Raw genomic sequence first — 144179 nt, 5'->3', positions numbered from 1 at the left:
TTTGATCATAGCTGGTTTGGACAGTAATCTCATCCATTGGGAAAAAGAAAAAAAAAAAAAAGGAATGCCTTCCTATGGGAAACCAGGTTTAACTCTTCAAAGAAGCTATGTTCCATCAGTGTGCTCACTTACCTTTTCACAATAGAAGAGGTAATAGTACCTCTGAAACTGTAATGTTTTTAATGTTTACCATTATTAGGTATAAAAGTGTAGTCATCTGCTAATAACTCTTGTGATAGAACTGAGAAGCAAATATATTCTTCTTATGCAGAAAGGCTGTGTTAAAAATGGGAATGGACTATTACAGGAACTTAATAGAAAAAAATCTTTTCCACCACCATATGGTTGCGATATAACACAAAACATTTTCCTGCCAAGATATCGCATTACAATGGCAGGCTGCCAGTAGCTTCTCTCTTCCCCGTTTAAACAACAAAAATATCCAAAAAGAATTCTTTGGCTGAATCAGGCTGTTGCTTATAAACAGATACTATTGGCTGGTACTCAATCTACATGCTTAGTTTCTCTAGACAGCCAGTCTATTTAATTATATTTTATTCAGAAGAGTCCTAGAAAATGGCTTATCCAGCTCAGATGCTCTAGGACATTTCTTTCTGTTCCTGGCCTTAGACAGAAGAGGTCTTGCATAGCTGCAGTCATCTGTCCTGATTGCTAGTTCCTGCTTGAAAAAATTTTGATGTTGGTACAAAACTCAACCCATCTTAGTCATGTTTCTTTGCACCTACACTTAGGAACATGCAGCTTGAGGAGGTGTGAGGTCTCTATTCTCCAGACACTTTGGCAAGGTCCACTTGTTCAACACAGCTCAGACTAGGAAAAGCCTGCTGAACTATGCCTTGTCTCTGGCATAACAAAGATTTGTCATGGGATCTGTGATTGCTTCCTAAGGCTACTTTACGTGATTAATATATGTGGCATCAAATTATACTTTCTGTGTGTTATAATGAGGAGACTGGGAACCTTCTTTCTCGCTTAATCCCTGTGAGTAGAAAAAGCATAATTGTTTAATCACAGAGCCTAAGTTAGTCATTAATACCCCCAGCATCAAAGTGCCTGACTAGCTAGGAATACTGATTCCATGTACGCCAATGTTCCACACCGATGCTGATGTGTGTTCAGGAAGATCAGGCATTTATAACCTGTCTGTTCCTGTGCCTGAACTACCTACTTCTAGGAAATACATCTGGTAGCCTTTTCCTGAAGTCTTTAATGAAGATATGGTTGTATATTGGGCCACACCCTCAGATGGTATCAACTATTAAAGCTTTTTTGGCCTTTGCACCGACATCTCTGATTTTCTACTTCTGAACTGTATATATCTCTACTAAGTAAAGTGCCACAAGATGTAGTTATTTTGTGACCTGAAAGCACATTATCAGTACCCCAGGACATCTGACTTCATTATTATTCTGTCTTTATCTGTACCTTTGTTTCTGTGTAGTTCCCTGGAGATCATGAGAATATATCAAAAAAAATAACTGTCCTTCAGGGGGCAAACCAATATTTGCAAAATATTGAACAATTTGTCTTTTGGCAAAATAATTTATCCTTACTGTGTGTGCAAAGCTTGCTGAGCTTTCAGCCTTGCGGAGCATAAGAAAGGGTCCTATTTTCCTTGTTGTCCTTGCTTCCTAACCAGCTAGAACTGAGTGCAGCCTGAATAGTTTTCCTCAGTTTGATCTGTGTTAGCATTAGTCACAGATCATTTCATTTGGTGTGGACAGAAAAATGTGATTAGCCACTATCAGATTTATGTGTGTGCTGAATTGAGCCGCATTATTTTGCATTGTTTTCAGGTGCAAATGGTATGGTGGTTGATGTAATCTCATGTTGTAAATGAGATAAGTGTTTTATCATGACACTTTGCTTCTTTTACTAATAACTACATAGCTTTTTATTTCAGTTCACTTAGGTGAAGATTGTTCCCAGGTTCTTTTTCTCAGACAACTAATGTTGGAAACCTTTGGAAAACAATTAATGAGTCTTCTTAGATATTGCATGAATCTTTGACAGCTTCATCCAATATCATGTATCACAGGAGTGATACATGGAACAACAGAAGGAGATCCCCATGGCGGTTGGTTAACCTGAGGGGTTGCTGTTTTCTTGCTGTAAAAAATCTGAGGAAGGTGTAACCAATATGATTGTGTGAAAGCTGTAACAGGGCTGTCATCCTCCAGTACCAGCACTCTGGAAACCTCTGAAGTTGTTTCATCTCTGCAAACAGGCCACTCCTCATCTGGAGACTGCACAATCTTTACTCAACTTCTTTGTGCATGTGACTTTCAGAAAATGGATCTGTCACATACTTAATCTAACAAAATCTCCTTGTCTTGCAATACATTGAACCAAGATTTAGCACTTGGTCTAACACTCCCAGTCTACAGTGTGACAACTGGTGCTATTATCATAGTGGCCCAAGTCTAGAGCAAGGCCCCCAGTGTTAAGTAAACTACAAGTGGGGGGGAAACAAAAAAAAAAAAAAAAAGCAGCTGTTGTTCCTTCTCCTGATAATTATGGAAGCAACCTACCAATCTGTTACAAGCATGTCAGCATAAATGTTTGTCGAAGTGCTGTACACAATGATAACAGCATCTTCTTCATACAGGAGGATAGAACTTCATCTGCAGACACAGGTGACAAAAGGGAGGGAGCCTGGCAGCCAAACACATGGGTCTCGTGGATCCCCTGGTTCATGGTTAGAAGGCTGCAAGATCCAGTGCGGAGCACAGCAGTGATGCTAAATAGAAAGATAATTATAAGATCAAACTATCAAAACCAGAGAATTGAATGCTGAGAGGTCAGAAAAGATTGTCTATCTTCAGGGAGACTCATGTTTACCTGAATGTAAAGGGCTACTCGATATGCTGTTGCAGCTGTAGGGCAGCATGAATAGGAAACTGGCTGCTATTGACTACTCAGGAGCTATGGCCTGGCGGACTGGAATGTTTCGAGAAGAGTCTGACTCACAGCTGTGTTTGTACTCTTCGTATCTGACCTCTATCGCCTTCCTCTCACTGTGGCTGAAAATACCAATATAGATAAGTGGAAAACTTGATGAATCACTTGGTATTCAGGCAAGATATGGAGCACTAAAGTTTATATCTTGTAAAAATTGCCAAAGGAAAATGGAGGCCTTAAGTCACTTTTTAAGTCACTTTAGAAAAATTCTCCCAAGTCTCAGACCTGTCTCTAAAACAGTGATTTAATGCAATTCTTTTCTTCTTCCCACAAGCCAACCTGACAGCACTAGCTAATCATCTTTTCCCCCAGCTATTTTTGAATGCAGTCAGAGCCCAAAGTGGATGAGGCCAGAGAGGTCTGGATCACCATTATCATCTGGGATCCCAATCCTCTTCCTTATTAAGAGAATACAGAGAAGTGGGGAAAGCAATGGAAAACTGGCAGAGCTGTTCTCTTCTGTTTCCTACTTGGAGAAAGGGTCCATCTCACTTGGGTCAGTCCTCCACTCTGGATTCTCATCAGTGTCTCAGTCTCTTGTTCCAGTTGCAAGCAGCTACTTTGGATAGACTTGTTCCACTTGAAACAGAAAGGGATCCTGCTGCTGCAGTTTGTCCTTCCTGGGAAATCTTCCAAGTGCAGGCAAATCTGAAGAGCTTTCTGCTGTTTTGTTCTATGTTGTGCACTGGACAGAAATATCCTCGGATAATCCTCCTGTCATATTCTGGGAGTCAGCAACAGAGGAAAGAGAGCTTCAAGTCAGTAATGATCCACTAAATGCAAGCCTAATTGTTCAACAATTAAGTATAGAAAGTTTTCTGATCTGGCTCTTTCCAATTAGGTGGTGACTTGTCATTCATCAAGCAGTTAGGCAACAGAGCTGAGTTAATGCAACAACACAGTGAGCCTTTCTTTCCCCTGTTTCTGTTGCTTAGTTTTCTGCTGAATTAGTAAATTGAATCAAGGACCTGCTAAATGCCATCAGGTGAGCCCCAGGAGAAGCAAGAAGGGAAGGGAAGGACTTAGTGAAGAGGCAGCTGGGAGGGTGAAAACTCTCCCTGTTGTAAGCAGGGGATTAAATTAGTTCAAACCCTTATATGTCTGCATTCTTGTTCTCTCAGGTGTGAAGTGGAATATCCTAATGCGGTAAGAATGTTTTTTTTGTTCTCCTGTTTTGATGACGAAGTTGTGAATTCAGAAGCTGGTTATTTGTTAAAGTTTTTTTCTATGTCTTTGGTCAGGGCAGACACAGAAACAAAAGAGATGGAGACGTTAATCATATATAGTCCAGTAGTGAGGAAAAAGGGAAGGAAAGTAGTTCACCACCTGCTAAGCTGGCTGCTTCAAGAGGGTTAGTTTGTGTCTTGAATGTAGTAGAGAGGAAGGTAACTGCTTCCAAGGGGACTTTGTCCTGCATGAGTCTGTCCTGAAGGATTATCTGCGGATTTCCCATTTACAGGACAACTGAAAGCAAGGGTATGATAAGTAGAGCTGGTGAATCTGACCTGTCTTTTGCACTGTTGAAGATGAGTGGTATGAAGAGGTGTATGCTACCCCATGGTTGTGCAAGATTGTGCTGAAGTCAGTATAGAAAGTATTTGGTTATGGTCACTATAACTTTGTAAGGGACTATTTTTTAATATATATATATATTTAAAACAAATTCTCTTCTTTTTTAGACCTTGTAGAGGGTAAGATCCTACTTTTCATTAAACTGTGAACAGCGGCTCATTGTAGAGTAAATCCTTTCATGCTCCAATTTGAGTGTAATGTTTAGTACAGTCTTTGCTGCTGCTTAGACGTATGATCTTGCAAGGTGTTTGATAGCTGTTCTGCTAAACCCTCCACCACACTGTCGAAGTGTGGGTTATGTGCTATTGTGGTTAGGTTGTTTTGTTTGTTGTTTTTTCTGTTATTTTTTTTCTTGAGAATGTTAAGGGTGATGTAAATCTGAGGTAAGGAAGTAGTGCAAGCAACAAACAATTGTGATGACCATAAAATAACCAGCAAAGAGCCTGAAGTCTGCAAATAAGACATTACACAATAGAAATTAGATAATGAGAGGCTGGAGAGCTAAAATACTGACAGTAGAGACCTCATGGTGTTTTATAACTCACAGGATGTGTTTTATGCTCTGTCTTGGGTACATTATCTTGGAGATCCGAGAATGGCTGACATGCTTTAGACCTTTTTTTTTTTTTTTTTTTTTTTTTTAGACCTAACCATTGTATGGGGAAAGTAGTAGTTTTTCTACTTCCAGGGTAATTTCTAGTTCCTATTAGACACCAGTTCTCTAGGTGCAGCACAGTGAAGTATGTTGCCCTTCTAAAAAGGTTTGGGGTTTGTGTGATGTGAATAGTTGGTGCTATTGCCTATCTGTTGAGACCATAGTGACAGGCTCTTTAAATTGAAAAATGGAAATTTACTGAAGTTCATTATTGGAAACACTTCCATAGAAAAGCTACTCTGAGAACTAGCTTAGATGCACAGTTAGTTCCTGTTGTGTTTCCTTACAGGCCACACTTACCTTATTTCCTTCGGTTTTCATTGCTTTAAAGAGAATGCTGGCTGCAGAGCTAGCTAAAAGGACAACTTGCTATAAGAAAGTTCTGCCCGGGCTGAGTTGTATGGATGTAGACACAGCCACATTTGGTGCACATTAAAATGTGATCAGCTGAAGATTTCTTTAAGGAGGTATCATATTTGCTCACTTCATTTGATTCAAACTGAGAGGCTTGATGTAAGCTATCTCATCTACAGAAACAGACCTTTAAAACACAAGTGTACTGCCTTAAAGCTTTTCTGGAAGAAATGGTTGTGTTAAAGAAACAATTCCGTAAAAATCTTCCCTTCTCTGCTTTTGCTCATTTTAAAAGGATAATATTTCTTATACCCAGCTGATGAAGGGAAATATTGTAGATTCTGAACTGTGTTATTGGTAACTGCGTTACATGGTATTATCTGAGGAATTGCTCTGGGACTTTAAGGACCCCAGTAAACCTCCAAGAGGTGAGAATAAAGCCTTTTCCAAGTCAAGTTTTATGATGTTGACTGTCTCTGAGCCAGTCCACTTCTTGTGTTTCATTCCCTGTTTCTGCAGTGGAAAAACTGATGTAGCTGGTCTTTTGTAATAAAGAAATGGACTTGAAATCATCTGATGGGAGTGTTGTTGAGGTAACACAGTTGGAGTTAAATAAAAAGTGTGTTTAAACACCCTTCCTGTCCGATTGTGAGCCCTTTCAAGGGTCCTAGACAACTGTATCTGGACAGACTCAGGCTTAATTTCAATGGCTAAAGGCTGGCTACTGTGGTACAGAGGCCACGGGCAGAGTGTGAAGGTTGAGTGTCTTCTCCAGGACCAACCAAGCCTCTTAGTATGCTCCTTCATAATGGTGTGTGTAGAGTAAGCTTGCTAGGCAGCCCTTCTATTTTGAGAGTTTCTCCTTTGTGCAATATTAGTTTACACATTACCTCAGCGTGTGCTTGAACTGTGATATGCAACTATCATTTAACTTTCCAGCCTTCAAAAGATTTGCCTAAGTGTATCATTTTTTGATAAGAAGTCTCTCTTCCTTTCATTCTTCTCAGATTTCAAAGGGATTGTCCCACTTAAAAGATCTTTTTTGAACCTGCATAATTATTGTGGGTTATATGTGTTGTTTCTTACAATTATTTTCTGCCTGTGAGGTTTCTGGGGCCATGTCTTTGCCACTACAGTGAGACCTAGAGACTTTCTATGCAGGAGTTAGTGTTTCTTTATAACATAACCTTAGAGTCAATATTTTATGAGTAAAAATACAATTGCATCTGAATACTGCAGAAAAGAAGCCAGTAACTTTAGTCATATTAGCTGTCATTTCTCAGCACTGATCATTTGAAAAAAGGCATCAAACCCTGAACCTGTTAGGTGCATATAGCTGTCAGAAGTGGACACACTTGCAACTTTGCCAGGTGTTATTTGTATATGGATTCTAGGAGATGTTAATGGAGCTTTTAAAGTGTCCCTAGGCCCCCACATTTGTGCATGCCTGTTTTTTCTCACCTAAAGTTGCCTAAATGCTAATTTATCTAGGCTTCTCTCTTGACTGTCTTTTTGACAAGCTTGTGCTACAACCATTGGTCCATCTTCAGCAGTTGTGGTGAGTCTTAATTTGTCTCTGTATGCAGTGATGATATCTGTCGTGTCAGACCTCTCTAAGGAAACTGCCTGCTTCTGTAGTATTTAGACTTTTCCTCAGCATTTGCCCCTTCCCATTTGTTCTAATACCTGAAAAATGAGAATATTTTGAAAAGAGGTGTGTGCGTGGGGGGAATAAATACTGAAAAACATAATGTGATGGAATGGGGATAAAGATTTTTATAGGAGGCATATGTACCTTCTCTGTGTTTGCATAAAGATGACGATGATCAATTATTTTCAAACCTTTAAAAGAACCTTGTACTTTTATTGTAGCATTCTGTATCTTGAGAGTGAAGTTTTATCCTTGTTCTCTATATATGTAAGTATCGGCAGTCCCTACAGGGTTATGCAGTATTGTGCTGTAAGAGAATACATCCATTGTAATCAGCACTGGCTACTGTAGAGTGTATCACTCTCCTTTGAAATCAGTACAAATTGATGGTTGTATAAGAGAGATGAGTCTCTAGCCCCATCAGTTTAAACTTTGAGGAAGATAATCAAAGGGAAATACAGTTAAAAAATCTTAGTTTTGTTGTATCTGATTTCATGCTAAAATTCTGCAAAATCACTGCTTGATTTGTTTGAATGTGTGTGGATTGCTCTAACCTGGTATCTATTAGTCACTTAGGAATTTGCAAGTCATCCTTTATAACTACCACTGTCTTTTGACTCTGTTTATTCTTCTCACCTTTCTCAAGCCTACACGGTGCACTGCAACACTGTACAAGGTGCAAAAATTTACATAACACTGGTAACTGTATTTGTCCTTCTAGAACATACTACTGCAGCACAAGTACCTTGTAGTGTAGAAATTGCCATAGTAACTACTCATTTCTTATTGATTAGATGGATAAAAATTCTCATAATATAGAAGCAGAGTAACTTACTGGCATATGGCTTCAGGCTACCCCTGTGGCAACTCTTATTTATGCATTCTCTTTTTTTTTTTTTCTGCATGTAAGAGGGTTTTTTTAATGAATTAGTATTCCTTGGATTAGACCACAAAATAGTCTTTTCTTTTCTGCCGCAATGGAGCTTAAAGTTTAACTTGAACTTGATATGCAGTTCACAAAGCAGAATATTAACTAATATTGGTTTGTTACTGGATCAGGACACCAGATTTCACCTCAACATGCAATCTGGAAGGAGAAAAGAAAGGGAAGGAAAGAAGAAAGAGTTCTCCCCTTCCCCTCACTTGGGGAGATGGCGAACCACTTCACAGAGCTGACCTGTAATGAGTAAAAGAGAATGCTCTAGTTTGGCATTATAATAAACTTCTTTGGAAGGTACTTCTTAAAACATTTGAAGTGGTTGCCTGAGAAAAGTATTCCTGTTTTGATGTTTCTCTGGTAATGCTGTAGAGATAGTAACGATCTTCAGCAGTGGCATTGCGAATGCTTACCAAAAGCAGGATTAGGCCTACAATGAGTTATAGTGTCTGACAGCTGTCTTGGTTCATGTACTGCAGCTGCTGAACGTACTACTGTCTCTTGCAATCCTGAAAGATGCTCCAACAAGGCTTCTACCAAGTGTGTTGTGAAAGACAAGCTTCTTATGAATTCTATCAGGGGACTGAAACTGTGAAGCACTCAGGATGCCGGGTAGAATTAAGCCAAACATATTCTTCAAATATGAAGCATCAGTTTATTCAGAATAATATAAAATGAAGTAACAGCAATATTCAACACGGTTTTTTACACTGTAAATCTGTTCTAACACTAGAGTCTTCTATGAGGCCTAGGTGTTAGCTGTGATTATATCTGTTCTCTATGATTATTTCAGGATACTGTTAGTTAGATATATAGGCGATGGAAGATTTTAGAACAATTTTTAGTTCAGGTCTTCCAAGCTGGTTTTACAGATGATACCCATGCAGGCCTGCTTTACTTGGCTTGGAGGCCTTTCCCATCTCCCAAAATTAAAAATGCTGGATTAGTGCATCACATTTACATTGTACCACCATTCAGCTCCCTTATCTTTACCTACAGTCTGATAGCCTGGTTTCAAACTTTGTATGACCTTAAGATTGTTTGAAGGAGATATTAATCCATTGGGCTACAGGAAATGCTGCTGCTGTTTCAATAAGCTAGTCCTTCGCAGACAGACTACTCAGGAAAACATTCTCCTCTCTGTAGTAGGCTACAAACAAATGGAGGAAACTCTTGGGCAGCTGTAGATACCTTATGTCTTTAACAGGAAGAAATAAGTTTGTGTCGTCTTAATCTTTGATATAGCCTCAATTCTTGTGTGCTTTTGTGAAGGCTTTCACAGGCAGCATTGGGAAGTTCAGTGTTCAGCATCTTTTGTCTGTGTGCTGGCATCTGGCAGGTGGGCCCAGAAAGCAGCCAGAAACATAGCTGAGGAAAGAACAGCAGTATATAGCGGATAAGGTAAGAGTTTAGGTTGATCAAGTAGCGAGATGTGTGTGTATATTTTTACATGACTTTCCCTGCTGCTCCTTTAACCCAATCTAAAGGGAAAAGAGACCCAAATTAGGAAAAGTTTGCATAGAGCTTTTTAAGGTCACCTGCAAGACAAACTCAGGGTCACTGGAACTCCCCTATTAGTAGCTTGTCAGAGATCATTGGAATGGAGCTGGCTGACAAGAGCTCTTTCCATGCTGATTCCAAAGAGCCAAGGAAGTTTTTCAGAACACAGCTCATGTGTGCCTTTCTCAGTCATTAGTATCTTTTTTGTTCGAGGTCTGTATTGCTGTATTTCCCTGTTGGTGCAATGATCAATGTTGGGTAAACATACTTCTGCCATTATGACCCCTCTTTATTGCCTTAACAGTCTATTCCTAATTTATAATGGTTTCTTTTCACTCATAAGGGAGGAAAAAACTTCCTTCCTCATAGAACAGCGTGGGAAAAGATAGAGAATTGAATACAAAGACTGGAGGGCCAAGAACTCTCCAACTTGCTGATTTCAAGACTTGTCTATTTTCTATTGACACTGAACCACAGAAACAGCCTTGTACAGTTTTAGATGCTAGTGTTCTGTTTTAATGCTCATTTCATAAACCTCATTTTTGAGAAGAAAATAACGATTGGGTAGGTTTCATTCAACTAAGGAAACCTGCATGGAAAGACTATATTCCAGGGAACTTACAGAAAAAAAAATTTAGATCAGTATACTGTTCAGGGAGTTTTGTATGTTTAGTATTTGAAGCCATAAGCTTTAAGATGTTTAATGTTTAGGTATTTCTGTAAGTGCTTTACAGACATCTGCAGAGTGTTTTCATCGGTAATCTCGCACACCGCAACAGAAATAAAAGCTGTATATGTTAGGCGTTGCCAGGTGTGTATGGGTATCTAAATGCATATATGTATTTGTGTGCATCTGTAAAATGCATCCTGCATGCAGATAATTAAATACATCCTCTCTGGGGTTATGCTGTGACTTGCATACTTGGAGGCAAAGGTTCTGTATAAAGAACAACCTATCCAGAATACAGTGGAATTTACTGCAGCTGCTGTGGGCTTTCAAAGCAATGGCTGCAGTCAGAATCTGGCCTAAGCAATTAACTTACGAAGGACGGAAAGGAAAAGCAGCATGTGGAAGACGTAATTAATGGGAACATGTAACAGTCAGCTCTCACATAATAAATTGGCAGCTATGCCTGAGGTAACTGCCTTTTATTTGCAAAATACAGTTGGAGTTTTTTAAAAGTAATTGCACATTTTCTTCCATTCCCACATGATCCCAGAGAACACTGTACAGTACAAATAACAACAGGAATGCAATATAACCATGGTTGTTGGTGTTCTTGGGGGGGCTTGTAGGTTTTTTTCAGATTCAGGGCTATTATCTTGTTTGAGCCAATGTCTGTAGGAAAGGGGGAATACACTTTAGCTCAGGAAAAGACAGGTGGTAAAACATTTTAGAGAGGCTTAATATGGAATAATCTAAAAGGACAAGGCAGAAACAACCAGAATAAATAACAGTAAATGGTTAGATATCTATTTGCAGAACAGATTTAGTAATGTAATTCTCTTGACTCAAATACTGGTTAAGATAAATGTTCTGAAATCTTTGTTTCAAAGGCTTGAATTTTCCCTGTCTGAAAGTTTACTGCAGCTTTTCCTGAATAGCAAGCATGACATCAGTTGTTCTTTAGATACACCACGGATGCTGGCAGATCTTCAAGAAAACGCACTCTACCACTTGTCTGGTGTAAAGCTCTGGAAGGCTTCAGGATGACACACTGGCTCTCCACATTCAGCTGCTGATTCAGCTGACTCAAACAGCCTGCTGGAAAAAAACAGTGCCATAGCCCTTCCTCTCAAAAATTTTGCAAGAGGAAGGTGAGGAGGGCTTACAACTGGGGTTTGCTACTGTGACCAAGCATACAAGCTACTAGACTTCTTAACTGCCATTTCCAGGCTTCTCGATGAAGTAGAATGAACTGCATGTTGTTCCTGCTGCTACCTGGCACACATGATTCCTCTCTGCACGCAGATGAGGAGACAGGCTACCCACCATTTAAGTGCCTTGTTTGTCTGCTTGGGTTTTCTTTTATTTTTAAGTGCAATCTGTTTGTTGTCACCCCTGACAGTGGGGAGGAAAAGGGAAGTCCAAATCTATTGTAAGCGTGAGGGAGGATCTAGCCTATTTTGTCTGTGAGTGAATGGGGACGGGATCTAGTTGTAACAACCTAGCATTGGAGTGAATTCTTCTCACCGTAAATCTGATTAGAAGCTCTACTGTTTAAAATGGAACAGCCTGAAGACCAGAAAATAATAGTTCTCTGTAAAATATTCCTGCTGTAACTAGTCTCTGTATCGCTGACCCCAGGGGATCTTGCATTTGCTGCAGGCTGAGCCTCGTAGGCAGTTTGTTGCTGAACTAAGCCTTTAAATAGACAGCAAGTTTAAACAAGTACATCCTGCAATTTTTGTACTGATGAATTTAGAATGTTGTTCTAGCAAGCTTAGTATACTCAATTAATTAGTAAGGATCCTTTTAACGGGATAATTACTGTATCAGCAAGTGGTAAACTCGAAATGAATGTGAGTAGTCCTGGCTTGCATCAGGAAGAGATGTGTTGCAGTTCTAGCAAACGATTCTAAAATCATCCTTGTGTGAAAGGTTTTAGACAGCAAAGCTTGTCAGCAGCAGCGCTCTAGCTTTCTTACCTCTAGACTTGAATTAAAATCCCAAATGAAGTTGTATTCCACTCTCCATATGTCTACTTCACAATGCTATGGCAAATGATGACTGGATTTTTAAAATTTATCTTGGAAAAAGGCCTAAAATAAGAAGAGTAGGATGTGCTGCACATTATTACTAGAATATGAATGGTAGAAAGGGCTATGAAGTATATGAGACTTCCTTCTTTATGGCTGTGCATTTTTATCCTTTTGTAATGTAAGGGCCTGATCCTGCACAGAACAGTAACAGCTCATAAGTATAAACATCGGTTCACATGCTTGGGGGTTGGAATTTTTAAACAGGCTCATCTTCCAAAGAATAAACGTGTCATTGCTTATGAGGGTATGGATAAATAAGCACATGACTGCTGCAGTGGTGGCAGAAACACTCTTACTCATTCACAAAACCACATTCTGTATTTAGATAGCTGAGGCTTTAGAAAATAAGGTTTAATTAGGTATTTTTCATAAGGGAAATGACCTTAGGGTCACTTTGCTATTTTTTATAGGTTTTTCTGCTCTCTTTTAAAATGGATGCAGAAATTTGTAAAAGCACCTGCCATTTTCTGTGAAATAGAATTTTTAGGCACACTTTCAAAAACCCCTCGATTTTACTTTTAGCTTCTATAAGCTAAGCCTCACAAAGTCAATGGTCTTACTAAAGTGTGTTTTGGGGAGAAATTAATTGGGCCCTGTTCTTCACTCCAAATGTGAATATAGTAAAAATTATTGATAACTTTGACACACAACAGACCAGACAATTGCTCAAGTTACTTCATGGGATCTTGTCCTGCTTTATGAAATGTGAAACACAAGCCTGAATCCTTTGTCTAGATTGTCTTGTCTAACTTGAGTAGGCCATTTTCCTTGTAGTTAGATTGTATGCCTGAGTTGGGCCACTTTTAGAAATAATATAAAATGGAGACATTTTCAAAACCTGTCTCAACTGCAAGCACAGTAAAACTTGGGATGGGCGGACTGACAGACTTTACAAGTATTTTGGGGACATTTCTTTTTTGTGTTCTAACTGGTAGAAATAGAAAGGCAAGCACATCTGTAGAATACAACTGCATTTATCACAGGCATTTTCTAATGATCTATGGGGCTGGGATTTTTTATTATTGTTACTTTTATTTGTAAGCTTAAGGTTATTCAGACCATGCAGGTCCTAAGAGACAGTCTTGTGTATGCAGTTTCATGTTGTTGCATAGTTTTTAACTGAATCTAGCCAAGGAGGTAACATCTGAAAATTTTCTTAATTTCTTGAATGAACAATGTTTAGATGTTGCAGTAACAGCAGAAATCTGTCATTCCCCTTCACTTGCATGCCTACACAGTTGTTACTGCTGAAGTTGTTCCCATACACAGTGAATATATTGTTCATCACGCTCTTGTTATGGCCCAACCATTCAATTAGAGCTAAATGCTTCTGTACTTCCCATAATGGAGAGGCTTGTCCTTCTATTTGAATACATGCAAGTACATACGTTAGCACAGTGCCACCAAAGATAATAACCAACTTTGTTAGTGTGCCAAACCTTTGTGGCTACTACAAACTATGGCTACAAAATCCCTGTGGATAATATAATAGGGAACTAGTCAAAACCCACCATACAAATGGATAAAAAAAAAGTCCCATTTCTATGAATTTGCCTCAGAAATTTCCCCTACGATTAGAAGAAATTATTGATCTCTTGATGGAAGAGGTGGCTTTGGCACTCAGGGTGTGTTTGATCATAAAAACAGGCTAAGCTCTTCTGAAGAAACTGTGGGAAACACAGCTTTTCAAGTCAGTAGCTGTGCTCGCTGATCTTATGCTAGAGCTTGGGATTCCTCTTTTGGAGGAAAGGCAACAAATTCTTTCATTTCAGTATCTTGGTCAGCAGCAGCATGAGTACTAGCTTCGTAAGGCTTGCACGGGCAACAGGTGACTTCTCCTTTCCGGCTCTTCTGCAGAATGGTAGCACGGAAGTCTAACGTTATCACTGCCAGACGATACAATTGTAGAGTCACAACTAAAATATTCTTAGCTGTAAAAAACACCAGCATCTGGTTGAATATTCTGAAATGTCCCATCAGGATTGAACGCACGATGAAGAAGGGGCCGTCCTGTATGAAAAGGCTGACTCCGATGTTCCACAGTTCCGCACTGTATCTGCACAGCAGCAGGCTGGGGATCCGCTTAGTTGATGCAGTTGGTTTGCAGCCAATATGCTGTACTGGAAACAAAATAACAGTTGTGGTAAAATGACTTTCTAAAATTAAGCCAGGGTTGGCCTAAAGGGCAGGGTACCCTGGATTATAAATGCATTCAACTGTTAACAATTCAACATAAAGAGTATCAGGTTTCTGGGATCTGTTTCAACAAAACACACCAAGCTCATGTTAAGCAGGCACTTACATGGTTCGCTGAACAGGACAAAAAAAACCCCTTTTCCATCCTACAAAGCTATCGGTATTTATACACTTCTAAAACAAGAAGCAGAACACCTAACCTTTCAGGTCTCTTTCCCAGATGTTTTTCTGTTAAATCAACATGCATGGCTAATAGGTATCTTTAAGAAAAAAAGCTACCCTATTGAACGGGAACAGCCTGAGCTGTAGCACTTCAGTTTGTTCCAGGCTAAGCCCTTGCATTTAATAGATTCACCAGATAGCCGTTGTCTTTTTCATGTGTCATAGTAAGGGTAAGTCACGTCAGTGCAGGGCAGTATCAGGCATTACAGATTGGAAGAAACTGTGGTTGCTGCTTGCCATGGAAGGCTTGAGCACAGTTACTCGTTCTTAGCCTTCTGGGTATGACATTGCATGCAACTGCGGGAACTTGCATGGATGTGTTCCACTTGGTTATAATAGTGGCGGTGAGCTAACTTAAATGCCTTTTTGTGGGGTGGCGTCTCAAGAATCATCAGGAGGGTTTGTGTGTGGTAAATGTGACTGCTTCTTATGAAAATACATGTAGCTTAGCTAACTTGTCTCTCGGGCAGTGGCATTTCATTAGTTTAAAAAACATAGCTGCTTGTGATGCAGTAACAACTGCCAAACATTTCAGCTCACCAAAAGAATTCTATTGTTTGAGTCAACTCGGGAGGGGGGGGAAGGGGGGGAACCTGGACTTAAGTGGAAAATGAGTTGTAGACCATAGAAATTTGCTGAATCCACTAGGCAAAACTTCAGCAGCAGCTAATTTTTTAATATGTTTTGTGCCATTGCTGTTTAATTGCCCTAACTGCATTGCTGTAGTCCAATAATGTGTCTACAATTTTCTAGTTTACATGATGTTTGAGGTAGGAGTAAAAATTCTGATCCTTAAATGAAATATCTGTGCAACTGAATAGAACTACCAAGAATAAACTGTACCCATAGTAAGTTTAAGGGAAATGTGTGTTCAATAATTTAATTTTTAACTGGTAAATGTAATTAAATTGGCAGAAAAGCAATATCCAGAGGAAAAAATGCCCAGTACAAAAGTTACTTCATTTAAATTAAGTGAATACAACTATTTAAGTGCCATTTTAATTTCAGTGGTGGTTTTGTGTATGTGTGTTGGTGATGGTTCTTCGTGTGGGTTTGGTTTTGGTTTGTTTATTTTTTTCTAGATCTGAGTGGTGTGCATCTTTAACAGAAAAAAATTCTGATACTGGTAAAATACAGCTGTGATAAATCTGAAATGTAGTTGCATTAGTTTTTTTCAGGAAGTGAGCTTCTTGAGGTGAAATAGTGAAATATTTTCCTAATTTCAGTGTTGAAAATGAAGCCTAGTGTTGTCCATGAAGAAAAGGCTAATGAAAAAATCCTGGAATAATATGTGTGTAATTATTTTATTCATTTATTATTTTAGTCAGATGCTAATGAGGATAACTTATCTTTGGACTGGTATAGTTGAATTGCAAAGTTTTAGCGGCTGGAGGCCAAAATGGTTGGAACAGATGATGATTGGGCAGCTTTCATTCTTCTTGAACACAGAGGGGCCCTTTCTGCCTGACTTGGCTGCCTGTTGGGCCTTTAAGATACTGGTGTATAGTCCCAACATTGTATGGTCCTTCAGGTTCCTTGTGAATAGGTTAATTTCTCCTGTGATAATATCTTCTGTGCTCTTGGCTGTGCTGTTCCCTGTGATTAAGAATCACCTGTCTCTCCATAAGGTCTAGCAACCTTCCCAGGTTTCAGCCGTAATATAATCTGAGACCAAATCTAGCTCAAGAGTTTACATAGTGAAGTTTAAGGCAGTAACAGGCAGCTAGAGCAGATACTCCAATATAATATTACACTTTCCTCTTTTTCTGGAAGTAGTTTTATCAGGGAGATCAGAGGTTAGCCAGAAACAAGTGTTTCTTCCAAAGAAACCACAATGAACTTTCTTCAGAAATCATCATTGTCGTATATATTGCTTTCCACCAGAAATCCTTGGTATGCCCTGTAGTGTGTGCACAGCCACAACACATGCCAGTAAAAACATTTGTTCTCTTGTCTATGGGCAACTACTAACCTGCAAGATCAAGTGGAAACTGTAACATACTCCAGGTCCATACAGCAAGAATTGCATTTATGAGAGCATAATTCTTCCTATAGGAGGGGAAAAAAGTGGTAACAGTGAAGATGCAGTTTCCTTATGTGTTAACAAGAATGTTTCCTGCAGTATTTGGAATGTCATTTAAAAGGGTGGCTGAGCGAAACAATGATTGATTAATTGCACGCTCTGAGATGTAAAACTAAGGAAAATAGAGGAAACTTTTGGTATGGAGTTTCTGCTGTTCAGGCTACGAGTTCCAGCTGTGTAATTACATTAAATATCTGATGCTAATGTTACAATGATAAGCATATGGAAATAGACTCTGTGGCTCGAAGGGGAGATATCTTTACCCTTGTAGCGATTACACATTCCTTACAAGCCTGAAGCTTCCCTGCCAAGTGGGAAGGACCTCTTTTCCTGTTGTAAAACCTTTTATTTGATATTTTAAAAAAATAGTATGTCTGTAAGAGACCTCTTCTGTGATTCCTCTTCTTTATGAGGGATGTTCACAGCTCATCTCTCAGTGCTGAGAGGGGGAGATGAGCTTACTTTCTCTGGGAGAGATCACAATGTTGAAAATGCACACCAGACTATGCTATTCCCTTTCTTCTTATCTTTGAACACTTTGTCATTCTATCATGAAGAAAGTACATATGAGATAACCAAAGAAGCAACTTGGATAATGAATCACTAAAGCAAACTCTAGTTGCTTCCTCGCCAGTCTGAAACAATTCATTAACCTGAGAGAGGCTTACTGTGTATCCAGTGTTTCAACTCTTGCAGCTATAAGAACTGACACTGCGTGGCAGTTATGCTAGTTGTTTGGCTCTTTGTACACTTTTATTGTGATGGATGTGACATGCTTCTCCACTGGCAACAGATGAGTAATCCCTAAAAAAGCTCATAGGACTGTTAGGTCTTTTAGAGAGGGAAAGGTGAGAGTAGGAAAACAGAGCCCTTGAACGTAGCCTTCTGTTACCTGTGGGAAATGCAGTTCCACCAGTCTGAACGCCACAGATTGCACAAACAAATCTTCAAACAAAACAAATATATTGCATTATGGCAATTATTTCTGTCAGCAAATAGTTCTTACCGAACATCTTCGATGTCCAAGGTTTCACTAGCAAATTCAAGTATATCTGCTGCTGTTCCCACAAACATGAGAAGCAGCTGAGACAATTGATCCCGGGTGATTTCCATTCCAATGGGGAGAAGCCATCTCCCAACTACGAGTAGCAGCAGAAAAGTCTGGTGGAGGGCCAGTGTCCATACAGTCTCACAGATTGTGGAAAGCTGATTCACAAGGACTTTAGCCTGTTTAAAAGGCAACCACAATAACGTACTGTAAGTTCAGGAGACTGATATTAATAGGTACCTTCAGAGACTGTATTCACCCTTGAGCCTGTTTTTGTTCTCCTTCACCTTGTATTAGAGCAAATCATTCCTATGTGGCAGGCATAATTTGAAAAAGGCACATTAATACAAACTTTGGGTAATGAATAACAAGTCTTTCTCTATGTACTACTACTCCTGTTGTAATTTTTCAGCTGAGCATTATCTTTTGCAGAACCATCACCCAGACACTTTCCAAATGTGGTTGCTGAGATTTGGAAGAGGATGGTGGGAGAGTCTCCTCTTCACCCAGAGACTTGTACTACCAACAGTAGTATGCAGCACACCATAGACCATTTTCACAATATGTTTTTTTGAAACTTTTCTTCTTTTTTTTTTTTTTTTTTTTAGTTTTACTCACTGTGTGAGGACCTTGCCCAAATAGACACAACAGTCCCCTCTAATTGCTCTAATATCACAAGAACTTTACTAGGATTAGGAAAAGGTGTCCTACCGTTTGAATGATGTGGTGATCTGTTCCCTCACTTCCATGACTGCTGTCTCTGGATTCATTGAAGTCTTGGTTGCTGACATTCACCTGAACTGCTCCAGGCTCATTACCACAGTACTGTTGTGAACAAAAACATCACATATGCATAAACATCCCACACAGGGAGCAGATGTGCTCTGTGGTTGAAAGAGCCCTGTTTCACTGAATTGCAGAGAGTTCATTTGTGAAAGTCGATGTTTACGAAGGTACATGCTTACTCTGAATGTAATTCCCCCCCTTGTTCAGAAGGGAGAAATTCATCTCATGAAGACAGGAGTGATGTGTTGGTAGGTTCCTGAGAAAGTGTAGGGTTGTACTGTGCAAGAGGATGTAAGTACAAAGGTTGACCGAGTAGCTGACACCTTTGTGCTGTTAAGACCGCATTCTTTCTATTTGATCTGCCTGCAGCTCTCCAGAACAGGCTACTGGGTTTCCTACATAATCTCTCTTTGCCTAAAACAGTAAAACAGGGTAAAAAATTATCATGGTCAATCTACTGTTTTATGTTCATGGTCAGTCTCTATGTTCAACTTGTTCTCAAAATATCTGCTTCTCATCTTTACGGTACAGAAGAAGTTCTCTAAAAATGCCATTGTTTCAATCTTCTGTATGATTTCCCTCAAGGCTGGAATAATAGAGTTGGGGAAGGATGCTTGGGTTGTATTCTCTGCCCCCTCCCAGCTGTGCCTTATTCTGCAAGGCAATTCATAATGTGAGAGGTGAGATTCAGGAATAATTAAGAAAAATGGGCCTGTGTTGTTGCTCAGCCCTGCAGAGTAGAAAAAAAAACCAGGTGTTTTTACTTTCTCCAAGTACCCAGTGCTCTAGGAAATCAAATATTGGCTAAAACATATGGTTATTTAAACTGCAATAAACCAGTGGTGGGACTGTGTCCTGTCTGAGGTCTGCAGCACTGCCCCTGCCCTTCTACCTCCCCTCCCAAGGCTGCCCCTGGAGCAACTGGGGTATGGTGCTAAATTCTATCTTCATAACAATCCCTTAATATCCCTTTTCTTTGTAATAAAAAAGGGATAATTAGAAAATCAAACCATGCTGTTATTAAAGACTTTTATCCTGTCCTATTTGTGCCAGAGAACACCAGATGATTTGCATTTCTCCATTGGGCCCCCCACCATTTTATTGCACAGGGAGTGATTTTTCTGCAACAATCAGAGTGTGTTCTAGTGCATACTGAGTAGCTGTGTTCAGCATCATGCCTGCCAATATAAAGGCAACATTTTCCAGCAAATGTCACATTCTAGCAAATTTCAGATTCTACTTTGATACTTTACTTGGTCTCTGATAATGTTGCTAAGTATCTGGGTAAATGCTGCCTCTCGCCTGACCTTGTCATAGATAAATGGAGCACATTCCTGCGGTCTGAAAAATCTGGGGAAAAAGGTCAGTGCTTGTTGCTTTTATATTTGGTGGTAAAGGCTCTTAACTGAGTGCTTCCCTAATTTGGACAGTAGGTGTGAGAGCGTTGAAAGATTGAGTCACAGATAGGGGCAAGATGATATTTCCATGTGGAAGAGGGAAGTCTAAAGATCTGGACATGGAAAGAGTGAGATGGAGGGGCTGGTCCTCTGTCTGGCTGCAGCCTTGTGGGGCTAATCTCGCTGTGTTAGCCCTTCAAACAAAGAGAAACGGAACACCTTGTTTAGAGGATGTTTTGGAAACGAAATTTAACTGGTGCTCTGGAGAAGCCTTTTTATCTGTTGCCTGTAGAAAAAGTCTAAAGTGTGGGGAGAGCAGCCCCCAAGGTCAAATCAGCCCAAATCAGAATAACCCCTGCAACAGGCAGTGTGACACAGTCGGCTGAGGAGACCATGACCTAAAAATATTGTGTAACTGGTGTAACCACCCTAGAATATTAAGTGAATATCTACCTTGTAACAAATAGCTTGGGTAGACAAAGGGATTACTAACTTGTGCTGGAGGAGGAAGGCTAATTCACCCTGACGGCCTTTGGATTGTCATTGTCTGCATTTCAGCTTACTCCTCTGCCCCTTACCTGACCCAGCAGGGGTAAGAGGAAGGGAGCTGTGAACTTGCATTAAACTTCACATCGGTGTTTGTGGTTTTTTTGTTTGTTTTTTTAAAGCCCTGCTGCTCAGGGATGAATTTGCCAGATTTGAGGGAGGACCCACGTAGGGTAGCCTGCCACATCTGCCGCATGTGCAAGGATAGCGGAAATCCCTTCCCAAACACTGTGAGAACTCCCAGCAAGTAAATCAGGTGGCTGAAGGACAGGAGTGAAATAAGAGCCTGTAGCAGTTGTACTGTGTGGGCAGCAAGGCGTGGGGCGCCGCGCTCTCCCCATGCCAACGGCAGAGAGCAGGTAACTCTTGTGGCTGCTCCCCACAATCCACGCGCAGGGCAGAGGAGCTACAGGAGTCAGCAACTCACACCGCTGGAGGGAAGCGGAGGGAAGCATGCCACAGCTTACATGTGGCTTGCAAGGAGGCTCTTTTTTTTTTTTTTCAAACTTTAGTGGCACAAAGGTGCAGAGAACACTTCTTTAAGAAAATTAATTCACTTTATCAGTGTCTTTTGTAGGTTCCCTATGTGTAATTTTTGTAAGTACTCCCAGCTGAGTCAGGGGTTACTACTTCAGTGCAAAGCTCCACGAACTCTGACTGAATGGCACTCCTCAGGGCTGGGTCCACATCTCTCCTCAACTGCATGCAGGCAGCAAATGGAAAACTGCATCTGCAAAGCCGGTTGTTGAAGCAGGCTCCTGTTTTTTAATTTAAGTACGTTCATATCTTGTTCTGGTTTGTTTCTCTCTGAATATTTATTGAATACTGATTGTGGTGGTGATTCACTTGAAAGTTTGCAGAAGACCCTCTATTTTCATCATGTATATGCATGTAAATAGGACTAGTGGTGCCAGGCGTATTTGCCTAGCCAATTATGTATGTGCAGTGACTTAATGGGAATGTGACAAGGAAAAAGTGAATACTAAGTTTCACAGGCAGTTGACAAACGTGGTTTACCTCTTTACTGCTAGAGCCCAGTTACTCCTAGGTTCCTAGGTATGGAGACTTTGTGTATAGCTAAACAAATACACCTTTTTTTTTTTCTTTTTTTACTGTGCTGAAATAAAACAGGAAGAAATTGTACACATTTTGCATAAATTCTAGCTCAGTTTACTTCCTTTGTTTCTTCTGGTATGAAGCTTTCATCCCTCTGATTTATAAAACATCTAATCAAAACAGAAACTCTGTTGCCTGACACAGTGTTGTGCTAGTGTGTAGCCTGCAGAGAGCTCACTGTCAGTGCATGGGGAACTCCTGAAGCATCGAACTAATTCAGCAAATTTATCTCTGCATGTTATTGTGATCCATTATTCCCAAATAAAAATGAGGTTAGCTAAAACTTTTCACAGTGGGTCCAGCACTGAGATGGTAAAATTGGCACTTGAATACCAGGGCAAAGCATCCTCTATCTTGTTAAGATGCACGGAGGCTGGCAGCCTGGGCACATTGTGGAAGATGCTAGCACTTCCCTGGAGCCGGCCCTCTGCCAAGCAACAGGTACCCTGCTTGCTCCCTGCCATTTGCTGGAAACAGTGTCACCGTTGCTATGGCAACGCGTGTGATGTCAGAAATTCAAAGCAACCGTGACTGCTTCATTTTGCTTATGCTGGAAAGCTGAAATGTAAAACAGGGAGAAAGATTGCATAAACTGTTTTTACAAATTGAGGAAAATAACAGATATGGGAGGGAAGAAATGGTAAAAGATGTAAGATCGCTTTTAGGACAGAGAGGTTCTAGAATTTTAGCTGGTAAGAGAATCCCACCTCCCAATGAGGCTGAGGGAATGGGCGCTAATATTCACTATTTCCTTAAAATGTCCAAGTAAAGGTTGTTAAGAATAGTTATAAGGTTTACTAAGTGTCTACCTTTTACTGACTGGGAAGCCTACATCAACTGCAGTGCTGGTAGTCAGGTAAACCCGGCAAAAAGTGGTCAGTTATTGCTTTTTGTGCAGTGATGCACCAGGCATTTGAAAAGGTAATGGAGGTATTTGTTTATCTGAGATCTTATATGATATTAAGAAATAATGTTTGGGAGTTTTAATTAAATAGTTTTAACCTTCTTGCCACTCTGTTTTGCAGACAGCAATTTTTTCACTCAGTATAGCTCAATTTACTTTATAGCCTCTCCCAAACATGTATTTCATCCCTAAATACTTTACTGCAAAGCAGTAGTTCCTATGTAGTCAGTATTTCACTGTTGGTATATGAGTAGTATTACTTATGTCCAGTTCTGCGTTACTTGGAGAGGCAGATTTGCCTCTGTCTTCAGGAAAAGAGACTGCATATCAGCACGTGCCTTAAATAACAGCACCAACACAAGCAGTTAAGGTTTCCTGTGAAAGATTCGACATGAGATCAAAGTTCTACTGCCTTAAAAGACCACAAACCATTTTCACGGTGTATACGTTAAATGTGTGGATCTAGTAACTGCATAATTACCCCTTCCGTTAGTATTTTAATAAGGAAAATCTTAGCAATATTTTAGTATCGGGAGTAGTACTAGCCTGGGTGCTGTGCTTGAGATTAATTGTTAGGAGGGCTGCTGCCCTTCTGGAGGTATTGTTTTTGATTCTATTAGGTTGTGTGTTTCGAGAACTCTCTATCCTATCTCTCCAGGTATAAACTAAGCTGTTAACTTGATATACTCCCTCTTTAATTCAGAGTAGCAGTATATCAATAAGAACAAAGTATGCCATGTTCTAACATCATTTTGGGAAATAAACTGCTGCCTTTGACTACAGAATTAGCCTGTGTCTTGGACCAGATCTAACTATGACAAATGTTCTCAATATCCACATTACCTGTCTGTGACTGTTTAAGGAGATTTGGCAAAACAAGAAGACAATAAATTCCTGCTGCTGTATTTAGAAAAAGCCTCAGGCATTTTCAGTGTAAACACAATTTTGAATATTTGATTATGCTTCTGTGGGCTCTAACAATGTTTCAAAGGAGAAAATGAGGCACTATGTCTTCTTAGTCTAATTTATGTATTTTCTTCTGTTACTTTTTGCTCTTGTTCCTATTGGGCCCTTTTCTGCTGTGGATGTAAGGTAGTACATATGTACAAAAGCTGGGGCAGACAAAATTCCCTTTTCACTACGTGGAAGTGCTATAGGGACTTGAAAGGAGCCTGCATGAGGAGGTGGTTCACTCAACACCAGCTGCTGGGCTCATTTGCTCTGTCCTGGCCCTAAGTGACCCCATCCACCAAAAGACCGATTGCCTTTAAAATTTTTACCATGTGTTTTAATCTGGCAGACACTCCCCTGCCAGATTACTATACAGCACAAACAAAGCAAGAACGCTGGCAGACAAATTACCATGTCGGCTACCTGTGGTAGCAATCTCTGAGTATTCTTCTAGGTTGCAGCAAGCATGAAGTAATTTGAGGCCTCTTCTACGGACACCTGTCTCAATTTTGGCTTGCTTGGAGCTGTGATATCTCCCTGTAAGTGCTGTGAAACTCATACTTTCATTTACAAAGACCTCTAAAGCAATTAAGTTCCCTCACCATCCTGAGCAAAATTCAAGCTGGTAATGTGGGGGTGAAATGCTGGTTTTCGAACTTCTAGTCCTCTGTTCCCCAGACAAATACAAATAAATGGTCTAATTTTTAGCTAGGAATGAGGCTCATTATTTGATATTTAGGAAATGCATGGTAGTCATAGTATAGCTGTAGCTGGGTTGGGAGACCCACCACTATAAAACAGAAAATTGGAACAGGACCTGGCAGGCTTCTGTCCACATGCCAAAATCCAACCCATCAAATAATGCATCAATTTCAAACTAGTCCATCTTGCCTCATAATAAATACCTGAGTCCCATGATGAATTTCTAGTAGCCATAGTGATGGTACTGTGCAAATCAGATATAAAAATATTGCTGGTGAAAACCTGTAAAGGAAAAGAAAATATAGCTTGGTGTTATATCACATCATAAATACCATATATCCTATGATTATCTGCATTAAAAAGTATCTTGTGCCCTCCTACCAGGTGGGATACTAAGAAATAGGGTAACTGCAAATAAGAGTTGCTATTCTTGCCAAATTCCTCATACTGTCAGTATTATGAATCATAGGTTTATTTGTACATCATCAAAGATCATATAAGGAAGGTTATTTAAAATCTATTTTTAAGAACTAACCAAAGGACTTTGCTGTTTTTATTCCATCAGTGTTCTCTGTAGTTAAAATAAAAAAATAAAAAGCCTCCAGCTTACATGCTCTTTCTGATTTCATGAAGGGTGAATTAATACATTTAGTCATTTCATTGAATGATGCTGGGATAAAGGTTGTTGATCAGAATCCTGTGCATTGACATAGGAAAGGTAGAAATGGCATTAGTTTGCCTAAAACCAGCATTTCTTCAGTAGGAGGTCTTTCAGTGGCAAGCTGAAATGGTTTATGAAACTGGGTCTTAGCCTTGTTCCCCCATTTGTGCTAACAATTGTATAATTCTCTAGGATTTCTGTCTCTAGTTATTCTTTCCCTGAAAGTCTTATATGAAACTTATGACAGCGAAGTTTTATTATCTTCAGCTTCTTGAGATGAGTTTATTCAGAAGTACCAGAGAGTTTCATTACTCCTCCTGCAAGCACTGATTCTTGTGAGGGTTGCCAATGTTTCCTTATCAAACGTGTGACAATTTTCTTTGGGGTGGGTGTTTGGGGGGGTTTTTTGGGTTTTTTTGGCAATTCCAATCCTTTTGGACTAGGAATGAGGTCTGATGCCACTAATGTTTCATCTAGCTCTGCTGTAGCATGGAGTAAGCATCACTGCAATGCTGCTGAGCTCACAGCAGCCTTTGCACCATCACGTATGTACTGGCCCAGGACAGGACAGTGGAGTCAAACTCAGAATACTTCCTTGATTCCTTCTACCTTGTCACTGTCACATTCTGCAGTGAGTTTAAATTGCTCGTATGTATGTAACTGCAGCAACATTTTGGTCAAATATTGTTGCATTTATTGTTTGTTCCTATCCTGAATGAACGTTTATTTTGTAATCATGATGTTTCCAGTGGAGACTAAGTATCGAGGAAAAGAAAAAAACCTTGCTGCTCAGCAGGGATGACTGGTTTGCTGAACTGCTATGATATGTTTCAAACAATCCCCTCTAAATAAGACAGTCCTGGTTTGTGTTTGGGGGTTTGGTGGGGTTTGGTTTGGGTTTTTTGTTTTTTGTTTGGGTTTTTTTGCAGTTGGTTGGTTTGATTTTTTTGCAGAAGTGAGGGGGTGGTGTTTGTTTTGGTAGTGGGTTTTTTTGTTGTTGTTTGCTTTTTTTTAAAAAAAAAAAGTTAATTATTCTGTAGGGTTTTACCCTGGTTATTTTGGAAGAGAACACACCTCTCATTTGAATGGGAGAAGTAACGTATTTCACAGTATTTCCTGTAGGACTTGAGCACATGAAAAATCCATCCAGCTGGCAGGTTAGCAATACTGAGCTAATGATACCATGTCAGGCCAGGAGACTTCAGGGGCTTTAACCCTGCCTTTCTTTCAGAAGGAGCAATCTAAAGGAAATATGTGGCCAGGCCCACAATAATACTTTTTCTCTGCATGTCCCGTTTAATTTTTTGTGCTGGTGTACTAAGCAACACTCTTCTGCCAATAATGAATGGAGAGTGTATGAAGCTCTTGGAGTCAGGAGAGTCCTGTGGCACAGTCTGCCCTTTGCTTGTATCAGTGATTGTCTATGGTGGCGTTTCTATAAATGCAGATGATATACTGCCTGTTCTGAATGTGTTTTCTGCCAGAGCAGAAAGTTATCCTGATGCAAACAGATGCTGATCACTTGTCTACAGTACTTACATAGAAGCATACTTTACTGTATTGCTTAAAGTGCTGGACCACATCCATTTTCAAAATTTCCTTCTACCTAAATTTAGCCCAGTTTTCTAGTACATGGTTTTGTCTAAAATGGATCTGCTTTCTCTGTCTGTTTTTCTTTGGATTTTCCAAAAGCTGCCATACTAAGTGTTCCTTCATGAAGATTCTGCTGCTGCCTCCTCTCCCCGTTGAATCTGGTCTGCTCACTCTGCCTCTGTCTCATAACTGTGCATTTGGAGCTCTGTTGTTAAATTTTCCTGTGTCTCGGACTTCATCACTAGTTTTATTACATTCAGATTTAGAGCATGGAATGCTTGTGTGAACTGTCACACAGCACTGCTGCTGTTATAATGAGTTTCACAGTTGCAATGGGCAGGACTTTAAGATCATTGAAATATTATAGGGCTTTTTCTGTCCTGGATTTGTCTCATGGCCTGCCTGCAGTTTGAGTTTTTAAAAATAAAAGGTGCTAGTGAAATCCTGACAATTAGTTACATGACCACTTCCTTTTTACAGAGCGTTTGTTTTGGCTGACTGAGTGCTGATGAGCTGTAGATGACTGTAGCAATTCTTTTGATGCATGTAGAAACCCATGTACTTGGGCAAACTCTGCTATGACTAACTTTTTTACCCGTTTCTCAGTCAGCCTTTCATGTGTGAAAGTTCCCCTCTGGAATAGCCTCTCAAATCTAAATATATAAGCCGTTCTTGCTGTATTGCAAAAGAGGTTGCTGCTCATCATTTATTTGTTCACTGAGGTTTTGTTCATGCCCTAGCATGGCATTAGCACTATTGCAAGTAGCAGGGATGGGGAATGCAGTCCCAGGGAAGAGGTGCAAACCAGGGCATGGCAGGATGGGGTAAGAGGTGCAGGGCATCTGTATGGAATAGCCTGTGTGGGCCCCTCAGCACTCTTGTGCGCCTCATAGGTGTAGTCCCTAACACCTTGCTGTTCAGGAGTGCCAAGTGATATGGTGAGGGAGTGCATGCCCCCTGCTTCCCCAGCCCTCGGGACAGGCAGCTCCAGAGCATGCATCTCTTGCCTGCAGCTACATTTCCCGTATTTTTCAGCTGTTAATATGGATACACATACAGAACTATACAGACGGCGGCTCCCAAGCAGTCTGCTGCAAAACTGCCCCTCCTGAAAGCCTTCTGAACTTGGCAATGGACTAGCCAGGGCTTTATCAGTTTTCTACCCCCACCCTCCACCCCCAGGTGCAGCAGAGGGGAAAACGCAATCCCCTGAAAGCTTGGCAAAAACAAAGCCAGGACTGCAGTGCTCTCGGGCAGCAGCCGTAGAAGGCAGCCTTACGTCTCCAGCAAAGTGCATGCAAAGAAGCAAGAGGGGCTCCATCGGAGCCGGCAGGATATGCTCACCATTTGTAGCCTCTGCCTTGCTTAAACTTGAGGGTGAGCCCTGTTTCCAGGCACAGGAGAAGATTGAGCAGTGCCAGTAGCCAGTACTTGGGTTCTTTCTTCACTGCAGTCACTCTCCAGACCCCGATGAGAGAGTGCAACACAAAGAGCAGGCGAGTAACCAGAGCATTGAGCAGCACCATCAGCTCCATGCTGGACCAGCCCCCCGCCCCTCTTCCCGCACCGCAGGGGCCCTGTGCTGTTCAGGAGCCCTGGGAAGTTACCCTGGGAATCACTGGGAAGCGTGCTCACCACAGGCAGGCAGATCTCTTCTCCTCTTCCATCCCCACAAAGAGGCCCATTATAACAAAAAAGAACCGGCTTTGCCCCTCCCCCAGACTTCCTGAAAACTTTTTAAAGGATAGGGGAAAAAAAACCAAACCCACAAACCAGAAAGCTCCCGATTCCAGGCTGCAGGGGGTTGTAGCGCTCAGTACAGCTCCAAGCACACTAAGGCAGGGGTGCAAAGGGTTTCCTTCCGTCCCTTCTCCATCCTCCGTTCAAGGACTAAACGCCAGGAAGGTTTCTGTCTCACACTCTGCTAAGCCCCCCTTGCTGCTCTCAACACGTAGGCTTCTAGCAAAGAGACAAAATCTAAGAAGCATCGTTAACTTGCATCTTCTTTGCTAAAAGCTTCATTACATTACTCAGACTGCAAAACTTTCTTTCCTCCTGCCTCCCCGTGAAATATATAATTCATATTTGGGAGCTTTTAAAATTGTTTGCTTAACATTGCAATACAGAAAGCAGAAACCGTGTACTTAATTCAATGCTGGGATACCCATGTGCAACAGAAGTTAGAAAATCTAAACTGTACTGAAATCTAGTCAAACTACTATACTGTATAAACTACACCCTGCTTCAGGACTAAGTAGCAGCTCCAGAAATCAGGCTGAAATCTTGGCTAACAACAATGTTACTGATTAGGCCAGTAGGGACATAGTCAAACCTCTGCCTATTTTTGTGTGTTAGGTCAGCTACCTCTAGCCTGACCTTCAGTATCTTCTGTGGGAACAGTTTAAGAAGTACAGAGTATGTTTAAAAATTGCTTTGATGTTTCTCACAGTGATTACAAATGTTGTTTGAATTTACACTTGGGTAACCAAAGAGAAATATCTTCTTGATCAAAATTGTCACTGTCTTGCTCCAATTTTGTGTTAATTTGCTGCCAAAGCGCTTAAAACTGAGATACACCTTTTTAAAATACACATGGGGAAACAGGAATGGGTGAGTCAGGTCCATGTAGCATACTGTGGCACTCCAAAGGTCCTAACTTCCTAGCTGATTTAATTTTAAATATCCTGTTCTACTTTAAACACAAGGAGATACTCTTCTAAGAGTTGTGACCTTTGTAAGAAGTTGTTTTTCCTCAATTGCTAAGAGCCACGTTTTCCTCGCTGAAAACCCAAGCCTCTTTCTCTGTGAAGCGCTGAGGCTGGTGCTGCCAGCTGATATCCTTGCGGGTGGGGGCACATGGAGAAGACTACTTAAAAATAACCCTGCCCAGAAAAAAAGAAAAACCAAAGCCGCTCCACAGCACAGATCACTCGCTCGGGAAATGCCTGAATAAATAAATGGACTGTGCAGCTTTTTGAAGCAACAAAATCAAGTTCCTCACACTCTGAGGAAAATTAATTCAAGTCAAGGGCCTACTCCTGATAATCCCCTGCCAGCGGCTACCCTGTCATATTGTGCCTTCAGTGCTGTTGGTTCACAGCCCTTCCGCTGGTGTTAAGGTCAAACCTAGTTGAAGAGGAAACGGGGAACAGACGGAATTGAGAGACTGTTTAAACAAGATACTCCTTCGTGGGAGTGGTATGTGGAACTGGGTATGTCTAATTCATGGAGATCCCAACAGTGCAGATGTCATAAACTTGGAAAGATGACGATCACTGGGACATTCACATGATATCATGTATTCGGGAAGTGTGTGGTAAGCTTTGCTGATAGCTAGTACCTCTGCATATTAAAGACACTTCGGAGCTGAACTGCTTAAGGTAGTTTCATGAATGAACAACCCAGATTTCACATTGGTGGAAGTCCCAAACTTAAGTAGGAAGAATATATAATATTGACTCTGCCTAGCTGACCAGTGGACCACGATGGCAACACAACAGGCTGAGTGAAGGAAGAAGTCGGTAGGTATGGATGACTTCAATTACTCAGTCTAGAAGAGGCAAAAATTGTATCCAGACTTGACAGAGTACGTTTTTACATGTCTCAATGGCTGTTTTGTGGAGCAGCTGGTTCAGGAGCCCATGTGGGCAATGCTTGACTTTAATCCTGAGTGGTTTACAGGATATGATGTAGAGAGTAACCGCTGAAGAGCTGCCCTGAAATGAGGCTCTTGATGTGCTTGGACTCTGTATCCTCGCAGGAATAAGACAAGCCAGAGTGTTCTACTATTGGCGTGCTCAGCTTCAAAAAAGGAGAACTAGACACAGATCAGGAAATTTGTTGAAAGAAAGACAGATGGAAGACCTAACTCTTTGCAGGGAGTATGGATATTGCTTCCATAAATCACATGGGAAGTGCGGAGAAAATAACTATGTATCAAGAAAAACTTGAGGGAAGAGTGAAAAGAAGCCAGTTTTGGCAGACTAAGTGAGATTGCAGGAGCAAGAAGGTATCCTATCAAAAGCTGAAGTGGTGTCCAGATGAAGAAAACTGAGAAGATGATAAACTCTGGCAAGTTAAATATACAAACATGATAAGGTTGGCTGAAGGAGTGTGAGGGACAATTGGCAAGAAGCATAACAACTAAAATGTCTGTTATCTGTTCAAACACATCATGAAAAGGAAGTCTGCCAGGGAATTGTTGGGTCAGTGGATGGTCAGGGGGCACGGAAGCCCTCAGGGGGTGATAAGGCTGTGCAGGAGGAGCTGATGAACTCTGGAGTCCCAGTATGAGTACAGATGTACACTGTAGCATGGGACAGCACTAACTCCTGCACAAAAGCTTATAGAATTAGTGGGTTTTTTTCTTTATGACATTATATCTACTGGTATTCCATTATTTCTGCTCTTTTCATAGTTTCTACTGATTTGCAGCTTACAGTTGTCAGGCTAATTGGTCATGGACTAGGGAGTACTTGGGGGAGAAACTGTCTTTACCTTGTTCTTGTACTCTTTCCCTGCACATGGAGTTCGGTCTGCTGTTGGAGGCAGACAGTAGAATAGACGGACCTTTGCTCTGACCTGAAATGGCTACGCAAATAGAGACTGTCTAGTCTCTCAAGAAGTTGACCTGGAGTGAGAGCAGGCCAGTTTATGCATATGGTAGCTTGGCTGGATCCAAGCTCAAAGCGAGACTTGTATTTGTATGAAGTGCTCTCCTAATGATACACCCTCTCCTTTTTCCTGTCTGGAAACTTTGTCCATGTGGATGCTGAGAATTGTCTGTGTCTGGGAACTTTGGCGAGTTAGGTGCTTCCATTTGAGCTGCCATACTCTGGCAAATCCTGGACACAATGGTGTGAACATGTCATGGTCTGTGGGATCTTCATCCAAGATACCTTGGCAAGACCTACTGCATGCCTTTTTCTTATAATAGCCAATTACAGCATGCCTGATGCATCTGGGGAACGTTAAACCTTACTGTGCCCTCAACAGCATTGAAAACCTGTAGGAATAGGAAACCTGGCACTTCAAAAAGCTGTGCCACAGAATCTTTACATGTGTGTTTGTCTAACTTCTGCTTTTAGGCTGATTTTGCTACCCCATAACGATCAGAAATTTGAAACTGCATCAGTTCCCAAGAAGAAACTAGGATTGAAGATGGATCGCAGGCTGAATGCAAGTCAGCAGTACCATGCCACTGTGAAACGGGCGGTCACATTAGCACACAGATACAGAATTGAAACCTGCAAAGTGCCTGCTCTCTTCCACTTGGCAAGGCCTTAGCTGAAGTGCTGCCCTACTTTTGGACAATAAAGGAGAATCCAGTGGAGAAGCACATGGTGGGTGGTGTTTCTATAGTAGGGAATTAATAAATTGCATAAACAAATGTTTCCTTTTTAAATAGCAGAATTGACATCTTTATTAGGTTGCAGTGCTTATAGAATCAAAAGACCCTTGTTCAAGTACCAAAGAATCCAGTTGGACAGGAGTGCAGGGTTTGGAAATCCTATTGAGGATGAATTCCAGCATGGAAGTTCTGGGGGGTTTGATGATCATGTGCAGTGGGGGTTTTTTTGAGGGGGAGCTCTGAACAAAGGAGATTGTAAGCAAGCAGTAGAAGTAAATTCTGAGACAAACTGGAATGTTTCGGTAGTGAAATTTGGGGGTAGTGGCTATTTGCCATCTTCAGTTCAAGAGACTTTGAAGATTTCATTTACAATATTCATAAATAATTATAGAGTATTAAGCAAGTAGCTGAAAGAGACTGGTTGTAGGAATGAGTCGTAAATTCGATGTGAGTCAGCAATGTTGCTGGGCTATGAAGGAGGCACACTGGGATGTGTGAACACACTTGTAACATGCCAGATTTAAATTATTACTTCGGCCTTCCTTGATGCTACGAAAGACCTCAGCTAAACTACCCTAATTCAGGTGATGCATTCCCAAGAGAGAACTGGTGGGATAGAGTGTTCAGAGAAGAACAAGGCTGCTGAGGAAAGAAAAAGTGGGTGCTATGACTCAGTCTAGAAAAGCGAAAACTGAGGTGAGATGGAAGGGGCCAAGTGTTCAGGAAGGGAGGCCAGGAACAGCCCATTCTCCAGTCCCAAATCATAGGGAAGGAAGTAAAAGGCTCAAACAGCAGGAAAGATTGCAATTAGGTGTCTGGAGACATATCTTGCTAGGAAGGACAGTGAAGCACTGAAATAGATTGCACAGAGACATGTTGAAACTCCGTTGTCCCGGGTTTTTAAGCACAGATTAGGGAAACATCTGTCAGAAATGACAGCAGTTTAGTTGATCACACTGTGGGGCAGAGGGCTGACTAGAAGACCTCTGGAGGTTTCTCCAAGCCTTACCTCCTAGGGCTGTAAGGTTTATTTCTTTATTATCTGATCATGGTATTGAGTCTCTGAGGAAGTTTCTTGAGTAAATTAAATCTGCTTAATTTTACTTCCAATAGGGTTCTTAAAGAGGAGGAAATTGTTCTGTTTTCACAGCGCTTGACTGCAAACTGTGAATAATTATGGCAGCCTCATAGAGAGATCACAACACGTGGCAATTAACATATATGTCGAAACAAAGGGGAATGATTCAGTTTCACATGTGAAACAAAAAAAAAAATCTATCCGATTCTGGCATAAGTGAAAGCCTGGCTCTTGCAGATCAAATGCAAGAGGGAAAAGACAAATCTTTCAAAACATGATATGTGATAGAAAGTACTAGCTATAGCTCAGTAAGGGTGTGAAGGAAATGGATAAAGGAGTGAAAAAACAGAGTATAAAAAGATTAGCTCTCCAGTAAAGAGCCAATATGATTGCAGAAGCATTAAAGTCCCTGCAGGAGATTTACTGAAGACTCTGCCCTGGATTAGAATTTGATATAAAATAACTTAACTGAAGTCATACAATTTCTGTGCCATTTGTAGCTGAGTTAATAGCATATGTTCCTGGAGGATTACAGTCAATGATTAAGGAAATTAGGTTTTGTTTGAATTTAATTTAGTTGTATAAAGCTGCTACAATAATTTACAGCTTTGATATTTAATATTTAATAACCCAGATCTTAAAAGAATCCAAGATATAGCAATGTCATTATATATTGAAATATTATCCCCATAAGTCATTTATATTTGCTAGTAGATAAGAATGTTCATCAACTAGATGGGCTCAACAGGAGCTACTTGATAAAAAACAATGCAGCTTTACAGGTGGTGGTGGGGAAATCTTTCTGTATCTGTTCTCCAGTAAATCATAATTCACTTGAAGAACTTTGTAGTCTCAGTAACCACAAGAATATACCTCTTGATAGTCTTCTTTTATCTAATTTCCTAGCTTTTGGCTCCATGAACGTTACAAACCCTGACTCTTCTTTCTTACAAGCCTGCTTTTGCTCCTCCCCCATTCCTTTTTTTTTTTTTTTTTTTTCCCAATGCTTTCCTCAGTCTCCCATCTAGCAAGCCATCCTGCCTCTGTTCAGAAGAAAGGAGGCATGTAAAAGAACTCTCCTATCTGAAAATCCAGCCCCTGGTATTTTGGGGCACCCTTTCTCTTTGTCACTAAATTGATAATAGCCGTAAGACGTGGTCTAAGTCCCACCCTATACCCATGCCCCCAGCTGCAGAATCCACTCTCAGAAAATACTTGTAGTCTTACCATCCAAAGTGCAAAGCTGCACCATACAAAGGAAGAGAGCAAGAAGATTCCAGTGACCAGCCTGTCCTCATTTTCTCTCTTTCTCCCCTATAACCTGGACATAATTTTCACTCCGTGCTTCTCTTTTTGTGCTCGTAGTTATTTCTCTCCCTCTCTATACGTTTTTTTGTTTGTTTGTTTGTTTTTTTAGGATGGGGCCCATCAAATGCTTGGCTGCTTTGGATAGCTACTGCCTATTGTGGACCACTGACTTCCAAGACATAGATCTGATTCGGAAAACTGAGCTTGGCACAAACTTCAGTTTGTATTTATTGCACTATGAGCACAGCCTTTTAGAAAGGAAGGTGAAAGCGATTACTGTGTGGTGCTGTCAGTTATTAGGGGCCACGGGTCTGCAATGAGCCTTCGGCCCCTGGCCAGTGTCAGGAGGTGTGAGCTGGCGGAGCTCCACTGACATCAAAGCTTCTAGAGCCCCAAAATACGGCACCGAGGGGTATGTTTTCCCCTCTGTTTTAAGGCTGGGGGAAAGCATATGAGCAGTTTATAGCTCTCTGTAGGTATACATATTTTCTGTTGGTTTTATAGTTCAGAAAAAAAGCCTTCTGGAAGGACCATTTCTTCTTAAAGAACTAAGGGCCGGGGGGGAGGGGGGGAATGAGTTTCAAGTATTTTATTAGTATTTGTAATTCCTTCTCCAGTCTGGGCTTTCTTTCTAAGGACACGCGGGAGTTCTGCAGCACTGCATCTTTCAGAGAATAGAAGCAACCTTGTTCTGCAGGTGCTATTTCAACCATGGTTGAAGTGGGACAGCTAAAGCATTTGTCCTCAGCAAAGAGGAAAAATTCTCATTTTTGGACAGGAATCCTTTGAATGGTCTTTCTAGTCATTGCCCTGTTTTCTAGTGTAAGAATCATGTGATTGCCCCACAGGAAAAATGTTTTTTCAGGTATGGTGGCTGGACGCAGATTCCTGGTGCAGCTATTGCTCGTAAAAAGGTCAGCTCCTTTCACAGATGCTACACCAGGCATAGAGGCAAAGTACTTCAGGCTTTGTAAGACAGTTGTCAAGATAAGTTTGTAAGCTAAAAGCTAATAGCACTGCTGTTGTTTACACTGTGGGTACCTTTGCATAGTATCTTACAATTAAGTTCTTCCTCCTTGATCTGAACTTACTGGAATTTCTATGAAAGTAATTATTATGGCAGCAAGTGTGAGCAAACGGGTCTGAGGCCAAGCTCATACAACCGGTGTCTCACTACAGTTGATAACTTTGGGGACAGTGTCTTGGTAATTATAATCATATACCTCTGATAAACTCAAAGCATAATTAAGAGTTTGATCAGTTGACAAAATGTTGACTATATTTTAAAAAGCCCTGTAATGTTGGTACTGGATACGCAAGTCCAGTCTCTCACGAAGCCAGGTTGTGTCTCATCAGGGGAGTCATGGAAGGACACTGGCTTCTCTGCACACCTGTGCCTGATAAATTGTGTGTGTGTGGATATATTTTTTAAAATTTTATTTTCCATGATACAAAGGTTGTGTGTAAGCCTTTGCCATCATCACTCAGAACAGTTCAACAATGGTACTTGGCTATGGTCTTAATAAGCCACTTTCCTTCTTGAGAATATTGGGGTCCAGTGATGATCTGCATATATGTGTATATTTGTATGTATGCATTTTCTGTCCCCTGACATGTATTCAGCATTTAATGAAGAAAATAATACTGAAGCTCTGTACAAAACTCCTTAGTATTTCTACAAGCTAATTTGTTAAGCTGGCTTTTTAGTCTCTGTGTTGGAAAGGACTGAAAGACTGGACTGTACCACAAAATACAGGTTGGCAGATGGGGAAATTTTTGCATGAATCCAGACAAGGGGAGGGGGAGCATGTAAAGGAAACAACTTTCCCCTGCACAAAAAAAACCAACCCTCAGTCACAATCTGCTAATCATATTCATCATCACTGTAATAGAAATATAATGACATGGGTCTTTGAGAGCAAGGCTTCCATAAAGCTGTCAAGATGCTTAATTATGTTCTTCTGTCGCATTTGACTGCCACAGACCTGCAAAGTTGTGTTTTTTTGTGGTTTTGGTTGTTTTTTTTTTAATAAAGTAGTATGATTAGCAATACCCTTTTTGAACTGGAATACTGTACTGACTTTCCTGTCCTCTTGTTATCAGGGAAAACTTCCTAAGGACAAAAATTTCCACATCTTTGTTGCTTGCAAAATATATTCAGTTTTACAAACAAGCTTCTTCCCGAAGGCTGCAGTTTCTGAACAAACCATCTGCTCAATCATTTTCTTTCCTGGCAAAAAGAGAGGCTGAGTGCCAGAATTTTTTTTTTTTTTTGTGTGTCTGTGATGTTTACCCATAAGTTATTAATACCTATCTGACACCCATAGAGATTTTTACCTTTTTTCTTTTGAGTAAAACAGTATTATTGAGTTGTCTGACAAAAAATGACTGAGCATTGTTTCTGATCACGCCTGCTATTCAGCTAACAATGCCAGCTTGTTTATGAATCATGTCATCTGTTGCCTCCTCTTGAGTGCTTTATCCTGTTGACTATACCTCCCTTGTCCTTTGAGACATCTGTCTGTGCAGGTCCGGGTATACATAATGACTTGAGAGACTTGAATAAAGAGAGCTTATGTGGTGTAATAGTCACATACAGATACCTTCTGGAGTTTAGACTCAGCAATGTCACAGTATGTTCCTAATAGTCTTTAGACTGCCTTGAAGTCAAATGTCAATTCTGAGTTTGCTGATGGGAAAAATCACACATGGAAAAGCCATTCAAAAAAAACACCCCAAAACGTACAGACACAAAAAAACCAACTAATGATCTCAATGAATGGCTGCTAGTTCTCATGAATTTGCTGTGTCTGATAAAACTGTGTTTGAAATAGTAAAATCTTACTTGACAGGAGAATCTTCAGCATCTGACAAGAAATAATAAGGAAAGGTTTTAGACTGAATTTTGTAATTATCTGCTGACTTTTCTGTGTTTAGTGTATACTAGTAACAGCACTCCAGGATTCAAATGAGAAGACAAAAGGAACAGTTTGTTGCGGTAAGTCTGGCATGTGTTCAGGGCAGCTTTACCCTCAAAATCCCTCAGAAAAGAAAATAGGAGTACATCAGAGTATTTACTGTACTAAAGGACAGTCAGACAAAACCCAATAAATCTCATCAGGCTATATTTTATTTTTTAAGAGTAAAAATTAACTACTTGATCCAACAGTTTCCACTGGAGTATTTCAGTTATGCCAGCTTCCATTAACGGTTTCAGTGGGGGAAGATAGTCCTGTGGTTCTTCGCAACACCTTGGCTAACTAGTATCTACATTGACTAGCAGCTGTGGAGTGCCTGTTCTGGAAGTTTGATTGGGTTCTACTAATTTAGTGGTTTAACATTAACTTTGTAGAAATCAAAGTTTATCCAAATATGGCATATTTTTAGAAATCCTACTAATTTATTCTTGTTGTTGGTAATTGAATTCGGAAAACAGGGACTCTTCTAGAACAAGATACATAAGATTATGTCAGTTCTCTACTTGAAAGTCCCTTTCAGTATCTCAAAGATACAGTTTTGACATTGTTGGAGGATTTGAGGCAAGAGGTAACTTGTTCTCAGAAGGAGATTTTGTTGGTTTTATTGCACCAAGTAAACCAACAATCTTTTAGAATCAGCCCATTAAAATGTAGAGCTCAGAATCTCAGCCCAAAGGGAGTGCTGCCGTATTCAGATGTTCTATGAAAATAGGCCACAATTATAGTTCCATCGGAAGGACCTTGCTTTACTAACTACAGCTAGTCTGTGTGGTTTGAATTTTGCATGTGTGTTTTGGGTATGTGGGAGGGGTTTTTTGAGTGTGTGTTTGCTTGGTGGGGTAGCAACCAGAGAAAGAGAGGCGAGAAGGACAATGGAGGCCTGACCAAGCTGTCCAAAACTGCTTTTATTGCACAGAGGTAGTATACATCATATGGTAAGGTACATTATTTTGAAATGCAGCCCTAAATGCCCAGAAGCTCAGGATCCTGATTTATAGTACTCTATAAGCTGAAGACACTTTGCCAATTCTTTCATTCCTGTGGTGAGTCAAGAAATATTTAATACTTTTCTTGAGAATATTGTGAAATCTCAGACTTTTCTTAAAGTATGTCTAACTCTGGCAGGAAAGAACTTTGCAACTGAGACGCAGAAAAACCTTTATTCTTTAAATTCACAGAATGTGTGGGGAGGATCTAGGTCCTGATCTTTGTAGCAAGGAATGTTGCCTTCTGTAGCCCTGAGTTGCCACAACTGTTGAAGAAGTCAGATAGGTAAAACACTTATTCCGCTGGGGTAGACATAAAGGACTACTGACCAAAGTGAACCACTGGTGCTACGGAACTGGAAATTGAAATTAGTATGCCAAAACTGAAGCACTAGGACGACACAGGGAATGACACACGAGCATATAATTTATAAACTGTAATTTGGCATATTTTGAGGAAACATAATACATGTAAATGATGTCCACGTTCTGAGATACTGATATAGATGCAATATAGATGGAAGGTGCAGCAGTTTTGGACTGCTCCAGTTTCTTCATAAACTATTTAACTTAATTCATCTCTATGGCTTGAGGGGTGGTGGTTTTGGTTTTGTTTTTTTTTCTTAACTGTCTTACGCATGTTTGACAGCAATAATTAGCTACAAGTCTGTGAACTGTCATGCACAAATGAAATTGATAGTTTCCCAAATATAATACATTTCTAGAATGGAGAAGGTTCTACAAAAAAAACCCAGACAGTTGGAGTTTTCTATTACTCATTGTCGTAATTAGTATTATGTTGTTTATTAAATTGATAGGACAGTATGAGGAGGACTATACTGGTACTTCTCACTTACGATTCTCGTATTTTGTCATCTATGCAAACAGCTTTCTTGTGACACCATTTTATTCTGCACAGTATTAATGAAACTATCCCTAACTGTTTTACTGCATATCACCCATTCAAAGGCTTAAAGGGTAGTGGAACTGTGATACGAAATAAGATGTAATGTCGAACAAACTTTCTGGCTGTTGCTACAGGCTCTAAGAGGTCAGAGAAGAAAGTTGTACCAGATGTAGAAATTAGGTGGTGGTAGTTTGTAACAAGAGGTCAGACATAGCTAGATTAGGAGCACCAAAACAGGCCCAACTTGAGATACGCTGAAAGAGGCATCTGTAAAGGAAGTGAGCCTGGACAATGAGAGATGGACTCTGAAATGGCTCATGTGCTGACTGTTGCTACAAGTTCAGGAATCTTCCAGTGTGGTGGTTGGACAGACATTCTTGAACTTGTAATAGGTCAATTCACAAGCCTGATGAGGAACCAGAATGGCAAGTTGTGGCTGGGCTTTCAGATAAGGCAGAATTGAAACTGTATTGGAGATACTGAAGAGCAGACTTACAAACGTAGCGGGGGGTGAAAGAGGGAAGCATTGTTTAGCATGATGTCAGTAGTGAAGCATGAGTTAATATCTTTAGCAATAAATGCAGTAAACTGTGCAGTATCCTAAAGGGACATGCTACATGATCTGGAGGATGTGGATGAACTGTCCACCCATTCTTGGCAAGTTCTGCAGTTTTGAAGTCCTACATAGCAAGGCTAAAAAACAACATTTAAAGAATGAGGTATTGAAACCAGAGCTGCATTATGCTGCAGAAAAATACATTGCAAACAAAGTGTCGAGTGAAATAAAATAGGGTAGGCGCAGTTGGTTTCTCATAATCTGGAGTCCCTGGCTCATCTTTTTTGTATTTCAAGGCAGTTACCCAAAGGAAATGGAGAAATCGTAGGATTACTGATGCAGAGATGTTTTGCAAACTCAGCTGGGGCATGGAGAGGGGTGTGCGTGTGGTGTTTTGCAGGTTTGGGGGTGGGGGTAAGGGAGTTGGTATTGGGGTTTTTTTGTTTGGTTTAAGGGGGTTTTGCTACCAGCCGTACTGCAGGTTCCACACAGGCCCTCAAACTCATCCCTTTCCCTCTTTCTTCTCAGTAATATTAATAGCTTTTCAGTACCAGCTTTTAAAAATGTTGCTTTCGGTAGCGCACCTGACTTCTTCTCTTCAATCTCTCACTAACAGAATTTAGTTAGGGGGAAGGAGATAACGCTCACACTTACTCTTGATGCCATTTACCTCTTAATTTGCATGAATATCACATTCCAAAAGGAGGATTTTCTTTGTTTTAAGAACAAGATATTTAGTCACTGTTACCCGTGTGTTGTATATTAATAAAACTGGTAAAAGGAGAAATGTCACAGTAAAGCATATTAAGTAAAGGACACTTCATGGAATATGGAAAGTGTCCTAAGTCAAAATAACTAGCCTTGAAAAACTGGCAACTACTGTTGCTATAAATACAGCTGCACCAAAGATGCTAAAAGAAATGCCTCCATGGAGGTATTTAAAGGTATTTTAATACTTCTGTCACTACATGCCATCCATGGGTGCAGCTGTACAATGTTCACAAGTGTGAGAAAAGAACTAAATATGAAATGTCTAATAATAACACAAAAACCTTATTCATCTTTATTTTATTGGGTATTTATCGTATTAAAGAAAAAAAGAAAAAACCTCTAAAATACAGGGTCTGTGTCCCTGACAGACTTGCAGGGACTTAAATTGGTGGCTCTGAGTGGGTTCATTCCATTTCTTGGATTAGCCTCCAAGGACAAGCTTCTAATGAAATTTTGATCTCTCTTGCTTTTGCACATAAGCAGCTTTGTGCCCTTGCAGTAGGGTAGGCAGAGCTGGTCGGTGGGTGTTTCTCAGGGACCTGTTGTAGACATGATGTCTGCACGAGCAAAGCTACCAGCATGGGAAAGGCAGGTGTGCTGTAAAGTTTTGGTAGATAAACCATTGCTATGTCACAATGGTGCCTACTGGATTGAAAGTGGTTTAATACATTGTTGTATTCTGGTCTGAAGCCACTAAGGAAGGAAGTTAAATATCAGACTAAAAATAGGTTGATGAATTGAAACCCTCCTCTCGCTCTTGAGGAGATGTAGACCAGGAAATCCCTGCAACTGTCTGAGGCAAAAATTCTGGGATAAAAAAGTGTCTAGATGTGGCTTTACCATTTGTCACAGATGACGCTGTATCACCCTAGGTTTCAAGGACAGTCCTGTAAGCCAATATCACATGTAACGAAGTGACCAGTTACTTTGAAATTACAGGTTGAGCCTGGACTGCTAAACTAGAGACCGGTTTTCAAACACTTCCATATAAATAAATCACTGCTGGCCAAGTTTGCGATAACGTAATTGAAGCTTCACATTGCAGTCCTAGAGCAATCTGGCTTCGGGCCAAGAGGTAAAACTAAACATGCTTTAGTAAAACTGTGGGGATGATCCTACTGCAGAAGGACTTGCCCTGGGTGTTGACAAGCACCCTCCAAGCTTAATCAAGTCAGCTGGTATGAGGCTGCCTTGGTGGATACTGGTGAGAGGCTGCACCTTCAAGTAGAGCAAACTCTTCCCATTCCAGTCCTCGTCCAACTGTGTGTTGCCTTCAGAGGACTGGACTGGGCTACACTATGAAGGTGACGTATCCTATTTGTCTTTTCCTGATATGACCAAACATGCTGTCCCAGCGTCATGCCATGCCACTGCAATGTGGCATAGTTAGCTTATGGTTGAATAGATGGAAGAACCTAAACTTGAGCAAGATGGCAATGACTCTGGTTAATTGACAGGAGCATTTGTAGATGCCTCTGTGGTGAGATAGCTTTGTAATGGAGGTCAGCAGCACCTCACCATAAGACTTGTGAGTCTCAGAAGCTTCAAAGTGCACAGGAGTCCCCTCACAGCCATGAGCTCCCTGAGCACATCAAGCCCATCTTCTCCACTGTGCTGACTTACTATTTGGCACTGAATCAAGTTCAACTCCTTGGCCCTTCTATTCAGAGACCCAGAGTTTAGGCTCAGGCCTTCTAAAGGGCAGCTGTCAGCTCCGTGGTCAACAGCTTTCTCTTCAGGCCTAATGGAACGTTCTTATGATCAAGACACAGGCCTGTGCCAGAAAGCAGGCTTCCAAAGGGGGTGGTGTAAGACCATGTTATAAACTTCCCCGAGAGTTAGGGACCCTCACAGATACGGTACCCTGCTCCAAGTGCAAAATACATCTCTTTGATCTTGGTTCCTCTAAGATAAACATGTAGCTGTGTGCAGTTTTTTCTTTTAATTCCCTACCAAAACAAAACACTTCACTGCAAATGCTTTTCCCCTTGAGGGATGAGAGTACTAATGACATGACAGATGTTAGTCATGGTTGCTTCGTACACTACTGGAAGGTACTTGGATGCTATGGAGATGATTATGACATAAGAAGTTTTAGAATAATGCAACTAGAGCTTGTATTTGTATTTAAAATTAATCACTGGCTTTCAGTTTTTTAGCCACTGAGCTGACAATTATTTTCAAGCCATGTGAAGTGCAGATCTCAGGCAGGAAAATAAGTACTTTTTCTACCCAAGATCAGTGCATTAGTAATAGATGATTTATGTTCAAGGGAATTTGAAACCCAGCCCTTAATGGTGAGGTATGACAAGTGCGTGTGTGTGAAGGGGAAGAGAACACTCAAAGAGCTACTGAGGGAGGCGAGTTTCTAACGTTCTTCCCTCGCCTACTTGCAGTGTTGATAAAAATGCTAATGGCCTCTATTGTGCATGTATCTATTTTGATAACCATAATGCGGGGGGGAAGCATTAAGCTGAAGTGTGTCTTCACCAGAGTATTTATCGAGCTGCTCTACAAAAGCCAAATCTGGGCTCCTAGCTTAAATATTGGCTTCAGATATTAAACTCTAGAAATTGCACTCACGGCATGAGGAGCTTAGGGCATGTAACTTTCACTTATTCTTATGGTCATCTGACAATACCTAGGTTTTAATTTCCTTTGTTGTAGAGTGGGTAAATGCAAACATAGGCAAGATCCTCAGCGTCCCAAAAGGAAGTTCCTGTTCCAGTCACAAGGTTCAGCAATTCTTACATACAGCCTAGCCTGTACTGCATCTCCTTCCCAAAGCCTTGCAAAAGAAGATGGCTTAGCTACTAGCTAGCAGGTTTGGACTGTCATTTTGGTTGAAGAAGTATAGCACGAACTGTTGCATGCCTTGGCAAGAACATCCATTTGGCAGCTGCTTCTGGTTTCAAATCAAATACCACATCCTACCTCCCCACTGTTACTGAGAGCCGCAGATGAGCAGAGTTAGCTGTGGCTTGCTTCCAGTTCTGTTGTGCGATCAGCTTACACACCAATGGGACAACTAGCAATGCAGACAGCACTCACCAAGCTTGGCTTTTAGCCGTCAGTTAATCCACAACCTGAAATTCTACAAGAAAATTGAGTCTATGCAGAAAGTATTTTCAGCTGTGCTTGAACTGACCATTCATTTCATGTTCTGAGGAGACAAGGCCTCACCCAGCATCATGGAAGAGACCTGAGCATTTCTCAAGTCCAACAAACATCAAAGCAGGTCTTTAAAAGCCCTATGAAAAATCTACCTGCTCTATATAGAACGATACAGTGTTTGCTGCTATTCTTATTTGTTCTTTGTGAGAAGAGCCATCTGTGTAAAATGGTACTGAAAAAAGGACTTGTTGGTGGGAGTGTTTTGATTTTGACTTGGTACCACATCCACAAAGGCTTATTTACCACATCATCAAGATTTCCCAGATCCCAGCTTGTAGGTAGTCCCAATGATCTCCCACCACTGCCAGCAGGGTTGGGCTGCCCCAGGTTCGCAACATGTTGCAGGGCAGTCACAAGCAGGGTGCTGAAGCCAAGACCGCTGGGCCTCAGTTACAAGTCCAGCTCGGCTCCCCGCTGCAGGGCTGCAGAGCCATGTGGCTCCTCTTCGCTCCACTCTGCTCCGTGTAGCTCTGAGGTCTATCCACACAGTTTGTGACTCACGGCCACGTGCAACTTTTGCTGTTCTGGCTGATGTTGTCAGCAACTACGATCATCCTTCTGCAGTTTGCTGATGTTGCTGTACTTTAATGCATGCAAATTGTTTTTGGGATAACCTAACTCCTTTCTTTAAGTACGTGTACCTAACTGGGTCTTTGCCTGCCTAACACCAGGAACAAGGAAGAATCCAGGGCAGGGAGATGACTAGGGAATAAAGATGGTTTAGAGAGAGAGGGAGGAGCTGGGTGAATTCCCATCATGTTTGCTATACATGGGTATGAACCTCAGTGCTGTTGGTGCATGGTTTCAGATACCTCTTAGATGGTACATATGAAAATGTAGCAATTCCTGGCATGTACCACAATTTCCTTGAGAAGTACAATGTCATATGGTTTGTGCAATAATTTGAGAGTAAAGACATTTATTATTTTTTTTTAAGAACAAGAGCTGATCTAGCTGATTTGCCCAAAGACCAAATAAATTAAAAATGCCATTGTTCAATTCTTTGGCTGTTGTAAGCAAGAGCTTGTTTGTCTAATTGTTTGGTAACAGTTGTTTACCCAGTAGCCTGAGTTCGCTTACCTCAATGAGTCTTCTGGGTGCACAGCAGCTGTATAAATGGATAACAGGTACCTGAATGCAGTTTTTTCCACTGATTTATTCGGCCTCTGAGAGAAGTACTTGCTGTTAAAATGAAACCTCAGTTCAGAAAAGATGAGGGATATGAACAATGGGATTGGGTATCAAACTAAATGAGATTAGGGTGAATTTTATAAATAAAAGTACTTTAAAACAGAGTTACGTCTGAAACCAATTAACAAGGGCTTTTAATTAGTGAAGTCGTAATATTAAGGACCTTTTCTTTAATATTTTATGGTAATCAGGCTCTCACATTTACAATTCAGCAGTGTTCCCCATACAAATAACTAGTTAAAATTCTTAATTAGATTATAGTGACTATAGGAAAAAGTTGTTCTAAAAGTAAAATTATAGACTTATGACTAATGCTGTACAAATTAGCATAAAGTAGTCAGACCAAATTATCCCTGTGAGTTTGCAATTAGGAGCACCTGCTATTAGTGCACTTGCTAAACTTTTATCAATTAATCATTACTTCCTCAAATAACAAGAACAAAACTGAATGTTGTGAATATTGTGAGAATGATTAATTGCTAGTGGTAAATTGCTGACTAGCTCCATTATTACTTCTACTTTAAGGATTTTCAGAAACGTGTTTATCAGTTTTATGAATGCATAAATTACACTAATGTACTCAGTATCAGTTGGGTATTTTTTGTCCTACTTAGCTGGTAGCATCTGTTCTCAAACTTATCTAAGTCTTGGAGACTTTCAGAGCATAACTATGTAACAGAACATCATTTTTACCTTGAGCTTTTTTCTCTTCTTTTTCCAAAATGCACCCTAAACTCAGACTCCTAAATCCTAATGCTAGGAGAGTAAATCAGTAACTTTATTAATTCTTCCAAGTACTGGGCATAGTGTAATTTCCATCATCTGAAAACACTGACCTTTGACATTTGAAAAAGATAAGTTTAGGCAATGAAGTTAACGCTAAATTGTATTTGTCCCAGCTTTATGAAACAGAATTGTCCTGTTTTTTTTTCAATACATACATTAATATATGAGGGAGTATTACACCCCTGGTGTGTAACTGAAGTGGATGTTTTAGTCTCTCATTTTTCATGAGGCCTCTATTTCCATGGGTCTTAGACATTCTGAAAAGGTTAGTGAAGTAGGATACTAATCAATGGTTCAATAAATGATGCAGTTTGAAGCCTTCTTCTTCTACACTAACTGGGGGTTGGAGTAGATTTTAAAATTTGCCAATTCAGGAGTGCTTTTAGTCCTGTGTAAACAGAGGCATTGCAGCTTTAACATAAATTGGAGAACATGTCAACAGCAGATTGCTAAAATGCGTGATACTGCGTTACTAGATTCATAAGAAATATAGGAAAATCTGGAAATTATCAAGAGATACATGAAATGCTGTGAAATGGCTAGAACTGTTTATCTTGGCTGCTCCGAGATGAAGTCACTACATGGATGGAACAACCCTGAAGTGCAGCTTGTGAAAACTGCCAGAAATCAAGATTCCACAAAGTTGAAAAAAAAAAAAAAACCCAAACACACCAAAAATCGTAAATCAGCCAGTGTGTGTGTGGGGAATCCAAAAAGCTAGATATTTTTGACATGCCTCAGAGCTGTAAATGGAGAAGGTATGGGTGAAAGACTCTCCTCGCTCCCTGACCATCAGAGCTATAAGGAAGAACCGCTTTCCAATAACCCTTTAGCTTCCCAGAGAAAAATGTACTTATAAATTAAGACTACAGTTTTTATTATATTGCTGCTGAACAGATAGTGCTAGTAAATATTGCTTAGCTTAGTTAGTCCCTCATAGTGAAACGGAGGTAACAGAGGAGCAGCAGAAAACTTGTAGCTACCATCTAAAATTTACCTAGCACCTGAAATGTTCTCAGAGCTCTATGAACCTAATCAACAATATCAATAATAGCCTTTGTCCTAAATCTTGCAATCAAGAGCCTTGATATGGTGCCGTGGAAATTCCTACTGAGAGCTTTTGGTGAGGCAAGCTTAGTGCCCCTCTGCAAAGTGCCCCCTTGTTTGGAGCACTGGGCTTCCAAGCAGAAGCCCAGCTAGAGGCTGCGCTATAGCAGCACGGATGGCTGGCAGGGAAGCTATGTCTGCAGGGCCTCTCTAGGGAGTAAAAGCAGTAGGCTGGACTGCTTCTCTCTGTGGTTTTTTAGACCTTAACCTGGACTGAAGAGGTAATTAAGAGCAATGAGGCATTTCTGTGCAGTTACTTTCAAGGCACCAGTTGAGGTCAGCCTTAAGCAGCCATGTCCTCTAAAGTCATGTTCTTCTTCTCTAATGCCACTCTGTCCAAACACCCATGTATCTTCAGGCCCCACTGTGTGAAAGAGAACACCTAGCAGAGCAGGTCTGCTGTAGTGAACACTCCTTTGTGATTAATTCCTACATTGCACAAAGAACACTAGTCGAAGGCAAATATGATGCTTACATGAGCTGCTTATCGTGTTTCGATAATATATGCATAATATTTGATCATTTCACAAAACAGTAATAGAAATTACTCTAAATTAAAATATTTTATCGAGAACTTAGACTTGAGGCATGCAAACCATGGAGGTGCATACCACAGCCCAGCGGCGGTAGCCTGGCGGTCAGTACAGAGGTAGCCATGTAATGCATAAGTATAGTGGGGGGGTCCCGAGCAACACCCTCAGGAAATGTGATGAGAACAAAATGCTGGCATCATGAAATGCAATATTTATCAGAAATTCCCCTTGATTATTTCCTTCATGATTGGTAAAGTGGCCAAAGGTATAGTTTCAGCGAACAGCAACGAAAATTACAGAGCATCTAATGATGATCGTGCTCAAAAGCGTGAAAATTTTTGCTGTTTCTCTTGCTGACGTTTCCCTATCCCCCAGCTTAAAGGCCAGGTACTTTTGATAGATTAAAATTTTCTCCTACACCTTATCGAACGCAAGACAAGCTGAACTTGTGTTTTTAAATGAGCTGTTTGTACAAGGTGGTTGTGTGCCTGCCCTTTCCTTTTCAGTTCCCTCAGGGTCTGTAAACTTGTTTTCTGCCTTTCCCTCCCTGTATTGACCTCACTCTGTCACTGCACAGCTTTAGAAAATGAAGCTGGTTTGTGTACGATACAGCGCTGAAGCCCTAGAAGAATCTCCTTGGTTACTTTGATCTGGATCCCACTCATATTTGCACAATGCTGCAAGTAATAAATAACTTTGGTCATGACAGGTGACTCTCACCGTAACTCTTACTCACCTAAAGCTACTACCACACCGTAATGAAAGAAATGGGTGCTACTGTCTCTGCTCAAAAGAAGAAAAAATCTGAAATCCCTGGGACAGATGTTGAACGTAGCACCACTGATTTTAAAGAAGCTGCAGTGGTTGACATGAGTTGAGCATATAACCACATAAGGATATATAGGTCACCAGGGAGCTTATGTTTCAAATGCTTCTGCTAGGCATTCCCTTTGGCAATTTTGTTGGCCTAGTTGGGAGCAAATAATGAGGAAAAATAAAGTGATTCAAGTATTCAAGTGACCACTGTGTAGCACTCTTTCTGCTTCTGTATATTTACACAAATCATCAAATATTTAGTTTTAGTCATTCTAGATACTTGTTCAGTCCCTTCTCTTATAAACACAAGGCAGAAAGTGTCACAAAAGTAGATATTTCTCATATTTATGAGAAGAGTTTCAGCATTTCTCCGTTAGGACTTGGTTGAAAGTGCTGCTACAAAAGCTATTCTTGTAATATTGCCATGAGATACTTCATCAAAATCAGCGCAAGAACAAATAAATATCTTAACAAGTATTTCCCCAACAATTGTAATGCACGTTCACTTTGCTTTAGTTCTTAGACCAAAGAATGCAGCTGTTCTCACTTTACTAAGCTAATTCCCCACATTCTGACTACTATAGGCTTCTCATATTTAAACTGTGCTGCCATGTAGCTGCATTTGAGTTATGCTCATAGCTCATTTGAAATTGAATAAATTGTAGTTGAAAGCCGGCCTCAAAATGCAGTACTAGAATGAAAGCTGTGCTTTGCATTTTTTTTTGTTTTGTTTTGTTTTCCCCTTCTTCGTGTGTGTGATTTATGCAGGGGAAAAAGCAACATCAGTGTTGGTGGGCACATACTCAGAAATCAACTTCACGTGCCAATGCTGCTCTTGTTCAGTTCTGTTTCTGCTGACCTTGCAGCAAGTGGTGATCAGAGTGTTCTTGTATTTTCCCAGCAGACAAAGGGCTCGCCTCTCTTGACACTACACCAGCACCTCCGTTTCAAGTCATGATAGGAATGTAATCATGATCAGAGGTAGTTATGGTCCTCAGCTAGCTGGCTGTACATTCAGACTGGAGCTAGTTGGCGTATGTTAGAACAGCCCCATCTGTATGTTAGACTGCTCCAACCCAATCTGCTGAGATGGATTGATCCAAACCATTATGGGCTGACAGCAAACTCCTCTGCCTGGTCAGAGAGCATGTGAGTATGAAGGAAAAAATGTTGTACTCCAATGATTTGTGGGGAATGTTCCTGATAGCTTTGCAAGCAATTGTGTATACGACAGCATTCATATATATGTTAACAGTTTGTGAATATAACCTTTGGAATTATTTCAAAAATTGCAGTGGTATTTGGATCAGTTTTAGACCTACACAAACAAGTCTGGGTTTTTTTATTGTTCTCTACCAAATAACTGTTAGCCCATTCTCACCAAAGTTGATGATCTCTGACTTCCATCGTTCCATTAAGTTTTCACATGTTTCACCAACCAGGAGAAAAGCTGTCATGTCACTTGTTAGATATCAGGGAAAGTCACAGAAAAGTAGTAATAGATGCAACCAAAGTTTGCCTATACCTTCCCAGATACTGAAGTCCATCAATTGCAACACACTAATCTTAAAGAAATCAGTTTGTTACCCTGCTAGTGTTTCTTGGGGCTGAATAAATCTGTTTCACAATTTTTTCCTGTGATAATTTATCAAAAAGTTATTTTTTACAGAAAGTTTCTTACAGATTGTCAATTGCTCAGGAACGCTATGGCCAAATTTGTGGGAATTTGAGGGGGTCTTTGAAACACTGTTGTAGTTGCTTAGGTCACATTTCAAAGACTTCCATGGCACTGCAGAGACTGAAGTACATGACTCAATGAGTAAATGTAGCTCATGCTAATTGTCTGTGGGCTGTAGTTTTAGCAATATACTGTGTTTTCTGTTCTGAGAGATCACTGTAGTTGATAAAAGGCTGGTTTCTTTGAACACAGAAAGTAACTGAAATCCAAAATTGGATATCATTATAATAGACATCTTAGGAACCCCACAGAACAAACGAGATGGTGTTATGTGCCCAGGCCTTGTTAGAGGTGACTGACTCTATTTCCTTCCTGAAAAAGTTGTTTTACTTGCATACATGCAGTGCTAAGTAATTGCCTTATATCATTAATCCATTTTTCAGTACAAATTGGTCTCATTAAAATTAGCTAGTGAGAGTTAATATGGCAAACTCTTTTAGAAAAATATGTTCCTGCATGTAAACAGGCAGTCTTATATCTACCTTTTGCTGGCTGGCGAGGCAAAAATTGCACGTACTCTGTTCCAGCAATAACATATACTGCATACCATGCAGCAATATGTCATCACTCCTTACAGCAACATGGTAAGGCTTGCTGACATTACAGACCTCTGCAAACATCCTGGAAATGGTTAAATTTCACAAGGACAAACTCTATTCCACTGTACCCCTGCAAGTCATAAACAGCAAGAATGCTGTGATTTCTCAGGTGAGAGAGTTAAAACTGTGGTGAGTGTCAGCATGATTTATAGATCTTGATTTGTTTAGGCAAAGGGCAGTGTGTCTTTGTGTCATGTCTAGGTTGCGCATATCTGCAGAGACAATCAGTATTTGACTTTACCCTGTATTCCTGAGTAACTCTGTGCTCAGTACTGTTTGCCTTTAGCAAACATTCTTCACTGTTTTGCATTAAGTATTTTCAGTGATTGATAGTTTTCTTGTTCAAGGATTGATAAATGTGAATCTGCTTTTCATCTTGGCCTAAAGGGACCCTTGATGGAGTGGAGCTTTTAGGGTTGTTTTTTCTATAAGCTTTGAAAAGAGACTGAAAGACTTTATGTTGAGTCACCGGGGAATGCGAGTTACGACGTGCGGTTCAGTCTATCACTCATTATGCAGCATAATCAACTGAGTGACCAGTTCTGATGGGAATAAAAATGCTGTTAGTTTTCTCAGAGAAAATCAGTGGATGAATGTTTTGGCAGACAAGCTCCAATCTGAGAAACAAACTATGCTGTCTTTATGAAGAAAGAGCAAAATCATGGGGTCTTGTAGAGAAACAGTGGGAAAAAGAACAGTGCAGAGAGGGCATCGGTGTGCAGACCGGAGCAATGGTCTTCGCTAGCAGCCAGGTCTTCGCTAGTAGCAGTTTTTGAGGTCTTGACTAAGAACAGTAGTTTGAACTGTAGAAAAGCACATCTTGCAAGTTTAGATATGTGTGAGATCTACAAGTCAAACCAATGGGATCTGTCCCAACGGTATGTTACTGAGAAGGGAGCAATGAAGGAGGGCATACTGATACACAGGGATTCCAGCACCAGCCTACAATGTGCTTGGGCAGTAATTCTAGTTGTTGCCTCCTCAACAAAAGGCAACTCCAAGCCTGATTGCTGCTGCTGTTCTCTAGCTGTGCCCTGCTGCGTTTGCCCAAATGGCTCTTGAGCTCCAGGCCATCGTTGCCTGCCTCGGTGTTAGGCTGCTGTGTGAGGAAGGCAACCTCAAAGCAGGCCTGTAGCACCCCAGCTGTTCCCTTGCAAGCCCCTGGTGACCCTGGTCATGATGGCTGGCTCAGCCATGCTGTGGACAGTCAGCAACTTCCAGAGACCGCTGGGGAAAAATAAACAAGGAAAAACGTGAGACAGACTGGTTTGGAGATAAGAGCAAGGAAGATAACTAAGGTCCTGCAGTCACTTGCCCACAAGGAAAATTTGAGGTATATGGGTACGTTCGTGGACTTGAGCTTTTTATTTGTTGTGATATAGGGTTCAAAAGACAATAAACTGTTTCCCAAAGTTCTGTGCCATGCATCTAGGGTATAGTTTTATGGACTTCTGTGATATTTAAAAAAAAAAACAAAAACAAAAAACACACCACAAAACAACAAAGCCATCATGAAAAAACTAAGTCTTAACATAGTTTTCAAAACCCAAAACAAACAAAATGAAAACAGGTTTGCGTCTGTGCCCTAAAACTGAAATATGCAGGCCTTGGAATATCTGAATATCATTTGGAAACAGTACTCAACATAAGAGGAAACAATCAAATAAACAGACATCAAGACTTAACACACAAAATGCTTATTTAAACCAAAACATCCAGGAAAACTCTAGCAGTGAAAAGTGTTAAGAGAAAATGAAGAGAAAGCATTTAAAGCAGAAAAAAATCCCTTATAAAGTTAGCAGGATAAAAATCAAAACCTTCTGATGATCATATAGCTCTTGCATCATAAAAATGTAGATGGGGAGTATTTATTGCTAAGCCAATTTAAAGACTCAATTGAATACTAAATACAATGTTACACTAACAAAAGAAAGTTAGCCCTGTTGCCAGTGGAGAACTGTAATTCCTCAGGCTTAAGGTGGCAGCTTTGCCTAATACCTTAACCTTTTCCTTCTGCTCTGATGGATTCTGCTTTCCCTGCTGGACTAAGAAATCTCACAATCCTTATTGAGAAGAAGGAAGGAAAAGAGCAACCAGAGAGGTGAAAAACTTGATTACACATATGAAACAAACAGTGAGTTATGCAGCTGCTGGTGACAGCAGCAAAGTCAGAACATAATGAAAGACTTAGTTCCAATATCATGCAAATGATATAAAACATAAACAACAGGACCTGAAATGGAAACATCTTGAAAGGGAGGTAGGCAGTGGTGGGGAGAGAGGGAAAGAAAGTGTCTGTGTGATGTGTACCGTACCAGCTTAAATGGAAACATTCCCCAAACAAATTCTATTAACCTTGTTCAGTCCTTTTGCCTTTATCTTTATTTTCTGCCGTAACTTTGTGTTTGGAAGGAAGTGGCAGTCCTCAGCAGCCACACGAATGGCAATTATTACTGTAGTACTGTGTTTGCTTTCTCGAAAGAGAAAAGCAGCATACTGATGCAGGAGACACTCTGGGCCAAAGGCACCATGTCTGTCATGTGAGGGAATAGTGAATCACGGCAGTTGAGGCAGAAAACTAATATACACATTTATCATTTCCCAGATGAAGGGACACCTTTTCAGGTATTATTTGAATGGCAGTGATTACAGTAGGTTTTCAGGTTAAATGCAAGTCCTCCGGTGTTCTATATACAATAGCGGACATGAATTTGTAGTGGCTATCTTGCCATCCATTAGGTAACAAACTTGTTTGCTGTGGAAGGAAAGAGCAGCTTTTGAGCCCTTTTAACTTGTCATATATGTCACGAGGTTAAAGAAAAAATACTGATAGAAGTTATAGAAGAAATTTATATATAATAGGCTTCTCAAAATAAGTTTTTGTTTTGTATAGCAGTGGCATTTGAATTTCTCAAAAAGCAATTCCTTTAAAATTTCAGGTCTGAAAAACTTTTGTTGTGGAATTTTAAAAATTAAAAAATGCATCAAAATTTTGAAGTTTCACAGCGGATGTCCATTTGGGGACAGGGTTTATTTATATATTTACTTGATGTGAAACTAGATGATAAGCTGTTTTTCATTGCAAGAAGCAAACATTGTGATCAAGGAAAGGAAAACCACACTTGTATTAAACTTAGTAGTAACTGCTGTTATTGACTCTTTAAATCCAATTCAAACAAACAATATTTCAACTATTATTTCTCAATGCAACACTAGTGGGGAGCATGATATATTAGCTATTATTCACAAGATGTGAAATAACATTTATAGATCAACTTACATTAAGCAAAAAAAACTTCCAACACTTTTAACAAATAGTTTCATTCCAATAAGGTGCTTTTTCCTCTATAGCAATTTTTGTTAAGATATGTTTTTATGTTGGTGTAGGAAGGCTGACTTTGCTAAAAACAGCACTACTAATGACAAGCTTTCAAGCATGTACTCACATACATGCAAAACGCAATTGATTATTATCAGAAATAAGTCTAATACCACAAAAATGAGATAAAACTGGGAGGTGCCACCTGACCCTCAAGCCTGTGAATAGAAGCAAAAAAAAACATATGTAAAATTCTGTCAGTTGGGCTCTCTGTAGATTTATGGCAAGAATCACCAATTTTTTGCACACTTAGAGATGTCTTCAGTTCCTGTGCAGGTAATGCAGGCCTGGACACACTGTGCCTTTGCACATCCCAGCATCTGACCCAGTAACCTGCTATTTCCTCTCCCTACCCTGACAAGGTGCTGAATCTGTCCCTACAGAGTGATAGCTCCTGTTTATGTTTTTTGGGGGCTTTGGGTTTTGTGGTGGTGTTGGTGATGTTGTCCTACCAACAGTTAGAGTCTGACAAAAGCTGCTGTATAGGTCCACCACTTCTTGGCCATTCCTGATTTGAACCAGTGCAGTTCCACCAATTTCAACTGACTTGTATCTCCCATGCTCAGGCTGTGTCTCTCAAGACTCAAACAGGATGGATGTGGGTTGCCTAGTGTGCTACCATCCCAGCTTGTTCTGGAGACTGAAATTTAAATGTATATAACACAGGAAAGTGGAATGGAAGTCCTGCTTCAGGACCCTTTTGCTTTTTTTTTTTTTTTTTCCCCTTCACTCTAGCCTTTACCACTTTCCAGAGAAAAGAAGTTAAAATGACCAAAATGAATCTCTTGAAACCTTTAATCAAAGTATTGGAATGAAAACAGGGAGCTTTAAAACTCAGAAGTCTTATCTGTGGGAGGCAGCTACTAATATCTATTCTTTAAAAAAAAAAAATGTATTCATATCAAACTGTTAAAGCAAATTTTCTTTGGGAAAGGGATTAAAGCAAAGTAATAGCTTAGGACCAAATGCACTCCTTTACATTCCTTGATTTTTTCAGAGAGGCAGGGCAGGTGCAAAGTAGCTGAATGATTACAGAAGATAAAAGCAGCAGCGGTTCAGGTCTGTGGCCTGCCATTTCACCTCAAGATCCAGAAAAAGCTGCTGCTTGCTCCCTCACCTTTGATCTTTTAACAGGAACTAGGCAGCAGGGCTAGGGGTAAGGATACTACTAAGCAGTCAATTTCCCTTGAAGTCTTTAATTGTGCAAGCAATTGCTCGAATTCTGTTCTCTCCAAACTCTGTGGGGCCGTTTCAGTCCTGTACCTTTGGAAGGAAGATGAGGAGGGATGGGGGCTGCTGTGGGAGGTCAGGCAGAGCCTTCTGGACAGTGAAACAAGCAGTAAGATACCAAGTCCTCCCAAATGTGTAAAGTAAAACTGGGGCTGTGTATGTGCAGGATAAGAATGTATGCTAAAGTTTCTGTAATGACCTTTGTCTCAAGGTCATCAATAGCACATAAAACAGCTCATGGAAATGTGACATTTATTCACTTACCCCAAAACTTTTGGTTCAATGCAGTCTATCGTTGGATAGGGAACACCATGCTGAACTAGTTATCCTAAACGTGTGTTTCATGCACTGCAGCTTAGGCAGGCCAGCAAATTGCTCAGTAACACCACCTGAAATCCTGGCATATATCTGACAGCTCATTGAGAGAATATCTTGTAAAATTGATGACCTGACTCCATTACTCAAGAATAAAAATGAGTTGGTGGAGTGAGGTAAACATTGGTGAGGGTGTCTGGATGCTGTTACAGGAAATGAAATCCTCTGCATATATGGCAATATTTATTTTATATTTTGTGTGCTTCAATAGGAAATGAGGTCATATTTATCTCCTCTCTATAGCAAGAGGAACAGATCCCCAGAGACAGTACAGCAGCAGTCTCCAAAGGTTTTCATCTTAAAAAACTGTATCCCTGAATCCCTGTTGCCTTGCTTTACACTTATGCTTCTGCATAGGATGGAGAGGGCAAAAGCCCTTTGAGATGCCCTTTCTGCTTGCAGGCTTACTTGCTGCAGTATTGGGGGGGGTGGGGGGGGGGGGGGTGGCGCAGGGAGGAAAGTGGGGGAAGCAAGAGTGTTCTTGCTGAATAAGAAGCAAGAGCTCACTTCTTGTTTTTAGCAGTGGAGGCTCGCCCTGGATCCCAATGCTGCAGTCCAGGCACCAGCTTTAGGAGGGTGGGCTGGGAAGAGAGCTCTGCTGCGGTGGATGAGAACAGACAGTATTTCGGTGCCTTGCACCATGCCACACATTGCTGCTCTTACAGAAGTTTATGACCCCAGTGGCAGTGATGTTGCCTTGGTCAAGTTCTATGCCCCACATCTTTAGTGTGGATTACTCCAACACTGAGATTTTTTTTTGTCTTTAGGGAGCTTTCAGCAGCCAGTTCACTTGCCACACTCCAACAACAATAAAACACAACCAAAAAACCCACAAGCCTTCATAAATTACTTCTATGCTTAGCTGGGTAGGTTACCCTTCTGACTCTCCTCAGATGTTTGGCCAATAGGGCTTTTCTGGTTGCATCTTCAATGTCATCAGAAATAAAAGTACATAATGTATCTGTCGGGGACATAGACATCAGGTAAACTTGTGACAATTTTGGACATCTTTGGATACACGAATGAAATTCATGTTCGTTCTGACTAATCAATAGACAATAATGCGGAAATAGGAGGAAAACACCAACTTCAGTATTTTTTTCATTTCCACCTTAGAATAATCTTTCTGCATTAGAAATTAATATCAGCTTTAAATACTAGTCTTGACCTGGTCCTGCTTAAGTGAATAGCAAATCATAAGCTGGAATGGAATATAAGACTTGCTCTGTTTCTTATCTTGAACTCATATGACCAGGACCTGAAATCTTTTCCCCAACAAAATACAGTAACCCTGTAGAGCAAGCCGTGCTTGAGAAAAGTCTGCAAGTTTGAATCTTAAAAGGGAAAGCAAATAAGCCAAATGGAAAATGCTTATAGAGATAATTGGGTAATACGTATTTGTCAAATATGTTAGACTTCAGCGAGGGTTTTTTCCTCCTTAATATAACACTCAAAAATGTGATAGAGGAGAAATTATCTTATCCTGTTTCTTTATTCCCAGCTCAGTAGTTGTTTGGGCTCCACAATTTAAAAAAAAAATAATACTTTCTCACAGAAAGAACTTATCTAACACATGGCCACCATGACTGCAGTGACTGAATGCTTCATAACCATAAATTGACTTTATTTTCACAATAGCAGCACCCTGAGCTGAGAAAGTTTTCAACCCTGCTAAATAGGTGGGGAAGAGGGAGAGAGAGGAAATGAAGTGCCTTGCTTGTTTTTCTCAGCTACCTGTTGCTGAGAAGCCAGTCTTTCCTTCCCTCGTCTGTGATTTTCATGAATGCCAGGAGGATCTTTCCTTTCTTTGCAGTATGTGGGGGGCTATCAGGGACAGGGAACACAAAGCCACCAGTTCATCATCATTACTTGAAAAAGTGAATATTGAGCCTGGTGATGGTATGGGCAAACAGGGCTGTCAAATATCTGGCTTTTGAGGCTCACATTGAAACCGGGAACATTCCAGTTTAACCAGGTTTAGTGTTGTAATCAGGTAGTGAACAGGAGCTAAGGCAAAAGACATGTAGCTCAAGCCCTTTCTTCCCTCTCGGCAGCACCTGCTGGCCAGTATTTTTCTTCTGACTTTTTAGTTTGCCCATTACATTAAACACATATCTTAGACTCCACATCAGAAACCTTACCTGGTGGTTTAGCAACCACCATCGTAAACATGAGAGCAAGCGAGGCATCTTGTCCTGGCCACATGGAAGTGCATAGAACCCAGGTGCATGTCCCAGTCACTCTTAGACAAAATGCTGATGTAGACGTTGCACCCAAGGACACATCTGCAGAAATGAAACAGCACAAGTGGAATGTGTTCTGCGTGCTATTGAAATTGTTGCTGAGCTCCTTTTATCTTTCAAAGCAAAGAATCTGGCCAGCAGCCCTCATGTTACCATTTTAAACAAACCACGATCAGAGGTGGATCACCAACTAGAGTTACTCCTTGCAGCCGGTGGACTGAGAATGTTTGACTGTACAGCCAGCCAGTGTTTTTATATTGTGTCTTTTCTGTATAAAAATGTGAGTACTCAGCACCAAATAGCTGCAATTAAGCACTTTTATATATTTTTCCTGAAAGCTCTAAAGTATAATATGTATCTAAAATGTATTATAAGTGGGTTATACATGTTTCCATTAGGCTAACAACAAATACCTGATGTCTTTAGGCCTCGTTTTCCCTTCAATTTTCTTTTTTCTTCGTAGCAGTTCCTAAGCATAAAGCACCTCTGTTTTCTAACCTGTCTGTAACCATGGCTTTAATTTTTTTGTTTCCTTTGCTAATGAAAAGAAAAATCAAATCAATTTTATCAAGCTACTGGTAAAATACAGAGAGCATTTACTGTAATTAGGACATTGCATTGCAGAAGTGATCTGAAGAATCTTGTTAAATGTCATTGCTCTTAGCAAAGAAACTGCAGAAGTTGAAATGGAAATGGAATTTTGAAAAGGAGAGTTGAGTAATTTACTTAGCTGTTCAATCATGTTCACTGATGTACTCATGAGCTATGTTTTCATTTAACAAGTTGGGTTTTCTTTCTGCAGTAGAAGATTAGGAGAAATCTTTTATATAAACCAGGGAATTCTACACTTGCCTGCTCTTTGTTTAGCAGCTGTACACCACCCTCCGCTCCTTTTGGCAGCAGATGGCATAATGTGGGTAATGGCGAGGTGCATGATGACAAATACCTTCATTGCCTCGTTTCCTATTGATTTCATACGCCAGATTCTTGAAACCACCACAGAGTAAACCCAGTGCTGATTAAAGTCTAATTCTCAATCCTTTTCAGGTTTATTTTTAAGGAATATAAATTTCCTTCAGAATAAGTCTGGTCCTTTGATCTTATGTACGTGGATGTAGCCTGTACCATTAGTTCATTGAAACTGGGTGCCTATCCTCTTGGATATAAGAACTGCCACTGTTGATTGGATTGCAAGATCGGAGCCTAAATAAGAACCCCTGTATTCTGCTGAGGAAATGTCATACCATGATCTGCTCATATATGGCACCATTTGGAAATTAATCTTGCAATCAAATTGAATCCAGGATTAGCTCTGAAACCCCTTTCTTGTATCTGACGCACATTACACTAACCTACATTTCTAAGAGCCATGCGGCTCCTTCAGGAAAGCGTAGTCATTGTTCGGTTGCTATCAGCTGGCAAACATACCATGGTAAAGGCTTGGCCGTGGCTCCTTCTTTCCTTGCTTCAGAACTGGTGAGAGCAAACCTGGCCTGCACTCAAGACAGAAACGATTACAGAGTTCATGGAATCGTTCAGATAAATTTCATTCTGCTTACTCGTTCACCGTGCCTGCTCGAGGCTTACTTGAATTCCTGACGGCACCTTGGCTGTGCGTGTGAAACCCCTTATTCCGCAGTGAGGAATTTAACCTTCTGTTCTAGCTTTCCTCCATGAGTAAGATTATATCCTCTTGTTAGCACAACTATGTAGCCACATAAGAGCCCCTGAGCAATGTACAATGCGGAGGTGGTGATTTTGTCTAAAATATTTTATTTTTTCATCCCTTACAGAAACATTTCCTTAGATGCCAAACTGTCTGTATTTTATAACATAAAAATCAAATGCAGGTTGGGTTGTGAAGAAACTTATCCCTATAGACACAGAATATAATGCTGAATATATGAACTGTCTCTCTCCTCAATATGTGGAGAATTTTGAAAGAAAAGGATCAAGCAGTTCTTTAAAGTTCAGATCCTGAAATCGATAAATTTTCATCTGTCTCCACCTGCCCTCCCCCACCTGCTATCTAATGATCTCTAAATATCTTTAGACAGAAAAATGCATTGTAGTATTTTGGACTGACCTGGTTTGAGGATAAAGTACACTCTGCAGAAGAAACAGGAAAAGAAAGTGAAAAGAACACAAAGGCAAACATTCAGGGGTGATCAAACATGCCATATTTGTAGACAGACAGGATGTCAGGGTGAAATAGATTATGAAAGCATTAAGATCTGGCAATTGAAAGGAAAGAGTACTTTTGATAGTTAAACATTGAAACTTTATTGAAAAGGGGTTGGGGTTGTAATGAAAACAACATCTGGCTGTGATTGCTAAGATTTGATTGCAGGAGGGAAAACTGAATGATGTTATCTCACACTGATTGACATAAAAAAAACTTGAAAAAATGGACATTAAAAAGGAAAGTTAGACAGATGTAGCAAAGCAACAGCTGCTGGAGATGGACAAGCTTTCCCCGGGGACACATTGCCAAGGAAAAAAAAGAGCCTTATTCTGATTGCCTGCTGCTGCAAATCAGCATTACCTCCACTGAAGTCAAACTAGTTGTGCCAGTGCAAAACTGGCAGAAGATCAGAATCGGGTATCGAAAGCAAAGCAAAGCGATAGAATATGGCAAATCTCTATCAAGTATCTAATTAGCTTGGCATTATTGTCACATGTAGCTGAGTTTGTAACCAGGTTTATTTTTTATGATTGATGAACATACTCAAACGTTGGCAGCATGGCTGGATATTCCACCAGGTGAAACATCTAGAAGGCTATTCTAGACATACAAAGCAAGAGGGGAGGGTAGGCACGGATTCCTCCTGTTGTACAGGATCTTGGTGAGAGAAAATCGGTGCTTACCTATTCTCAGGGATATTTGGGAGGTAAGCTGGGCACAGAAGGAAGACGACTCGAGCCTGCTGTGCTCCTCGTCTTGCTGAAGGCTCCTCAGCAATGGTTTCCACCGATGGTGTATGGGTGTTCACCAAACCAGGATTGCCTGGCTTTGAGACCGACCCAGATCCCAAGCTCTGGAGCGCTCTGCAAGCACTGCAGCCCAATATGCTCATGCCTCCAGGCTGGAGGTGCACAGGCTGTTGGCAGAGCCATCTGTCAGGTTCTGGGTGTGCTGTTTGGACTAGAAAAAAGGCATGGCAGCTTCCTGCCGCTATCAGCAGTTATAGAACCGACACTAGTATCTGCTTTGCTGAGCCTCCCCCAGTGGGAGGAAGTCCTCACGTGTATGAGTTTCATTCCCAGCCGAGTTAAAATAAATAAACAAGTAAATAAAGCCTGCAAACAAGAAAATGTGCTTTCCAGCCAGCCTTCCACATTACGTTTTTCTAAACAGTTCTTTTGGTTTATAGGCAGTTTTTATTTTTCACTCTAAACTGTGACTGCGTGTTAAGGGATAGCAGCTTCTTAATATCTTTATTAACTTGGTCCAAAGATACAGGTGAGGGCTGCTGTGTTCTGGTGAATAATCCCTTATCCTCTACATCACGGACAAACACTGGATGCAAGACAAAGAATTAAAGTGAGTGTGAGCAGACTCAAAAAGCTGTGGTAGGAAAAGCAGAATACGACAGAATTAGGAAGCGACAAAGTACTGGAAAATCAAAATGTATTTCCAAAACAATCTTTGAAGAGGTTGTTGGTAATAAGACTGTTTTAAGACTGTGTTTTGGGTTTGTGTCACACAAAAAATATGCTTGTAGCATTCTGCTGCAATTCAGAGAAAAAGGGCAGGAATAGAAATGGTTGGGAGAAGGTTGATTTCTAGAGGAGAATTTGTATGGTCTGCTATATAGAGCTATTTTGTGTTGCTAAAGCCAAAATCAGAAATACACACACACACACACCCCGGTTCAGAGCAATTTATTATGTCTTCTCTCCTACTTGCTGGAATACTGTAAGCAGCCCAGAGGGACTAGCCCCTCAGCACGAGCGCAGAAAGTTAGCTGCCCCAAGCCGTGACAGTACCCTATTAGTGCTGCCCCACAAGCGCAGAGTAGCAGCACAGAATATAATTCTATTCAGTTTTATCTGCTCTCAGAGAAAACACAAGATTAAATAAGTCTCACCACTGCTAACTATTGGCTAACAGAAGAAAGGATGAATGCTCTGCCTCCCTTTCTCATCAGGCAGTTAACTGCATGCTTCCTTTGCCAACTAGATGTACTTTGTGCTTCAGCAAATTTCTTTAAGCTGACAGGAATAGAAGTAATGTGTCTCATCAATCAGGCTTTCATCCTGTTTCATCAAAGTTCTTAAGCTTTTTTTCCCCTGGATTTCTGATTTGTTTCTGAATCTTCTATCTCTTCCTCTTAGACCTCCTCCTAAGAATGTGGTGTGTGGTGGTTTCCTTCTACAGACACTAGATTTATGGGATTTATAGCATAGGGGGATCTGCTTTACAGTGACTATTAGCCCTTGGGTATCAGCATATGCTTTCTATGCAAAGGAAAAAGGAAATCTATTCACTTTCTGTATTGTGTGCTATTGTTCAAAGTGTGGTATTGAGATCAAGGGGGTCACCGAACTGAAAGCTATCACATAGTAGTGCTTTCTTGCTTTACAGACAGAAGACTTTCCAAACAGATTATTTGCCCTGGCAAGAAATAGCAAAAGCATGCATGAACCCTAAGTAAAGGATACTTTTCAGGAAACTAGTATCATTCAAGTAGTTCTGAGACTTTCGGTGGTAAGGTAATGACGCAAAATTATTCTCCTTCTAATCTGGATCTATTTATGCTAATTGATTTAGATCTGTTTTGTGATATCAGGAGGCAGCCATTGTATCTCAAGGCCTGGCATTTGCTTTAGTTGGTTGTTTAATGCTGTCTGTAAGCCTGCCCTTTCTGCTTCTCTGAACTCCAGGATTCTCATCTTCAGGTTTATCACCTTCACAGAAATGTGCTATAATTGGGGTTTCTCTAAGGTGGGGTACACATGTGGGAATCTGTCTGCTGGTCATCTCAGAATGTATCAAAATGGCCAAGTATCGGTAGCCCAGCATGTGCTCTCCCCACCGCCCAAGCCGATGCCCAAGCGAATGCCAATCTGGAAATCATAGATGGGATTCCTCTCCACGGCCCTGATCCCAAGCTGGCACCGCTGCCTAGCACTGGCTTACATCCAGCTGGCTTGAAGTGCAACCAGGACTGCCTCTTTCCATAGATTTACCTTTACATGGTCTTACAGTTGGTCTATGATGGAAATAGGCCATTTTGATAGCAAATATTATTCATACAATGGTATTTCAAGTCACCATATTCTTTCTGACATTGCATGCTGCCTAACTATTTTCTTGGCTTTTACACAAAACTGTTTTTCTTTTTAATCATGTATCAAAGGTATCCATTTCTGCTGAATTTGAATTCCTGGCTCACTTGGCTTTCACAGGAATCTAAAGAAATAGTGGCTGCTCTTGAAACATAATTTCAGTATTTACTTGCAATCTGAGTTTATTGCAGCTGGTGTCAGTCGTAAATTCTCTCAGAATTCCATCCCTAAGTGAAAAGCTTTTCAAATTACTGATTTCCATTTGCTGTGTTTAGTGGATGCGTCTGAAATAGTTTAGAACCTTGTAATTAGGTTCTAAGCAAAAATTCAGCTTTGTTTCATCAGGGTTGAAACGTGGAGAATGAATCTTGCAAGACCTATAATACATTGGCACCCAATGTTTGGAAGTAGTTTATAATTTCTTGCTTGTCTTCTGTGTCATGTACTTGAGGTCCCATCCCTTTCAGAAAGTCAGCTTTTTCTGTCTGCTTGCAATCATAGGGACTTTTTTTTTTTTTTTTTTTTTAAATATGAGGGTAGTAGTGGATATCATGTCAGATTGCATTTGCTATTGCAGATTGCATGTTTATCATTGGGGAATTTTACTGCGTGGTGACCTAATTATTATTTTTAAAAATATATTTCTTAAAACTTCTTGTGGCAAAGGTTACCCCTTTTATTTCCAAGCAATGTCTAAAATAATGGATCCTTGAGCTGGGCTGGCATGTCTTGCTTATATTTAAAAATTAGTTGATAATAATTTTATGTATCATGTAAATCTTTAAATAATGAAGTGCTTTGGCATTCATCTCATGCAGTTTTATTTGCTTTCTGATGACAAACTAAACTGTCAGCAGTGTGTATAGCATTTCAAGTGCCCTCTACCATTCCAGCCTGATCTGCTTCGAACTCGTGTCATTGTATTTTTAAATCAGGAATATAATATTAAAGCATGAATTGGAAATACCAACTTCTAAACACTTAACCGTTCCCAACGGGAATACCTGTGGGTTAAGTGTGGTTTTGGCGTAAAGAAGTGCTATTCTTCTGTTGTCTCTTAAAGGACTTGTTCCCTGTTACTCCACAACTGAATCTGAGCCTGTTTGCAAGTCCCCACTCTTCTTTCCTTCTCATGTGCAATGATCTGTGACAATAGAAATAATGTTCAACCTTGTTTTGTCTTGTTAACAGCATGTGGTTAGAATATTGTACTGCCATTTCAGTAATATTTTTACACTTGTCCCCTACTGTCTTGGCTGGTTGCCAGTACAGTGATTTATGCTTTGTTTGCCTCCAGATGTGATTATTGCTTTTCTTTCCTGGATGGGCTATCTGAGTGAGTTCTTCACACATTAAAATGGTGGAGCTCTTAAAACAGGTACTTGCTTAAACTAACCTTCAGTGAAAATGAACATGAAAAATCCTAAAGGAACAGAAAACACCTGGACAAAATTTCATTTCAATAAAAATTTTGAAACTAAATTATCTTGGCTTTAAATGATGATGTAAGCTAGTAGCCTCATTCTTTTTAAATGCAGCCCTGGGCTGCATTTTCTAGTCAAGGGAAACTTTTCTATGACGTTTAGTATGTTCAGCAAAAACTCACACCTTTATAATGAAAAGACAACTTAAACAGCACATTTTTATAAGCCTTTGATTTCTTTCTTCTTTCAATTTAAAAATTACTTCAATGCCTACTTTAAGGTATGTTGAACCTCAAGGAAGCTAGAATTTTATATTCCTAATCAGTGCTGTATTCAGAGCATTTAACTTTCCAAGTATCTTGTTTCAAGTAAGACTCCCTTTTCCCTGAACTTTCCCCAAGTGTCTGTGGACAATAGTTGACCTAAAAAAGTAAGACTGGGCATGTTGGAGGTGAACAGAACTAATCATGCTTTACTGAGCAAAGCAAAGAATTTTGAATTAAAAAAAAATATTTAGATTGCTGTCACACACCATCCCCCACTGTCCGTCATTGTCATCCCTGTCCCCATCCCCCCCCATGTATGTGCTGCTGAGTTTCTTGGCTTTTAAACGTGTATTGCCTCTGACTTCAGTATGGATGATACACTGATGGTGTATATGGATGATATATATGGATGGCATAGTTTTCCATAAGATGTAACAAGAAAATGCATTATTAATTTGGAATACATATGAATGTCTTTAGAGGAAATGACTTGAATTCAGACATCTGGAAAATGAAAGCATTATGTATTGACCTAGCGTAATTTGCTACGATGCTAGTAATTCCCTATTCATTTGCCTTGGTACCAGTGAAAAGAGTTTTGTATTTAAAAACAGAACTGCTCGTACTATATTATTTAGAACAGTACTCCAAAACCAGAAATGACTAAGGAGAACCACTGCAGCTACATCAAATCAAGCAAGACACACTCCAATTCTGTTGCTTTTAAGTGCACAGGGTCAACATGTATTCATTTGCAAAGGCATCTTCATTTCTGTAGCAACAGGAGGTAGATCACCTGTGTAAACCGACAGCAGTTAATGCAAAAATGTCCAACCAGCTACAAGAAATTGGTGGGTTTTTTACAGAGTAACTGTACTGGTTAGCCTCTGAAAGTCCCTGACCCAAGGCAAGAAGGACTTTTAAAAATTAAATAAATAACTGAAGAACATGAAATAGCAATGTGCACGTCTAGCTTGCAATTCTATTTATTAACGGCACTGCTTGTTCTTTAGAATCTGTTTGCGCTACCTTCAATTACTTGCTGAGAGCTGCTCAGATCTGGCCTCTGTGTCATTGTTTGTATTGCACAGAAACATGAATCAAGTCTGTCAGTCTTTTGATGTGTATGCTAAGTCAACAGTGCAGTCATTGTAAGTACTTATCAAAAACCCCTCCATGTTTTCCACCAATGAAGATGGAACAATTTTTACCCCTTTGCTTGTTGTTATCATTCTGTGGAAGATTTCTTTAAAAGTGACATTTATTTGTCAGCTGGAAAAAATAATCTTGTCAGGTGTTGTTCTTAATTATAGATTTTGAGATTTATGAATCTTACGGGTTTTTTTTCACTTCAGGACATGTCGTCTTAAAAAGCATTAAGTAAATATTAGAGCTAGCGTGGCATTTTTATGTTTTCTTACTTAGGCGGTTACCTTATAACATTCCTCTACTTACAAGGAATCAGATCTAGTAGTAGTCCTTCCAGAAAGCAGAGGTTTGGACAGGTAGACATTTACTGAATCCCAAAATACAGTTAAATACAAGCTATCCTAATCTCTTTACAGAAGAATATTAAGCTGACATTGTCAGTTTAATTTCATCAAAGGAATAAATGTCCTGTTGCCCCAGGGACTCCAGGAAAAGGTATTTTGAGGTTTGGTCATTATGCCAGGCATAATTGTCTCTTTTCTTCTGAATCAGTGTTACAGTCTTAAAATAGAAAAAGCAGCAGCGTACAGAAAATAATATAGCAAAAAACCCCTACACTTTAATTTGGGTTCCCTGTAATGGACGAAAGCTCTGAGACAAGATAAAAACTATGGTGGTAAAATTCCAGCACTGGAAATTAGGTCTTTGTTTCTGCATCTACTATTATTAATCTGGCAGCTTTTATTAGACCCACAGGTTTGGTTCAGCACTCCCTAAAGTTCAAAGCAGTTCAAATCGAATAATCGATGCTGGTGTCATAGCTTAAGACCAAATGACAGTGCAGAGACTAAACAGATTCAGATACCAAACTACCTCAATCATAGATATATGGCAGGTTTTGGAATTACACATCTTCCTTCTGTGGAAGAGGTGGCTCAGTCCAGGAGAGATATCAGCGGGTTAGCTTAATTGTCCTAGCCATGCCACATGTCCCGCTTTAGGTATGACCATCCTCTTTCTCGCAAGCATCCCTAGAGACTGAAGAGATGGTCCCAAGACGTGTTGCACGGCAGTGGGTCCCCTGGCTTCTCTCCCTGTGGGACTCCAGGCACTGTCAGTAACGGCATCAGGCAGGGAACACCTCAGGCTTGGCGGGCTCATGCTCACACTTGGCGCCTGAGAACTGGCTCAGTGTTGCTGGTGCTCACAGTCCGAAAGGTTCCCCACCATAAGTGATTTCTTCATTCTTATAACTAAATTACTCCTTAATGCTATAGGGTTAACTTGCTACAGCAGGATTATCACTCTAAAATTCTCTGCAGTGAATTTCTCAAATGTGTACTTATTAGATGCCTGGTATTAACCCTGGAATTACTGTTTTTTAGATTCTTACCTACAGCCCATTGCTCTAATACCTAATAATAACTTTTAAAAAAATTATTATTTAATTATTTTTAATAAAAATAACTTTTTGTCCCCTTTCTTACATTTAAAACAAACAAGAAAAAGCTAACACATTGCTGCTAATGATACTTGCCATAAAGCTTCAGCTGTACGCATAGTGCAAAAGAACAAAAAAAGCCTGCAACGACAACCACCCCCACATCCCGAATCCCACTGAAACAAAAAAATAACCCTGTGGCTTTATATCATGCAAAGGTTTCTCAATTGGATTTGATCAAATTTAGTTCCAGAAAGTTTCACAGTCGAGACAGAAAAAAAAAAGAAGTTACTCTGTTTAAAGCATATATATATATATATATATAAAATTGATTCATTTGCATTTTTCTATCAATTATCTGTGAGTCATACTTAGATCTTGGAATACAATACATAGATGAGTCATACAGAGAAACAGCCTCTGCATAGGAAGTTACACAGTCACTTTAGAGTAACGCTGGTTTCCCAAATTGAAACAAAGGCCGGTCACTTGTAATTACAGATAAATCTCCAGAGTTGGAGTACTTTTTTAGAAAACTCACTCCCTTCTGCGCGTGCAAAACCAGAGCCTGATTCAGAGCATATGGAGTACACAACTACTAATTCCCATTAGCTCTGGTGGCCCAGGAAACCTCTTGGGCTCACCACTTCAGCTTAGGGTTTTTTCTAGAAACAAGATCTCTTAAAGTACAGCTTTAACTTTGGTGTTCTGTCTGAGCCTCCTTCCAGGGCTGTTCTGTCTTTCTTGAAGCTCTATGTGCATCTGGAGTCAGGTAGCTAGGTGTGAGACTTCACATCTGGTCCATGCAAACTGTTACAGAGCACCAACGATCTTTAGAAGTGGTTTGCTGAGAACAGCAGAGTCAGATGCACGCGGCAGGGCAAGGTCTCTCTCAAGTGGAACTGCCGGTGTGACAGCCATCCCAAATTCGACAGGAAGCCGAGCAGTATCTGCCTGAAGAACTGCAGTTACTGAAGCACACTGTCTAGGGAGATGGAATTGCTACTTCTAATACAAGACCTTTGATGAAGCAGTGTCCTTTGTACATTAATGTGTCCTCTTAAAATTTCTGGAGACTCAGAGAATAGCCTTGCTTTCTTCTGTATGAGACCATTGATCAAGACAGAAGAAATTAAGAGCTTCCTAGCTTATCCAGGATGCTCTGAATATTCCGGAATGATGGAAATGGTAGGGAGAGAGAGAAAAAATATCATACCAACAGCATCTGCTGACTGCCAAATGCATTGTAATTCCCTATCCTTTGAAATAAATGCTATTCATATGCACTGCAAAGCCTGCGAGTGGAGGAACTAAACATACCAAGATTTGAAGCTCTGTACTCAAGAGGCTGGCTATCATTCAGACTGTGGTTTCTGAGTCCAAATATGAGTAAAACACAAGTTTTCCCAAATCCTGGAGACACAAGACTGCACACCTTTAATCACTGATATATAGTTTACCTGGTTAGTGTTTTTAGAGCATTAGTAACACGCACAGAGGGAAAACGGACATGCAAACTGGAGTATATGCATGAAATATCGGTGATTATGTTATATATGCATCTGAGAATTGTACTTTATTCAAGTCAGGATCTAATCCAGCTCCCATTAAGTCAGTGGGAATTTTGCCAATGAAAACAATAGTAACAGGATCTGGCCAAAATAATTTAATCCACCCTCTTCAGCTGCTGTGCTCACAGCAAGAATGTTGCCATTAAGAAGTTTATATGGACATAAATATTCACTTTAATTTCCTAGAGTTTGTCTACTTGCTTAAAATTGCATTTGTGATTAAAAAAAGAGCAACACAGTGTATTAGGGTTGCATTTTAATCACTATAAGTTCAGGAATAAATAGAAAAACAGCTTAAATATTTTATACAGGTTATATTGCAATCTTGAATTAACATTTTGGAGTTGTTTATTTCTTTTTCTTTCTCTGTTGGTTTATTTTTCTTGTGTTGGTTCAGATTTCCAAGCTGCTATGTGAGGGTGGCTCTGATGGGTTTGGATTTTTTTTCTCCTATAATTGCATTCTGGAAAATAGTCACTATGCATTCTGTATCACTGAATCACATCTTGCTTCATGCTGTGTTTCCAATCCAAGAGGAAGAAAGGTTTAGGGGTGTATCATACTAAGACTATGTTTAATAGGCTGCTACAAACCTTTGGAGGATGCAAAACACTAATGCAGGGAGGTTTCCAATAGCTAAAGAGTTTCTGAAACCAGTATGCAAAGGTTTACAAAACCAGACCCTGCTCGTCAGTGCTGCCTGTTGCCTGCGAACTCCATTAGGAGCTGCCCAGACCAGGAATTGCTCAGGTTTAGTTCCTTGGCTTAGAAGCTCCTCAGGGAGGAGAAGAGGCCTTGTCTGGAGACCTGGTGGCTTGTCCCCCTGTGCCTGGCATCTGTTCAGAGCTGACTACTCTTAAGAAGCTCTGCAACTCCATGCCCTTCTTTCTCCTCCCTTTCCAGAGTACAACCCTGAGTTGTGAGCTGTGCAAACACTGCAGCTGCAGTCAGCCCTTCACAGTGAAGGCAAGCACTGATATGCTCTAATACAGGCTTCCAGGTTTCTCAGAAGTATGGGGAAAATATAGTTCTACTGTGGGCTGGACATGGAAGGGAAGAGTTTGGGAATCTGTAGAGGCTGATCCAGAGTGGAAACAGGTGAGTTAGGGGCTGTGGCAGCTGCTTTTGCTGCTACCAGGATAACTGCTTCATTTTACAACCTGCACTGTGCCCATCTACAGACACTACTGCAGGGATCCGGTATCATTATTATGCCTCCTGAAATTGCCACTTAAAGCATTCAGGTTTTGAAACAGTTGTCTGGTTTGTTTCCATGACAGCTTGGGACTGAAGGCTGGCAGAAGCAAACTAGACAGTATGCACAGTGGTTGCCACTTAAGAGTAACCATGCGTCTCATAGTACCTTGCGCTGTCACCGCTTCCTGATCTAGCCAACTTCAGTGCGGATAACTGTACCTTCCGTGCCTTCCCTGCCTCTCTTCTTTTTTTTCTCCTGATGTCCCCACAACCTTGTAATATCATCTTGTCCGACCTTTGTTACTAAAGTTAAAAAGTCACTGAAAATTCAATTCTCCTTCTTCTTGCTCTCCTTCTCCTCTTTTTCTCCTTTGAGTCTAGCTGTACTTCCTCTCCTGTTTCTGAATCCTTGAAAATCTTTGGAGGTTAAACTAAGCCCAAAATGTACCATGCATCCATTTTAACACCCTTTATGGTCGCACAACAGTGTCTAGTATTATTAGGAAATCTGTTGATTTTCCTCAGCTTTAAGTACGAAGCAAAACAAAACTTTCTCGGTGAAGCATAGTCCGGGTGGAGGGGAATGCAGGAGCTAATAACGTGCCTACAGTGTGCACCTCCGTGTACACACGTTTTAGTTGCCTAATGACATCACTGAGAAATTGTGTACCTTGACCCCACCTGCTCACAAGCCAAACTTTAGATTCACTTTTGGATTTGCTCTGTGTTTTGTATTCTTGCCAGAGTCTTGGATGAGGTCTTGGTGGTGGTATCTGCACCCTTCTCTCTGCCATTTCTTCTGACTTTGATATTGTGGCTTGCTTTTCCTTTCCCCTCATTGTCTAGTCTTGGTTTCTATGACTATCTCTGTATTGCAGTGCACAGATGTGCAGTAGCTATGTATTTTTTTAGAGTATTTTTAAAAAACATTAATATTATAATTGCAAAGGCTGTTACCCAGGAAATATTTGGATCATTTCACAGTGGATATCTGAATCCTATTAGTGGGTAGTGAAGGTTACAAAATTCTCATACCATCTCCTAAAAATATTTGGAAGGATTTTATGTGTGTCTCTGCAAAACCATTTAATTCTGCATTCTGACTGTCTGGTTATAAAGTTGATTGTATATTAGATTTGGTTTACAAAAAAGAGAGAGCAAAATTCAATGGATTGAATTAAAATCCTGAATAGGAAATAAGATATAGAAACATGCCTCCTGGATATACTGAGTTATGAATTATGTGACTGAATACTATTTTCTATCTATATTTAGTGAATTATTTATTCCAAACAGATTAATTACAAAGATGACTCTGAAGACAAAACAAGATTTCTCAATGTATAGTTACTCGATTTTGGGTGCAGTGGTGGGTCTTTTGATTACCTAATCTATTGAGAATCCATGAATCTTTATTATACTACTTAATGGCCTAGAAACACATTACAACAGCATAGTAGCTTATTTATAGCTATATAAAGTTGAATTACTTTTAATGATACATTTGCATACAATTATTGCAATCACACTGAAATGGAACAGCTACCCCAGCACATTCTTGAGACTTTGACTGAAGAACTCTGAGGATTTCCCTTTGCAGCTGCTGGAAAAAGTAAAGTTCTGGCCCGTTCTCCAGTATGCGGTACGTGCACTACCACTGCTGCTGGAAGGAGGGAGCCCGTGTTGTTCCAAAGCAAACCGTAAACACCAATTCCCCTGAGAAGTCCAATAGGCTCAGTGCAAAATATGAGTAACTAATGTTTTCACGGATGTCAGCTCTCATAGTAAGTCTGTTTTCTATTTCAATTAATATTTTGCATAAATCAGTGTCTCAGTAAAATAAGCAATACCAGACTGAAAAGAACACAAGGCAACTGTAATTAAGCCACATGTTTAGTAATGTGCTGAACAAACAATGGAAAAAATTACTCTTTGGTTACTAAATCAATTGTAATCAACCTCATTCCACCCACTCATCCACCTCTTTGAGGGGATAATACAGCTGTAGATATCAGGAACATATCCAGCAACTAAATTAATAAAACAAAATTGGTGGTTCAGCTACACGTGTTGGCATGAATGTATTACTCCCTACAGCTTTATCTCTACAAACATCTTTTTGCTCCCAGAGGGCACTTTAAAATACATACCATTAAAATAAATATAAAGAAATTACTCAGCCTTATAATTGTAGCATCTTTTAAGAGTTTCTCTGCCTGTTGCCAAATAGTTTGAAATATGATGGATTATTGCTAACAAACTATTTATCTCCAATAGTCAAATATAACCTACGGGCTTATATTGCTTTACTCTATATAAAGTGAATACGGCTTTCAGAAAGTTTGGTGTCAGTTTGCTGTCAGGCAGCTTGTCAAGCTCAAAACGGTCACATAAGATAGGGGATTCAGTGGCGCAGTGACTACCATCAAATGGTATGGGATAACAAGTCAAGGATTCTGCCACTTTGATGTAAATACAAGATAGTGCAGGGTCCTCATTCATCAAACCTTCCCTAACAGATGTGGCAGAGGAAAGGCATTTCCTGCTTACCAGAGTGAGGGGGAAGATGCAAAGGGGCAGGTTTAACATCATCTGTAGCCTGAAGCCAAAAATTACATTTTTGTTAGCTACATGGAAGGCTTGGCAACTGGTCATGGCTGCTGACGGTTCTGCTTTGGTGTATTGCTTGCTCCTGCCAAAAAGGAGTGGTGCTGATAACTAGAAAAGCATAAAAAAGTGACTGCTCAATGTCCATGTGTTTGCAACAAGGAGCAAGGCAGCATCCTTCCTGCAGGAGAGGGAAGTCATTGTTTAAGGCAGTGATACTCATGCACCCAAGGCAGCTCTGCTGCGGCTGTCTGGAAGCTCGTGTGGACAAAACTGGACCACAGGCTGAACCCTGACATTAATTTTGAAATGTGTTGTAACACACAAACATTGCTGGAATACATATACAAGCTTCCGTAAACCTTGCTAACTGCAAAGGGGAAGTCAGCTGTCTTACCAATGACTCTAGATTTGTTTATCTGGCAAATTGCTGTACTCGTGTATGATGTGAGGTGTCTGGGAATTCATCTCAGGTGAAAAGCATGCAGAAAGTGTGCTTAATGCTTTTATCTTATTAACCTGTAACTATTAGTCAGTGAAGTGTTTAAAGAGCTAAGAACTACTTAAAAATAAAGGACATCACCTTGCCAGCTCTTTGGTAGTCTTCAAAGACTGGAGATGGCTTATGGGCATGAAAGAGAATGAAAGAAGCAAAGTTTCTAATTCCTGGGCTGAAATTCCCTGGAGGTGCTTGCCTAAAGAGGGCAGATACACATCCCCAGAGCCTATTCCTTAAAAGAATACAAAACTGCATTACTTTTCTCTATTTCTTATGTAAGATTCCACTAATCAGGATTTCCTGGAGAAATGAATGTCAGCTAAATCTTAATTTTTGTGGGCTTCCCACACAGCAGCGATTATTAAATCCAATAAATACCTCCTACAAATCTGTATGTGCAACGCTAAAAGAGTAATTCTTATCGTAGGGGAAAAAAAACTTTATAGCTTTACTTGTGGTTTATAAATATTAATGAAATATTTTTTAGTAGATCCTTGTAAACTTAGAAGATATCTAGAAAGTGTATGTAATTACTGCATAATGAAATCAAGAATTTGAAGGAAGCGGAGACAAATCTTGAAAGAAAATTTAAGTTTGCATGAAAGGTTCAGATACACACCTTTGGTGTTTAAAACCACTTTCAGGTCTAAGTTACATTAATGCCTTGATGCTTTTGAAAATCTTAGGTGCCTATTTTTATATTGAAATCACTTGTTAAAACTCTGTTAGTGGCTTGACCAAAACCACAAAAATGAATGAGAGGCAAAGTTAAGAGCTGGAAATGAAAGTCCTTATTTTCATTTTTAAGACCATTATTCCATAATTAACCTGTGTGTGTGCTGGAGTGATTTTGTTTAGCTTTCTTGACTCCAGAGATACACAAACGTTACCCACCTAACTGTCCTGAGATGCCAGTATGTTCAGCTTTGAATATTCAGTGAAATTGTGTCATAAGATTTGTGAGTGACGATGAGACACCAGGCACAGGCATCCCTGGACCCTGTGATCTTCTGTTAGTAACTAAGTAAGCTGAAGTGCCAACTGCAGCAGCAAGCTTGTGCTCTCATTCACCTGCTTTGAATGTTCGGTGGTGGAGGCTACAGCGACAGCTAGATAAATAAAACATTAAACTACAGAGAAAGCATAATAGCATGGAAGAGTTGTCCATGGCTGTGGCTGTATTCTCACATCTTCAGTGGGAAGTGGAATAGGACAGGTGCTCTACAAGCCCATTTATTTCTTTCAGCATTGTTATCTTAGAAGGTAGTCAGAATAATACAGATCGTGCAAATAATCCTGGCATGGGAATGCAATGCTACTCCCTTGGTGTAGCATTGCTCTTCTAGGGGTAGGGAGTTGGGTTCAACAATGTAGATGCTGCTGCACTAAGGCAAGACAGGTTTACTAACGAAAAGCAGCTGGCCAAGGCAGGAGCCCAGATAAGTATGACTTTCTGCACTGTATAGGCATTATAGGCAAAGGCTTAATAATAAGCCCAAGTATTCTCACCAAACCTGAAGTCATTCCAGAGCGAGAAGCAGCCTACCACTTCTTTCATTCCGCCTTTACGTTATTGGCAAACAGAGAGTATGTGAAATAAATATTGTGACCATATGAAATAAATCCAGGTGAACCTGCATCTACAAACTTATCATATGTCAACTTGGTTGAGATGTCAGTTCTGTGAGTTGGTAGAAGTGGTCACATTTGGTTTGGCGTCATCAGCGGGCGAGGGGCAGAATGTACTGCTAGCAATTGTTTCCTGTTCCATTTACAAAAGCAATGCCAAGAAGTGCTCACGCAGCTGAAGGATGGGAGGCTGAACGAAATGTGAGTCAGTCCCTGAGTCAGCTATCCTCCAAACAGCCAGAAGCTGCTTTATCATGTATTACTGCCAATGCACTTGAGAAGTGGATACCACCACTCTAGAAGGACACTGGTCACTGCTGGAGAGGGGGGATACTGAAGAAGCCATTACACCTTGCTCCCTGGCACCCTGCTAGTGGGTGGCTGTAGGGCCGCTCTACCACAGCTCCTTTTGGCTTTCTTAAGCTGTGCTTCAGCCCATTTAAAACCTTTGTGTCTTATGGTAGTACAGGCACCATGGAGTGAGGGATGCTTAGAGGAGCATTCAGTCTCTCCCAGCTAGACTGGCAGACTGAGGTGGGGTATTAGCTACCTCCTAGTAGTGGAAATGGTGTCCTACTGAACTCACATAAAGCTCAGTGGTCTTACAGTGTGTTTAGTATGAATCAAATGTAAGTAAAGGATAAAGAGAAAAGAGAACAAATGTTGACTTCATCAAGATATGTAACATGTCAAAACCCAGGAGAAAAATTGGCAGTAATGATCTAGCAGATGAAAATAAGTTGCTTTGCATTACTAATGGACAGTTTACATTACAAAGCCACTATTCCATATTACACGATATGCATATGTTACATAACGTCCTCCCTATCTTGAGTGGATAAATAACATTAGCACAAAGCTGAGATGATTTATGGCAAGAATGAATCTCTCTCTATTACCCTTTTTTCTGACTAAGTTTCTATAAGTATTTCTATCACGTATGAACTATTTCACTGGCCAAGCTAATTCCTGGAGTAACTCCCTTGGCTCCAGTGGAAGCATTCCAAAGATGATTTTGTAGCTGTACAGTAAAATAGGTCATACATTGAATAGATGGACGTTATAAAACAAAGTACTTGTGCTAATTGGCAATGGCATCATCCCAGAGCAAGTGGATTGCTTCTAGCCTCCATCACAGCTATCTCTCTCTGTTTCTTTTCTTTTTCTGTTGGTTGTATTCTAAAGCAACTAGCTCCTTGAAAAAGCGTTTTTCCTTTTGTCTGGAGACAGCTTCTACTTCTGCTTATGTTTTCAGTGATACTAGAAGCTAGTAGGACTTTGCTTGTTCTGATAGAAGTGTACCATTGTACTTAAACTGCCCGTCATCTTGCAACTGAAGATCTTGAAGCATATTACCAATCTTATGCCTCATAACACTCAGAAGGTAAATAGGTACTTTTATAGATATTAAATAAACAAGAAGTTAAAACTCTGTCTTGCCTTGAAAATTGCAATGGGTTTAGAGTGCGTGAATGTTGGGAATGGTCCTTGTACATTCACATACCAGTTGTTCTTTCTGGTGGAAATCTGACCATTGCTTGGTGGACTGTGCATCTAAAAGGACTTTGCATTGTGGGTGGAGGTTACATCAGCACACTAGCGGTTTGCGTGCAGCCCTGGGTCTGTGGCAATAAGCTGTTACATTTCTTCCTAACATATTTCAGATCACTGCAGAATTATCACATCATCACACAAATGATCAGTGCACTTTTGAATCCAGGAGGGAGCCAAATACAAAAGGAAAGCGCATATGTGCAATTTCAAAATGTGAAACGTGAGTTGCGGCTAAAAGGCTCATAGGAAAATCCTGCTACATACTTAGGTGACAAAAATGTCGTTACAGTTTTAAAATTTCAGATCCATTTTTTTCAGAGAGCTCAGCAACATTAATCAAGATTAAAAAAAAAACAACCAAAGTTGTGTTAATTATGCATGTACAGAAGTCCAGGAAATGTGCAAAATCTTGAAATTATGAGAAGAGAGTTTGATGTTCTATTTAATATTTAATTTCATTGACACCCCCCCATAATTAACAAAAAGCTAAATTGTGCCTGAACTTTTTAAAATGCATATGGACTGACACTAAGTATGATCATTTTCAGTCTTAAAGGAATAAAATTGAGAAAATGGCAAGCAATCAAAAACAAAAGTTACATTACATGCCTAACTATTGTATCTATAGTGGCCACTACTACTCCTATTATAATACACAAGAGAATTTGAAAGCATTTAGATTTGCTTTTCCAGCTGACAATCTGCCGCAGGTGCTGTGCTATTATAAATAACTATTCAGCTGTTATGCATTATTGTCTAAATCACCATTTTGAACCTGAAGTATAAGCTGTACAACCCATAGATCAAATCTAAGAAATTGGCTCTTGTTTACAATGTAGTTATTTTAAAGGAAGAAAATACCCAGGAAATCAAACTCGCAAAGAATTTTAATTATGCTACTTGTTCCTAGGAGCAGTATTACAGTTTTACATTCCAATACTGTGTGCATGGGAAATGAAATACACAACACCTGTTAACAATATGTACTCTGATGAATGCGTGGCTAAAAATTGGTTTCTGATTATTTTTTTTTTAATTATATAGGGTGAGGAAAAAGAAGATTGAGTCCATTTTTTCCATAACCAGACAAATACTATCAACTTAGTATAATGATTTACATTTTATTAACATCAGTTGAAATCATATAGAGAACTTTTTTGGGACTGATACAGAAATAATTATGATTATCATTATTACATGAGTGATAATGGGATTCATGAATAGCAGAAAAAGGTGTAGGTAAGACTGGAAAAATGGTTTCCATTATAATCCTCTACTTGCAGCCTCTGATTTTTATTTCTCATTTGGCATCAAAAATTTACATGGCTGAGTTCAACTTAAAAAAATGCTTTATTTGGATTGCATTCAATTTCTCTGTATTTTCAACAAAATAACTTTTCACTGTGGCTATGAGAAAAAACATTTCTCTTCTCTATATATAAAACAGCAAGTTACAGTTTATATTTTAAAATGCTGCAGAGGCAGTTAAAATTTAAATAGTCATTTATCACGAGTAATGTCTTTGTTGGTTTGGGTAACGTGCAAAAGGTAGTTACCAAAGAGTAATACATGATACATGTGATAGCATAAAAGCAAGAGGTAGAAGACAAACTAGATTGTGCTTGATAGACCCAGGAGATAAAACTTTAAGTCAATTTTCTGTAGGAAAGCCTATAATCATCTTTTGAAGCTAAATCTGGGTTTGGAGCTTGATCCTCTTTTCATCAAAGGCAGTTTCAAAATTTACATCAGAGGAGGTAAAGAGGAAGAAATCACCTTTGAAAGAGTATCCCTGATCCTCCATTTTTGGGACTTTTCATTTTTACTGCATTCAAGTTCTAATTGCTAATTTTGTAGATAAGTAATGTCTCAGCCCTACCATCCTTGTGTAGGCTGAACTCCTCTGGGGCTTTTGCTGTAAATTGCTGAGCTGCTGTCCTGCTGGGGTGGCTACAACGCCGACCTAAGGGAGCCCTGACTAGGGATGTCACTGCTCGGGTGCCGTGCTGGTTCTGAGCAAACCCAAAGGTTGAGGAGAACAACTGAAAATATTACTCACGCAGCCTAACAAAGCCACGTACTTCTGAAGACAAATGCTGCCACTGCAGGGTTCTCAGGGAACAAAGGAAATCGTGGCCTTTACAAAGTACACAAATGGAATAAATACTTGTATACAAAGTCTGACTCATGGCTCGTGTAAAGAATATGACAAACTTCTTAGTCTAATTCATTAATTCTAAATAATTTCCTTTCAAATGCCATCCCCAGAAGCAGTTTCTATTGGAGCTATTTTTTCTCCTTTGCCACAGATTGTTTTTAAAGAATTATGGGAAATGACAACAGTAGAACCAAAGTTCGATTTTTCACAGATGAAAATACAAAATGCATGAAGTAATGTAATCCAGTTAGACAAGTGAGTAGATTATATCTTGGTTGCAACAGTGCACCTCTTGCTGAATATCAACAAGGATATGTTCCCTTCTTTAGAGTAAAAATAATATTTGCTGTTAATGTAAATGGTTCTGCATGTCCCTGGCAGTATATGCACAGATGCCAAATAGCATTAAAACTAGAGCGGAATCTCATAAGTTTCATTTGCGAGGAAGACTGTTTGCAGATGTTAAAATGAGGAGGATGATTCATTTACGTTGCTTTACCATAATGAAACTCCATTAACTTCAATCATCTTCCTTCAAATTTCTCTTCAACTAAATGAGAAAAGCAGAGGCTCATGTTCAAGGAACATTTCAAACAGTGCACCGAGGAAATTTAGAAACAGAATGAAAACCTAAGATAAGCACATGGGCAACTCTGCTACCTGTGGACCAAAATATGCTATTGTTCTTCATAACCCATCAGTCACAAGGATCAACAGAGCATGGCTGGGTGCTCCAGCTGAGGGGAAGACTGGTTGAGGTGAGCTGTGCCACAAAATCCTTTTCATTTTGAGTTCCATGACACTGAAGAACTCAAGAATGGGTCAGACTAATTAGGCACTTACTCTCCAAGAGGCTAATTTTAGATTCTGCCTCAACTAAACCAATTAATTACTTTAATAAATATGTTACGGAAGCATCTGACCTCAGTTCTAGCAGAAATCCATGAATGTTCCTTATGACATCACAGGCAGAGATGGTATGCAGTTAAACTGATATTCTTAGCACAAATATATGTGCTGGCCTCAGGTCCTCTGCTCAATGAGTTTTATTTTTACTAGGAATAATATGCTTAAGCTCTCTAGAGCTCTGCAAATTCATTTTTTACATGCAACTACATAAACTTTTTGGAGTGAATATGGACATTAACTCCTCCTTGCAGCTCTCCATAAACATCTGCTCGCACAGCAGATATTTCAAATCCAGAATCCAGGAAGGAAAGTGCTCCCAGGACTGATTACTGAGTTACATACCCTTTTATTTTAATGTACTCTGCCAAGATGAGTCCATAACCTCAAATGAGTCAGGGAAGAAAAGGGGAAGGGCAATAACAAACAGCTTCATCGTAATTTTAACCATATTGCCTAGTGATCACAGAATAACCTTTATGCTTAGATATTTAAGGAGACTACATGGACACATTCTTCCTGAGCGTGCTCATCCACTCATTGGGATTTGTACTCTGTGATTCCAAGTACACAAGGAGAAGACACGTGTGCCATCTACCCCAAGTTTATTACTTGTTTCTGGTGGTTTGGACACTTAGGATTGTAAAGTGGAGGTATGTTTGCCATGCTGACTCTCCAGGTATTGCTGCTATAGTGCAGATCCTGCTCCAAGACATCACTTAAACATTATGTTAGGTCCCAATAATTCAGGCTTGCCAGTCCATATTAAGTAAAGAAATTCTGAGACACCTTGAAAGCCGTTTGTGTAGTCCAACAAGCACACAAATGTACACACTAAAAAATACGGTCAATTTAAACTGGAAATATCGACAAGCTTAAAGTTGCACACAGACCCAGGCTGGCATAAAAGTCACAGGGCATTTTCTTTCTAAAGATGATTTCGTAAGCTCCAGTGTACAAGCCAACTTGCGTCTTAGGTAATTATGGTCTCTCTATTGAAAATCCCACTCTAATTTCAGCTGGATGTATTTTTTCACTTACTGCCCTAAATTGTTATACGTTATTCTAAAAGCTGGTTAACATCATATGGAGAAGGTGGCAAAAAAATCAAGAGAGCTTCACAACAAAGACATGAAAGAAGTAAAATACGAAATCTCTGAAAGAAATGATGTTCCCATTTGGGGGCAAAAGGGCAAGGACAATGGAATCAGTGAATTTATATTTTTTCGTAGGCTTTGCTATGTTATTATGTGTAATAATAGTTTCAGGCTTTTATTTTACACAGTTGTGCCTTTATATCTTCTTTGGTCTGCCAACAGAATGAAATAATAGTTCAAACTGAAAAGTCAAGTTTTGACTATCAAAATGAAATTTGAAGATGGTTTGCCCAAAAGACGAATGTCTCATCTTTTCCATGGAGTTTAATATTTCAGTTCATGCAAACTTGTCAAGATTAATGGTAGTTTATACCTTTAGGAAAGACATAGAGGAGATTGGAATCTGAGCTCAAAAGGTACTCTGAAAAAAGAATATATACATATGTGTTATATAAAAACAATATTTGCATATATATGTTTACTTCATATTTTAATATAATATATGTAAAATTGTATTCAACAATTTTTATCTCTGTCTGCCATTACAGTATATTCCGTTGTTTCATTTGGGTTATTTCCTGCTGGTAATTTTTCTTACTACATTAATTTGCATGTTCCATAATGAAGAGCTTGTTCCCCTGAAGAATATAGCTCTCAGTCAGTGCAACGATGCTTTCCTATGCACTCTCAATAATCCCAAAGACTTACATTAAGTTTCTGCTAAATTATTTGACTGTTTGTTGTCACCAGTGTATTCACACCTGTATAAGACTTAGAAAGTCAATCCCTGTCCTGAAGGGCTTAGAGTCACTCAATGGTCAGCGCTGTTCTTTTTGTCTCATCTTGAATGTGAGAGTTCTTAGCAGATTGTCTTGGTCTGAACATTGACTGTGATCTACGGAGATTTTGGGTTTGTTTTAGCAATTAGTGACCTTGGGGTAGGTAGTCTGAAATAGCTGCACTTTATCCATATTGCTTTATCTTATGCATTAGGTCTCACAGTTTAGATTCTTGAACTAAAAGGTACTTAGAGGGGTGAAAATCTTAAGTTTTCTTAGTTTATATTGATAATGTACTGCACTGTTATATGCACATTTACATTACTTCTACAATGTAATACATAGCGAGGGACAGTCTTGAACTATTGGGTTAAATACATTCATATTTCTTCTTGAATTTCTTGCTGGCAAGAAAAAGTACAGGTCCCCTGGAGATGGACTACATGTCCTTTTAAGTCTTTTCTATCTAATTTTTAGGATTTCTATGAACCTCAAATCAATTTTTGGCACTAGATATAGCAAGCAGTCTTTCAGCTAAGATCAAGAATAGAATCAATCTAATATTTGCTTTTATCCTCCATTGAGCCACTTCTCTTTATGGGGAGAGGATAATGGAATCATTGATAGAGTACATGTTTTACTTCCTTCAGTCTGTATGCGTATTGTTTTGAATAATTGAAAATTTATGATTTGCTAAATTTAACTTGTGCTTTCTTTTTGTCGGGCCAAGTACTAACGTTACAGGTCTCACAAAATCACTGCCAAATCACATGGAAATTTTGCCTACTTATTAATTAAATAGACGGGGAGAGATTCTAGATTGTATTGAAGAATGGTGAGCTCAAAGAAACAGCATCTTTCCCTAAATAACTCAGGACTCTGTCTATCCTGCTGCTGATACACTGAAGCAGTTATCCTCTTGCGTTTGTATCTTATTTAATTGGCTATTGCCTGAGAAATGGCAGAACTATCTTTTTGTTTTAAAAACAAGTTTCTCTGACAACGTGGGATTTATGTGTTTCTTTTTTCTAGTACATAATCATACCCTGATTTTTTTTTTCTGAAGATGTATGATATGTAAAACAGAAGAACACTACCTAGAGGGAATACTATTCCCTGGATAGAGTATCTGCGGTGAATGTTATAAAAGAGCCAGGAGAGGATGATTAATTACTATGTTAATGCACCTACGTCCAATAACGCGTGACTCCTTATTGAGAGCCATGTAGCGCTAATGTACTGCTGCTTTCACAATCGCCCGTTTGTTACTAAGAGGTTCAAACGCAAACACTGTCTGCAAGATCTCCATACATGCCCATATTTTCTTGATACTTGTCCCACAGGGCAAGAATATAAGCCATTTGTTGTGAGGGCTGGCAGTTGGGGGAGCTATATGTCCATCTGATGTTGTTCTAACAAGCAAGGCTCTACTAGGATTTTCCATCTACTTTTCGTTCTGAATTTGCCTATGTTGGTGATGCTTAACTTAAAGGTGAATGGAACTGTGTTTGCAATTAAATGTTTTCATAGGATCTCTATCAAGAAGAGGATGTGTGAATAGGCTTGGAGTTTACAAAAACTTTGCTTTTAAAAAGAAGGCTTCTGAAAATTCATTCCTTCCCTTGAACTCATAAACTTCATCTGCTGCTGAAAAGCAAGGACCTCTGCAAATGAGTTACAAAATCAGACTTAGTCACTGTGGTAGGACTTTGGAGGATTCAGTGGAATATTTTGGAGCTCTGCTGGTTTTTGTTCCAATTGCAGGATGCCTGCGCCATCAAAGTCCTGTAAAGATTCACATGCAGCTATGACCTTTTTTCCCCTTCCGACATGGATTTGTGTGATGCAGGAGAGCCTGCTTCCTCCCCAGAAGATGTGATTGATTCACCAAAGGACTGTCAGACATTGGAACAGGCTGCCCAGGGAAGTGGTAGAGTCACCATCCCTGGAGCTGTTTAAAAGATGTGTAGATGTGGTGCCTAGGGACATGGTTAAGTGGTGGATTTGGCAGTGGTGGGTTAACAGTTGGACTCAATGATCTTAAAGGTCTTCTCCAACCTAAACGATTCTATGATTCTGTATTGTGAGGAAGAGGAAAGTATTTCTAGGAAGACAGCAGTGTACTTCATTATGCATGAAGCAGCCTGGAATTGCTGTACTCATGTTGCTTTGCTGCAGCATTAGCAACATGAAAATCTGAAGACCTGATGAAAATTGAAGAGAGCAACCAGCTCTTCACCCAGCCCATGCCAGGGCTGAGTGGAAGTGGGCCACGTGGTTCTTTTATAGGCTAGAGGTAGCCCAGGCGCCACAAGACAACAAGCTTTAATCAGTCAGAAAAGGGAGAAGGAAAGTGTTCCCTCCGAGACACTCATGTGCTGGGTGATACTGGCCTTAGCAAAACATCTCAGACAGCTGAGCTCTGGTTGCTTCTCAGGTAAGCAGAAGAGCACTTACTGTGTAACACTGCATAAAGCCAGATTTTCAAATACGTTCTGTTTAAATTACACATGCTGCAACAGGCACTTTCAGGGAACCTTTACACCTAACACAGCTACACCAGCTGTTGTTCTCTTCAGACCTGGAGTGTCTGTGACCATTAGCAATCACGGAAAATCTACCGTGGTTACCTGTAGTAGGAAAGGGCTAGACCAGAGTTTTAAGATCACTACTTGCGTTGCACTTGCAAGTCCTGCGTTTGAAGGAAATTAAAAAGCGGCCTTAAGTACTCACAGGCACATACAAATGTAAACATGAAGGATCCGCACGAAATTAGAAGGAATGGCTTAGTGCCACTGCTGATTCTTTTTTGTTGGTGTCTTTTTTTATATCTAACCTCTGCAACACTATCTAAAAATTTAAATTAAAAAGTAGGAAGTTTAGGAGCTCACTACTGGAGATGTGGGCTGAGCTTCAATCAGTGCTCAGCTTCAAACAACCTGCTCAGTGCAGGTTTTGTGTAAGGAAGAATACTTTCCTTATAAAGGAAGAAGTCCTTTAATATTGAGTAAGAAAAATGGAATTAGCTTCTTTAAGGGCTTTGAGCCTCCATCTCTTTTACACTGAAAATGTTCATGGAAGTCACTGGACATTTTTCAGTACCAGAGGAATGCAGGGTTAAGTCCAAAATCTACCTGTTACTGATTAGATAACATCAGAATGAACGTACACTATCTTATATTGCATCCAAATATCACGTTATTCCCCAATTTTTACACCTCACTGTGTGCAGTGCTTGCAGCTCTGAATAATGTTCTTATTTGGTTAGATTTATACACACAGTAAAAGGGGAAGTAACTGCAGCTGTACTGCTGTCAGCTTCAGAGCTCGGCACAAATTGTAGGAATTCACAGTGTGGGCTCTACACAGAGCTAAGCAATTGTTTAAAATACTATGAATAATTCTACAAAACACTGCAGGATCCAGCTCTCTGAACCTCATTCAAACAGATTTCTGAATCCTTTTGGAAGCGCGATTGGTGTATGTGTGTCAGTGAGGGTCAGGGTGTTTGAGCAGGAAGAGGACTTATGTACATGTTGAATCTCACACTATAAATCAGAATCTTAGTGGGTAATGGGCAGGTTCTCATTTGTTGTGACCCAGCTAAGACACAGGTACTGTACTTAGTGGTTTGCACTTTTTAAGAAACTGATGATAAACTTCAGAAAGTGGCAAACTGCTCAGAAACAGTAGCAGACCTTGAAACAGCTGCAGAAATCCCAGGAGGTCCTTGCTTTGTGGGACACTGCAAAGAAATTGTTTTGTCATACCAGCTTCCCTAGAACATCAATAAACTTTGCAAAATACGTTAGCTTTTTCTTTGTTCTCATTACCGTTCATCCACCAAATGCTTGCATTTTATTTGATCTTGTAGGTAAGTGCTATTATTCTGAACTGTTGCTGCTTCTGTGAGTCTGCATGTAACAAAGCTGACAGAGAAAATGTTTCAGCATAACTTAGTTTATTAGTCTTCCAAGTTAAAAAAAAACCACAAACAAAAAAACCCAAAAAACACACAACAAAACCCCTGAAAAAATAGGATAAAGAAATACGAAATACTGATGTATATCGTAATGAAAATGCAGTTTACTCTCCAAGTCTTCTTTCACTCAGTATAGTTTGTAAAATATTTCTAACTACTCCATAAAATACGGACATTTAAGTCCAGATTCTTAGCTGGAGTGACTGTATCCCTCCATCAGTCCCAACAGATGTACTGATTTACACCTGCCGACATCTGAGCTTTAGTAATTGTTGTTGATATTCTTGGGATGTATATACATTTAGGTATTTAGTTTGACGATGATTTTCAAGAAGCTGAAAACGTTAGGATGTCATTAGGGTAACTGCAGGGATAACTGCATGATGCTATCCTTACAATTGTGATTCAGACAATGCTTACAGTAGTTACTACAACTATTTGGATTAGGAAGATGGTTAAGAGCTGAACAAAAGGGCACAGAAACATTGCTTCATGGTGTGTAATGTTCCTGAGATGATGTTCTCCACATAGGCCTGGAGGCAGCGGTCAGTGGCTCGGGAAGGCAGACACGGGCACGGGCACTGAGGTGGCACAGGGGTGCCTCAGACCTCCTCTGCCGCCTTCTCACTTGGGCTGGTCGCCCCCCAGGCCCCATGGAACCATATGTAAGTACGGCGTGTCCCTGCGCTCCTGTGCCCTCCCTACAAACACCACCCATGATGTTTGCTCTGCCAGCTGTGCAGTTCACCCATGCTGGTGTGCCACTGACTGGCTGGGCATACTGCAAAGAACTGAGAGGATCAGGTGGAGCCAGCGGGCTGGCGGCTCCCTCTCAGGCGGGCTCCCTGCTGGGTGTCATGCTGCCAGGCACCCCAGGGACCCACAGCTATGTTCCAGGCAAGGGCCATGAAGGCTGGTCAACTCTGCCCCGCCTGCCCAAAGCCCCATGGGCGATGCTCGGCTACACTCAAGGCATCCTCCACAAGGGCCCGCCAACCTCCCGCTCCCGAGCGCCCGCCGCTGTGGCTGTGCCGCACACGGGCTGCCCGCGGAGGGGGAAGACCAGCCACAGCCCGCCCGGGAGGGAGCACCAGGGCGACTGCGCCACTCAGCCAAGATGGCGCCCGGCCAGAGAGAGCAGGCGAGCGGGCGGCGGGAGGAGGAGCTCCGCGCCCCGCCCCCGTTTCCTCAGCGACGGCGACGCCGGGCAGCGGGCAGCATGGCGGCGCCGGGGCAGGTACTACCGTCCGCGGCGGCCGGGCTTCCCGGCGCCCTCCGTGCTTTCCCCGCCGCCGGCTTGTCCAGCCGCAGCGGGGGCGGCGTGAGGGGTCGCCGCGGTGGTGCGGGGCGGCCCTGCCCGCCGCCTCGCCTCGGCGGGGCCTGCCTTCGCACCCCTCTGTTATTTGTATGATGTGTTTTAGATGCCTTCGCTAAGTTTCCGAGAAGTGAAAAGGGTGCGGTGTTAGAAATGCAGCGAGGGTGTGCGCACCTGTGTAAACTTCGTCCCCAAGGGGTTTACGGGAGAGGCCCCCGCTGGGCACGGGGGGCTGGGCTGGCACGGCCGCCCCTCGCCTCGCTGGCCAGGCTCTGCACCCACCGCCGCACACCCGCCTGCTGTGCTCCCGCCGTGCTCGCCGCTTTCCGTTGGGTACAGGGGCTCGTTTTTAAGTGTTTGGCTGTTTCTTGGTGTATCAGGTTTGCGTGGTGAGGTTTTAGTAGCCGGTGGCTACAGGGGTGGCTTCTGTGAGAAGCTGCCAGAAGCTTCCCCCATGCCCGATGGTGCCAACGCCAGCCAGCTCACAGATGGACCCACCGCTGGCCAAGGCCGAGCCTGTCAGTGATGGTGGCCTCACCTCTGGGATAGCATATTTAAGATGGGGGGAAAAACCCACACAACATCAACAGAAGTGAGAAGTGATTGAGTGAGATTATGTGAGAGCAACAACCCTGCAGACTCTCAGGTCCATGCAGAAGGAGGGCAGGAGGTGCTCCAGGTGCTGGAGCGGAGATTCCCCTGAAGCCCATGGTGGAGCCTACTGTGCCCCTCAGCCCATGGAGGTTAATGGTGGAGCAGATCTCCACCTGCCGCCCATGGAGGACCCCACACCAGGGCAGGTGGGTGTCCAAAGGAGGCTGTGACCCCGTGGGCAGCCCGCGCTGGAGCAGCTCCTGGCAGGACTTGTGGTCCTGTGGAGAGAGGAGCCTGGGCTGGAGAGGGTTGCTGGCCGGGCTTGTGACCCCGTGGGGGACCATGCTGGAACAGGCTGTTCCTGAAGGACTGTACTCTGTGAAAGGGACCCACGCTGGAGCGGTTTATGAAGAACTGTAGCTCTTGGGAAGGAGTCATGCTGGAGAAATCCATGGAGAACTGTCTCCTGTGGGAGGGACCCCATGCTGGAGCAGGGGAGGAGTGTGAGGAGCCCTCCCGCTGAGGAGGAAGGAGCGGCACTAACATGTGATGAAGTGACCGCAGCCCCCATTCCCTGTTCCTCTGTGCTGCTGGTGGGGAGGAGGTAGAGTATTTGGGTGTAAAGTTGAGCCCAGGAAGAAGGGAGGAGTGGGAAGAAGGTGTCACAAGATTTAATTTTTATTTCTTATTACCCTGCTCTGATTTGATTGGTTATAAATTGAGCGAATTTCCCCAAGCTGAGTCTGTTTTGCCTGTGACAGTAATTGGTAAGTGATGTCTCTGTCTTTATCTTGACCCATGAGCCTTTAATGAAATTACATTACATTAATTAAAGAAATTAATTACCTTATCTCTCCCCTGCCCAGCTGAGGAGGAGAGTGATAGGGTGGCTGTGGTGGGCACCTCGCATCCAGGCCAGGGTCAAGCCACCACACTTGGCTTATTCATGGTGGTGGAAATATCCTAATTTTTAATTGTTGATGGAGAGGCATACAGTTTGCCTTCCAAGACCACTGAGGGGTGGAAGCAAGCTCACACCTTGCTTCTAGCAAAATCATGGCTGAATTTATCACCTTTCGCTGCTTTTGGTAGCCAGAGTGCTCTAGAGGATCTTGCAAACTCACATTACTCTCCTTGATCTTGGTGGGGTTTTTGTTGGGATTTTTGTTCGTTTTGGCCTCTTTTTTTTTTTTTTTTTTTTTTTTTATGCATTGCAATTTTTGAGCTGGTGACAGCGGTGTGATTTCTGACAGTCAGGCAACTCATCTCTTGCTGCATGTCAAGAGAAATATAAGAATACAAGTTATTCCTCCCAAGAACGTATGAGGTGTTGCATCAGCTCAGAATTTCTCCCTCAAGCCACTAACTGCGTTGTTGTCTTACATGGCCAAGAAGTTACTGTGACTGTTGTGGAAGTGATTAACCGCTTTCAGCCAGTGTGATGGTTGCATCTGTTGGCACAAAGCTGCCCTAGCGATTGTGGGTACAAAAGCTTAATGTTTAGGTTTCCTTCAATAAATAAATCCTCTTCCATGTGAAATGTATTATTATGTATTCTAAATGATTTATGGAAAATATACGCATCTTTCACAGTATTCCCTGTTAGTGTTCTCTGTACATGTTTTGGCATTTGGAACAGCGTAACACTGGGGTAATGCAGTCAGTTAGATCATAGTAAAAGCATACAAGGTGTACTGTATGGGAAACGACAGCTTGTCAAAAATATATTGTACATTCATTTGAAACGTACCACTGAAATTTTTGTCATTTTTACTTTGTGGCTGTATAAAAGCCATCTTTGGAGGGATTCAGTGATTATTTTTTTTTCCACATATTTTCTGTTCCTTATGTATTGAAGTTTGTTCTATACATGATAGCTTACCTTTGTGATAGTTCCTATTATCCTTTATGACTTGGTTTTATTGCAAATTCTGTGGAATTGTGCATTTTTATAAATTAAATATATAGTCTTCAGTTTTGGCTGAAGCTAGCTTTGCATGGTCTATAGTGAAGCTGTAGGGAACACCATATTCTGCCACTATTTTTTTTATATTGTTTCTTGGACAATTCCTTTTGATTTAAATTAGATGTTTTTATAATTTTTCTGATTTGTAATTACTTTCATCAGAAATTATATTAGAAAATCTGAATCCCGGTCTCAGCAAGTCTTGCTGCTGCTTTATTTTAACAACATTTTTTCCAATAAGTAGTCTGCAGCTGTGAAAACATCAGTAACGTTTAATGTCATAATACATTTTTTCATGCATAAATCTTGACATTTGGACTGTGTGAGATTTTTCAAACCTATGTTGTTATTAAACGGACACTATCAGCGTCTGTTGTTTACAATGGTTCTCTGAAAGCTTTCCTTCCATACAGGTTTTATCTTTTGCATTTGACATAGCTGCAGATTTCTCTTTTGAATGTAGTTGAAATTAGTGTTACTATTTTTATTTCTTCATTTGCTTGACAACAAAATAAATATTATGACTAAAAATAGCAACTATTGATTTTAACTTCCCATAGTGGGAGGGGACAAGTGGGGCCTTTTTAAAACAAACAGGAACAGGGAATGGATTTCTGTTTCTGCCTTTTAACTATTTATGTAGATTCAAGATTTTCTGCTGCTGCTGAAGTATTTGACAGCTTGATAACAAAATGTGTATAATACAAATAACAGCCTGTGTTGCTGGTGTAGTGGGGTTTTTTGGTTTGTTGTTTTGGTTGGGTTTTTTTTATTCCCATTTTGATTAAAGTTGTAACTGATATGCAACACTCTTTCAGGGACATCTGTACTGCTGTCAGCAGTATCGCTCAGACAGAGGTAGCTGAGCTAGCTTTAAATGAACTAGCTCAGATAGTGGAAACTATCTAGCTGTGGCAGCAGAGTTTAGTCCAGTCTAATTTCCCTGATGGAGTGAGGACAGGAGGATTTGGGGTTTCTGGCACTTTGGGTATTTGCTGCAATTACAAGAGCTGGTAAGCTATTCCTTTGTGATTGTTTACAAGCGCACATAGTGATAGGATAAGGGGGAATGGCTTTAAACTGTGAGAGGGTAGACTGAAATTCTTCACTCCGAGGGTGGTGGGGCTCTGGACATGTTGCCCAGAGAAGCTGTGGGTGCCCCATCCCTGGAAGTGTTTAAGGCCAAGTTGGACAGGGTTTTGAAGAACCTGCTGTAGTGGAAGGTGTCCCTGCCCATGGCAGGAGGCATGGAACTAGATGATCTTTAAAGTCCCTTCCAACCAAAACCATTCCATGATTCTATGAATACATTTTTGAAAATCATAATTTACAAAGTATGTTGTATTGTCAAACAAATGCAGAGGGTTCATCCCAAGGAACAAGCTTATTTTCATTCAGGAGCACTGGTGCTAATTTCCATTGCTGTGTTTAAAGGTTTTGCCACTCTGGAAAGGCCCCCAATAAAATTACAGGTAGTGGAGCATTTTTTCTAGACAGGGATGACTCACTCAGCATTTGGGATTTTGAGAGAGAGTTCTTCCCCACTCCCCCAAACACAGAGCTTTTTTGCAATCTGCTATTTAACTATATAATTTTTCTGCTCATATTTTCTGCTTTATGGTGGTGTAGTGGGTTTGTGTGGCAAGGTTCTGGTAGCAGGGGGGGGGCTACAGGGGTGATTTCTGCGAGAAGATGCCAGAAGCTTCCCCCATGTCTGATGGAGCCAATGACAGACAGCTCACAGATGGACCCACCGCTGGCCAACCCCAAGCCCATCAGCGATGGTGGTAGCACCTCTGGGATAGCATATTAAAAAGGGAGGGGGGGGGGGAGGGGCTAATATCTGTGTCAGCAGAAGAGGAGTGAGACTATGTGAGAGCAACAACCCTGCAGACTCTCAGGTCCATGCAGAAGGAGGGCAGGAGGTGCTCCAGGTGCTGGAGCGGAGATTCCCCTGAAGCCCATGGTGGAGCCTACTGTGCCCCTCAGCCCATGGAGGTTAATGGTGGAGCAGATCTCCACCTGCCGCCCATGGAGGACCCCACACCAGGGCAGGTGGGTGTCCAAAGGAGGCTGTGACCCTGTGGGCAGCCCGCGCTGAGCAGCTCCTGGCAGGACTTGTGGTCCTGTGGAGAGAGGAGCCTGGGCTGGAGAGGGTTGCTGGCCGGGCTTGTGACCCTGTGGGCGACCATGCTGGAACAGGCTGTTCCTGAAGGACTGTACTCTGTGAAAGGGACCCACGCTGGAGCGGTTTATGAAGAACTGTAGCTCTTGGGAAGGAGTCATGCTGGAGAAATCCATGGAGAACTGTCTCCTGTGGGAGGGACCCCATGCTGGAGCAGGGGAGGAGTGTGAGGAGCCCTCCCGCTGAGGAGGAAGGAGTGGCAGAGACGGGGTGTGATAGACTGACCACAGCCCCCATTCCCTGTTCCCCTGTGCTGCTGGTGGGGAGGAGGTAGAGAAATCGGGAGTGAGATTAAGCCTGGAAAGAAAGGAGGGGTAGGGGGAAGGTGGTTTTTTCTGATTTGAATGGTGATAAATTAAACTAATTTCCACAAGTTGAGTCTGTCTGTCTGTGACAGTAAGTGGTGAGTGATCTCCCTGTCCTTATGGCAGATCTGTAGACCTACGAGCCTTTTATTCTATTTTTCTCTCCCCTGTCCAGTTGAGAATGGAGTGATAGAGTGGTTTTGGTGGGGACCTGGCATCCAGGCCAGGGTCAACCCACCACAGGTGTTTATGGATATTGGCCGAGAGATTCAAAGATGATCTTATTATTTTGTTTTAGAATATCTGATTATGTATTTTGACCTGATATTGTTGACAAGGGGTGCCCAAAGCATTTGGAGTAATGTATTGAATAGCCAGAAACATATTATACATTCAGAACAGCTAAAAAAATCTTTGAAAGAAATAAAACAGTAACAAACAATTCTCTAGTAGTAGTCTATATTTAAAAGGGTTAAGTCTACTAAATCTACTGCTGACAGTGTGTATTGGTAGGATTGGTTTGGGTTGGGTTTTTTTCCCCCAACACATGAGGATAGTGTTACCAGAACTAACTCTCCTTGGTTTATTTCTGTCAGTCACTACAGTTAACAGTAAAATGAGCAGTAAAGTCCTTGAGACCGGTGGACACATGTATAAAATAACTTCTCTTTGAATTTTCAGTGGCGGTTAAAGACAGCAATCAAAAGACAAAACAGTATTCAATCAATTATAAGCTTTTAGACACGTGTGTGTGGAGGTTCTACCCAAACAGAAACTTCCCACAAATACGGGGTCATTCAGATCATTCATGGACTTTCACTACTTTTTTAAATTGCAGAAACATTGATAGTTCTAAAAATTAATTTTCTTAATTATGTACTTTCTATCCCATAGTTTCTCATCAGTCATTTTGAACAGTATTTCTTCTTATCTGATACCTGAGCTTGTAGTGGACAGTGATACAATAAATCCATCCTTACCTTGAGCAGTAACAAAGATATTAATGGATTGGTGGGGAGTTTCGCTGCTGGGAATATCACTACAGACAATAGGTGATGAAATGGTGAAACGGGAAGCGTTCACCTTGCCTTGTAAACTGTTGGATTTTGATGTGCAGATTACAGAGCCTTAGCTGCAATACTGAGTTACAAGACTTTGAATATTTCTTAAGTTGAAACTGCAAACTTTAGTTGGTCAAAGAATATGTTTCTAATACTCGGGGACCTTTAAATGTGTTGAAAGAGATTATAGGTGACTGAGTGCAAGGCACCTGGAGTTGTTTTTAAATTAATTTTTGTAATCTTATATTGTTTATATATTGCTGTAATACAACACTATGTACTAAGACTTCAGCAAATTTTCCCAGAGGTCTTTCTTGCTGTTTGCAATTCAGAGAATGAGACGAGCCTTAGCATCAGCATGTGAAGCGTGCTGGGCCTGTCGATACGATGTAGGTTAGAAAGCTTCACACTGTAATAAGCCAGCTACATACTGGAGGCAGGAGAAAATTCCCTTTTGGACAAGCTTTTTCTGACATGATGGATGTTGCCTGATACCTTTCAAGAAGCAGCAAAGAATTAGTTTGGATAAGATTCTTAGGAGTGCAGGTAAAAAGTTGCTTTCCAGAATATTCAACTTTTTGCCTACAAACCTGTTCCTTACAGCTCGAGATGTAAGTGGTGGGAGGAAAAAGACCTTTGATGCATCTCTATTTACAGGGCTACTGCTGTGATCTTGAATGGTGGAGGAGTGTCGTGCAGGTAGTTGAGAGTGTTACAGGAGAGTCTTTGTTCTTACTCATACCTGGCCTGTAACCACAGTGGAGAAGCTGGAAAATAGCTTGATGAGAACAAAACCACCGTGCCTTGAACTTCCTTATGCTTTTCTTTCTGATACAGTGTTAAATTTCTCATGCCATACTGATAAAGTCCATCTCAGGTGATATCTGTAAAATGTTAACATTTTGCCTTATTAGGAAGTATGGTCAGTAAGGTGTTGACTGACTGATTGGTAATATGCCATTTATATACCGATGCAAAAATGCATACTAAATTATCCTATGTATTGAACATCCTGAGTGAGAGACATAACTGGGTGTTAATTCAGTTTCCAAAACATCAATATCAGTTATACTTTTAATTCAGCTCTCACTACTTCTAAAAAATCTCTTGTTCAACAGGTTTCAAACACCACTGGTCACTTCAGGAAAGCATTCATATTTTTCCTAATTATTCAGAAATACCTTTCAATAACTGCATAATATTAGCATGTTGAGCTATTCTTTTTTTTTTCCCCTAACTACTGCATGCAGCTTCAATTATATTGACATTAGTGACTGTACAAGTACTTCTTTTTATACTGCAGGAATTATTGCTAATAAAACAAACGCAAACTAATGTCATGTTCCTAACCACATGATGGGAGCCTTTGTTTACTTCATTCCTATTGTTCTGATGAGGCATTGTATCTGAGACTAACTTTGCAGTTGGGAACAATAATTTTTCATATTAAAGTGCATGTGAAAGTCCTCTAGTACTTAATTAGAGGAAAAGAACTAGTCTGTCTACTAAATGCTCTTTGTTGCTGCTCTCAGGCTTGTTTCATCAGTCTTGAATATTGTAATTCAGCTAGTCCAAGTTTTAAGTTTATCTTGCAGTTTGGCAGCAGCAGGGGGAGTAGTGTAGCTTTATCTGGGGGCTCTCCTCGACCAATGCTGGAGTTTGTTGATTATTAGCCCAGAACAATGCTGTTCAGGCTCAAAAATCAGCTCATGTTAGGAAATCTTCCACTTCTCTCTCTCTAGGTGAGCTAGAAACATTATTCTGCAAGCTTTGCTTTGCAGCACTTCTGTAAAGCCCACGTGCCACGGATGTAGAAGTGTACCTGCTACGAGTAAATTAAGTTCAGGTTTTTGTGTCCTGATGCAGAAGCAGGTCAGGCCAATTAAACTCACAGTCATGAGGCTGGAAGGGATCTTTGGGACATAAACTGGTCCAGCTACCTGCTCAGAGCTGGGCCAGCACTGAATGCAGACCATGGCTCTGTCCAGTTCAGTCCTGAAAACCTGCAAGGATGGAGATTCTTGCACCTTTCTGGGTAACCTGTCTCAATCCTTAATTATCTTCATACTGAAATATTTTGCCTTACGCTGTCCCATGCTAATGTATTGTAGGTCCTTTCCAACTGAAATACTATGTTCTGTGAGCATTGTCCCTTGTTCCCCTGCCTGGCATCTCTATAGTCTGCCTTATCTTACATTTTATAATGTGCTTTGACACCTCTCTTTGTCGCCTACATATTCTATTGTAAAACAGGGTTTTATTTATTTCATTGTTTTCTTACTGAAGTCTCTGGTCAAATGTTTTTGGTCAGAGACAGACACTAAATAAAATATCATCAAACGTTCCAATTTTTTGTAGGACCATTGCATTGTTGATTCATGCTCAGTTTGTTATCCTCTTAACATATAATATGTCTTTGTATTTCCTATAAGGAACTGCCTTCTGTATTACAAATAAACTGACTTTCCTGAAACAGTAGTGTCAGGTCCTTGATGTGTATCATAGTGTTGCAGCAAACATCTTGGACTTTTTTTTGGTTAGGGAAGGAGTCAGTGTAGACAGTAAATTTGGAAATGCAATCAAGTACAGGGTGGAGAGCAAATAGCACGGTAATGTGTATGTATACTTATAATATCTTAAGCAGAAGCTGATTTTAAAATTTAATTACTGTGCAGTCTAGTATCATGTTGGTCAAATCTAGCTTCATGGATTTTTTTTCACCATTATATTTCTATTGTTTTTACTTGCAAGCTAATTTAATCTTGTGCAGCACATAATATGTCACTATGTTCCCACATGAATTTGAGATAAAAATGCTATTTTCCATGTGTCTGCCTAGCTTTTCTCTGGTGAAAATGTGTTAGGGTATTGTGTTGCTGCTATGTAATTATAGCTGTGTTACATTTCTGGCATTCGTTGAATTAATCCCTTGCATACATCCTCAAAATAAGAATGTTATTTAGATAAGTTTCTGACATAATAAAACAAACCTGTTAAAACTATATTCCTATATACATATGTGATTGTAGGAAGAAGACCAGAATCAGGATGCCATAGGTGGAAAGAAGGTTATTAGTCGGACGTTTCTTTCCCTTTCCCAAATTACCGCTTTGTCAGAACAAAATGTAGAAGGAGTTCAAAAGTAAGAGCCAAAGATAACAATGCTAGAACCAATATAATAATGAAATACATTTTATAGATTATTTGTTAGATTTCTTCTGTGATGGTTACGTTACTAGTCTTTAGTTGTTAAATCATTTATATTTAAAATTAATCATGAAAGATAAGAAGAAATACTGCTGATCTCAGACCCAATTTGTTTTACTGTATTTCCTATATCTCTTGATTTTCCTTTGACTCTTCCCCTCCCCCCCTCATATTTCGCACTGATATGGTTTCTGAGTTTACAATAGTGTTAAATATGCTGAAAATGAAATACTAAGATATAAGTAAGAACAAGCCAATACTGAGCTTGTTTTATAAATCTCACTTGGTAACTTTTTTTTGTTCAAACATTTAAAATTCTGTACTGTAACATGAGTTACTGAAAAATCAGAAAGGTCTTAAAAGTTCAGAAAGGGATGGAAAGCTTAAGAAGGTATTAGTAGGTAGCCATTATGGTGCACTGGGGAAATAGGAGGCAGCCAAAGACTTCTGATGTAAGACCATCTTGTCTTTTCTGTAGCAACACTCTCCCTTCTTATTAGTGCTTAATAGCAGCTAAATTTAGGAGGCCAGGAGTTCAACCGGAGACTCTAGGCTTGTATTTTAAGGGTGGCATTTTTCAGAAATGCCCAGATTATTTAGGAGCACTAGCAAATTCTTAGTGAATTGAAAGCCAAAGGGCTGGTCCATTCGACTAGGTTGTGGGAGGGAAATAAAAATATCCAACCTTGTCCCACCAAATAAATAAACCATTTCATAGAGATTAGAATATTATGCCTGAAATATATTCTGTTCCTCTTATTTGTGACTGTTCTGAGAAAAAAAATAAAGTTCTTTCTAGGATATATATATTTATTTTTTTAAGAAACCTGGAAAGAAAATTTATTCCCATCAAATAATAAAAATTATAAATTAAAATAAATAAATAAATACCATTTTCTCTTATACCATAGGCCTCTTATTTTAGAGGAGACTTAAGTGTACAACTCAGTGGAGAATAAAATGTGCTTAATGATGCAATTCATAGTGAAACTTCCGTATTAAGATTAAAAAGCATTGAAAGATCATACTTTTCTTCTTAGTCTTAGCTGATCACCTAGGTATTTTTATCTATACATATATATATTGTACAAGTGGAATGTAACATATATACTGCCTTTGAAAAGAGGATAGTTACAGGGTATTTTATGCACTCTAAGCAGTTTAGCAGCAGCATTGGAATTCTGTTATTTACCACAGTGCATCATGTCTGTACACAAACAGCTAAGGCTAGAAAATCAGAATAGACCTGATTCAGTATGAGAATTTTGATGTCCTGCATTCCCACCTATCATGGAGTTTTATACTTCTGTCCATCTCTGTAGGACTTGAGCACCTTCTGTGAAGGAAGAAGTAGCATTCTGGATAACCAGAAAGTCTAAATGCCCCATCACTTCCCAATCATTTATAGATACTATTGTCAATTACATCCCTTACAGAATATTGGAAAGATGAGTACTGGCATTGTTAGCAGCATCAGAGAAAATCTAAATCCCTGAGAATCTGATTATGAAAACACAGAGTTGGCAGAAGCTTCAGAAAGAGAGGATATGGACTGTTTCAAACCTTGGAAAGTTCAGCTGGCCACATTCCACTTCTATTTCAGTACACAGTTAAGTGTTTTTAACCGACTTGCATGTGTGCAGCCATACAAATTTGTCATGCAGAACAAAGGAATACATGTTTTAAACAAAACTGATTGGATTATATGCTTTACTTTGTTAGCTATTGAGGCTTTAATTAAAAAAATGAAAACTCAACTCATTTGACCGGGTATCTCTACTGGCTTTCTGAAAACCCTGAAAAACTAATGGTTGCCTATCATTAGGTCTGAGATTAATGCCCTTTTGGGGAAGGAATAAGAAGCAGGATGGGGAAAAAAAAGACTTTGCTGTTTTACAGGGGACCAGAAACTGTGATCGCAAGCAGCACCTGTATTGTCAGGTATAGTTAAGAAGCCAAGGATTGCTTTAATGTAAAACTTAACTACCTGAGAAATGGCTGAAGTTATACGGCAAGGACTGCAGACTGAAGTCCTAACCCTCATTCCTTCTCTTCACGTAGAAAAATGTGCACGATTATTGTAAAAGACATAACTAATTCCGTGTTTAGATAGAGTAGACATAAATGTGTCAGCAACCGCATGGTCTCCTACAAGTGAGTGTATTTTTTTCATTAATTATTCAAGCTAAAGAAAGTGGAAAAATTTCTACAGTGTGCCAGTAAAATAGGACGACACTCTTCTTAAATATCTTGGCCATTTTGCAAGTGGAATTTAAACTTCTAAATATTTTAGGTACTTTCAATAATTTTATATTATAGTATTTACATTATTTTTCAAATGTAATTTTTCTTCAGAGGCTACATGAAAAATAACCTTGAAAGGGAAGGAAGATCTTTTTAGTACTGCAAAACTGTCTCAATCAGAGTGAAAGAGAGGTAGTAGAAAAGCAGAGACTAATTGTTCCATTTCAACCTACAAACCCTTTCTTGAACAAACACAGATTTTTCTCTGGGATTTTCAGTGTATTACTCTTTGAAGTTTGTAATGTTCTTATTTTTTTTTTGTTTCATTAATTGTATTTTAATAGTTAAATAGTGTCTGTTGAAACCTGTAGGTGTTTGTTTACTTTTTTTCAGTTAATACGTCCTCTGATCATAAATGTTTGTACCTAGAAATGAATATAGCTAAGTACCAGGAAGACATGTAAATATATATAAAAGATAGTAGTAGTAAATAGTATAGATATAATTATTGATAATTTACAGACTAACATAAACTTTGGAATCTGTAATTTATTTTTTCATTTTGTTATTTTACTCTGCGATTTCTTCTAGAAAGCTGGAAGAATTTCTGAATTTTAAACAATTGAAGACATCTTTGAAAGAAGCTGTTTTGCTAGATTATTATACTGCGGGATTTTGGTGGGCTAAAGAAATGAACTTCAGTCTTATACAGCTCTCAGGATTCATGGATCTATTAAATTTCCTGTTGGAGAACCTCAGTGGTAAGTATAATTTAAAATTGTAAAAGAAATATCTGAAGTGGAAGACAATAATATTTTCCAATCATTTTAATAAAGTAATATTTAATTGCAAGTAATGGTAAAACAATATATTTTCCTTTTGAATGTTGGCTTGTACCTAAAAATAATTCTTGTCCACAGACATTAAACTTTTGTTAGGGACAACTGTAGTCTTTTTAACAGAGTATCCCTCAGTCTTTGTTTGTACAGTATGTGGTACAAAAGGGCCAGGTCCTGAAAAGACCTCGTCTTTGCTATGGTAAAATAAATAATAATTACAGTAGAGGGAGAGCAAGGAGCTCCTAAATTCCAATTCCAGCTGCCTCAGTGACTGACTCACTGTAGCCTTGGGCACATTTCTCTGCTGTTTGAGGTATTCAGTACATCCTGTAGCATTATAGCAGGTGAATTGCATTTATTTTATCCTTGGAGGTCAACTCTCAGGCAGCTTTCTATGTGGGAAATGCTGCACTTCTGGCACAAAATATATCAGTTAACTAAAGACTGGTGAGGGAAGTAAACTGGCATCACTGCCGAAGATGAAAAATTGACAATGAAAGTACTGTAGCTCTTGTGGCTATGAGGAAATTTGCAACAAAGCATGTGGCTTGGGTCTAGTGAGACAAAAAGCCAGAAAAAATGGTAGCAACATCCTCTAAAACCCATTTTTCAGAGATCACAATGCTTACTTAATATTCACTTTGAAGGTGATTATGTTGAGAAAAGTCCATCCCAGAGGAAGAGCAACAGGACTCAGAAGTTCCATTCAAAAAGATGAATATTTAAAATCAACCTCATAATAGTTATTATACTCTTTCATTGTAATTTAATTCAAGGGTCTTTCTGACTTGGATTTTTGGCAGAATATGTACGTGCTTTATGATCATTGGAATTCCAGTTGTCCTTCCTGTCTCCAATGAGAAAGTATCTTAACATATGCTAACGGTATTAATATAACAATGGAGAAGAATGGAAACATGTCAGAAATCAGTTTTATGAGACAGTATGTAATGTGTGTGTACTGGACAGGCTGGTAGCACAACCGATTGTTAAAGCTGACTGACATTTTTCAGGAATGTGAGCTTAGCTGCATGAAGCTTTGCCAAACTTTAACTCTTTAAGCTGAAATTTTCCATGGTAGTCTCTGCCTCTGATTAATTTTTATATATAAAATTACAGCTAAAACAGTTCAGTGGGCTTGCAGACAGAGGCTGTGGAAATAAAAAGTATGATTTTGTGCCTTTTTAATTTTTTTTAACAGCTCTAATACCGCTATGCTTTGAGGTAAAGACATAAGGTTTGGCAAGCAAGCGTTGTGAACTTTTTGCTGTCCTGTGAAAATCTATTCAGATTTGGCTAAGATACATGGATTTTAGGGAAAGAAAATGCAGTTTGTAAATGCTCACAGGAGACTTCTTGTATTTTCTTCACAGCTAAGTTCCCCAAATAATCCATCTAAAAGTATGCTTAGCCCAGGGCTGAGATGAATTTCGTTGTAATTACTGTTCTCAGCTAGTGCAAGTTCCAAAACCAAACATTTCAACCAAGAGCAAAACGCTAATGTCTTCTATATTAATGACCATTTGCTTTCCCTTCCCTACACCGGACCCAAGCAGCCTGGAGAGTTAAACTGGTTTAACCATAAAGGCAAGAGTAGCATGGAGCGAGAGGAATGGATTTAGAGAAGGGAGGGTATTGTAAACTCATTTAAGGCTGGTAAAGTAGTGAGAAAAAAAAAATGAGGTTTGGAATCTGAAGACTTTGGTTGCTCGGAAGCCAGAATGAATTAATTACATTATTTGATTCATCTTCTATACATTGAGGGTAAAGTGCTCCTTACTTCACAGAAGTACTGCGAGAGCCTTCCTGAGAAAGGCTGTATGGGCTGACAATCAGATGTGCAGAGGAAAGAGAAAATTTGGATTAGCTGGTGGCAAACCTGGGCCTGGCTGTTGTGACTTATTATGAACTTGTTATGTGGCTTCGCTTCCCTACTAACTGTGATATTTCTGATTCTATTACTGTTTCTCATTTCCCATGGCTTCTATTTCCTCCACGTTCTCTATATTTCTTTCTTGTTTCTTCCATTATGGTTATTTATATTGTGCTGCCTCTGATACTGAAAACCGAGGTGAATTTTTTAGGGTTATGATTGCTGTACTACTAAAGGGCAAAACTATAAAGACCAGAATCTTGTAAGTCTTTTAATTTGTTTTCTGTACTAAGAACCAAGGAGTGGATCAGTAGAGAATTAAAACAATAAGGAAAATAAATCTATTTCACCAGTGGTGGATATTTCCCCATTTTCTACTCTAAATTTTTTAGACTTAGAAAGAACAAGTAAACTGTGTTCAAAACTTTTTTATTTAACATCACCATGGTTCTAGTGGTGGCGCACACTGTATGCAAGTCAGAAAGATGAATCCTTTCTTTTTAAAGGTTCAGCAGACACTGGTATATTTCAGATTTTCCTCTTTGACAAGACAGTTAACAAAAATAATTTAAATTTTATTTCAAATTTGTTTTGGCATTTGTTTTTGATTTCCAGGATAAAAATGTAAAAATTATCTAATTTTGGCAGGGGGATAGGGGGGTGGAGGGGTGCATAAATGTCTCCAAGTTTGATGATACAGGCAGAATATTGTGCATATTAATGTTTAACCAATTATGACTGTAAGCACTTAAATGGTTATCCTTTTTATTATCTGTTCATGTATTAATGGTTTATGTTGCAAGCGGCATGGTCAGAAGCACGTTTTTGTACATTACATAAACGACAATAAATTTATTTTGAAGATAAACATCTCAAATTTACATAGTATTCTGCCTGTACTTATCTCTGCATAAGAGGCCAAGCTGTAGTATCTGAAACACCCATTATTGTGATCCTTATGTTGTGAAGGTGGATCAGTGCTTTTGTGATGGAATTTTAATGCACATCTTATTGATAAGAACAATGGCAACAGACAAAAATGTTAGGCTGCTGTCACTTTCTAAGTTTCTACATGGCCCCTCACTTCTTAAACTTCAAGAAGTCTTATAATTAAAATGGGCCAAAAAACCCCACCACCTCACACTGTCACATTTATAAGTATTTTTTGTTCTTTGGGATTACTTTGCAGACAAACGTGTGACCTTAGGAGAGAATTTAAAAGAACTTGGAAGAGCAATGGCTGGAATAGGAAAAACTGATTCAGAAAGAAGTGGTGACTTGAATTTCTTCAGCATTGAGCAAGCCAAAGCAGTCATTGATTACTTGACTGACAGGTATTTATTTCTACCGGATCTGTTATTTCTTATTTGAATAATTTAACATGATGGGAAATTGGCTGATAAAATAAGCTAAAATTGTCTAACTGGGTATGTCCTTACTTTAAAACATCAAAAAGAAGAGAGAATTTGCGAGTAGCAGTAAAGATCTGGCCTCAGATGTCAAAGCCCAGGAAAGTAATAGCCTGGAAGTTTTCAGCATAATCTTACATTTTGATAAAACTTCCTTCTGAGTTTTGTTTTGGGTGATAAAAACAAAAAAGGGAGAGTGGTGTATAGAGAATATTCTTGGTTTGCTTTTAAAACATTCTACTTTTAGATTCTACCTAAAAAAATTCCTAGGTCTTGCCTATAACTTTAAATATTTGTCTGGTCTTGACAGCTGTAGTGGACTTTTTAGGTTGGTTTAGTTACGCACTTTACAGAATTAAGGCTATGGTCAGGCATGAGTCACAAAATTATGCATTTCAAAGTTATCAAAAGTTCCATATCAGAAATGAAAAGGTTTCATGACAGCTCTCAGCTTTTAAACAGAGACACAGAAAGAGATAAAAAGAGCAATAATTAAATTATTTATCTAAGAAAAAAATTAAGGGTCTGATAGCACCCAATCACACCTCTCCAGGTAAAGCCTTAACTATAATGTATACAAACCTTTCTCCACTGAAATGCTGTAGTTAAGACAGTGGCTGTACTCGTATACCGTTGTTTCCAATACATGATGGACAGAATAGTTCTCAAGCTGTTATGTCACCCATGAATGTCAGGGGCAAGGAGATGGAAAATGGAGAAGGTACTACTGCAATGTATGCTCAGACACTGTACTACATCTGTGGCCCTTCAGCTTGTTTTCTGACCTGAATGGTGGTTAAATGGAGAGATTTTGTGGTAGATAGGCATAAGAAGTAAGTAAGGTCATGACTGATCCATACACAGAATTGTTGGGAATTTTCTGACTGTTCTATTAGAATCATAGAATGGTTTAGATTGGAAGGGACATTAAGGATCACCTAGCTCCAAGCTCCCTGCCATGTGCAGGGACCTTCCGCTAGACCAGGTTGCTCTAAGCCCCATCCAACCTGGCCTTGAACTCTTCCAGGAACAGGGTATCTGTCACTTCTCTGGGCAACCTGTTGCAGTGTCTCACCACCCTCACAATAAAAAGTTTCTTTCTAATATCTAGTCTAAATCTACCCTCTTTTGCTTTAAAACCATTACCCCTTGTCCTGTTGCTACAGGCCCTACTAAAAAGTCTGTCCCTGTCTTTCTTAGAAGCCCCCTTTAAGTACTGGTATGGTGCAATAAGGTGTCCCCAGAGCCTTCTCTTCTCCAGGCTGAACAACCTCAACTCTCTCAGCCTGTCTTCATAGGAGAGGTGCTCCAGCCCTCTGATCATTTTTGTGGCCCTCCTCTGGACTTACTCCAAAAGGGTCCATGTCCTTCTTGTGTTGGAGGCCACAGAGCTGGACGCAGGACTCTGGGTGTGGTCTCACTAGAATGGAGTAGAGGGGGAGAATTGCCTCCCCCAGCCTGCTGGCCACGCTTCTTTTGATGCAGCCCAGGGTATGGTTGGCTTTCTGGGCTGCAAGTGCACATTGCCAGGTCATGCTGAGCTTCTTGTCAACCAACACTTTCAAGTCTTTCTCCCCAGAACTGCTTTAAGTCTTTTGCTAGGAAAAGTTTAACGCATCAAAGAGGTGTTTTTAGAGTGTTTTCCTGGATGCAGAAAAGTATTTCCTCTTGAAGACAGACAAAAATACTAGGATTGCTGATAGCCTTCCAGTTTAGGGTACTCAGATTCAGACTGGGGATTTAACCCATCACAGGTGATCTCTCTTACAATTGGGCTATAAAGTTTATCTCTTTGACAAGAGATATCTCTGCTCTCTGATTTTTTTCTTTTGTTTCTTTTTCATGGAAAATATAAAAAAAAATCAGGTTCTTCCCATATGAAATAAGAACATGTCTTTAAATCTCAAATTTCTCTAGTCAAGGCAAATCAATGTCCTGCCAAGTATTAGCCCTAAACTAAAAGGAAACTTGGCATTTAAGATGTCTCACTCCACTTCTTTTACTTCTCCCTTCCTGTCTGTGCCTTTTGTATATTTATTTGGAACAAATGTTCTTTTCACGTAGCACGTCTATAGCTCTTGTATAAATTACCCGTTGAGAAGTATCTTGTCCGTGAAGTAATTCCTTCACAGTCACGAGAATTTCATCCAAGAGATTAGGTGCTCCATTCTGCTACCACTGAGGTATTAACTGTGAGGGAATACAATCAAGCCACAAGACTTTTGCAGAAGAATGGTATTTTGGTAACCAAATGTCTGACTGTATGTTCAAATTGCTCAATTTATTACAAGTCTGTATTGTTGCAACATCATGGATATACACACATACACTGAAATGTGTCATATGCATCCAGTTTATACAGTCCATTATTTCAGTAATTTGAATATTTTTTTTCTAAGCAAGAACTGAATCAGCACACTTATGTCAGTGTATTTTGAACTTCATGAACTCAGAAATAGGTTGACTGAGTTTTATTACAATTCAAATTAATGTATTACTTCAACATTTTTTCTTGTTCTTCACTTCTTTTGTTTAATTTTAAATGATAGGCCTATAGCTTTTTTTTCTACTCAAGATAGTATGACATGTTTTAGTTCAGATCACATTTTTACAGATGAGCTATAAACCCATGGGATTTATAATGGAAATGCGGACAAATGCTTAACCACGTTGACACAAACTGTGCAGCAACTATAATGACACCTTCAGGTTTGGTGGAAGGTGACAGTTATCATCTTTTTATCTTATCTCCTTGGGCAAACACACATCAACATAGCTCTTGACATTTTCTTTTAGGAAGCAGTGGAGCTAGGGAAATATGTCATTGTTAATCACCTTCAGATTCTCATATGACATCATAAGAGGATCTATTCTTAACAATCTTACTTTCGTAAGTAACATAATTTTTGTGTAATTGCTAAAAACATTGGTATGGAATTTTTTGTCTAACAACAGATGCAAACAAAAAAGCATTTTATATAATGCCTGATAGAAGGAAGAAAACTACACTGCTGTTTCAAAATAAATACTGATGTATGATTTAAATGGTTGGATTTAAAGACCATTAAAAGGAGGAATTTTTTCTTTGATACAGGATTAAGGGCGCCAGGTTGGACAGAGTTCTGATTAAAAAAAAATAAACAAAAATCAGAAATATCAAAAGTAATTACTTATATTTTGGGGAATATTATAAATTATCTATACCTGTAACATAGTCCATAAAGAATATCATAACATATTTAGAGGGGCAGGGGAAGAACTCTTTTTCAGGTGCGGTAAATCTGGTTTATTTCCAAGGAACTGGAATAAATGAAAGAAAAAAGTTTGAAATGTTAAGTTCTGACAGTGCAGTGTGAAAGATATATATGCTATTTCTTGTGGATCTGTGATGTTCATAAAATATTTTTTATCTTTTTTCAAAAAATCCCTGTTAGAATTTTACCAAATAAAAGGTGTGTATGTGAGGGGATATATATTTTCAAAAATTGGTGGGAGTCATTTCCAAATTAAGTCCTGAGGTCTGCTTAAACATAATTCCTGTATCTCCACTGAAATACGGCAGGAATTCTTTGATGAAGAACTGCAATAAAAATGTACTGCAAATGAAATGGCAAATATTGTAACAACTTAATCAATTGCCTATGTGCTTTGGGTTTGGGGGAAGGGAACTTGTAGTTTATGGTAGCCAAATTTCTTATGCAAGTTGGTAAACAAATATGTTTTTTAACTAATGGTAATTGAATGACTGAATTAAATGTAACTGTAGAATAAAACTTTTATGCGGCACTTAAAGAGCCAAATGTTCAATGAGGCTGCCATAATACTTCTCACCAAATTAGAAAATGCATCTGTACATATGTTCAAAGACGTCAGCGCCCATTTGGGTAAAAATGTATTTGAAAGTTTCACAGATGCATTTGGCTAACTGCTGGGAGATGTACCATTGTCCTGCAAGAGAGGCAGGCCGTGCCACCGATTTATTCTCCTAATTCTGAGCTGCTTTTATGGGCTGGAAGAACCACTACTGTATGTTAGTCAGCACTTCAGCACTGCTAAAATTATAGCAAATTGTCTCTGGTCTGTAGTATTTTGTGGAACCTGTGGCTGCGTGTAGGTACCAGTGGTGATTCAGGGAAGGATGGTCAGCTAAAGTACGGTGGTACCGAGCATTGACTCCCACAGCCAGCTTCTCTGCTACCTCCCGGAGACCTGTGTCCCACTGTAGCCGCCTCTCGCTTTGCAGGTGGAGCCCTTCTGCTGGGATGCGAGGCTGCTGAGGCTGGAGCCCCAGGGCTGTGGGAGAGCCAGCCAGGGCGGCACCTTGGGGACTGGCTCTCTGAGAGCCTCGAAGAGCACCAGGTGTCGAAGAGCAGCCCGTGCTGGGCTGTGTGGCCAGGCACTGGCATTGTAAACACGCTTTCATAGCATTAGCATGGTATCCACCAGCTAGCAGCAGGGTCTTTAGCATTAGCTAGATAATTGCATATGTTGGGTGTCGTGGTTACCTTCACAGACCTGTGGGAAAACTGAGGTTGGAAGGGGGACTTCTGGAAGCCATCTAGTCCAAAGCCCTTCTCACAGCAGGCCTCAATATTCCAGGTGTGGCCTTGCCAAGTGCCAAGCCGAGAGGCATTGCTGTCCCAGTTGATGGTTCGCTTGAGAACCTGTTTCCTGTCCTTAGCCAGAAAGCACAGGAACCAGTTAGAAATGCTGCCTGCAAATATTACTCTTATCTTTTGTGGCTATATCAGGCATGAGTGTGATAAACTCTTGGAGTCATTCTTCAACCTGGAGTTGCTGTGAAATCACATTCTTAAATCCTATGTCAAAATGACATGACAGAAGCCAGTTCTGTACTGCGATTTTAAGAGAGTAAGTAATTATTACAGATGGACTGTGACAAACCAAACCTCTGATTAAACATATGCCATATCATTCATTATTAGGAAAAAGAAGGAAGAAAAATATTTAAAACATGTGAAAAGGAAAGCTGTATATATTTTAAGGAAGATAAATATTTTAGGCCATTGAGAAAGTCTACTTAAAGTTACTTTTTCTGTAATACACAAAATTCCCATGTGTCAATCTAATTTTTTAGGGTTTTTTTGAGGGAATACTATGCTGATTTTGTAACATGACCGTGAGAGAATAAATGCTTCCATTCTCCATTATTTTGATGTTCCAAGATCAAACTCGCTCCCTGGACTGGTAGCCCATCCCAGAATATGAACGCTGATTTGGCTTTGTTTCCTTCTTGTCCATGATTGCTGATACTAAAGGCATAAGTATCCTGGTGATAAGTGTTTCAGGAATTGCTTTTTTCAGAGTAGAACTTTGTCTTCTCAGAGTTCAATTTCATAAGGACAAAGTGGTTGTATTTTTAAGTATCATACTGTATTTTCTATGGCCATCTGATAGTTAATCCTGTAAATTAAATATTCTGCACTTTGTAGCTAAAGTTAAACAATGGTCTCTTTTTAAAATTTGGAATATTACTATGCTGCAGAGCAACTCTTTAACAGAATTTTTAATATTGTTACCTTTCCAAAGACTTACAGCTGTAATAGTACTATGTTCTCTTGTTTTCCAGCTTATTTAGACACCATAAACTATATGAATACCTCTTCCACAGTCCTAGAGAAAAACTGGTGATAAGTAACGAGGTAAGTCATTTATAGAGATGGAACTCATTATGTAGAGTTATTTAATGAATGCACCATGGCATATGTTTTATATTGCTCAAAGCAACTTCATGTCAACATTACTGCATTACTAATGTAAAATGGCTGATTAAAGAATACAAGTTAGATGTTTTGATCCTTATATTCAAAACTAATTTTGGATTTCAAAAAAGTGTAAATGTATTGCTTGGTTAAGATGTTAGTTGTGTTAAATTGGGAATACTTTTGTGTATGTATTTATAAGTTGATGCATGTAACTTGAATTAGCAATGCATGAGCCTGACTACTTTAAAATCAGCAATCAAAATCAGAAAAGGTTGTGCACCAAGCCTAGACTGACCACAGTCCTGATATTTATGTATGCATGTGTATGTAGAGGTTTTTTTCTACTGTTGCCACCAACAGTTAAGTATACTGACTGTAAAGAAACAAGCTAGCTAGAAATTCAGCATTTTGAAAGCATTCTGTTAATAATAGTGAACTGGCTTGACTGTAAACTTTGCCATGTATTCTAACTTATATGTGCAGAAATACATAGGAGAATGCATTGATGCAGGATGTGGCCTTTAATCAAATGGACAGATTGAATTCATCAAATAAACCTTCCTTTAGCCTGACTGTGTGTTTTGAGGATATATGATACAAAACATGGGAAAGAATTTACATTGATAATATATATTAGGAGACAACTGGTTGCTCAGAGAGGCATGGTAGTAGAATTTTTTGATGGCACTTATATTTTAGTGAAGTTAAAATTAATGCTCTGGAAGATTTTCTTTACACTTTAAGCTGGTGGTTTGACTCTGTAAATGATGTGGGATAATTTCTTTCTGTGTTGCTTTTATTTGCTATATGGCTGTTGCCATATTTTAAAAAAGAAGGACTTTTCTTGTCATGGATGCAAATATTTGGGAATTATTCTCATCATTTGTTAGGTGGGTTGAAATTCCAACTATAATGAAATCAGTGATAGAACTGTCATTACATAAGTAGAGCAGGATTTCAGTGTTACTGTGTTAGGGTTGTTTTTTTATATTAGCTAATCAGATCAGCGGCTGGTTAGCACTTTCTAATTGGTAAAATTATTTTTAATGAGGCTTTGATTAAGTAATTTCTTGTGTAAATTTGGGTAATGTATCTTATCAATTGTAGACTAGCTTAAAAGTAATATCTTTGTGGTTTTTTAAAACCCATTTCTGGGTGGCTGAGATCAGTGTACACTGTCCCAGCCACAGAAGAGTAGTTGTGCACAGTCTGCCTGCTGGGGACTGCTGCTTCTGCTGAAGGTACCACCTCCACTAGGGAATGACAGAAATGTGTTTCTATGAATTACTTCAGTGATGATCCATCAAAGGAACAAGTGTAATCTACAATTATAACTGTCACAAAAACCTTCATGACAATTTTTAGCCATAACTCTTTTATGGCCATTTCTTACCTATGCGCCAGTTCAGTTTAACCCATCTATTTTGTACTCTGAGTTCCATGGCAGAGAGTCTTTTATTTGTCCAACCAAACTGCAATCCCCAAGAAAATCAATACTTACATTCCTGCAGAGTTTATTTTGATAGGGTGACACACTGGTCTTCAGTAAGTAACAATTTAAGGTACTGAAGCTACACGTACAAATTTATGGCATTGTTTGCACTTGCTTTGTGTGTTAAAATGTGATGAGAGGTGAACCCAACCCAGACTTCAAGTTCTTTTGCTACAACTTTGTTGTATTTAGAAATGCTTATCCATAAAGGAGAACATTATTTTCTATTTTTGCAGTCCCTTAGATGCGCAGCTCAAACCCTGACAAGTTAGTAGGGCTGATGGGGTTTGGTGTGTATGAGTATGGCAGGAGCATGCCTGGAGTCATGTGCTCTGCAGTGCACCTGCTTAGGGGACAGAAGGGGGCAGGAGATGGACTGAGATATCTGCGTGCTGAAAGTAGATGATAAATCTATGCTGAAAGGCTGACTGCTGTCCTGCTATTTAGATCAATGTCTTGCCAAAAAAAACACCAAAAAAACAAAACCAAAACCAAACCAAAGACCCCCAAACATATAGACACACCACAGCCCACAGCTGGATATGATCCTTACTCTAAGCTGAGCACTGCTAATGTCTAAAAGTTTTCTTTTAGCTCCAGCAATAAAAGTGTGTTCTTTTGGAATGGGAGACTGTAAATTGTAATGGCCAGATTTACCCAAATAACAAGAACTATGATGCTCCAAGAGCTTAATTACAATATTATCTCTTTTTGCAAATGAAGACTTTGAGACAAGTCAGTGAAATTACTTGCTTCAGCTGAAATAGCTTGCTTTAGTTCAGTGAGTAAATTTGTGCTCCACATGTGCTGAAAGTATTACCTACTGAATAAAAGACCAATAGCCTAACGAGAAGACCTCTTCTTTCAAAGAGATGGAGCTACAACAAATAAAAGCAGTACTTAGTGTTGTAATGGATATCCTTTAAGAGAAACCGCAGTATGTGTTCTCCAGAGAAATCTTGTAGCGATGGATTGTAAACTCATTGGATTTTATTTTTTCTCTAGCACAGGCAATTACACAGTGTTCTCAATCAGGTTTCCTTTTTGATCTTTCACTGCAGTTATTTCCAAATGACCCTGTCATTTCCTGTGTAGAATAAAATCAGACAAGAAAAGGGAAATGACTCAAAACTCAGATTATGCATACAATATCTGTGGCTATGCCACTTAACAAAATTTAAGTTATCTAAATGTGGCATATAATTAGTGGAGCTTCACAGTCTGATTAATATTCTGCATTTGATGCAGTTAGCATAATAGAACCACCTTTGTAAAATGCAGACAGTATTATAGTCTTAAAAAAAAAAAGGTAACAAGTGCCAGGCTAATTTAAATATATTTTTACATTGGCTGAAGCCTTTAAACCAAACTGCCTGAGGTGATCAGATTGCCTAGAAAAAAAAAAGGTTAAAACTGAAAGATGGGAATGCTTGGTTAGATGGTAAAACACACATCACACATCTAACCTACATTGGCAGTATTTAAAATTTAAAGCTTGCCTTTCCAGCTATCAAATCCCTTGCTTCTCCTTGATTCCAGATCTACAAAGACCTATACATTATGTATGCATGAATACCTGTTAGAAAACATGACGGTACAAGGAATTACTGAGAAGTGTTAAGATTGCCAAATAGATTTGTTGCTTTTTTTCTGTTACTATTATGAGCCGTCCCCCACATTTAGAATGATTACAGAAGAAGCAGTGCTTTAGCTGTTCTGTGGCTATGATCCAAAATAAAATGCTTGTAGTGCTAACATACCAGAGTTCTTCAGGAATATTGTTAAAGATACTGTTTTATCCTTTTGCCCATTCTGGAGGTTTTACTCTCTAGCTGTCATTTAGTATACCTATATTAGCCTGCAATTTCAAAGAAACCAAAAGGAGTACAGACTGTATCTTGATGTGCAGGGAATCAATGGAGCAATTTGTATTGACACGTCAGATCTTGTAACAAAGGTTTAAATTGTTCATACAAAAATTGTGTAGAAGTTTTTATTCTTTTCTATTTCTGTGTTCAGTTAATTTATTTTTCTTTGATAGGATGATATATTACAGCATATCTTGTATTTTTTGCTCACATTTACAAATTGTACCCTTATACTGCAGTTCATGTTTTTGCTGCTCTCTGTTGTGTATTTTTGGATGGAATGAGGCTAAGGTCTTTTGGGATTATGTCTGCTTTGAAACATTTCCTAATAAAAATAATGTGGTTGGTAAATCTAGTTTTATTCCTAGTTGCTTTAGCCAGCCTGATGGAGTAATCTGCTATTTTATGGCCCAGATGACTAGCTAAGTTTGACTTCTTGAAATAGTAGTGTACAATGTAATTTTCTTTAGAGATGTCATAGTGGGTCAGGTTGCAATAAAAATATCGAAGATTAAGTTTAATGGCAGTGCAGATTCAGTATTATAGCAGTCACTAGATATCATCCTCTGTACTTAGAGTTCCAAAACAGTTTCCATTAATGCCTGCTTTCCATTTACTCCTTACTTTCTGAAACATTAAGCTTTTGGACTATGTCTGGTCTTTATGTAGTTGTGGGTTGGGTTTTTTTTGAAAGTTTGAACAAAATCCCTTCTGTGTTTGAATTTAAGAGGGTGGATAGGAAGAATATACTATTTGAAAGCTAATAAAGCCTTTTTTTCTGATGGCAAAAGACCCAAAGTCTGGGACTTTGATATGTAATCCTCATTAGGTGTTGCATATTTAGATTGGTTAGTCAATCATTGTTTAAACAAATTTGCTCAATGATTTCTTGAGAACTGCACTTAAAGATTTATGAAACCAGAACATTTCCATAAGCATATCAGTTCACACTAGAGAGATTCATTCCCCAGCTAATGGAGTGCATGCTTTTCAAAGCTTGGAGGTTTCAGATATTTGTAATGCTTGAAAACCACGGAGTTGATTTTCTGTAGCGTTGTTTTGTAAATATCACCATGGCAAAGACATCAAGTCTGCTTGGAGGGAACATAGGACACAGGACTAGAAGGGACGTCTTCACTTGTCAGCTATAGAGTCACTTTCTCATAGAAAAACATAAAATCCTCTTCAGAAACTTGTCAAAGTCTGTCTCAAAAAGTTAACTTTTTTGTCTTTGCTCTTCCAGTTAGAAAGCTGCCCTGGTGCCTGGTTTCTGTAATGGTCATAAAACTTCTGATTTTCAGTCTAAGCGTATTCATGACAAGCTTACGTGCATTTGTCCTTGTGCCAATTTGTGCCCGTATTGACCTTCAGTTCTTGTTCCATCCCCGGTGTTTATTTTTCTAGTGTATAATGAGGCAGCAATCTTATTGTCAGCCTTCATTTAGCTAAAGTAGAAAAGCCAGCCTTCTCTAATCTTTGCTTTTAAGGTAGGCTTTCGATACATGCGTTCTTACATACGTACCAGCCTCTAGTCATCCTGTTGGCCTTTTTCTATAATTGTTCCACTTTAAATCAGTTTTGTTTGAACCTAAGTGACCAAACTGACATAAAATTGTTGCTGAGATAAAAGCAAGGCCTTGTACAATATCAATAGTGCCTTTTTTTATCTACTGGGAACAGCCTACACGATAGGTCCTAGAATCACATTTTATACCTGTATCATGTGCCTGTCTCATCCTAGGTCTGCTATTCTGGTTCTCCTTTATTACTGTATTTTCCAGCTGAGGTACTCCCAGTGCACAGTAGGTTTTAAAAAAATTATGTCCCTACAATGTCACCTCATAATTTGTCATTGAATACAAGAGTGAATAGTTTTCAAGGTTATTCAGTCCCATCCATATGATATTCCTGCCCTGTCATGAACTGATCATGTCTCTCACATTTGTCTAGAAAATTAGTTATCTTATTAAATAAACTATGAAAATAGTCTGCCATCGTGTATCTTTGATAAACTGATGTTATGTTGTATCCCATTTTTCTTTAATTTCCACGTCCTTATTTATTTTTTTTCTTCAAAACATGTTCCTCAAGCCTTTACTGCTATGAATATCAAAACTACAGCTTCAGTATTTTACAATTATGAATGTTTTAAACTAGCAAACTGGTACTTGGTCTTTTGATGTCTGAGGGGAAATTTTTGATGTCCGTTACAGAACTGTGTAGTACCCAAGACCAGATTACTGAGGTAAGAAGCTGGAGAGCCAGTGGGTTTTGTGACAAAAATCACTGATATTCAGACCTTTGATCTTGAATCTTGCTTTGGCTATAACCAGAGAGATCCTGAAGGACTTGTGATTAATCTGAATGAATAGTGGAGTCTGTTGGAATTGTATGCAGTGTTACTTGAAATATTTTAAGCACACCTTGCACAGCAGAAACCATCCTTGTTTTTCTAAGATTGTCTTTGGTATACTCAGTTGCCAGTAGTGGAGATACACTGACCTTTTAACAGTTAGGTTTCCTTGTCAGCCGCATGCTGGTGGTCTTCTACAGCAATTTTAACATTCCTGAGTTTTGGTAGCTGAATTGTGATGTCCTGAAAGCCAGTGAGAGCTTCAGAGAGTAGAATTTGTAAGCTGGTGCTGGGTACTTTTACAAATCTTGCTTTAGAGAATGACTGACAAGATGGGTTTTAAATTATTTTCTTAGGAAACATCAAATATAAAACAAACCTGCTTTTTAATTCAGTAACATGCATGAAGTCATGAAAGTAAACATTCAGGCAGGAAAAATGCCAAATAGCTGACATAGGCTATGCCTTCCGTATGCTGAATGCTATGGTTCTGACCCAGCCAGCATTTAAACAAGTGCCTCCTTTTAAGCACTTGGGAACTTTTATTTCAATGGACCTATTCACATACACAGAGTTAAACTGAGAAGTGACTGGGGTTGCATTGCTCACAGCAGTCTAGAAGATGAAAAGCTAAAGACACTAGAGGAAAAAAAAATGAAGCTGATAACTTTTTATTTCAGTTGTACAGTAGACAAAGCATCACATTTTCTGACTGTATGGTGTTAAATAAGAGACAGAGGAAAAAAATTGAATTATTAGCAGTAAAACATTTCTGGAACTCTGCAGGAATTAATATATACACAGATGTGTTCTCTGAGATTTTAATTATTCATTTAGAAAGTGGCTTGATTTCTCTGTGTGTGTGTATGTACGTAAACATACATAGTTCTGATAACAGCAGTGATGGCTTATTTACTTGCTGGAATGCAGGTCAACTAGGAATTGTAGGCTTTGACTGAAAGGGCAGACAGCATATTAATGACAGCATGTTTCTGCTGTTCATTGGTATATTGTAAGATCCAGATGACTCAATGCTATATCAGAAAACTATAGTACATGTTTAAAAGTATTTATCAATCAATATGTAAATTATCATGGAAGACAATAAGATTGGCAGAAATGTATTGACTTGGGGAAATTTTAAAATGGCTTACCAAAGTACCCAAAGGTAGACTATTAGGGTATGAATTTTGTTTTATTTTTTTTAGTATTCCTGAATAATGTACTCTTGTTGATGCCCTATGGGAGTTCTTGTTTTACTTGACCAGCATAAAACAAAATAATTGGAGCTGAGCAAAGATTGGTAATTTTGTTTCATAGATGATTCTGAGATTTTTGCAGTTTGATTTAATTCCAGTTTAAAACAAAAAATAAACACTTTTAACAGAATTGCTATTCTTGCATCTCTCTTTAAACTCCCTCACACCAAAGCAGTGCTGTTGAAGACTGTTTCAGAGCCCAAGCTCCATCCTGGTGCCATACAGTGTAGCTGGCTCTGCCAGAGCAAGGTCCACGTGATCCTGGGGTCTGCAGTGTGCCCTCAGCTGTCCATAAGGCATGCTGTTAGAGAGCCAGGAATATAGGTTGCTAGGTCAGCCAATCTGGCAAACTGTGTTGAATGAGCTTTGTATATAAGCTGGTGAGAACCAGGTAGGCTGCTGCTGGCATGTTGGCAGAAAGTAATTTGTGCAAAGTCCATCCTAATTTTGTAGGTAGGTAAGTCAAAGAATAACATTTGTAAGGAATCTGCCCAAAAAAATGACACATTTTACTTCAATGAACCTAATGCATTATGTCTGCTGCACAACAATACTATTTTCAGTGTTAAATTCTTCCATTAACATAGCATGGATTGAGGAGTTATTAAAGAAGGTACTGTGTTTCATTTATATTTTGCTAGTTCAAATTCAGCTGCTTTTTTTTTTTTTTTTTTTTTTTAAATTGTCTGCCAGTTGCTGGTCTGGTGTGACTTAGTGAAGAGTGGTTTGCCAGAACAATTGCTCTATTTCAAATATTTCCAGCATCATTTTTTTTAATTGGCAGGCAGAAATCCATGAACTTACACTACAGTATACAAATGTTTTTGTACTCCCTACCTTATCTGCAGCTTCTCATCATCATGAAGATTAGATTATATTCATAAAACTATCTGTGGAATGGACAAGTGATGTGATATTTCATGGGAATGTATCCCCATGGGTAAATATTTATGTATCAAATTCATACATCTTGTGACCTTATGTTATGAATAACATGTTGACCTTATTCATATAAATAAACAGCATGGCACATTTTTACTATGATGATTTATAAATCAATATATTTTTTTATAATTTTTCATCCTTTTTGTTGGTGTTGTACGGACAAATGTATCCAAAGTCTAAATAACAGACAAGTTTTGCAATCCTTTAAAGTCTCTTCTAAAAATGCACCAGTAAGAGTGTATGTTTTCTAATTTCACCTTGAATTTTATGACTTGTCATAAGATACAACATAAAGTGTTTTTACTGAACATTGAATCTGATGTATTTGGATATTTAATTCATAAAACGTTATTTTGATTTCCTATAAATATGCTAAGCTCAGCAAAATGTAGTGTTACTAATTAGAAAGCTGAGTTTTATAGGATCTCTGGTTGGTATGTGAGGTAACTTATATTGCTACTTAGGCTTACGTTTAATAAACCTTAGCTAGGAAAATTGTTTAAATTTCAAAGAAAAGATAATAAATAAAATGAGGGCATAGAATATTAATGTGAACTGTGCCTTTATTTTGTTAAAGCATTCAAAATTAAATAGTGGTGGTCTGTTAACAATCTAGGGCTATTTGGCAAGTCTTTAAACTTACTCAATAATCAAAACATAAAAGGACAATGGAAACTTTTCACAATAAAAGAAAAAGGAGTTGAGTACAGAAAGCAAACAAATTATTCTCTGCTTTTTCTTGGTAAGGAGGTGAACTTTATAGGAAGGGCAGCAAGCTCTGAGTTAGGGTTGCCTTTTCCTGTCTTTGTTATAAATTACATCTGTCTGTGAAGAATCCTCTCCAGTTACTTCATGGTTCCTGGCTACGGGGGAGGTGTGCGTGTCTATCTGGAATGGAGCAGAGAAAGGCAGACTGGGGGGAGCCTTCTTTTAATTTTACTGGGTGGGTTTTTTCCCCATTTAGGAAATGGCAATACTTTGCATTAATTTGCCTTGCTTACTAAATATACAGATGGATAAAATGCCTATGTAAATAGAGCATTAACAAAACAATTGTTTTCTTCAACATTTGTATTATTTGTTCTTTGTAGCTTGCTAGACTTTTAGAAGACTTTGACACCGTTTAGGTTCAGTGTAATAACTCAGAATGGTTTTATTAGGGCTTAAATGGGGAAAACATTTGGCAAAGGGATGGACTTTATCCAAAGCATAATGTTTGATTCTTTCATGAGAGTCTGAGTATACTGCAATGATATTATGAGGCACCAGAAATATGGGAAGAAGCTCCCAAATGATACCAGAAGAGCCATATACTTGGGCTTAGTGCACTCTCCGTGCCCTCCTTTCCCTGTGGTAAGCTGAGATAGCCCATGTGCAGCTATGCAGATAGGAGGGAACGGGGCCATGACAAGTTCCTATACTGTTTCTTTCACCATTTAATCCTGAAGCAGGAGTCATTTACAGGATGCTAGTGACAGAGCAGAGGGGAAAATTTTGTTCTTCCAATCCCTGTTTCAGTGTGCGCTGACGGCCAGCTTCCACCAGCTCTAGTCCACTCAGGTTCACTATCTCCTGTTCTTCTGTTTTGGGAAATAGGTTCCTATCCGTAACTTTCACCAGCCGTAACTAACCTCACACTTTGTGAGTCTCCCTCAAATCCACTGCGTTGCTGATAGAAGCTAAGACTTTATTATGTATTTCCACTTCTGATGCTCAGAAGAGGAATGTAATAGCTGGATTGTACTGTATCTCCTCAGGGTGAGCTTGCAAAGACAGCAGCTGGAGTCTTTTGGAGTTTCATGATTAAGACTATTATCTGAAGTGTTTTATGGGTTGGCTTGCCATTGCACTGTTGAAGATTTGGTAGTGAAGTCATCCTGAGTCCCCTCTTGACCAGCTTAAAACAGCTGAGGAGGAATACTTAGTTGTTTATACATAGTGTTTGCTTTTTCTTCCTTGTAAGAATTGGCAGAATCTTTGGCTGACCTTGAGATGCTAAGGTGGTGATTATTTGTATGAACTTTATTTGCCCCTCCCTCCCCTGGCTGATTCTACCCTCAAATTTTGCCTTTGCCACAGACTGCAAAGCCTATGCCAGAGCCTGCATACATTCTGCAGAGTCACATTGCAAATGGTGCTGTGTCCAGGATAAAACCCAAACATAGATGTTTTCAGCTGAAACACATTAACATTGTGCTCTCCAATTTTTATGATGAGTGGTCCTTCTGATCTTTTTGGTTGGTTCTACAAGAATCCAACAATATTGCAAAATGCAGAAAATGCTGTTACTGCTCTCACAGGACAGAACATTTTACATGCATTACATGCTACTACATGTATTACTGTTTTCTTAGTGTTAGAATTCACATGCTTGGTAAAAGTTTTGTTGTCTCTGTTCTACTTAGATAATGCTACACAAGGAACAACGTCTTCTGTGCAGTTGTTCTGTAGTTTGACTGTGCAAATCAGATTTGGCTTGTGAATACAGTCTAAGGAAATGGCATAGATTCTAAGTGATAAAGATGAATGTTGTGTGCTTCATTTATAGCAAGGCCGTCCAAATATGGTCTCAGAGTTGCGAAAACATCCCGTGCTTGAGAAGTCTTGAATTTTCATAGATTCATAGAATCATTTAGGTTGGAAAAGATCTTTAAGATCATCAGGTCCAACCATTAACCCAGCATTGCCAAGTCCATCGCTAAACCACATCCCTAGGCACCACATCTATGCATTTTTTAAACACCTCCAGAGATGGTGATTCCACCACCTCCCTGGGCAGCCTGTTCCAATGCTTGACCGTGCTTGCAGTAAAGTTTTTCCTAATATCCAATCTAAACCTCCCCTGGCGTAACTTGAGGTTGTTTCCTCTTGTCCTGTCCCTTGTTTCCTGGGAGCAGAGCCCGACCCCCCCTGCCTACAGCCCCTGTCAGGCAGCTGCAGGGAGTGATAAGGTCCCTGCTGAGCCCCCTCCTCTCCAGGCTGAGCCCCCCCAGCCGCCCCCCATCCCACGGGTGCCCCAGCCCCTTCCCCAGCCCCTGCCCGGCTCTGGACACGCTCCAGCCCCTCTGCGTCCCTCTGGCCATGCGGGGCCACAGCTGGACACAGCGTTCCAGGGGCGGCCTCGCCAGTGCCGTGCCGAGTGCAGGGGGAATTTTGGATTGCTCAAGGCTGTGGGCAAGTTTCAGGCACTACCAGGCTGGAATTCAGGTATGTATCTTCAGATTCACTGAATGTGTGTTGTGAATAGCTTTGCAATACATTGCAACCATTGACAACGTGTAGTACTCTTGTTTAATAAAACAGAGGAGTGATAGGGATGTTCCTTAGAGCTTATTCTACTTCGAATATCTGCCTAACATTCTCTCAGAGTTTTTCTTAGCATTCATTTTGTATTCATGACACCCATTTATCATTTTCATCTCTGTCTGTTATACATTTAGGACTCTTAATGATTTTCTTTTGTTCTAAGGAAGATACTTTGCCAGCTTTTTGTATTCTTCAGCAGTTAGGATGTAGTTGAAGATTTACATTTGGAGAAATGTTAAATTACTGGTAATGATCGTATTTCAAATGAAGTATTTCAAGGTTTTACCCTTACTTAGGCTTGTTGCAGGGGACTATTTTCAATTTTGAGCATTACTGTTGTCCCTGCAGGCCTAGATTAAAAGAAAGTGAGGGTTAGAGGCTTTTTTTTTGCTTTTTTTTTTTTTTTTTTTTTAAGTCATACCAGTGATGCATTGTGGTGCCCTCCGGTGGGATTTCTAAAAATGTCATTACATTTCTGTCCATTTTGAGAATGACCCCTTGAGTCTATTGATAGTGCATGCATGCTGGTATGTAACTCAGTACTGAACCATTCATTTCTGTTTAGCAATCACATTTTGTTTGAGAAATCAAGAAATTGTCAAGATGGAAGCAAGGAACCAAACATTGCTCATTTTGACATGACAGAGATTTTATCTTTTGTCCCTTCTTCCTTGCTGCACTTGGAAATATAGCTCTCTGAATTACTGAATGTAAAAATAATATCCTTTTCTTTGCAACCATGGCACAGCAAAACACAATAGGAGAAGTTAAAGACAGGATTTCAGTCTTATCTCCATGTTTCCTAACTACTGCTGGTTTAACTTCAGTTCCTACTCTTGTTATTCATACTGATTTTATTGCAGCATATTTAATTGTCTCTCTTTGTTCTGATCAATCCTCAGTTAAATGGGTAAATAATAAAAGAAAGAGGGTACATAATCAAATTACCAGAAGTAATTGGTCAGTCCAAGCATTACTGGAACTTTGTAATGAGCGGAAAGAACAGGGCTTTGGTATCAGAGTCATAAAGGCCAAGCCTTTAAAAACTGACATTGCAAACACATTGCTACACTGCCACATTTTTTGTGAATTTAAATTACAAATTATTGTGTATAATCAGAATCAGAGCAACTGAAAAATCATACAGCATGGATAGACTTTATTAATTTTGGATACAAATGACAGACATTAGACAAGCTTAGAAGTCTGACAGACTAGGAGAATCTTAATATCTGACAAGCACAAGATAAAATGAGAACTTGTGGATTTTTTTTCTTTCATAGTAGTGGGAACATTACACAAACTAATAAGCAGCAAACCATATGCATTAGAATAAAATGTAGAAGTCTGCAGTAAGGGAGCTTCTTTAGGAAACAGGGAAGTTTGAAGACAGTGCGTTAAATGGCCAACAGGACATGGTATATTAAACAAGGGACTGTGGGTTGCTCTAGGAATTGGGAATTAGACACTAAAGTTTTTCAGTGCTCGATTACCATTTTAATACATTTACCACTTTGCAGACTATAACATGAATTGTTCTTGTTCCACTTTGTAGTGAATGCAATTAAAAAGACAACCTGTTTTCTTCCTTAACACTTATCTGTTAATGTACTACCACTTTTAGAAGCAAAATTAACTGCTCAATCAGATAGGCATCAATAACTCCAACCTATACAGAAATATAGAATTTTATTGTTTTATTTTTATTTTGCCTTTTCCTTCCAAATCAGTTGGGGAGGAATGGATGAAGAGCAAAGAAAAGGTAGCATGAATGTTAACAAACTAAACCCTACTCTGGAATTCAGTTGTATAAAGGCCATTTTTATAGATTTGTGCCACTTAGAGGATTCTGTGTGTCAAGTCCAGTAAGTTCGGTATGGCAGGGGGAATAAATAAAGGTTCTTGTTAAAAGTACACTAAACTTGCCCAATGCTACAATAAACAGCATTGGTGCAGCAGGGTGCTGCAGCTTCATTTTTACCTGGTGGTCAGATTGACTCTGTCAACTAGTTCCTTGTTAACACCCAGTTTACTTGGGCTGCATAAAAACTTCAATGTGACACTAATATTCTATTGAACTCCATCTGCAGGGAACAGTAATTTCTACTCATCAATGATATCTCAAATTCTAAAATTAAAGAAATTGTTGAGGTGGGGACTTTTGGACAAATTCATCATGGCATAACCCATGAAAAAGCTTTTAATGTCTCTTCTTCATTTACTGCTGTCAGGTATAAATTTTGAGTGTGCCATTAGGATTTACAATCCAATTCAGGTATCTCCATCTACTGTACCCAAGTAATTTCAGGGGATCTACTATGATTTTATCTCAAATAGACACTACATTACCATAGTGTTTAATGGTAGCAAAATGGAGCCTCAAACTGAAAACTATTAAATTCAAATATATTCTTGCAAAAATGAAAACATCCCATACTTACAGTTGTATAGAATACTGCTATAACTTTGTGATGTGTGTGTACATATAAATGGAGTAGAAAGTGCTGTATTAGTTCATCTTGTGGCTCATTCACAAGTAAGACTTCATATTCAAAACATTTTAACTAATTTTGCTTTGTATTTTCTGTAATAAATTAAGGAGCCTAGTTAGTTTTCAACATTAAGGGAAGGTTGCTGTGGTATTTCTACAATATAACAGGAATTATATTTGTTAATATTGTTTGGGAGCATTTAAATTCTAATCACGCAGCCGAAAGGAAATTTCAAGTAATGGCAAGTAAATTTAAATTACACGACAGTAAAGACTTTCATACCTTTGAAAATATTTCAGCACTGACTTTTTTTTCACTTGCTTTGATTATCCATGATCACAGCAGCAGAATTCTATCGCTGTTGCCATAATTTCTAAAGCATAACTGTGCTAACATGAAATATGTATTTATAGGTACATTTGCCAACTTGTTTTAATTTTTTCATTCACTTTCCTCCTCATGTACTGGGAGGGGCTGCTCATCAGTACACTGGCTGAAGGAAATTGCAGAATTGTTGCAGGAGAAAATGGAGATATGCAGGCAACATTTGCAGAATAAGTAAGCTTTTTTACTGTGGCTTCACAGTGAAGAAATTCAGGTTTCTGTCCCATAAAACCTGCCTCTTGGACCTCCGGGATCCCTCAGTACGCTAGCCAGCCAGCATTTGCTGGCCATGCACTTGCAAGTGTCTCAAAAGCACTGTGTGAGAGTATTTTTACACCACATAAACTTGCCAGCTTTGTACCCATTGAACATTACTCTGGATCAGGCCTCACAAGCTATGTGTATCTAGTAGCCTAATTCATATAGCTTGGCTCCTCCTGCAAGCTGGGTCTTGACTTAGATGGAAAAATGCAATACAAGATACTTAATGACTGTGGAAGGGAGGAAGACTGTCCCAGGGTACCTTTTCCTACCCTTCTTCAGGTTGATGCCCTCCTGCCGTGAGACTTTCCACCTCTTCAGCAGCACCTGCTTATTGTAAAAATGAGGAGGGAGAACTAAGCACCACTGTGACCAAAAATAGAATTCCCCAATTATTTTTTTTTTTTTATTGCCATGTCTAACCTCTGCTCTTTTAATCACATGGACAGCAGGAGGAAGGGGATGTGCTTTAACTACTTGTTAGGTATTAAGCAGCGCAAATTTTTAGCTAGAAATCATGCTGTCAGCTGGAAGTAAACAATAAGGCCACATATATTTAATTTTTAATAAATTTTGAGCTATGCCATTCTTTAATTACATTAATCAGGCAGGCTCCAACACTGCAAGCCTTAGGGCTTGAAGTGCAATTCCAATGCTTTGTAATAAATTTGCCGAACTTTGGAAAAAGATGAAATGGCTTAATATTAAACATTTGCTTGATTTAAACTTCACTAACCCATGCATTTTATCATTCATATTTTTTCAGTGCAATGTATTGCCACAGCAGAACGATCATAATAGTAATTGTGAGTAAGCGTTCCTTTTGCACACAGGTTTTGCTTATAAACTAGATGAATAAAGGGGCCTGGAGTATCGAGGGAATGCTAAAGATCTACAGAGCCTTTCACTTCAAGGTCATTGGTTCAAGCACACATCATTAAAGACAGAAAGTTAACATCTGACTGCTGCTTCGTAATATATATGAAATGAATTAGTGGTGTCAGTGGAGACAAGGAACGGATACAACCAGTTTCATAACAGGAAAAGAGGTAGGACTAAAGCCTAAGTCCAAAGAAGAGGAGGAATCAGGAGATACCAATTTTACCAGGCTCCTGTCTTCCCCTGCGTGCAGTCCTAAGGGCTGTATTCGTTCTTCAGTCTGGAAAGGTCAGAAAGGTTGTAGCCACCCTACTTGGTCTCATTTGATGTCATAAGTTTGATTGAGTTGAGTTGGGTAAATACTAGGTCGGAAAGGATCCAAGGAAAATTCAGATAGAAGATGGTTTGATGCTGAAGTAGTAGTGATCCTAGTTTGATGCTGCTAGGGCACTGCACAGCAGGCTCTTTGAAGGAAGCTGCAAAACTGATATCCTGACCACTTGTCATTACCTCAAGCGTATAAATCACAAGCAGAAAGCTGTTGGCCATGGTGTCCTCATGACTGCCTTCCAGATGAGTAATTACAGCCTGCCAAAGTTAATTCCCCAGTAAAGTTAATCAAATGAGGTACTTTCTCTTTTGATCAGTTGTGTGGTGGTGGTGTTTAAGGCTTTTCGAAAGATGCAGATGCTTTTCAGTGGTGTGATCCCTTTATGTGAGACCTCTAAGAAAATTAGGTGTGTTTAGAGGAAGGAGTGTGTGCAACATGGCCATGATTTTTATTAGCCACTTCATATTTAGTTGACAAAATGAAGTAATTTGCTTCTGTCTACTGTTGTAAAAAGTGCATTATTTTTCCCTTTTGTTCTCTGAACTACTGAGGCCTTAAAGGGTACTGTTCCACAACTTTTTTCTTCCTTTGGTTCATTGTTTTGAAACCTGGGCTGAGGCTGGACCCAGGATGCCTTTGCTGGATGTACATGGTTTTTAAGGAAATAAGCTATTTCAACCATTGTGAATGAGCCCTTTGACTTCTCCTTTCCATAGTGGCTTTAGTTATGTACATACACAAAAATTGGTTGTGTTTTTTTTTAAAAAAAAAAAAAGCTTCACATAAGTAACTACTTTATTAATAAGCTCTCTTTAAAACATTTTACAAGTAAGAAGGGAAATAGAGTGAGAAAGACCGGAGAAGGAGAAACTCAGCCTTTTAGACGAGAAACTCCACTATCTAGGCAAAATACAAAGGAGTTTGCGGGAAAAACAGAGATATGCAAAGCTGGCGTTTAGTTTGTTTCTTTTGCCCTTTAGCCCTTGTTACTTGTACACTTAAAGTTTTTATACCTTTGGAAGAGGTTTTAGTCACAGTTTTTTTATGGTTTTAATATGTGTATACATTGAAAATATTTAGTTATATTTTATATCTAATGTGGGATTTTCTTTTTTTTCTCAACACTTGCCTGGAGCAAAAAGCATTTTTTTAAGAACTCTTACCCATCTAAGCCATTGAATTAGTCTTAATGTAGCAGTTGTTAATTTATAGGTGTTTTCATTTATTTGTAATGGGGAAATGCTACTGGAAAATTTTGTAATAGACTCTTAGGAATGAAATTGTGGTTACGTATAAATAAGTATGTGATGCTCAGTGAAAGGATCTCTGGAACATTTCTGAATTTTTCATTCAATAACCTTAGCCCATGTTTGTTTTTATGAGGAAAGTGAAGTTCCAAGTGTTTCACTGAAAAGGCTAGATGTCTTTTGGAGTTAGTATGTCAAAATCTTCTGTATAAAAAAACATATTTCAACCCCTAGGTATTCACACATTGCAAGATTATTATTTCTGTTCATAAATGATTCCATCTAAATTCATATATAACTTTATTTGGCAGTAACAGTTTAAAACCTAATCAGAGTTGAAAAAAGGAAAGAGCTAGAGGTCAAAAATTAGATATTTTTGCAGTAGTCCAGGGGGAAATGTGCATAGTATATTTCAGTGCTTCCTGAAAGAAAACAGGGTAATTAATTCCCCACTTTGCACCTTGAGGTTTTTTGCATCGAAATTTGAATACAGAACTTTTTTGACATAAAAATCAACTAGGATTTAAAATTGTTGTAATCTCTGTAAAAAAATGACACAGACTTGAAGTCATTTAAAAAATATATTCTCGAATCACAAGTTATGGCAACCTGCGATATTTGGTTGGAGGATATTTAGGTTTTGAAAGAAAAAAAATAGATCCAACAGAACTTTTACATGTCAAAATATTAGTGCATCAGCTTTATTGGAAAAAGCTGAAATTGTTCAAATGACCTCAGTAAAACAATTTGACTACGATTCCCGGAATGCTCGTGAAGCTGACATGTCTACATGTTCTTAAAAAGTCATAATCCATCATTCTGATGCTAGATCGATGGATTATGACTTTCTGATGTCAGATCTGTGAATTAAGGCTTTTTTGAGTACAGCCTGCTCTCCAATTATTGCCCCTATTCATATATTATAAATCATTATCCCTTCACCAGGTAGTCAGCAGTTTCTATTTCCTAAAGTTTCAGAGCCTTCTTTTTTTAGCCCTTGTGGCACTCCCATTGAGCAATCAAAAAATGGAGAGTGCTGACCTGAGAAATAAAGCTTCTAGCACAGCAAATTGTTGGGGGAAAAACATTCATTTCTAATTCTTGTAGTTTCTGTTGAAATTAAGGGAATTAGATTAGATTGAAACAAATCTCATCCCTTTCCTGTACAAACAAGCAATATAATAAATTAGCACAGAAGTTGTTGGCGTGTATTGACTTCATTTTTAGGCACTCATGCCTGAGTGTCTTAAAAATGATGCTTTCTTCTGATAAGTTGATTTTTTTTTTATATGAAGACAGATTGACTTCTGATTTAAAGCTGAAATTTGCCAGTGTGCTATCTTAAGTGATTGTGTCTATTAGGTGCTGTTAAACTGAAATTCCTTTGAATGAATTATTTATAGAGTAATAAACTTACTTCTAATGCAATGGAGTATATGATAAAAGTAGAAAATGCTTTACTGTAACCAGTTTAAGTGTGTCAAATCAAAGTGCATCTTAAACAACTTTATTAAAAGATATTCAGACAAAAAGAGCTATTTTAGGACCTATCGTGCATCCAGAGAAGTCATTAAATGAAATGTAAGCATGCTATGTTGAGAATTATCTCAACAGATTTCTTAAGCTAAGGGAATTTAGGTCTAGTCCATATGTGGATGGAAAAAAATCAATAGTATGATCTTGTTGTTGTTTTTTATTTCATTTTGCTGTACTGATAGTTCTTCATTAGGATGCAGTTTTCACACTAGATGGCTGTGCATAAAATATGTCCAGTCAGTACATTGCTAGCGGAGTTGTTGTCAAAAAGGATGGTAATCGATGAAAAAGAAGGTGGTATAACAAGTGTGATAGCATTCGTCTTTTATTAACTGTTTGTTCTAGGCCTGTGTCTGTCGTGAGAGACCTGCCACGGCACTGGCTTGTGCCTCAGTTTCTTCTTTGGGTGGCCACATGGATTCTAAAATCCATGTCCCAAGGACTGTTTCCATGACACTTTCCTGAGAAACAGATTTGGTTATCTCATGTTACCCCTGTTGCTGTTCAGTCAAGGCTATTATCTGAAGCCGCATGAGAAAGTTAATGTAGTATTTTGCATGTCCTGTCATCAAGTAGTCGGGGTCGGGGAGCACATAATTCTTTAATATGCTGTAGTTTAATTCTTCTTAAAGCAAGACATTTTCCTGGCATATTCATCTCCTTACTGTTTGTTTCAGGAGCTCAGATGCTCTGGACATTAATGACATCCTTGCTCTCACCTTTCTTTCCCTGTTATCTCTTCTGCATTTTCAAATTTTGGCCATTAAGACTTCTAGGGTGCTGGTTTGTTGGGAGAGCAGAGAAACAGATATTCTATGAAGGCTTCTGGAGAAAACATGATTTCAAGGGCAAATGCCAGCACAGGGATGGAACCACCAGTGGGGCTTCCAAGCCTTTCTTGGTTTAGACGGCTTTCCAATGTAATACAGCTTTAGAGCTGAATTCTGCTGCCGGGGAGTTTAGTGCAGCTCCTTCTGCCATCCACGGAAGTAGACTCCAACCAGTTTTCCAATTTCCTGTCAAATGCCGTTGCCCACTAGATGGAGACATAATATTTTATACATTAGTGGATATACAGATGGTAATCAAACCCACCAGCTGCTGCCTGCTCTTTCTGGGCACCTTGCCAATTTACTGGCAGTATGTTGACTGGGAAGCAGACAGTGACACACTTTGATCGAAAAGCTTGTATGATGATTTCTTTTTGTTGTAATATTATTGTTTTTAAAAAAAAAAATGATAAAAGAGATCAAGATGTGTATCTTGATCAAAGGGTACTGCTGTCTGCTTCCCCATCAGCAACTTCTAATTTATAGAAATCAGATTGTGTGGAAAGCAATCAGCAAAGGTTTGAGGTCTTTCTTGTTCTCACTGCCAAGACATGCTGACAAGTGAGAAAATTAAAATCAGAGAAGGTAGGGAGAGAACTAGTAAAACACTGGTTGAAATATAATTATTTAAAGTTCAGCATTTTAATAATTTTGGGGCTGTAAAAAAATGCAGTTAAAGTGCTCACATTGCCAATGACTTATATTATAAGAGCGCCTTAAGATCTTTCTCTGATGGAGGATGCTTTGAGACTAATTTACCACTGAGAGACAAATATATCTGTTAAACTACTTGTTGTCATGGAGAAATAACCTGCCTCTGGTTTTGGGGCCAAGTTTTTCAAAGGTATCTCCTATCAACTCTGTTTCTTCTACATGGAGCTGTGCATCCAGTATGATTTATTAGGGTGCATACATGATATAAAGAACACCTGCAACGAACACTTAAACTGGTAAATCCTATAAATGTGAAGGTAGGGTGTGCAAAGGGACTGTACTGAAAAATTGCCTATTGTGTTTGGTAAGGTCTTTTCTCTTTAGGGTCTCTAGTAGGGTCTTTTCTCTTTTCAGCTCTTGGTATTGATTCCTTCTTTAAAAGCCATTTTTTTGTTTTGGATTTGTTAGTCCTTCTAGGCTTAAACAGCAATTCACAGTTACATAGGTATAGATTGGTGTGTGTATATATATGGATTGTGTCGGCTGGAGAAAGACTGTGTGAATATTTCTGGCCAATGCAAAAACACAAACCCAGTGGCAGTGGTGACAGTTGCTTCACATTCTGCCAAACGCTAAAATCAAAATAAAGACTTATATGACAGGAGGACCAGGGTACATGATATTTTGCCTGCATGGAGAAGGGGATTATCAGAGGGAAAGTCTGACGTAGATAAGGAAGTGAATAGGGCCCAGCTCCAGAAGTCTTTAGAGTGCCATCTTTGACATGATCTTTGGATTATGAATCTATTGGAAAAGGCAGTTAAAATCTTGGTTTGGTGACAAGAGATACTGCTGGAGCCACGCTAGACTTTCAGCTGCTTCATGCAGTCTGGTGTGCTTGGCAGTTGGGGCCAAAGGGGAGCTTGAGATGAGAATAATTAAGCGTACAGTTCAGCACTGCGTTCTGCTACCGGCGTAGTGAAGACGGATCTGTTCAGCCTCACTGCTTCTCCTCTGCACGTGAGACATCAGACTCTGTTCTTAGCTACTTCCCATCGCTCCTGCTCTCTTTCTCTGCACATTGACCCACGCTTTTCCCCGAGCTGCTGAACAAGTCTCTCTTTCCACAGGACCAATTTAATTCCACTCTGCCTTTCTTTCCATTGCCAGCTGAGCTTTCCAGCCATTAGTGATTTTTCTACCCTCTCCTCAACTTATCTGCCTGGCAATCCAGACACATTTGATATTCCTGATAGGTGTTTTCTTCTGAGGGTTAGAGCGAAAGACAGCAGCTTCAGAGCAGGGAATGTCATGTTTCTGGGTATAGCTGTGCATTCTTAAGAGAAGGTGCTGCTGTTTGGCATTTGCTCCCTCTAGGTACTTATGATGTTGCTCTTTAGGAAAGCTGCCAGGGAAAAGGTGCTGCTAAAAGGAATAAATAGATAAAACCCTTGACATCATTGCTTTAGTTTTTTTCCATCAAAAGCTGACACATTGTCTTTATCTCATCAGGCAAACTGTGCAAACTTTATGATCACATTGTCTTTGCCTACTTTTGTAGAACTGTTTCTTAAAAAGACAAAACACAAGGGGAGGAGAGGAAAGCCAGTAGTGTACAATCCAACCCAGTACCCTTCGTATTCACTTATTCTGTAGCCGACTGAAGATTTTCGCTTCAAAGTTTGAAACATTTGCTCTGGATTCTGACTAGTGTTAAAATTCTGTGTGATTGTGGAAGCCTTCTTTGAAAAAATGGCAGATTTTTATTGGTTTTGTTGCTTGTGTGTGTGGTAATATTCTAAAAGATGAAGTTAACTTAAGAGTTTATAAGGGATAAGGAGTTAAGTGAGTGTTGATTTGTTGGTTGGGTGTTGTTTTTTTAATCTGGGGAGAAATTATTCAGTAGAAGCGCTTGTTTCTTCTCATGCTTTTTTAAAATAAATTTTGAAATATCCACATTGGATTATATGATTTGTCATGAGCTTCCTAACAAGTCAAAGCAGAGTGAGATTCATGTGCTTTTTCTCCAGAAACCATTTCATGCCCCAACAGAAATGGAAATGACTCTTCTCAGAAACCTTCCAAGTCAGAGTGGGAGGAGACAATCTTTAAGATGTTACCTTCTCAAAAACAACCTCACATCATCCAAGGTGTGGTTGGCTTTGGCACTTGACCAAGAGGAAACTTACTAGATTTCAAATCACCCACCAAGCCAAGCTATGCTGAAACAAAGCTTTAACTCTTGCGTTCACCAGGCTAACCCTGCCCCTATCCACAACTGCATTTTTATTTGATGTGAATGACAGTATTATAAGATAGAGTTAAAATAACCCCAGCATTCAAGCTGAGATCCAGTATAAACAGATTTATGAGCATGTACTGTAATAAGGAGAGCCTGTTTACAATGGGGAATGAAATTCAAGTGTCACATAAGGAAGTGATGGTTTCTTTTGACTAACAGGCGATGGTTAGAATATTGTAGATTCAAGTTATATAGAAATGCAGTTGTAAAGAAGTACTGATAGCTTTGATGTGGGGTTTTGGGTGTACTGATCAAATATTCTGGTGTTAAAGCAGACTAGTTTTACATGGAGTGGTGACTGAAAACTGTAACTCTGAAATTTGAGAGAAAAATTGGTTTACTTCTGCATTCCAAAATTGAGAAATGTATGTTAATAACTTAATTTTGATGATAAAAACATGAAAAATAAGTCCCTAAAACAGTGTTGAGTCAATTTTCTGATAAAATAAATTTGTTTTCCCAATTTGTGATTAAAATGACCTACAGTAAGATATTTTTTTTTAACTAGGTGTTAATTAAAAATATGGAAATGGATTTTAAAAACATTGCAGTTCACAGTGGAAGAATTACCATAACTGATTTATTCTCAGAGCCATGCCTGTTTTGAGATGTTTTTAAGATGTCTGTTATTGGTTGTTTTTCTGCATGATTGTTTCCAAAGCAAAATGTGATTCCAATAAAAACAGTAATTGAATTTACAGTCCACGGGACAAATTGTTGTTTTAACAGAAACTTATACACTCAAGCAAAGACTTTATGTTTTAGGTCTAATAACAAAGAACACAAGTTTCCCATTTTTATGTGACCGTATATCCTGAAAAGTTTTCTAATGTAGCATATTCCAAAAAAAATCTATATTGTAGTTTTTAAATTGTGTGAGCAATTTTTTTTTCCTCTTAGCTCAGAATCAATATTCTTTAGTGGTTTGTTTTTTGTTTTTTTTTAATGCAACCTTTTAAATGTTAGAGCAGATTTTTTCTGTAACATCAGCTAGAGGTGAATCAATATAGACAAGCCTATTCACATCTAATGCACCTGATGACTGAGTAGAGTTTAGAAAGAGCTTGTTCCTTTGTCGTTTGGTGGTGTAGGAATGTCCAGAGCATGGGGCAGTTGTGCGAGGGGCTTTCCCGTGGCCAGTCCTGCATGGAAAAAACGTTGATTTCAGAGGAAATGTGTAAAAAGGGAAGGGAATGCTGTTCAAGAGTGCCAATAGACAAAGGCAGGAGGAGGGACCTCTGTCCAACTTGAGGCAGTGGTTACACATTACTATATCAACAGCAAAACATTATTCTTCTGCTGTCAGAGTGTCTCAGCAGAAGCTCCCAATCACTTCTTGAACCCTTTTTGTTTCCAAAGTTTCTTATAATGTTTTCCAGCTTTTGGGGGGAATCTTCTTGGTGCCTTTCTTGCATGTACATGGTATTCATGTTTAGAAAAAGCCTGAAGACTGTGCTTGCTGAACTGAGAGAAATCTGGTAGGGTAAAACACAGCTCCCTGGGCACGTGCCTGCACTGGCTGATGTGTACACAGCCTGAGACATGCCAGAGATAAACATACATGCTGGGGATAAGCATGTCTACATTAGCATTTTGTTGGCACTCTTAGGGCTGACCTAAAGCCCTGTGGAACAGTGATAGTTGGTGAGACGTTGCTGCATCTCAGATGCAACACCTGGAAAAAACAGCCCGGGATAGTGCCAACAGCTGTCTGACTTTTACCGTACATGCTCAGGGCTGCAGGAGAAACGTGTGGTGCCCGCTGAGTTTCTACAGTGGTCCTTTGAATAAAAAAGGGAATATTTCATATTTCCCAGCACCAGGCAAACCAGGCAGCCTGAGTGAGGAACCCAGCTTTCCTAGCTTCCCTGTATAGTCAATGGAAGAGGTAATAGGCTCTGCTCGCTGTGGTCCAGGGCAGGTATATTAAGCATATTATTAAGCAACATTGTTAGGTTCTTAGTTTATCTTATTCGTCCTGACAGTCTCTCAGGAGATGCAGTTGTCTTTGCACTTACTGCAAGGAGGGGTTTTGGGGGTTGACTAAGCCCCTAAAGCAGGTGTGATGAATACCATCCCTCTAAGCAATTTAATTCTTATAGGCCATTTCGTTGCCAAAGGCACATGCTCTCATGCAAACTGATTTTCTGAGGACATGAGTGAGTCTTTAGAAAATGTATGAAGCCTCCTCCCAGAAAGAGGTACCAAAATGCACTTGGCTGAGTATGCTTTCACATTTTTATCATCATGTTTTCAGCATTCACGTCAGATCTTTCCTAATTAAATGATTTAGAAAGAGAGATGTGCAACAAGGAAATGTGATGCTCTGGCATAGTAAGGTGAATGCCACCAAAATATTGGGCTGCCTGTTGAGCACTGGGTTCAATAGAACCTAATTTTACGGTTTTCTAATGTGATCACATCACTAACTAAATAAAAGCCTTACTTTTTTTAAGTACTTGTAGATGCAGGTAGGTGGTCACTGTGGGAAAGGTTCTTGTGTTTTGGGGGTTTTTTTTAATGGATTTGGATCCCTGTTGAGTATAACTGTACAGCCAGAATAGGAGCTGCCTGCTCTTTGCTTGTTTGACGGGTGCCCTTGAAGCGGAATGCGGGGGGGTGGCACTTCAGAGTCCTGACAGGCAAGGGTTGTACTTTCAGCTGCTAAAAAAGAATCCTTCACCCCTCCTCAAAATCTGTATGCATTGGTTTAAAAGGGTTTTGTTAACCTCAAGCATTTAAAATAGTGAGACAGATCCCAAAAAATCATGAGAGCTGCTTAAAAATAACTGTTGATTGGTTCATTTTGCTTGCAGTCTAGTTTTTGAGCTTTCAAGATTTATGTTTTCAATCTTTCCTCTGCAACCATAAGAGCTAGACACTAACTTTATTTTTAAATGAAAGCTGAGATTCTCTTGTAATCCCATAACTCTAGGGGATTTGGCAATGCTAAACACAATGTGAATTTAGAGTGACCATTCCAAGGTGAATCATTTAGCGATGTGTCCTCAGCATGAAAGCCAACTGGGGATTTTGTTTTTTGGATGTCTCTTATTTTGTCTTTCTAAATAATCTGTGAATTGGCAGTAATAATTGGAAGCTTGATAAAAGCAGAAGTAGATGACTGTAGCCCAGTAAAATCAGTATTATTTTTTTTCTGGTATGTTAGGATATTCTTACAGAATCTAGGTATTAAAGGCACTCTGCATTAAGATATCTCTAGAGAGGAAGGCTTTGGTTGTTTTTTTAGAAGCACCCTTTTCTACTCAGTCGAGCATTAAAATTGGCAGCAGTTCCTGGAGTAGCAAGAAAATCCTGGTTGTTGCCCTCATATAGTTACTGAAAACAGTAAGAGGATATGTAAAAGCTTTAACTCCAAGGAAAAATATTTATAACTGTGACAGTGTTTCCTTACAGTAATTTATGGGCAAAATGTAGGAAAGGAGGAACACGATCTATAAATAATATTCCATATGTAAACATAATGGCAGTAGCAAATTCTTTTTATTTAAAAATTAATATTGATGTTCATTAATATAAATTACCACATTTCAGATGACTCTGATGTCCTTGAGGCCAGATGTCACTGACTGATTTACAGCTTCCTGGGGGGAGGAGTAGATCCTGTTTTGTCAATGTAGGCACCAAATTGCTTCAGATGGCTATTTCAGACTAGATTAATTACTGACGTATTGTCAACCAAGTTGATTCACATCTCAGCTCAGAAACATGGAAAACTCTCTTTAAAACATATTAACTTGAATTCTGAAATGAGGAAAAAGAGCATAAAGTGTACCTTTGACTTACTGAACTTTTGTCTCATTTAAGAAACAGTGGTTTGAAAACTCCTGCCCGGGAACATGCACACAGAATTTCCATGTGCATCATTAGCAACTGGGGAACATACTTCAGAGGCCAAGTTTAGTCCCTCATTGATCTTAATTCTACTTTAAATATTAATACAAATGTGCACAGTGAAGGCGTCAGAAGGAAGCTCTGCCATCTTAGTCACGCTGCACAGATCATATATCTGGATTAAGTTTTTGAGTGCTTCATCATATCCTCCAGTCCTTCAGACCTTGTGTGTAACACTGCTGCAAAATAGGATGGCAAACATATTTGTAGAGCTATCAGCAGCTGGGAATGCTGGTGGGTGATGCCTCAGAAGGCAGGTAGGGTGGATTTGTTGTGTTTGCATATGTTGGCAGGTTAAAAAGCAGAGGGGGAAAAAAAAAGGGCAGGCTAGTTTGAGTTAGCATGAGACAGTGCATCTCTGTCCATTAGTTATTCATTCCAATTCAACCACATGAAATACAGGCAGCTAACAAACCATATCTTGTAAATGCCTTTTATTCCAGCAACTGAAATTCAGCACATTTGTAGGTGTGCAGCTGGGCATGCTTAGCATGAATGGCAAACTAATGTAAATTCTGTATTAAATATTTTGTTTCATAGCAAATCTCACATATATATGAGAAAGAAGTCTTTGCAGGTCTCTGGTAGCATAAGGTCCTGTGGCATGCAATTAAAAACCCAACAGAAGATACAAATATAGAGAACAACACAAAGAACACTTTTTTTTAAAATGCATCTGTCATTCATATAAAATCAAATCCATATCCATTGAAAGGCTTTGAATGATGTTACAAGGCTTTAGAATTGGTCCATCCAGAATGTGGGGTATTATTTCCAATCCTTATAAATAATTATTTTCCTATGTTTGCTAAGATTAGCCACAGAGAATTTATGCTAGGACTTTGTGGAGAGGAGTATGGAATTTCAGACAATATTAAGCTAAAAGGTGGTTTTAAAATGTTTCTGTGATACAAAAGCCTTGTATCAAAGAGGCACGTGCACCACCCCCTCAGTCTCTTTTCTCATTTATGAAATAAGTAAGCATAAACTACAAATTCTAGTTTTCAGCAAGTATGTTAGTAAATCCAAACTGACCTTGACCTTAGCTTTGCTAATTTACAAACTCTGATATTTATTCCCAGAATAGATTGTTTCCCTTCATACCACATACATAAATACTGCAAATCTTTCCAATAACTTGAATTAGGGTGTAAGTAAATAGCTGGGTTTAATCTACATAATATTTTGAGAGCAGACGTTCTGTGCTATGACTATTAAGATATACCCAGCAGCCATTTGTATAATACTAAAACCTCTTACATATATTATTAAAAGTAATGCTATCAGCCAGGGCTTGTTTTATGCCACAGAAACTTAAATAATAAAATACAGTGTGGATAAAACCTGCAATAATAGTAACTTAAGCAAAATGAATTTAAGTAACAGATAACATCTGGGAGAAAATGTAATGGTATATTGGTAAGTTATGCAAAGCTAATTGTATAATAAGTACCACATCTGTGGAACTCATTTATTAGAATGCTTTACCAATCTTCTTTCCTGCCATTATTCTGTTTTAGAAATTTTCCTGTATACTATTTTATTGTCTTTGCTCTGCCTACATTTGTAAAAAGGTAATTTGCTAGCTCTCAGCAAGAAGTATGTGGGTTTACGTACAGAACAACATGACACTTTTTGTACTTAGCTCTCTTTATGCACGCTTTTACTAGAAAGAATTCTAGAGAAAGATCGTGATGTGGGGCTGTACGTTGAGAATGATGTTTGAACACCAGCTACAGCCCTCAGCTGTGACTGCACCGAGGCTTGGTGCAACCTGGGTGGCAAAGAAAGGTGACACTGAAGGATATTTACCACATTAACTTCTGCTGGGTGCTAGAGCAGCCTTTAGCCTGCTCTAACCTGTCCAGATTCAAGAGGCCTTTGGGCACCCCACCACACCTAGGAATTAATAAGAATATTGTATTTAACTTCTGCTCCCTCCAGTCTCTTTTGGAGCATCCTTTTATCTGCAGCTGACACTGATATGCCATCTACATTTGTGCAACTGCCTTACGATTTCTTTATGTTTGAATTCTCTTGGACCCATTGGACCGCAATGTGCAGGAAAATATTGCCAATTAATTTTAAGGCATTATCATCTTGCCAAACTGTTTCTCACATTTCGATAGTTATATTGATTCAAGAGGACATTTTGAGTAATACATCTTTGTCATAGTGAATAACGCTCACATAATGACAAATCTTCAGGAATTAAAAAAGCAGGATGAATTTTTTAATGTAGGTCAGTGGAAGTAATTCACCATAAATTTACTGAGACTTCAGAAACTAGCAACATTTTTTAAAGCCACTGTAACTGTATAAAACTTACTGTGTCTCCTCTGTTTTTAAATAGATTTTACTACAGAGCCATTGGTGCTATTAAACATGAGGTTTTGTTCAAAGGAAATACAAAGACTTAATTGTATTTTTTAAAGGAAAGTATTGCATCAGAAGGATTCATTTAAATACATTTGTTGGCTTCAGGCTCTCGCCACAATTCATTCGTTCTAATTTTCCCCTGACTTGTTAAGGACACAATGTATAGGAAGGAGCAATGCAGAATGGCATTTTTAGGTCACTATATTTTGGCTGTAAACTGTGGTACTGCTCATAAACTTATTATTACTAAACAAAATACTTCATATTCTACACAGAAGTTTCACAGTCTTTTAAAAAAAAAAACTTTTGGCTGAATGTTGAGACTATTATGGCTCATTAAAGAGACTAGTTCTGCTGTAATTTCGTTATTTTTTAATGATCCAAGGGTTATTATTAGACATGGAACAGATGAGTAAAGAATGGCTCTCTTTAAAAGTACGCAGTGAAGTAAAAATATTATTCTAAAACAAAACCTCTGAAAACCTTATCCATGCTACACAAAAATGTATTTGATCACCCAGGAATTGATTTTTAAAAACCTGGTCTAGATTTTTTACATTACTTCATATTTTTTTAATTTGGACTGGAGGGAATAAATGGAATAATGATTTAATCTAAACAAAGAAAATGTTTTGAGTGAATAGCTAACCAACTAACCAAAAGATGTTATTTTAAGGAAGCAGAAAGTAATTGTGAATTCGCATCCAATTCAGCTAATTTTAAAATAAGAAAATATCAAGTAAGAAATCACAGAAAATGGAAATATTTGCTAAATCAAAAGAGCTCTTGCTTAAAAAAATAGAATTGGAAAACAAAGCTTCTTTTTGTATTAGAAAGAATAACATTTAGCTCAGCTTAAGGCTTTTTCATTTTGATGCAAAACCTAAACTTTCTGATTATTCCTTTTGTGAGTCTGTAGGCTTTAGTGCAGTAGTACTGTAAAATTTGAGCCACAAGTGATACAGGAAATCTGTATCTATAAAATCTGGATTTCTCCTGACATTCTGGAAATCTTTCTGTCAGCCTTTTGGGTTCTTATAAACATGGGTTAATACTGCCTACCTTTTCTAGAGAGCTCACACATGACAGGAAATCTTGAAGATAATGACAAAGTCCAAATATAGCTTCTGAAAAGCTTCTGGGACTACAAAAGAGATTTTTTTTTTAATGCAATATAGTACAATGGCTCTGTTTCCCTGTTCATTTTCAATTTTTGCGATCACTTTTGCAAATGTATGGAACCTTTAATATTTTCAGCATGTTTAACTGTAGCAAGTAACTAAATAAACCAAATATCAAGCTAGCTATGATTTCAAAGGTATGAGGAAATTAATTTATAGGAGCTGCAATTACGCTGATGTGAATTAATGCAGTTGACTTACACCATCCAAGCAAAATCATGTTTATAATAGCTGACTCAGAACTGGAACATCTGCCTGGTATTCTCAGCGGGCACTTCCCATCGCAGCGGCCCCAAACATACCATTTTAGTATTATACCCTGTTCCTTGCATGTCCAAAAACGCCTTTTGTCCCCCTGTTTGGCACGTATGTTGTCATCCATTTTTTTTTTAAAAAAAGACACAAAAACTTGTCCCTTTAGAGGACACAGGGCTGTCTTCTGCATCACTTGTGAGAGCCTGAGCATGGATTAAGTGCTGCATCCAGCTGCTCCGGGTGGGGAAAGCCATTTCCTTGTCAGAGCATTCCTGGAGCCACAGTTCACACGCCAGCAGAATAGCACTGAGGTTCCCATGTTCACAGGAAAGAGAAAGAGGAGCAAATTGATGAAGCAGCAAAACTTGGGCCATTAGAGACTCTTAAATTATAGTCACATATTAAAATATTTTTCTTACAGCCTTATTCGATGCAGTGTCACTGCAACTTTACCCCACGTGACTCCTTTGATAGAATATCTAGTGGTCAGCTGGGCCCTCTAATTCGAAAATGCAACCAAGATCCCTGTTCAGAAGTGACAAATTTGCATTGGGAAGACTGCATGTTACCTAAGCACTGTGTTTGCTAAACTTAATTATCCACATGAGTAAGAAGCTGTAGTGTTATGAAATTATGAAAATCATCTGTTCTTTCCAAGTATTATAAAGAGGCCCCCTTGAGATGCAGCTAGAAATTAAAGCTGATCTATAATAATTTTCAGTATGCTTTCCAGTTCTGAGCACCTGGATAGTAACAAAAAAGGTATTGTTTTTTGTTGTTTGCCAGCCATTTCATTTCTATTTTAAAAAATCTGCAATAAACCTCTGAACAATAATTAAACCTGAATTACTTGCTTTTTCTTTCCTTTTATTTATTTTTTTTTTAAATACTGACAGTATGTGATTGAACTTGCCCAACCTGCAGTTCCCCCCTTCCCTGCTCTGCTGGAAGAAGGCATACCTTCGGATATCTATTCATCATTCATAATATCACCAACAGCTGCAGAGGCAGAATCTAAGGTATAGAATTTGTTCTTTTTCTTGGGTTTTTTTAAAGCTCTTTTTCTATGAGCCTCCTACTCGTTTATTCCCATTGGAGCCCAGCCACTAATGACATTTATTCTCAAAAATATAGCATACGTTCTCTTCTAAGATTGTATGAAATTGCTTTTAATGCATTAATCAGTCAGCAGAGGACATTTCTTTGAGTCAGCACCTCTGGGCTCTCACCCCATGCAACTTTATAACCTCAGGATCTGCCTGGCCTGGGCAGTGAGAGACGCTGACAGTCTCTGTCACAGCGAGAGTTCTCAAAAGCAGGCTTCATGCATTGCTGCATGTCTTTGGGCTGGTGCTGCTTGGTCTTGTAGAGAGCGGGAGGATGTTCTAACTCACATGTTTCTTGTGGTCGGTTGCTGCTAGGGGTCTGACCAAGAGGGTTACCTGGAAGAGCCCTGTCCAGAGGCAGAGTCCTCCGAGGCAGATGCTGTGGCTGGTGTCACTGCTGAAGATCAGAAGTCTGCAGTGGGTGAAATCCCAAATGGAATTATTGGCAACCTTGAGGTACTATTGCTAGAAAGAGATTTACTAATTCTGTGTATGGTTACTTAGCTAGCTCAGCCTTAATGAATATAAACTGTATTCATGCTAAAGCTGGCAAAAAGCACATCCATATGCTGTAAAAATGTGAATTAGCCTCTATAAATAACTCCTAGTTTAGTCAGCTTACATGTGATATGATAAAAAATATTCAGTAATATAACAACATATATCTTCAGCATTACTATGTGTTAACAAACATGGGCCAAATCCTGCTCTCAGTGATGTCAGTGATAAAATTCCTTTTCAGGGGTTCGGGATCAGCTGCTGTGATGGAGCATATGCACTGTGTGCTTAATATAAATTGTTAGATGCATCTGCATTACACATCCTTCAATCTTTGTAAGAAATAACACTTTTATGACAATTCTAGACTTCATTTGCTAGGTGCAAAACTGGACAAAAGCTGCCTTAATGGTACAGATCAGCTTTCAGTATGTGGTTCTGTGGGCTTCGTGAAATGGAAGGAAGGTATTGTCAGTGGACTTAAATTTCTTGTAGGGCGATCTGCTTCTCTACAGGGAGGTCTGTAAATTGAAACATGTGGAAAGCCAGCAGAGTAGATCATTGTTATTTTGTAAACTGCTCCCTCAAGCATGTGAAATTACTGAAAGCAAACCAGCTAGAACTCGGTTCCACCAAGGAACTAGTGGAATTCGGTGTTGTTTGCAAAAACCAGGTGGCATTACCACTTTAAACTTTAGATACAGCACACTGGACGTTGTTGACCGAGCAGCAGTTTGTTAAATATCTACTGTTACGTGAAAACAGTGTGATATTGGTAAATTGCTTTACGTGGATTATGCATGAATGGGAAATATAAATTAGAATAACGATGCCATCATTAGATCTACCTATTTGTTTTCATATTCCATTTCAACATGTCTTTAGAAACAGGAGGGAGCCTGGCCTATGTTGTCTTAATTCCTGTCCCTACCCGCTGAAAAAATGGAATGCCTGCTTTTCGCGTGACCTTGGTTTCGTTTGCATCAGCACTAAGAGCTTTTTTTCTTTACAAAAACTGCACGGATGAGAGAAATCCCTCCCCATTTTGTTTCTTCTTTTGCAACTCTGGTTATATACACAGAAAATAATTTCCTTTTAGTTTTTAAAAGTCTTACATCGATGTATCTTTTCCACCCAATTTCTGTTTCTTGACCTCCAAAGGAATCTTATCGTTAGATTTTTACCTGACACATGGTCAGACTCATACCATTTTGTTTTTATGTGTGAACTGTGATTTCACAATCTGCATTTTGTCTCCAGGGAGCATAAGGCAGCTGTTCCTCTACTTGAGACTAGAAAATAACTTAGCCTGGTATCACAGTGCTGACACTCAGTGATCACAACAGGAGCCATCGTGAAGTATGGTGGCAGCTGATTTTCACTGAAGGTAGAATCAGAGACAGAGGGATGTAAAAACTGAGAAGAAAGGGCAGCTGGGGTGTCTGGGAGAGGATTATCCTGGAGGATCAGTGTTCTGCAGCAAAGCAACTAAGTATACCTATAATCTAAAGGGATAGGGACATATTTGTTGATACGTGAGGATGGATTGAATATGGTGAATGCCATCTCCAGAGCTGCAAAGATGAGATAGAAATTCCAGCTTTTTGATGCTAATCTGAGCTACTCAGAACTGTGAAAACACTCTAGCTGTGGTTATCCATTGATAGGTTACAGTATAACACTAGCAGGGATTTCTAGGACTGGCATGTCAAAAAGTTCCTAGAATGACAAGTTACTGAGAGCTTTTCTGGGCCAAATCCATTCACTTTATCAAAATTACATGAAATCCATTAAGAATGTAACTTTAAGTTTTGGAACTGTTTATGTAGAGTCTGTAAACACCTTTGAGCCTGTTCTAGTTCTTGGAACAAAACTTTGTAACTCTTGGAAAGACTGTCATTGTAGTCCTTCCATTTCTCATGCATTTTTGCAGTGATGAATGCTGATGTGGAGAAATAGACATAAATTCCCCATAAAACTCCAGTATTTGTGGGATTTTTTCCAGTGATCCTACATTTCCAAATGCTATAGAATTAAAGATTGCTATGCATTATGATTGCCAAGTATTTCACCAGAATATGTCACAACGCTTGCACCTTCTCCACAAATGTTACATTGTAAATTAAACACTCAATGTCTACAGCAGTCTGGATTTCCAGAATTGTGTTTGTAATTAAGACAGACAAGCAACATCACAGAAATATGTCTTTTTATTGTTCATTTTCAGTAATGCTTTCTAATTCCATCCATGTTTCAGTAAAATGTATTACACGCGAGAACAAACATCTGCAGCAAAGGAAAACAGTGGCAACAACCAAATCCCAAAGCAATTTTTCTGATTTGGTGTTTATTGGTAAAGGCTGTCTGAGAATACAGGCAAATTAGCCTATCTCCCAAGGCAAGGTTACATGAGAAATGGCTGTCCCAGATCACTTCCTGTTCACGGCAGACATACCATACATCGGAGTTGTGCACAGTAATATGATAAAGTGTTATCATGTAAGTACAGGCTGAAACACCGTTATGTCTGCAAAACAGGAAGGTGTATAGGATAATGTCTGTCTTGCTGCACTACAGTGTGTCAAAACCACAAAGACAATGTGCAGCCTAAGATAGCTGCATCATAACCACTTTTTTCTTCTGATTTTCTTTACAGGCAGACATAAATGAAAAGCTGCAAAGGCAAGAAGAAGCTTGTACCTTCAGAACAGAAAATTAAAACCTCCTAAATAGCCAGATAAGAAAGGTGACGTTGAATTTTAGAGAAATTGGACAGTAGGGGATGGCGTGCACAGAGGGCTGGCTCCCTGCCTGAATGTAATTATTTTTGTATAAAGGAATATAGTTCTGCTAACATTTACCTAGAAATAGTTCATCCCAGTTCCTCAAATTTACTGTGTTCTGCCAGTGTTGTTATTTAGTTCAGGCTTAAGTAGAAGATTATAAACAGAAGGATATGTAATTAAAACATGTTGAAGTGCAGTTTATATCTGAATAGAAATACTAATTAAAAAAAAAAACCTCACTGTAGTTTCATTCTCTCCTTTTTCCAGTTGTGAAATATTTAACAGTTTCTGCTTTACACCTATGCTTCTTTTCAGGGAATTTTGCTAGAAGGAGAATACATAAAGAGAAAACATAATTTTTAGGCGCTGCAGCTATAATAAGGAGAGAATTTAATTAACATGTAATTACACACTTTTCACTGCAGTTATTCATTGATAATATGTATGTTATTTCATTTTAAATTGCTTCCTAAGCTTTAAAACAAATTTAATATCTTACACTTCTTCATTTCCACCATATTAAAATTGCATAAGTGAAGAGTTTGTGTTCCCAAGAAGAGTTCCTTTAGATTTCAGGGGAGATTTTTCTGGAATGCATGTAACCTTTTATCTGAGAAAGTTTCCATATTTTGTCAGACATTATAGAAAAGTTTTGAACTCAAAAGGAATCTAACCAAACGAATGACCTCAGAAGAACCGGTTTAACATCTATGTTTCAAAATCGAGCCGGTATTAATTGTTGTGTTACAGAACTCTGCCCTAGAAAGCACATTAAATACAAGTCATGCTGTCAAGCGTAAAGTCTGGGTTGGATTACATGTTTAGTGGAATATAGGAGAAATAGACTGTTTTATTCATTACACTTTCATATTTGTTTCCGACTAAGTAAAAAGTTAGGGTTTGTTTCATTTCATCCCCATTTTTTATGGTGATAATGAAAAAGACTGCAAGCCAGACTCAGCCCAGTAAAAAAGAAAATAGCTTCAAACAGTTCCTAAAAGGTCTTGCCTGGTGCTGCCTGGCTTGCAGGGGTGTGCTCCCAGCTGGTGCGGGGACCTGAGCGTGCAGCCACAAGTGACCACGGGCATTGCCTGCACGTCAGCGAGGAGCGTTCCCGCAGCTAAAGACAATGTCCAGCAGCTGCATCAGGGCACCCATAGCCTGGGTGTGCTCTTCAGAGTGCACGGCAGATGTGGGTACGGAGCTCTGGTAAAGCAGTGGTTTGAAATTTAAGCGGGTAGAGTATTTTACTTGGTCTGCTGCGTTGAGAAAAATTCTTCTCCTGGTACATGATCAGGAGAAGTAAGCTCTGTAATGATTCACTTCCAAGTTTTCTAGATTGTTTTTCCCAGTGGTGGCCAGCAAATAAGTGAGAGCTTCCTTTCAGCTAAAAGCTAACTGTTCTGCTTTGAACACTGAAGGAATTAATGAAGAATTATTTGTTTCACCTTTAAAAAAATCTTTTGAAAATATTTTGATCTTTTTAAATTGTTAAGATTCCTGGTTATGTCCTTTGTTGTTTTATTGCTTTGAAATATGATTTTTTGTTATCAAAACTTTATGAAATCAAAATGTTCTTTATTTTGATACATAAATTCATCTCCCAGTACATTATGCTAATGTCACCCATTTCCCTGGTTTTGAACTCAAAGGTGAGAACAGAATTTCAAAAGAGAGCTGTCCGTAGGAAACAAACAAACAAACAAAAAAGAGTATTTGAAATATTTTCTAGTGAAAATGTGTTCTTGGCAATTTAGCATTGTTTAGCACTTCAGGCTTAAATCTGAAGACTACAACATTCTAGCTACAGCGCTAAGCAGAAAGGGACTAACTATGATTTATGTTAAGACCAATGCAAAACAAAGGGTTTTGCCCATATCTCTTCCTCCCTCTCCCAGATTTTGTAGAACCTCTGGGAAAT

The 144179-nt window shown here is 39.4% G+C and overlaps 2 protein-coding genes across 2 annotated transcripts; one reads left to right on the top strand and one right to left on the bottom strand.

Moving 5' to 3' along the window:
* Positions 1-10759: 10759 nt before the first annotated feature.
* TMEM26 (transmembrane protein 26) lies at positions 10760-28415 on the bottom strand. The gene is made up of 6 exons (XM_005433558.3): positions 27964-28415; positions 24569-24647; positions 18675-18788; positions 17922-18142; positions 16805-16881; positions 10760-14534 (listed from the first exon to the last, which is right to left on the bottom strand). Exons 1-6 carry the CDS (start codon positions 28152-28154, stop codon positions 14128-14130), a joined length of 1089 nt encoding a protein of 362 aa, XP_005433615.1. The 5' UTR covers positions 28155-28415; the 3' UTR covers positions 10760-14127.
* A 61602-nt stretch (positions 28416-90017) lies between these two features.
* Positions 90018-143240, top strand: CABCOCO1 (ciliary associated calcium binding coiled-coil 1). Its single transcript, XM_055720776.1, has 8 exons — positions 90018-90163; positions 95731-95843; positions 98744-98913; positions 102054-102198; positions 107864-107936; positions 138765-138887; positions 139290-139430; positions 142129-143240. Exons 3-8 carry the CDS (start codon positions 98844-98846, stop codon positions 142189-142191), a joined length of 615 nt encoding a protein of 204 aa, XP_055576751.1. The 5' UTR covers positions 90018-90163; positions 95731-95843; positions 98744-98843; the 3' UTR covers positions 142192-143240.
* Positions 143241-144179: the final 939 nt, after the last annotated feature.

Source organism: Falco cherrug, chromosome 9 (assembly GCF_023634085.1).
Source record: "Falco cherrug isolate bFalChe1 chromosome 9, bFalChe1.pri, whole genome shotgun sequence".
Taxonomy (NCBI): domain Eukaryota; kingdom Metazoa; phylum Chordata; class Aves; order Falconiformes; family Falconidae; genus Falco; species Falco cherrug.
The sequence above is the reverse complement of the archived record's forward strand: the minus strand, read 5'-3'. Positions and strand labels throughout refer to the sequence as shown.

Excerpts from the sequence above, each read along its gene's own strand:
- TMEM26 (XM_005433558.3), bottom strand. The coding sequence starts at position 28,154 with ATGGAGCTGATGGTGCTGCTCAATGCTCTGGTTACTCGCCTGCTCTTT. Across the intron at positions 24,648-27,963 it reads CAAGGCAGAGGCTACAAATG|GTTTTCACCAGCAATATTTT; the intron begins GTGAGCATATCC and ends TTTCCTTTACAG. Across the intron at positions 18,143-18,674 it reads ATCACCACATCATTCAAACG|GCTAAAGTCCTTGTGAATCA; the intron begins GTAGGACACCTT and ends CCTTTTAAACAG.
- CABCOCO1 (XM_055720776.1), top strand. The coding sequence starts at position 98,844 with ATGAACTTCAGTCTTATACAGCTCTCAGGATTCATGGATCTATTAAAT. Across the intron at positions 98,914-102,053 it reads CCTGTTGGAGAACCTCAGTG|ACAAACGTGTGACCTTAGGA; the intron begins GTAAGTATAATT and ends ATTACTTTGCAG. Across the intron at positions 107,937-138,764 it reads AACTGGTGATAAGTAACGAG|TATGTGATTGAACTTGCCCA; the intron begins GTAAGTCATTTA and ends AAATACTGACAG.